Below are 136,201 nucleotides of genomic sequence, written 5' to 3'. Positions count from 1 at the left end.
TTTTTTTTTTTTAATTGCAGAACTTTTTCTGTAATTTTACACACTGGTCTGGCCCTCCTCAGGTCAAAGTGGGCCCTATGTGTTCACTTCTGCATTAAGCCCAGGCTGGCAAAGATCTACCAGCACACATGGGGCATGTAATTTAAGGAACTAGCCAGCAGATGGCAGTCTCTTCATATTGTAGCCATAGACTACAATATGAAGCTGGCTATGCATGTGTCGGTTCAGATGCATGAGATTAGCCCACTTAAATGAGTATCCATCAAACAGGTGGTTGTAATCACATCTGCTGCTTTCAAGTTAACACAGAAAAAAAAATGAAAAGTGGAAAAACTGAAAAATCAAAGCAAACCAGGACTCCAAGTGTCATTTGAGTCTTTGTAAGCACACAGACCCGCTGCAGAGCTGCAAACCACCTGAAACCTAAGCTGGAGCCTTTAAATGAGACTCTCAAGCAGCTTCCTCATGGGACTGCCTGAACAAATAGTCTACTGTAATGCTGACCTTTAAGCACAGGCAAAGAGATAAAGGAACTCCGGGAAAGAAACGTGTTTAGATTTAATGGTGATGAACTCTGCAGGAAAGAAAGCCTAGATATCTGGTGAAAAAGATGGTAGTTTAACTTGTTTAATCCATTTTGCACTAGGCTGGAATTTCCCTTATTTCTGGAGTGCTTCAAGCATGACTTCCCCACAAACACCGGAGTGTTTTGTTATAAAGCTTTAATTTTCCACTCGCAAACCTTGCACTTGGCTAAGAGGTGTACTGAGACAGCGGCTGAGGAAAGCAGAGCCAGTTTGTCAGTACTTTGGTGGCCTTGTCGATAGCGGCCTTGAACAGTCCCACCACTTCATTTCCCAGACAACACAAGTGGACATTCCTACAGCTGATAGTACTGACAAATGAAATTCACAGATGCACATTTTGAAAGATTAAGTGGCGAGATGAGACGCCGAGGTGGGCGATGTCCTCCAGAGGTCTCACGCTGGTGTCCCAGACACGGTGGCGGAGATAATTGGCCTCCCCACCAACACTTTGCTCCTGTGGCCTTGACTGCAGCAGCTGCCGCCCGATGAAGTCACTGCCACGTGGGTGTTGGGTGGGGTCACCGATTCTGAGTGAAAGACGGAGGTTGCGTTGATGAGGAAGTGACAAATGAAGACAAGAGGAGTGAGACAGTAGCGACCCGGTGTTCGAGATAATGAATGAGCCGGATAGAAGGGAGAAGTTCCTCTCAGCGGTATTTGCTGTGTGGGATGGGGCTCAGAGGTGAAGCATTGTTGAAAGCTGGAGACAGGGAAAAGACTCATGCTCATGCTGGGTGAATGTAGGAGGTAGACAGACAAAGAGAGGGAAGAGTGAAAGTTGTGTGACACTGGTGGACAAAGAGCCTTTGGTGTTTGGTTCATTCTGGTGCTTCCCCGCTGCAGCTGGCTGCAGGACAAGTAAAGTAAAAGAGAACAGCAGAGGACGATGGAAACGAGCAAGGGAATCAACCTGGCAGTGTTGCGAGTGCATCCTCTGGAGAGCATGAGCAACAAATGTGGCATTTTGGGTGCTTATAGAAAATGCAACACATTTTATTTGTGCATAAAAGAGGAAGCTTTGTCCTTATACCAGCACAAAAACATCCTCATTTACTGCAGCTGCTTTGTATCTTTTCACCTTGCTAACCATGCTTGCTAGAATTACAATAGTTATAATGGTTCCTAAAGAGATCAAAATGTGGCATAGCTCAGCATGGGGTGCAGTGTGTCCTTAAAATCTGAGGGAGTTGAAGACAAAAGAAAAAGATAGATTCCTAAATCACTATCTATAGCTGATGAACAGTATCTGACAGACATGTCCCTAAGAAATAGAAGAAAATCAAGTAAAGATCCGACACAGGACCTGAGAGATACACGTGGCCTTTCACTTGATCAATTTGAACCCTTATTAGAAATGGCCTCAGTGGAACGTGGCTCCCAGTAAGCCATTCTTAGAAATCAAGAAGCCTGGAGAAATATTCCTGAACAGTAGAAATTACAAGGACGAAATGACAAGAAAGCTCAGCTAAGAGAGTTCAGGCTGTGTGAAGAATTAAGGTGGTCATATCAAGTGCTCATTTTTAAGCTCATTGTTGCAGAATATGCTTTTTATGTATGTTTGAATGTTTCAACAATATTTCTTTTAATTTTCCAAACAAAAAGTAAAGAATTGAGGATGGGATTAATACTTTTGCACAGCACTGTACACATACTTACATACACATGCCAGAGGAAACAGGCCTAAAGAACACTTTCACTGCTGCGGTCTAGAAGCCCCGTATACTTCCAAATCCACATAATAAAACAAAAACTGCAAACTGTGTTAAAGGTGAATGAGATGGCATTTGATGTCGATGGGCTTTGAAGTTTTCTTCTGGCTGCAAAGGTTTGTTCCAACATTCATTTCCTGCTCATCAAATGTAAAACAATGGATTCACAAGGTGAGTAAGTTTAATTCTCAGCCGCAATCTTTCAACATCTGTTGCCCTTCCACTTTAAAGTGGGAATTTCCCATCTCCTCACCCACACCCTTCACCCATGACCTTCACCTGTGGACACTGGTTGTGTGCCAGGGTATTACGTGTGCATTGCTGAAAAGAGCCAGTACAAAAAATGGTTCCTTTTACAGTCTGACTTTAAACGAATTAATAAAATGCATCCCAGCCCTTTTATTCCTTAGCATGCTAATGTTACGTCCCTCAGCATCGTCCTTAGTCCCTGTTATTCCCTTTGTCTTGCTGCTTTTTAGCATGAAAGAGCGATTGTGTGCACACACAGTGTTCATTCAGGAGCCTATTAAAACGGGCCTTAAAGAGGGGAAGCAGCATTTTACCATCTCCCTTTTGATTCACCCTTTGACTGTAAAAGGCTGTTTGAACAGGAAGAGCCCCACACTAAAGGAGAGACCTTCCATTGTGTTAGCGCTACGTGGATTGCAACCTTTCACTTTTATTTTTTTGATGTCATTCCTCTTCTGTCATGTGAGCTTTGTTTAGAGCTAATGAGTCACAACAGAGCGGTTTTGTTTCTGGGATTCATAAAGGGATAGCTTTGGGTTTGTCATCGATACAAAACAAGCTGTGCTATTGTCTGTAGAGTCTGGGAGGTAAGGTGTGTTGGCGGTTATGTGGGCACCGTAAGTGCTTTTGGGGTCTGCTTCTTGTTTGCTTTTGGATCAGTGTGTTTATGCGAGCTGACAAAGTGTTTGTGTTTGTCTAAAAATGGATCTTTTGGATAATTTTTCCATATATGTGCCAGTGCATTAAAGCCCCAAGTGTAATTATACCTGTTTCCAAAGCAAATCAGTTGTTAAGAGTTGTTTTATTCTTGATTCCAGGATGATGAGCTGTCTTGGTCTAAGAAATTTCCCCAAATTGAATTAACAGCAACATGAGGAAATCATTTGGCGTGTTGTAAGAAAATAAGGTTTTTAGAATTTAATGATGGGCAATAAAACCTGAGATAAAGAGCTTCTTAGTGTTGAGCCATTCTGAACAGCTAATACATTTCTCCCCACTCTGAGTGAGCAGTAAACAAAACATGATAATTTTCCATATCTGTGCTACATCTACTGTACCATCAAAGTCTCCAGCAGATCATGGGAATATTCCCCCTTTAGCTGTGGGAGCCGTCTGGACTCCATCATACACAAACCTCTTTTCATCTCTCCTCCTCCAACCATTTGGCTCGGCTCCATCTTTCTTTTGTCACATTTATCTATCTTCTTATTCCCATGCTGCGTCCTAAGCCACTTTTGTACCGGTGCCATGCAGGATAATAGCAAGGGTGGGTAGTGGGGAGGGGGCTCGCTGTTATCCTGAGAACAACTTACACCAAAGGATGACAGGACAGCTGCAAACCCCTCGTGGTGCTGATATGTTGATATCTCGTATTGTTGTTGCTGTTTGTTGTCATAGTTACCGTGAGCATGAACGACCTGTTGGTTAGAGAATCTGCCAGAACTGAAGGTAGGAACATGTTTGTAGATGCAACATTCCTTCACCTGAATTTGATTATACAGGCCGGGGCAGTGCACGATGGTCTTTATCAGGCAAAGAAGAAGGGAAAAACAGTGCAAGTTGATATTTGTGTAATTGAAAAGACATTTTATTGATTTTTCTTTTTCACTTAAGGATGAGTTTACTTGCCCGTTGTTTTGTAGGTCCTCTAGAAATACTTGCCTGTAGCAGTTGGAAATCTGACCACATTCTTAGGGGAAAGGGGTTTGGCAGATGATGTTGTTTACTAGGAAGAGCAGACATTAAGACACTAGTGCATTAATTGTATGTGAAGGATTCATTGTTGTCGGGATGGGGCATCTTGGTCTGGCTGGAATGCCTAAACACTTTGAGTTTTAGCCTCTGAGGAAGGAATACAATGTTTTCAAGGCTCGGTTAGAGTCTTGTTACATAAACACTCACAAATAATTTGCCAAACTATACTACATTGCCAGAAATATTCACACACCCATCCAAATCATTGAATTCAGGTGTTCCAATCTCTTGCATTGTCGCAAGTGTTTAAAATGAAACACCTAGGCATGCGAACTCCCAGAAATATGTGTGAAAGAATCTCTCAGGAGCTCAGCGTGGTACTGTGATAGGATGATACCTTTACAACAAGTGAAAAGGTATCATCAAGTCCAGTTTCGAAATTACCTCGCTACTTAATATTCCTCAGTCAACTTTTAGAGGTATTATAACAAACTGGAGGCAACTGGGAACCACAACAACTGAGCCTTGAAATGGTAGGCCATGTAAATTTACAGAGCAGGGTCAGTGGATGCTGAGGTGCAGAGGTCGCCAACTTTCTGGAGAGTCAAATTGCTACAGACCTCCAACTTTCATGTTGCCTTCAGATTATCTCAAGAAAGAGAGCTTCATGGTTATCCGTGGATGAGCAGCTGCATCCAGGCCTTGCATCACCAAGACGAAGCAAAGTGCTGGATGCAGTGGTGTAAAGAACGCCGCCACTGGACTCTAAAGCAGTGGAGATGTGTTCTTTGGATTGATGAATCACACTTCTCCATCTGGCAGTCTGATAGAGTCTGGGTTTGGCATTTGCCAGGAGAACGGTACTTGTCTGACTGCACTGTGCCAAGTGCAAAGTTTGGGGGATGGGGGGTTGCGGTGTGGGGTTGTTTTTCAGGAGTTGGGCTTGTCTGCTTAGTTCCAGTGAAAGAAACTCTTAATGCTTCAGCACACCAAGATATTTTGGCCAATGTCATGATCCCAACTTTGTGGGAACAGTTTGGGGATGGCCCCTTGCTGTTACAGCATGACTGTGCACCAGTGCACAAAGCAAGGTCAGTAAAGACATGGTGAGCGAGTTTGGTATGGGAGAATTTGACTGGCCTGCACAGAGTCCTGACCTCAACCTGACAGAAAACCTTTGGGATGAATTAGAGCGGAGACTGTAAGCCAGGCCTTCTCATCCAACATCACATGTCTGACCTGGAAGAATGGTCAAAAATTCCCATAAACACTCCTAAACCTTGTGGGAAGCCTTCCCAGAAGAGTTGAAGCTGTTATACCTGCAAAAGGTGAACCAACATTATATTAAATCCAGTAGATTAAGAATGGAATATTAAGTGTGAATGCAGATGAATGGACACTTTTGGTAATATGATTCAATTCATTTCAGTATTATTTACATAGCGCCAAATTACAACAGTTGCCTCGAGGTAAAGACCCTACAGTAATATATTGAAAACCCCAACAGTCAGATGACCCCCTATGACAGGGGTGTCCAACTCCAGGCCTCAAGGGCCGGTGTCCTGCAGGTTTTACAGTAGATGTGTCCTTGATCAACACAGCTGATTTAAATGGCTAAATTACCTCCTCAACATGTCTTAAGTTCTCCAGAGGCCTGGTAATGGACAAATCATTTGTTTTAGGTGTGCTGACCCAGGGTGAGATCTAAAACCTGCAGGACACCGGCCCTCGAGGCCTGGAGTTGGACACCCCTGCCCTATGAGCAAGCACTTTGGTGACAGTGGGAAGGAAAAACTCCCTTTTAACAGGAAGGAACCGCCAGGAGAACCAGGCTCAGGGAAGGATGGCCATCTGCAATAATGGGTTGGGTATGAGGGGAGGAAGACAAGACAATGACACATTATGGAGTTTAGCTGTGATGCAGTGAAGTTATACCAGCTTAATTTTTTTCTCAAACAGTCTGAACCTAAACTTATGCTAGAGTCACACTAGAAAAAAACAGTGGTTAGGGCCCATGGCATGACCAAAATTCTAGCAACCATGTGCAATAAAGTTAATTATAATATATTATTATTATTGTTAACTTTATTTTATACGTTTTTTGTTTAATAGCATCAAAATGGCAGTTATACATAATCTGTTGGGGTTAACACAAAGTTTAACTGTGATAAATAGGTAAAAATTGCAAATCTGTTGCCATCTACATACACAGAAATTCATATTAATTACTTACATCAAGAATCCAGCCTAAATTTGATAACGAATAACAGGATGGATGAATGGACTTTATTTTATTCATTTTTTATGTGCTCCCAATAAATGTTCTGAGAAATGTTTGCATTACACAAGCTCCTCAGTTTACTGTTGCCTAAGAATTAAAAAAAAAAATTGAATTCTGCAATAACTTGTTTGTTTTCTGACAAGTTTTTTTTCTTGTCACTTTTTTTTTTTTTAGCTAATCCTCATTACTCAAGAGTTCATTTACTCTTAAACTCACAGCAGACTCATCTGTGGCGAAGCCAGCATGACCCTGGCAGATTACTATAACCATTTTAACTGCAGAAGAACATGTTTTCACCCTTTAAGCTCCCCTGACGGTCTAACTCTCTGAACTCAGAGCTGATTCGAACCACCTGATTTTGCTGTCAGATGTTGTGCCAGTGCGTAGGAAACTTTCACTTTGTCTAAACACTAAAAACATCTATAAATATTTTGGGTCTGGCCTTCTGGTGTTCATAACATTTCCCGGTGTTAATACCTTTTTTTGAATCTTCACCTATAATAAAAAACATTTACTTTATGTCCATAACTTATATATTTTAATATTTTCTCTGCTAGCTGAACTGCACTTCTCAGTAAAAAAGCACCTTTCCTAAACTCAACTCCCTTTAGGGCAACTGCTAAAGCCACTGAAAACTAATAAACCTTTTTCCAAGCACCACTTAAAATCCATTAATGCACATGTGCAGATGAAGCCACGCACTATCCTAGAGACATATCTGTTTCTCTTTTATGGGTGACAGATTGCAGAATTACCTAAAAACATCACATTTAAATGAAACGGAGTAAAAGCACATAGTAAGGATCACCTCATAAAAAGCTTCTTTTATCAAAGCAGGTTTTAAATGGAGATTTAAATACAGACACACATGCTTCTTCAGCTAACTCCCCAGGCAGGCCTCTTGCCCCATCACAAAGTCTGATAGGTTTTTGATCCCCACCATCAAGTCTGCATTAATTCCTACCAAGGGCACATAAACTAAACATGAATTATTAAAACTTGGGTCCGACAATATTTTGCTTTTCTTCTATGTCAGATCAGAGAGCTGATATTGTACTCTGCATTCAAAGATATGATTCTCCAAGCTAAGAAACACAGGCATTTTATATAAACAGAAACTCAGTTAGGAGAGGAGGCCTCGGCTCTTTGTTTTTTTGAAGAGAGCCATTGATCCAGAATATTGAAACCATATTCTGGATCAATATTTTTTGCTGCTTATTACCTTGTAAGTACCAGGCTAGATTTTGCTCAGTAAACGCTGCTGCCTTTGACTTACGTGACTGACTTGGTTGCATAAACTATTCAGAGCAGGACAAACTGTTCACTGTACAATTTGTGCAGAAGTTTTATTAAAGTCTTAATAGAGTCAATTACACTTTGTTGCTTGTGCATTTTTTCTTCAAAAAACTTTTTTGCTCACGTCAGCATCTTTCATTCTTTCCTGCGTTTGTCTCAGCATGTGTGCGTGTTTGCCTGCATGTATGCACAGTGTGTGTTTGTATTAATGATCTATGCAGTGAAGCGTTTTGTATCGCGTGTTATGCATAATTCATTGACAAGTGATGGGATGTTCTTTCATTAGTCAAATGGGATGCGGCTACCACCTGTCATTACACTGCTCACTGATTCATATTCTGTGTGTTTGTGGGCGTGTGTATGTATATATGTGTGCGCTTGATTTATATAATTTTAGTATTTGCTGTTTAAATTTGTAGTGTAGCTATTTTTATCTACAATTACTGTATAGTGATGCCACTATAGTTTTTTTTATTAGATTTATGTCAGCGACTATTTGTAAACAAAGGAATTTCAAATACAGGCTTATGTTTTCTCTAAAATGATAATGTAAACAACTGCCTCTTGATATAATAAATGTACAATATTTTTAATGAATTTGGAAACATTTTTGTGCATTCTGTTAAATTTTATATGCATTTTTATTTGAAATGTTAAATCTAATCTGTGATTCTAAATGTTATGTCCCATCACTTATGTGTTTTTGAGTATGATAGACCATCAGTGATGGATCAATGGTGATCTCAGAGAAATTTTCATTATATTTCCTAGGCCACATGACCCAAATGACTGAATTGGATAGGTATAAAATAAAAGAATGCATATATTTCCTGGGATGTAGTGATGGTAGTTAGGCAGCTGTCCGATAACTGCAGACAAACCTTTTACTTTTATACTTCCTGAGTCAGGGGTGTTGGTTAGAAGTCTCTGCTCCTTATGAGGTGCAGATGGAGAAGCCGAGAAATGAGGCAAGACTGTTTGGATTTGCGTTTTCTCAGTTGTGTACATTCACATGCACATTAAGTTAGGGTGCGAGTGTGGGGGTGTTTTAATTTTGGCTGGAGCCTTTTGGTTTATCCAGTAGGGATTTCAGACAGCGAGGGTGTGTGTGTGTTTGTGTTTCATAAATGCTGGATTACCTCTCCTCCATCTCCTCCCCACCTTTACACATAAAGAAGCCAAGTCCCACTTTCTGAAACACACAAACAGCCACACACAGATAACCACAGTGGGTAAACTACACACGTTTTTGGCTTTGTTTGACCTTTCATTTATTTATTTTTTAAAGTGCAGTGACTCTGAATGTGGTCTAAATGTCAACCTTGCTCAGTACCCAGTGTATGTGTGTGTCTCATCGTCCCTCTGCATTTATATTAAGATGCAGCAGGCGGCGTGTGTGCAGCAGCAGTGCTTTCTTTTTAAGACTTACTGCTGTACTTGAAGGGATGCGCGCATGTGCATGTTGCATAAATGTCCCACCTCATGTTTATTCATCAGCTCCTCAAACTTCTTTGCAGCGTTCGACAAACTCTGCACACTTTGATCTCCGGATCACTCAGATAGCTGAGTCAGCAGAAAAAAAAAAAAAAAAGCTAAAGAGACACACAAACGTTCTGCTGAACACACCGAACGCGGACACACCAGAACAGCACAAATAAACTCGCTGTAGACACACACACACAACCAACCATATGCATAAATATCGATCTCCAATCAAACATCTTCATGATTCATCTAGAACTGCTGAGTTTCTTTAAAATATGGATAAGTCCAAATTCTATATTTAATCAGAACTGAACTGGACTTAGAAAGTAGAAACAGAGACAACATTTATTCTTTATTTTTGAAAGAACTTGTTTCCAAGCTACTATAGTGTGACTACAAAGTTAATAACTATCTACAGTACATCTTTTGTAACAATTGTTGGATGCTAGCTTTCCCTTAAGGAGCATAATATATTACTGTCATTTGTATTACTGCAGAAAGAGTTGAAAATAAAAATATTAAGAAGTTTATCCAGTTTTGTTCAGTGTGTATTTGGGGGCCGTGCCATACCATCATTTTCCCAGGCATCTAGTTTGTCAGTTAAAAGTTATCTAAATGCATTGCTATATTCTCATTATATATATACTGCTTCTTTGTACACTCACTGGCCACTTTATCAGATACACTTTGTCAGAGGTTGGGCCTTTTGCCTTTAGAGCTGCCTTAATTCTTCATAGCACAGATTCAACAAGATGCTGGAAACATTCCTGAGATTTTGGTCCATATTGAAATGATAGCATCGCACAGCTGCTGCAGATTCATCGGCTGCACATCCATGATGTGTGTTTTCCATTCCACACCATATTAGACGTCTACTGGACTGAGATCTGGAGGAAAACCAGTTTGAGATTATTTAAGCTTTGTGGCATGGTGTGTTATTCTGCTGATAGTACATAAAGATAATACATTTTAAAAGCATTGTACATACCTAAAAGCACTGAGTTGCGGCCTTGGATAGGCTGATTAGATATTTGTGTTAATGAGCAGTTGTAGAGGTGTACCTAACAAAGTGGCCGGTGAGTGTGTAGGTGCTGAGGTTGACTTTTCCTTATTTGGACCTTTCCACTTGTAGGGTGTGTTTCACTGATGGCCTTGTGTCTGCTGAGAGTTTATTTTTATCCTACATGCCTGCTAGTCCTCTGAGTAACCAATGTGGTATTATAACTGATTTCTCCTTGCCAAACACCCGAGGGTGTGTTCGCCACAGCGCACACTAAATATTAATCTTATGTGGTATCTCATGTCTTTACATGCATTTTTATCAGTGTGGGTTTTGGTCTTTCATGTTTGCACAGGATTTTATTTGCATTGGCTAATTGTTTGTGCATGTGTTAGCTGAAGCAGGCAACGGGTTTGTGATAGCTTGTGTTCAGGGTGCGGTGGGCCCCTGCCAGCTGGCATGGGAGACCCTGTGCCATCAGAATATTGGTGTGAGTTTCATCTGTCTGGGGATTCAGTAAAGGTGCCCGTCACGCTTGGCGAACACAACCCTCAGCACCAAAACATTCCCTCTTTCCTTTTCCACAGGCACACACAAACACATGCACACCCGCAGTACTTGATACGTTGCAGTACTTGTACGCTGATACTAATATTTGTGAAGTGCGCTCCAACTTTCCTCACAAAGTAGTCAATCAACCGGGCTAAACACCGACCTGCTCCAGCAGAAAACAGCAGCTGTGGCATGTGAATATGAATTGCCAGTGAACGCGATGCATGGTAAGCGTGCCAAACGGTTAATAAATAATCCTTCCTGAGAACATGTGGTTCGGGTTTGAGCCTCATTTGTGACACAGATGTCTCATTTCTCCAGCAAGATGCTTCCCTGTTTCGCCTGGTCACGCTGCTCACGGTGTCCAGCTGTAATGAGAAATAAATATTGACAGAGGATGGATTAATGCGGTATTGTGTTGTTAGAGAGTATAATGTGGGAATTGCCAATTTGCTCAAGTTTATTGTTCTTTTCGGTGTCCTGTTTGGCCCTTTTAAACTGTTATATCGGCTGGTCTAATAGTTTACACTTGTGATTTCAACAGAGGTATCACACCTGTGCCTTTTGTTTCCTCAAAAGCAAATAGATAAAGCTGATATCATGTAAAAAGATGGAAATGTCAGTGTATTGCAGGGCGAAACTCACATGTGTGGAGTAGACGGATAACAGAAACAAACCCATCAAGGAATATTTTGTCCTAAAACCGTCCTGAGTCATAAAGTTGAACAAACATGTCTTCTGTACTTCAGGGCAGTTAGAGATGATGGTATTGCTGGCACATTCTTCTGGAGCACTGGCCCATGTTTCTCAGCCATCATCAGGCCCAGAGCGAAATCTGTCCCCTGCTGCAGCACAGACTCTGTCCTGTTGATGAATGCGTCCCTCTCTGTGTTTGTGTTTCAAAAAAGAAAAAAGAGAGAACGCGAGATAAACAAGTCCACGTAATAAGAGATAATAGCGCCTGAAGCGTCCTCTTCTGCAGCTTGTTTAAAATAATTCCAGCAGACTGATGCATGTTGCAGAGGAAAAAACAGATGTTGTGTTTCTGTCACATGCTTCGGCCTTACAAATCTTTGTGTCACTTTCATTGTCGTGGTGTGCTTTTCATCTGCTTTGAAAGGTTGAATCTGCACATTGTTACGGATACAATTAAGGTTTGTGAAGCCTTATTTAAGCTTGATTTATAATTCGCCTACACTGAAGGCTCGAGAGCCGGTTATTGCAAACAGGTTTTTTTTTTCACGGAAAACACCACCACAATTGTTCTCAGCAAGTGTCCAAAATCAACTTTACATTCAGTTAACAAAGCCTTCTCTTGGCTGTAGATTGTATTACGAGGGGAGCAGAGGAAGAAGTGAGATGTTGTTATTCGAGCGTGACAAAATTTTTACTGCAGCGTGACCCCGATCATCTGTGAACCTTAAATAAGTAAACCTGAAACATAATCATTGCCCAAACCAAATAAGTTGTTCATGTTCTTAACTCTAATCAAATCATAATGTAGACATATATACTGGCCATTTTATTAGATACACCTTTCCCCTGTTGCCTTCAGAACTGCCTTAATTCTTCGTGGCTCAGATTCAACAACATGCTGGAAACATTCGTCTGGGATGAATGCTTTGCACAACTGTGTTGCAGCAAGTAGTTATTTACTTACTTGGCGATGCAGAAAACAAAGAAAACAAAAATAATGGGCTGCCTCGGCCACGACACTCGTCCTGAAACCAACAACAGTGCCATGCTCGAAACTACAAAATCATCTTTCTTTCACATTCTGGCGCTCATGTTGGAACTTCAACAGGTCATCTGAGTTCCTGCCATGTGATTGGCTGATTAGACATTTGTTTGATTATTATTTGATTATTTAGGTGTTATGTTAGAGGCCACAAGCAAACAATGGATTATAGGGTTTACTTTGAGGGTAAATTAGGAATTTCAATTATCACGTCTACCTTCATATTTTTATTTTTTTGTACAACCCCCCCAAAATTGATATATAAAATAATATGATAATAATACTTTTTTATTTTGAGTGTGGTGTAGTTCTTACATTTGTCCTGCGTGAGTCGGTGAAACGTTCTTTGAAAACAACACTTAAATTTTCCCCAATTCCAGCATAATTTCAGGGAACCTTTTAGGATCTAACCAGTACGTTTTCTGTCTACAGCCAACGTTTTAGTATTTCACAATCAAAAACAGAGGCTGATTGCTGAAATCTGCGATTTTTGTTGTTGCTTTGAGTCCACTGTTCACTGTATGCAGATGTTTTTTATGTAAATATTTTGAATAAGAGTTTTCTCTAAAGTGATTTTGGAGAGCAACAACAGACTCCAAACACGCCAAACCAGTAACTTTTCCAGGCTGCCACGTGTCACTTAATGTGACCTACATTTTTCCACTGCAAATTTTTATTACTTTATTTTTTCTATGAGATCTTTGGATATTTACAAATTGCATATCCAACTTTTACATATTCACCACAAATAAAGTATCCTGCTTCTACTTTTTGCCCCTGGGTCAGCTGTTTCTTTTCAGAGGTGGGGTGACCTCCTCCTCTGCGCTCATATCCTTCCATCTTTTCCTCCATTATTGGCTCCATCCATCATGTCTCCTTCCTCTGTCAGGTTAGCAAGCAGTGAACGGATTTACTACCTACAAGCACAAACAAGGTTCACAGCACATCCATGCCCGTCCACACAACTACCTTTCAGTCGGGACTTTAAGAACAATTAAGAGTTATAAACAGCATTTAAAATGTGATATGATTGAAAGGAAACTTTATGGGGCTGCTAATGTTATCTTTAATGGTGCCTACAACGGGAAACCTCTCACATTTCTAAAAAATAAACTGAAATGTAAGTGGCACAGTTTGGCCACAGAAGAAGTTGTTTATGAGTAGTCATCATGGGTCTTGATAGTGCAGTAAGCAATAAAGAGGACAGTCTCCTGAGCATTCTGTTTGTCATTACAATAGTTCACTTTTTTTTATTGCAGAAAAAGGGTCTGTTACATGTTACTAATGTCAAAGTGTGTCTGGAACAAATGCTGTGCAGATTTTGTCGACAGCATGACTGGACAAAATATTAGAATAAGGAAACAGATGCAGTTTTGCTGTATGGCAGTGCAAACCGTGGCAGAGATGCAACGAGTTTCAATTGTTTCAGCTTCTTATGACTCCACTACTTAAGTATGCTGGGGTACAAGAAAAAGAGAAAACAGAAAGAAACTAAATTCTTAGTGCTTCAGTCGGACACGAAGCGGTCACACAAACACACTTATAGCCGAAATTGTACTGTTTTTTTCTTTTTTGCTACTTTATCTACCACTACTCTGCTCTTTCTCCTGTACAACCAATAGGACCTCACAAAGTCTGCTGACCTCTTTAAACCTGGATGATATGATCCAGGTTTTTATACTGATCATGTTTCAGAAGCTTGTCGGTATGTAGGCTAGTGTTAACTCCTCAGGCGAGTCTTTCACCTGTCAGCTAGAAATGGAAGGGCAGAGTTTTCTTGTTGTAGTTTTTGGCCCAAAGGCTTTGGAACAACCTGCCCCAGCAGATCAGGATTAACAGATTCATCTTTTAAATCTCTTCTAATAAGCAAACGTCTATTGTGGAGCATAATCTAGATTGACATACATTTATTTTATTTCAAATTGTAATGTTTATTTCAGTTTTTCTTCCTCTTTTTTAATGATTTTATAATTTGCTCATTTTCACTTGCAGCCTTTTATGGAAAAACTTGGCAGCTTGAAAAATAAATATGAAAATATTCTTGATTTTATGACCTTATGGGCCCAATTTATTAACATGTACCACCAGCACAAACTGGGTTTTGGTGTAAAAAAAAAAACGTAAAAAACTACTCTTAGTAGTTACAAAGAGAGTGCAGTGACAAAATTGCGATGATTTTTTACCATTTCTACGACTGACCCTGTTATAAATGAATTTCTGGGAATTTCTCTTTCAAGGTGCAACATAAAGAGAGGAGAATATTTTATTAAAGTGCACAAACTGATTTCCTAATGTTTTTGGCATGCAATTTACTGCAAATTGCACAAATATTTAACACAGGAAAACAAAACCATGTTTTATTTGTTGGACATCATATTGAAATGACTGCACCTGTGTTCAGAAAAGAAACACAACTTTTGTAATTCACCTGTAAAACTAAGCACACCTATAATATGAGTAAATCTGGCCCTGTGACTTATGACACCAGGTGTGTGGAAACAGGACTGGTGTGTAACCGCCAAATTCACTGATGAGAGGACAAATTATACTTCAGCTGACAATAAGTAGAATTTATTTCCTCTGCAGTGAAACCGTAAAGGAATGACGTGTACGTGGGTGTTTATCCACTCAGAGCTGCAAGAGAATTGACAAATATTACTCAGAAGTGCTTCACATAGGATAACACAAAACATGTTCTAAATACTTGTTTTTCATGACAGAAGAAGAAGAACAGCTGTGTGAGTGTTTCTATATTTTTTGTTTTTCCTGGTGAGTTACATAATCTACTGCATGTTCCTTCTATGACTGCATGTTTGGATTTTATTTGATAAAGACTATAAACACACATTTCATAATGCTTAGCTAATACTTACCCCAAACAAGGGGCTATTAGATTTATTTTCTTTCCAAAGGGTTTCTTTTGAGAAATTAAGGGATGCCAAGAAACAAGAGGAAGCGAGACAAGACAACAAGCCCCTGGCAAGACTCATGGTTTTTATCATAACCCTTAGATTACAGGGGTACCCTGTTTTGTAGGCTTAGTGCACTGCAAAAATGATGTATTGTGGAAATGATTTAAGAAAGAGAAGCTCTTATGAAGTACTTTTTATACACAATTTATCAAAAACATTATTAATGTATAGCTGTCTTCAAACCAAGTTTTTAAAAACTAAGGGTGTCCTGATGGCAGACACTTTAACATTTAAGTTAAATGATACTATGATTTCTTTGTGGACATTAAGCCTACAGTCTTAACTTTCAGTTAACAGTAAACAGTGCAGATTCATTAATTACTGATCTACTGTTGCTTAGAGCCTATTGTTCTCTTGAATGTTTTATTTATTTATTTTTTGGTGTCTTTTTGTCGCTTTTGTTAATTTTCATTTACCATCATATGGCGGTCAGGGACCCTGTACATCTATGTTTAGCTCACTGGCTGAAACCCAGATGAACACAATGATGAGAGGTGCCCATTGGTCAGATGTTGATATTAAAGTTTTCAGTTCAGCAGTTCAGTTTTATTTTATTCATATAGTGATAAATTACAAGAACAGTCAACCAAAGGCCCTTTGTATTGTAAGATACAACAATTCAGAGAAAACCCCAACAATCAGACATTCTCCTGTGAACGGTGGGAAGGAAAAACTCCTTTTAAAAAGATGAAACAACCAGGCTCAGAGACGGGCAGCGATCTATGAGGACCGGCTGGGGGCGAAAAGAAGGAGAAAGAAATTCTGTTCTGGATTTACCAAGGAGCCAATGAAAACAAGCGGGAGAAAGAGTTATCTCTCTTTCTAGTCCCTGTCAGTACTCTTGCTGCAGCAGTTTTTCAACTGAAGGGTATTCAGGGAGGTTTTAGGGCAGCCTGATAATAATGAATTACAGAAGACCAGCCCAAATATACAGAATGCATAAACAAAGTTATCCAGCTTCACTCTGAGACAGGATTTTTTTTTAAATTTAATTTTAATTTAATTTCGGCGTTACTCGAGGCCGGAGTACTGCCATCCATTTCTGAGGCCGGTTAAACACCATGTTTCTAAGATTTTTAAGGTAAACTGCAGTAACCTCAGTTTTATCTGACTTTAGAAGCAGAAAATTAGAGGTAATTCAGGTCTTTATATCTTAAAGACATTTTTGTAGTTTAACTAATTGTGTGTTGTCTGGCTTCATGGATAGATAAAACTGGGTGTCATCTGCATAGGAATGAAAATGTGTGCTAAGCCTTTTAATGATACTGCCTAAAGCAGGGGTGTCCAACTCCAGGCTTCGAGGGCCGGTGTCCTGCAGGTTTTAGATATCACCCTGAGTCAACACAGCCAAATCAAATGATTAGTTCATTACCAGGCCTCTGGAGAACTTCAAGACATGTCGAGGAGGTAATTTAGCCATTTAAATCAGCTGTGTTGGATCAAGGACACATCTAAAACCTGCAGGACACCGGCCATTGAGGGATGGAGTTGGACACCCCTGTCAAAGGGAAGCATGTATAATGTAAATAATTTGGTCCTAGCATGGAAACCTGTGGAACTCCATAATTAACCTTAGTGTGTGAAAAAGACTACCCATGAACAAGGAGTCTGTTAGATAGATATGAACTTTTACACAACTGTAATGAACTGATGTGATAGCTTGAAATATTGTTTATGGTGATGATCATGATCATGTGGGCAGTGGTCCTGAAGGCATGGTTGGGGCCTAGATGGGAGCCTTGACTTATCAGTGGATTTTTAATTCTCATTAGATGATAAGAAAGCATACCACTTTCTTTCAGTGCTCCACACAATACTATAACTTGTGAACTGTGATTGTGACGTTCTGGTTACTGAGAGCAGTTTAACGCTCATCCTATATGTTAATGAGTTTATGCTGTTAAAAAAAGATGATTGTATGTTAACTAGCCCAGCTTTACTAACTTTCAAGTTGACAGTGATGTTGCATTTTCTGTTTATAGTTGAAGTTACAAAATACTTTAGTTGCTCAAAATTGAACTTGGTAAATTCTATTTTTCATGAATGTTGCATCCATGGATGTTATTATGGATGCACTCGTTTTTAACACCTGAGAGAACAGACATAGAGATCAGTTTATCAGAGTGACAGATGAAGTAATGAATTAAACCACTACCCGGTGGATGGTTGACAGAGGTGGAGGTAAGAAGTTGTCTTAGATGAATGGATATATTAAGAGACAAGTTAAGAGACAAGTCGCACCACCCATGCCTTCTTCAGGTCCTGGGTGTTGGGGCTGTGGCACCTACTATTAGACACTTACATGGTGTCTAATAGTGAACACAAGCGCGCTCACGCACACAGGTGTGCACACAAGTACTCACAGACACACACTATCTGGGGCTGCTACTGCCTCTAAAAAAATCTTGTATTCTTAGTACTGTGTGCTGTTCAGTAACATTGTCATTGTTACATGTTGCATATGTTGGTTGTTGCTGTGGTTTCTCTGCTGTTTTTTTTCTCAACAGGTGTTGAGATGTTCAGATTCTTCTTCCTCTTTTTCTGGTAACTTTCTCCCCAACTTCACTTTCTTTCTGTTTCTTCTATTTCACCCCCCAGTCTTGTCCATTATGGTTATACAAAATAAGAGATGAGACTGAATGATGGAAGGGCAGCCATTCCTGTATGAGGACAGATTAACTGAGAGGTTAAGTGAAAACTCACCACTCTTCTTTTTTTGACTCAGCTTATTATCTAAAAGGCTTTAGATTTATGAGAGAACCCAACCTCCTTGTCGCTTGCTTTCATGATGCCCTTTCTTTCTTAGTTTAATTCAGCTGATGCTACTGCTCCTTTGCACCCTGTCCCTTCAGTGAACTCCTGCTTACTCCCAGTGATCTTTCCCAGAAGATAAGCTTAAGGCTGGGAGTCCAGAAACCTGCCGGGGGCAGTTTAATTGTAAAGTCATCACATCCAGTAAATTAAAGACTTTATAAATTAATTGACTAATTTCCAAATGATGTGATACATTTCTTTTTAGACCTGTCATATTTACGATGCCCATCTTTTAAATTTATGGGCTTCAGACACCCCCCCCCCACACACACACACACAAACAGTGCCTTTAGGTGGCCCTGTGGTATGCAGATAATTTGCTAAAGTGCACCAGATGTAGTATCTTTCATCTTGTCAGTGATACAGATTACGTAGAGTGTCTGAGAATTGATGCAGGTGATAGGAATCAGGTCAGGGCCATACAGGTAATCCTCAGATGCACAGAACACAAAGCTTTACCTTAACTGAAGCTGATTGTCATACACAACAGATCTTCTAAAGACATTGAAATGATGCTTCAGACACTGTTTGCCATAATTCTTGCAGTATTGTATTGTATATGTATTGATGCAAGGATACCAAATATCCATATTTTATTAAATAAATTTAAATATGCTGGGAATACTACGAACAAGAGAGCCCATCTCATGCACCACCATCCAGAGATAATGACTCACACTGGACACAGTTAGCTCGACAAAACTACCTCCTAATTTCTGTCGATGCAGACAGCAACAAACATGATTTTCAACAATTTATCACTGGTAATTGCTATTTTAGCAGAAACATATTGTATGTAACTTTTAGTTTGATCCCACGCTGCAGTTGAATTTTAGGAATTAGGTCCTCTTCATCTTATTGGAAAAAACAGGGCAATAAATTGCAACATATGTTAGTGCAGTACTCAGCGTATCACAAAAAGGGGGTCTGGTGATTCCCGCTTCTAGTTTCTAACCAAGGTGCTTTCTACAAAGCTACTTAAACCTTGTATAAAAGAGCCTGAGTGGACCTTTCCAGCATTTCCATCCTTAGATATATTAACAATGAGATATACTTTTTAGAAGCTGCCAATTAACATTTAAAAAAAAAAGTTCTAATAAGTGTAATATTTATTGAACAGCAAAGTCCTGCTGCTAGCTTTGATGTGGATATTTGGACCCTCAAACAGATATGGATGGGTTTTAGAGACTGCCATTTCCTATCAAGTAGAAATTGTATTTTTAATAGTTTTAAATTACTTCTAGTAGAGTTCTGTTTCCAATTCTGGGAGGTAAATGCCGGAGACCAAGAGCAGCCAAAGGTTTTGTGTATTACATTTCATTTTCATTTCATCTGCAACTTTTGCTTCCAGTACAGTTTAGAGTCATTTATTTTATAGAGTGGATTTTTTTTCTTTCAGATTTAAAATGTCTTCTGTTCATTTTTATTAGTTACAGAAGTTTTTTTTTTTTTCAAATATGGGAATAATAAATAATAATAAACTTTATTTATAAAGCACACTTAAAAACCAAGGGTATGCCAAGGTGCTTAACAAGTAACATAGAGAATAGAAGGAAGATAGAAATAGGACCAAAGCAAGTACTAGGTATGCAAGCAGGTAGCTGTCACTGATACATAGGAAAGCAACAGGTACAGAGCAAACAAGAAATTAAATGAGCATAAAAGTGCATAATATAAAATCATAAAAGAAATACTAACTAGAGGGAAAGGCAAGATTGAATAAGTGGGTTTTTAGTCGTGATTTAAACAGTGCAATGGAATCAGATGCGCGGATGTCGAGAGGAAAGGTATTCCACAGTACCGGGGCAGCCAGAGCAAACGCACGGTCACCCCGGGACTTCAGCCGAGATCTAGGTTGCATCAGAAGTAGTTGAGTGGCAGATCTAAGTGTTCTAGCAGGAGTATGTGGGAAGTATATTGTTAATCGACTTCCAGTCTTGATCATGATTTTGGCTTCCCACAATTAAATGAGCATGACTGAGTGGCATTTAAATTGCGTGTGCCACTACATAAAATGCACAGCAAAAGCAGATCAAGTGCTTCCTGTCCACGTGTCTGTATGTTGCAGTCACAGATGCTCCTTGTACTGCAGAGAAGCTTGAAGTTTCCTGGACTTGTCCCGATGACTAAAACTATGTTAAAAGACAGATGTACAAAAAGATTTAAATATCTGGCACAGCAGGAAGTGAAGAGCATCCATCGAAACCATCGAAACAGATCATCAGCTCTTTTTGGAAATACTTTGATTCATCCATCCTCTTCCACTTCCTTGTCAGGGTCTGGAGCCCATCCCACCTATCACAGGCTGAGAGACGGGGTACACCCTGGACAGGTCGCCAGTCTGTTGCAGGGCTAACACAGAGAGACAGAAAACTATTCACATTTTAGAATGACTAATTAACCTAACCTCACTAACTGCATGTCTTTGAACTGTAGGAGGAAGCTGGAGTACCTCCCACGTAGACACGGGGAGAACATGCAAACTTCACACAGAAAGCCCAAAACTCAGGACCTTCTTGCTGTGAGGCAGCCATGCTAACCACTGCACCATCGTGCCACACACTTTGCCAATGATATTCAGCGTTCACTGAAATCACCAACCAATCGCCAATGTGTTCAATAAAATACGGCGAATGATAAGGGCCTCAGGAAAACGGTCAACATACTTTGTCACTATCATATAGAAATGAAAGGTTAGTATAGTGTATACAGTGAGGCTCAAAGGCAGGTGCATGCATACAAACTCACGCACACAACCACACCCTGCAGGCTCACCCTCATGCTAATCACAGATGCCTCTAGCAGAAGTGGAATGCAGCACTTTGGCTGTAAACAGGATGCTGACCCACATACTGCTGATTACAACACTGCTCGTGCAACCACTGCACAACCTGTCCACTTGTGCACAACTACCTGCTCTTTTTTTCATACACTATTTTGCTTTGCTGGCTCTGTGAGTGAAAATGAATCGACTTTTGAGTATTTGCTTTGATTTGCTGATTTTACTCATTATATTCATTATTTGATGAAATTCCTCAGCAGCCTACTGAAATTCAAAGCATGTCCACTTAACCTTGATCCCCAGGTACACATCTGAGCTTGACTAATGCCTCACCAATTAGCCATTCATTTTTTATTTACACTTATACTTTGATAGATTCAACTTTAAATATACACTACCATGACAGCTTAATGTATTTTCTCTGTTTGTAGCTTCTCACCACTGCTTTCATTTCCACATCAAAGCCTGTCTGCACCATCTCCGCCTGCATCTGACGTCGTGCCAACAGACACATTGTGCTCGTTTTCTGCATTCATCTATGTGCTCATGTGGTTAAGGACCAGCAGTGCCTTCCTGACTGGATCTAAAGTATGTTTTTGGTATTTTTTAGGGGAAATTGGAAATAATTTGCTGGCATCTGTGCACACATGAATCATAATAGACTTCCAAAGTACACATGTTCCCTTTATTTAAAATACAATTCCACTTCTTTTGTGCACTAGACGTGATGGATGAAGGGGTGTGTTTGGTCTTGTCTGCTGACACACACACACATACAGACACACACATAGTGCCCCACTCTTCTGTGCTCACATCATTGTTGACAGACGCACAAGGCTTGATTAAAGATGTGTGCGTTCATTTCTATTTATGACCACGTGAAAGCTGCATCTCCAAATGCGCGTTTCTGTGTAATTTTATGTCTGCCGACTTCGATCTCCGTGTTTTCCAGGTTCTGAAACCACCTGCGTGTGAGCTCTGTAACTTGACTCCATACAGTAATTTTGTATAGAGTTTCCCCAGTTATTTTCTGCGTGACTGACAGATGCTCTTTGTGCTGAGACGGAACACCTGCCAAGTCAGGAAAGGAGCTTTTCTACCGTCACTCAGCTCCACTTTATCTTCTCCATTTGTAGCATATCACACACCTTGTTTGTGTTGCGGCTGACTTCATGTGTGGGCACTTAGACGTACCATGTGTGCATTGGGTGGGTGGGAAGTGTGTAGCAGAATTATGTTATCAGGTTTCATGTGTTTCATTAAACTTTACATGAACCTTACACAAACAACAAAAAAAAGACTAAAGTGATCGTGTTTACAAGAAGCAGTTGTGTCACTGCTCTCGTGAAGGCACTTGGCTGCACTGACTGTGGAAACTCTAAAAGAAGCACATACACATCCACGTTAGCTTCCCTGTGCTTTATATATGAAATTTCCCTGTTAAAATCTTGTTAAAGTTCTTGGTGACTTTAAAAGTGCAAATCAAAGAAAATCTATTGAAGCTTACAGTATATCATCATCATCATCAGTAGTGCAGTCTTATTAGAGACTGTCATGGTGACCTGGGAGATTTGGAAACACTGCTCTCCTGATCCTTGGCTCTTCGTAGCATCTTGCTTAGTTTGATTCCAGTCCACTGAGTGATAATGTCCACCCACCTCTTCTTTTGTCTCCAGATACAGAGCCTAACAAGATAGCCATGGCAAGCTCTAATGGGCAGGTGGCATGGCTTCAGTTCCCATTTTAATGTTTGTCTGATTTTCAGCATTCATGATGTGGTCTCGCTCATAATGCATTTCCTGGATCTGTGGCGAGATTGTCTCTCTTTTGGCTCCCTTTTTTGGTTTCTTCATCAGATGACTAAAATCGGATGAAGAAACTTTTTTTTGAAAGCTTGGATCCTTTATTCCATTTCAGGAGTTAATGCCCACCTTTCCCAGGCATAAAGCAGAGTGGAGATTACGAGTGACAGCATTAGTCTGATCTCGATTTTGAGTGTCATCTTCTTCTCAGTCCGGATGGGTTTCAGTCTGTCCGTAGCTGATGTTGCTTTTGCTATATGTGCCAGAACTTCATGTTTAGAGCCTTTGTCTAACGTTTTTGCTCACATGTACTTAAAACATGTGGCAAATTCTAGTTGTTGGTCATTGATCTTCATGCAGCGCAGTCTAATATCTAAATCATCAGCCAGTCAGCCAATCATCTGTCATTTTTTTCGTCATTAAAAAAAACACTCGAGATCAGAGAGTAGAATTATTTCGCTTCAGGAATACAAGCATGCAAATAATGAACTTTCAGCAGTGAAACCAGATCTACCACAACTGCTCTCTCTGGGAACAGCACTGCTTCAGTAAATTTGGTTTCATTTACTTTGCCTTGGCTACAAAATAATAGGCTGTCTGTGTTGATCTTGCTATGCATCCCACAGTGCTTCACAAAAGGTTATAGCACACAAAGATAATAAGATGTTAACATTTACTGAATATCCTATTATTACATGACAATGGGCATCCTCCAACAATAACAACCTCAAATGTGGGGTGACCGCAGTATTATCGAGGAAAGTTTATTCAACTTTGAAACATGTTACTCTAACCCACCATCACTGGGATCCTTGAAGCACCACAGCGAGTGTGGCAAAGAATTGGATGGGGTTAGCAGTCAGTGAAGGAAATCAGTAGAAGGTCAAACACAAGAAGGATGTAAAAAATGTAGAGATACATCTAAAAGAGGAGTAAAAATGAGAGAGATGTTTAAAAATAATGAATTTTAACCTAAAATTAATTTCATGAACAACATGGATTAACTGACAACACAAAGGTTTAAAATCTTGCAGTGTTACTTTCCAGCTTAAAAGTCTGCTGTGGCAATCAAACTGATGACCTTTCAGTTAAGCAGACGCATTGAGATTGTTGAGAGAGGCAGTGGGATAATGAAAGGAGGAGACACTGGAGGTGAAGAAAAAGTGTTGGAAGAAAGAGGAATGCGACAGAAACAGAAAACAGCTGTTGCTGCATCTTTGTGTCGGGGCTGGTGGAGCACAAGGACAGGTAGACAGAAAAACACCTGGAGACTGATGGTCATATTTAGTCAGGCGAAGGGTGTCATCACGTGTTTGCGTGCACACAAGCATTCATACGCTTGCTGTTACAGACGGGAAGGCAGGGAGGTGTGTTTGTGTGTTCCTGTTGGTGTGTTTAGAGATGGATGTCAAATCTAAAGACATTAGTGGAGGAACGAGGCTTTAGTTAACAGACTGTGACCAGCCCGCCACAGTCTGTCCTTGGGATTCAGAGACAATGAGACAAGAGATGAAACATTTGATGGCTGGTATTATCCCAGGAAAACCAGTTTCTTTCCATTTTTCTCTCTCCCACTTTCTTGCTACATTAATTTTACACTCAGGAAAACATCTTAAAGCCATACTACACTGTTGCACACATTTCAACTCTACATTGACATAAATTTGTACTGTTTATATATAATTAATTAAATAAATTTGTGTTGTGATATGTTGTATTGATAGATAGATATATTATAAAAGCATATTCTTTCAGTTTCATAAATCTTTGAAACCTTTACTGTAATTTCACTTCATTTTCCCAGATCAAGCATCAGTCTTTGCAAGGAAGCTGCATGTAATATGAAACAATACACAAACTCGCACAATTATGGTTGCATAACCGTTGTCTAATTCAATTCGAAAAGTATTGGAATATATCTATTTCCAGTATTCAATAAACTAATTGAGCCTAACTGTTGAACTTCAGTTTGACTGAATAAAATCTACATCTTTTTTTAGGCTCATGCAGATCCTTTGACAGAATTGTCTTTACCAGTGTGCAGCTCAACCTTAACCAGCACTGGCTGCTGGTTGGTCTACCTACCCAGTGCAGAAAATGAGGATTTAGGAACTTGTCTACTCAGACTAACGTAACGCTGTCCTGGTGGAGAGAGAAAGCAACCTTGTTCCTCAACTGTGTCAGAACCATGATGTTAAAGCTGAGGATAAATATGAGAGTAAAGCATGAAAGTTAGACCGTGGGGTCATGCACGTACTATTCAGGAGCCTTAACTAGGCATCAAATTTATAGCAGTTAAATATAAAAATGAATGATGTATGGTGAATTAATGTTTTACTTAAAACTAGTACATGCCAATGCTAAACAATTATTTGTTCTGTTCATGCTGCTGACTGAAATAAAAATGATAGGATACAATCGGCAAACATAGATCATTGTTGCTGATTGCTAGGTGGTTGCTAGGCAATGTGACAACAATTGTGTTTTCAGCTTTTGTTGCTATAAATTTGATTTTATTTCCATGATATTAAAAAGATAGGATGATTACACAACATGTTAAATGTGCATAACACTAAAAAGAGGGAATTTTAACCCATTGATAGGTAGTTGTTGGGCAACCTGATAATATCATTTTATTTTACATAGATAAGAACCTTCAGGGGCCTAAGATATACCGGTGTGCCAGATTTGGCTGCTTAATTCTTGATCATATAGGACGAGTTGGCGGCCAAACAAACAGACAGACAGAGATTTTGTGTATTACATTAAAATAATTATTACAAAGCCAATTATGAAATATTTTGATATTGTCTGTACAATGCAAAAAGAATGTTTTTTTACTGATAAATGAAAACAGCAGTGAAACAGGTGGGATGATAAGTGCACCTGCACTGCATAAAAAACATTAAAAAAAACATAAAAAGGCAAACAGAGCTAGTGTTGGCATCAAATATGAATTACATGAACAAACATGCACTTTGAAGAGATTTAGTACTCGATGCTTGTGTTCAAACTCGTGAATAAATCTGCTGAACTCCACTTATTCCAGCATATAGCCAAAGGCTACATAAGATTTTTTTTTGTGCTTTTGAAGGGATTACAAACTTTAAAAGAAAATTTTTATGCTGATTTTTTTTTCAACTTTTGACTTTATATTTGTGCTTGAAAGTAATTTGTGTGTTTTATGAATGAATGCTGTCTGTTAGGGAAACAGTGAAGAGACTTTTCCCACAGTATAAAAGCTTCCTACTATAAAAAATATCAAAATGTTTGAAATGTTTTCTTCCTTTAGCTCTCAAACTGTGGTAACCCATCGATAGGTACATTACAGTGCTGTGGTGGTAATAGTAATGTGGAAATGCAGCAAACTAATCAAGCGCCCTTAATAACCTAATTACCAGGAAAGTGCTTTCCCAGTATTACTGGATGGAAGCTGGAATAAAGGAATTATCCGTCTAATTCAGCATGGAGATAAGGGCACCCGTTAAACAAAGAAGTCATAATAACATAAAGACAGTTTCTTTGGGCAAATTCTCACTAAGCTTCTCAGAATCCGATTATGCTTCATCGTAAGAGTTTGTGGAGGTTTTCTGGGACCAATTTCACCTCCTCCTCCTCCTCGTTCTCCTCGTGTCCTCTGGTCACCACATAGCTCCCATGCTGTACTTTCCTCTGATTGGATCAGCCCACCCTCTGGCTGGACGGTGACCTTGTGTGCTATTGGTCAGTTTTGGGACGCAAGGTATGAAACCACCAGCTGAGCTTCATTAGGACTCGGATCAAAGTAACAAGTATTTCTCTCTCTCTCTCTCTCACACACACACACACACACACACATACTAACTCACTCTTGTCATTCCTCCGTTTTTCATAGAGCTTAGTAGAATTTAAACACTTGGGATTAGTTGAGACATGAAGGATTTTTAACCAGCCAATAATCCTTTTCTGTGTGGCATGATCCTTTTCCCTTTTGACAGGAAGGAAGGAAAGGAAAAAGAGGCTGGACAGAGAATGAAGGACAGTGGAGGATAGAGAGGGGATAAGAGAGATAAATAAAACAGAGGCATTTAATTTAAAATTTGAACCTTAGAGCACAGTGAAATGTAGGGTACACAGGGTAGATAAAATATGTGTAGTATACTTAAAAAAACCCATATTTCTAAACAAAGCATTGGAAATGCCTCAATTCTTTATGGCATACATTCAACATGGTGCTGGTAGCATCAAACTGCAGATTTGTTGGCTGGACATCCATGATGTGGTTTTTCCCATTGCACCACATTCCAATCTGAGATGATTTTGAGTTTTGTGACATGGTGCTGGAAGCAGCCATCAGAAGATGGATACACTGTGGTCCTAAAGGGAGGGACATGATCAGCTGCAATACTCAGTAAGGCTCTGGTGTTTAAGCAATGCTCAGTAAGGTGCTCAGTAAAGTGCCCAAAGTGTCCCAAGAAAATATTCCCTACAACATTACACCACTACTATCAGCCTGAACCACTGATACAAGACATGATGGGCCCATGCTTCCATGTTTAAATTCTGACCCTCCCATCTCCAGCAGAAATTCAGACTCATCTTCTGTTGTCTGATGTTGGTGATCTCATGTGAAATGTAGCCTCAGTGTGGTCCATCTCTAAACACCGGTGTTGTCTGCTGATGTAGTCCATCTGCTTCAAGGTTCAATCTGCTGCGCATTCAGAGATTCTCTTCATATACGTTGGCTATTTCAGTTACTGTTGCCTTCCAATCAACTTGAAGCAATCTGGTCATTTTTCTCTGACCTCTGGCATCAACAAGGCATTTTTGCCCACTGCCGCTAGCTGGTTATTTTTTCTTTTACAGATCATTGTCTGTAAACCCCAGAGACGGCTGTGTGGGAAAATTCCAGTAGATCCACAGTTTCTCAAGTGCTCAGCTGATCTGGCACCAACAAACCCATGCCACTCGACATCACTGCATTTTGTTAAGTCACTTTTCTTCCCCATTCTCATGCTTGGTTTGAGCTTCAGCAGTGAGCAAACTGTGCTTTAGTGCTTTTATCTGCCTGTTTAGGATTATACTGGTATACAGAGGCCTGTAGAATAATCTTCAAGTGTCTTTCAAGTACATAGTGTGAAGATATGGCACGGATACATGGTCAGGGTAAACCAAGGCTTTGCTGGTTACTGAACACTTTCATATATCACAATCTCCCCATTAAGCTCCACAGGCTCGTGTTTTGTTGATCCTTTATCTCAGACATCACCTTTTCTCTAGTAGTTCAGGTATGCTGCATGAACAACAGGCCCACTAACAAGTGACCAACCCCTATGAACATGAAAACCCCGTGTTAAACCTGACGTTACCTTTGTGACCCCAACTCTCGCTTCAGTCAGCCAACGTGTCTGCAGCGTCTGCGTGTCAGATTTTAGTTTACTTGGCCTGTATCATCACTCTCAGGTGTGTCCGTTCTGCTAGGTTACTTGGCCTTTACGTGTGTTTTTGCGGGTTGACAGCTGTGTTTCCGCGGAAGCACTGGCAGAGATTGCTACATGTGGAGATGAGCCAGCTTGTGGTCTGCGTGCTCTAAGGGCGAAGCGTCATGCAGCTTGCTGCGCCTTATGATAAATACTGCACTCACTCTTCCTCACCAACACACAAACACACACACAGTGACTAATGTTTGTATATTCTAACCGAAACTATAAGTCCTAACCAGTACGTGCCTAAACCCATCACTCGCCTCACACTTAATCTTAATTCTATGTTGGGCGGTTCAAACAGTTTGGCTGCCACCCTGTATCTCTCTAAATTAGCACAGTTAGCACATTTAGGAGCTCCTAAATGATGTGTTATTGTAGCTCTTAGTTCACAACATTACATGCTTTTCTAACAAGTGGTAATTGGGTAGTATTTAGCAAATATCACCATAACAGCCAATAAAATTAAAAGTACAGTGCGTAGGAGGTTATTACATTTTAAAAAGTGGATCTGAGCCAAATGTTGTTCTTAGAGATTTTTTATTCCTGTCATCGTTTAAGTATAGAGAAAAAGGACATGGATGCAGATGCTATAGTTAATAATTGAGCCATTGTTGAGACAAAACAGAGGTGATGGTAAAATGTGATTGGCAGCTTATAAAACTGACTTTTGAAAAGCTTCTTATAATCCCCACCACCTTCCTCTCTTCTTGTCTGAAGCCCCATGAGTCATCAAAACTGAGTGATGTATAAACACACTGAACAACTCAGAATATACACTGGAGTGAAGCACTGCATAATCACACATCAAGCAGGAGGGATATCGTGGATTGATTACTAATCCTAGCCTCATTGTGCGCTTAATCCCTCTCTGGATCTCAGCATGGAGCGGCTCACTCACTCACATTTCCTTATAGCCTGTCTATCACCACGTGGCAGTTGCTGTGGTGATGGTGTCAACGCCTGTCAGTTGACTCAGTTAGGGTGCTGCTGTCCCGTCAGTCACTGCTGCTTTCTCAGTCATGGGGATCAGACTAAGTGTTTACAGCCCTCTCATGGTCTCCTAGAGACGGTGACCTTTGACATTGTGCATCCGAGGTCTTTTAAAGTAAAACAAATAAAGTTTTTATATGTTTCTAGTATCTGTTTGTTGTCTTTTGGGGCAGATTAGTAACTTTTTAATGTTTATGTAGAACTTTATTGATGTAATCATTAAAAAAAAGAAAACTTGTAAAGTCTGCCTCGGTTAACTATAAGAATACTTTTAAACATCTGTGTTTTGAGTGGTGTGTCTTGTACATCTATGTCAAATGAAATGTGTGAGGTTTTTCTTGGCACTCTTGGCTTGTTCTCACATTTGTAGCTACAGGACCTTCTTGCGGTTAATGCTACACGCGTCAACTTGTCAGTTTTATGAGCGAGACTGTTGATACTGTGTGGGTTTTTATAATGTATGGGTGGATGTCTGTGCATATACAGTGTGGGTATGTCTGTTCCATGTATAGAATACTGACAGGCCCCAACAACAACACTCACTCTGCAAGGGCGGAGACACTGTGGAGGTTTCTCTTTGTCTTTATTCATAATTTATATAGATAATTTATATAAATGTATATATTATTATGAAGCTTATGGCTCATTCACACTAGATGCAATTGGGAAAACTGGTTGTCAGATTGCAAGTAGCCGTGTGCAACATCATCAAGCTCTGGGCGGCCACTTTAGATGGCAAGGAGCCTCCTGTCTACACACAGTTGAGATCTGTCTGGAATTGACTAAACTGGGTGCCGACTGGTTGTATCTTGGTTATATTACTATTTAGAAGCAAAGTTGCTCAGCACATATGTCATTCTGCAGTTAAATTGCCACCCTACAGCAATTATGTCACTATTTGTGGATCGATGTCTGAATTTTTAAAGAAGCAAAGATTTCACTGAGACCCAGGCCCAAGTTTACTGCACACAATCGTAATAGCTTTGGTCATGCTGTTGTTTCCAACCACTGTCATCCCTAGTGTGATTATTCCAATAGCAATACACAAAATAAAAGAATAGAAAGACAATATTCAGTAGAATATTCATGAGAATCCTATGCTTCCCATTCACTGAATGCAAGAAAGCTGTTCCATGGAAAAATTATTTGAAAAAGTCTATTTTTGTTTTTGCTATTATGACCTTACCTACTGGAGATCAGAAGCCTTTCTGGTTCAGGAAAAAGAGCTTTACACCGTGTGGGACGTAAAATGAACCAGCAGAGTAATTTAGGTTGTGCGCAAAGCGCCACGTGTAGAGTGAGTAAAGTTGAAATGAGAAGTAGAGACTAAAGAAAACAGAGCCACAGGTGTTTCAGATTCTTAGACAAGGGCTGAATTCCTCCAAGTAACACTATAGCAAGTGTGATGTAGGTCATGGAGTTGTGTTAGAGGTCATGTGGCTGTGTGAATATGAGGCTTATGTGTTTGCACTTTCCCTTTTTTTGTTTATACCCATTTGTATTGTGTGCGTCTGGGCACTGGGTCGTGCAGTGTGTACTCTGTCTGTGCTCCACATGCTGTGTTTTAAGGATAAACATGATATCATGCCCTTGGGGTGTAGCGACAGGCTTGGGCAGATCTCTCTTTACAGCACTGCTCATCCCTCTGGCCCCTGACCTTCAACCTTTGACCTTTTATCCCCTCACAATATATGCGCTGACAGCCACACAGTGGGTTAACCTCAGGGACTGCAGAGTGAACGCCAAGACAGAATATTTTAAGCATCTTGGCAAACATGAGAAAGAAATTTGTTCCCCTTTCGGGACATTCTGTGCTTTAGATGAATTATGATCATACATTCAAACAAAACCACTGATCTCAATTTATTTTTTCACATCACAAAATCTGGATAGCGTTCAGCCCGCATTTGAGCAACATGAGCATCGACTGCGATGTTGACACAACATGGATCAAATGTCGAGTGCGACCTGAAACGTTTTTCTTCCCAGTTCTTCTACACTGTCCCTCATCCCATCATCTTTTCTACACGGCCCCTGGTTCATGTGAAATGAGTTGTGACCACGTTGCCTAAGGCAGGATGAGGTCATGGGTTACCTCAGACCCCTTCCTTTTTTTCTCCTTCTTTCCTTCCTGTTAGAAAAACAGGTATATACCTGTCCAGGTGAGCCAAGAGCCCCATCATTTCTGCACCTACACAATACTTTTAAATCCTCGTGGAGCTTCGTGCACATGGTCTTGGCTTGAAGTATTTTATCTGTATACTTAGTAATGTAATGTTTCACGTGGGTGATCTTTAAGACCATTAATTTCCCTTGCTGGTAATGTCAGAAAATAGAGGCAAGATTTTAAGCATCTTGGCAAACAGATGCTTTTTATAAACCCACAGTGCAACATACTGTAAAAAAGCCAAAACCCCAGCACTTTAAAATAACAATAATACAAATTTACATAATTTACAATATACCAAAACAGTTTTAATCATTAAATGGAATTCTCTGTTTCACTTTACCATTTTCTACTTTTTCATGTGTATGAATCAGTTAAAAAGGACAAAATTAAAATAAAAGTGATGGATTAACCCTTTAAAGCCTGAATCCTGAAATAATCCCCAGAAAATTACATTTGTTTGAAAATGGAGTGCTCGTTGAACCTTCTGATAATAATTAAAAATAAGAATATTCATTTGCACTTGAGTTTTGATTTATTTCATTTTAAAGGTGAGCATTCAGTGTAATTACTGTTTTATCCTCGGTTATGCTGCTTTTAGACTGTAGTCAGCAACTGTTCACATAAAGTTACTGCAATTCAAGAACAGTGGCCAATTTCCTCCGATCTGCTTCTGAAGTCTGAGGAGTATTTGTATAACCTCCCATTAAAGTTTTCCCAGATTCTAACCTCATATTTTCCCTATTTAATTATTTGTTAAAAAAGCCTGGGGTTATGTTTCCAAATCTATTTTCTAGCCGTGCTCACAATCTAGTTTCTCGATCTTTTGCTTCACAATGGCTGTAACGGTGAAATTAGATATACGTTTGCCAACTGATGTGTGACATAAATTATGTGTAAATGTATCCCCACTCTACCTTAATAACCCATGTCTGCAACTAAAAAGTGTTATAAATCTTTTTTGTTTCTTTCACTGGTTCCACTCATGGTTGCTGTTTCACATGAACTCAAACTTCATTCAGAGGAGTATCAGTAACATCTTTGACTGCTTGAGGTAATAAAATAATTTATTTCCTGTGTTACGGTCGTGCGCTTTGTTTTAATGACAGTGTTTGTGAGGGTTCTGTCCATCGTTAAAACCCCCCCAAAACCCCCCCAAAGCCTGGGAGCAAAATCATGCACACGATAGTGCTGTTTATGAAATAAGTATGCTAATATTCTAACAACCATCTTTCTAGATGATTGCACCGGGAGTGAATAGTTCCAGGATTTGTCTCAACAGTTGACCATCTAAAAGTTCCTCTAGATGTTTACTGACTAATTAGTACAGTGAGCTACTATTTATCCAAAGAGGGACAATATTTCAATGCACATGTTTGTCTGCTGACATCTGTTTACCAAAATTCTGCCATTGTGTCAAATATGCTAGTGCTTCCATATTGGACTCAATACGTCCTTTTACCCAAGTCTCTGATGTCCTGGACTTTTGTCCAACTCACACAAGAATAAAAACAGGATGCTATGACAATGACAAACTAGTTTTTGCGCAGTAATGACATTGAAAGTCTTTTCTGTTGGAGACTAATAGCAAATACTTACAGTGACTACACCCGCAACCTCTGGGTGACCACTTTTGATTGCAAGTGGATTGGGCAGGTTGACTTGTGGGAGGCAACCTGTATACAAAAAGTCACTGTCAGACAGATTGGTGATGGTTTGCAAATTATTGCCATCAGTCAGTCTGAGTCACTCTTGCACAATGAACTTTTCGCAATAGGGCATTCGAATGAACTGGTTATATTCCTAAACAATACTGCAAGTGTCTTTGCCATTTTCCAGAAAAGGCCCTGGGTTGCATTCTCAGTTTCTCTTCTAAATCTACGAGGTTCTGTCTGGATTCTCATTGGACTTACTTTACCACTGAGCAAAGCTGAACATTCAGGACACAAAGTTCCCAAACAGGTGAAGAGCTGCACTCTGTTAGGCAACAGATTCTGAAAAAACCCCTGGAGGCTGTTCAGTCAGACTTTGTTGCTTTTTAAAAGAGGACCATCAACCTGCAGTCTACAACATTGTTGTGGCTCGTGATTCAAGACATGGATGCCAAAAGACGCCTTGTACATAACTTGGAAATTATAGCCAGCAGCATCTGAAAACATGATAACAGGAGTCTGACATCACATGTTTACTATTTTAATGTGTTTTGTACCCAGTCAAGCTTTTTTTTAAAGTCCATCATAGCCTGAGAGATTTCTAGAAATAGAAATCAATTATTTAGGCTGTAGATAAATGTGTATCTGTTAGTTTCTTACAGAATTATAGGCAGAAACTTAGTCAAGAAAAAAAAACTAATTAGCTCTAAAATCTTTAGAAACAACCCTAAACTGGTAGCCATATCTGCTTGTGCCATACATGTGCCTTACATAAGCATCAGGATGAACTCTTAACATACTTCCAATTCATCTTTTAAACTAAAAGTAAAACCACAATCTGAAAGCAACAGACGTGATTTACTTCATCTCAAAACGTGATATGCTCCTCTCTGTCTTACTACAGTTTCTGCTACATCTTTTATTTCCAAAACAATCTGCTCATTGGTTTGTTGCCTGACACTTCTTGGCTGTGATTACACATGCAGATTTTAAGTTAATGTACTTGAGTAAGAACTACATGACTGTTATCAATCATTTTCAACCCCCCCACAATACTGCAGTGGGATTTATAGTACTGTCAGTGATGACAGGTTTATGGAGCCTCATGACTCTGCCCGGTTCATTCCACAGCACGAGAAGGTGGATGAGTAAGAGGGTGTATCTGAACAGGGTCATCGAAAAATAGGAGGGGCCCTCTCTTATGCATGTATACACAGGCAAAGATATGCTCATTCTCATAAACACAAAGGTGCCTAAACACATGCTCACATACTGTACAATGCTAAAACGTATAGCCATGGACACACAGACACACACACACACATGTTGCAGCACGTTTGGTTACACATGTAGAAGTCTTTCTGTACAGAACTGGTATGAATGATGTGATAACTGAAATGACATATTGCTTAATTACTTCAAATATTTTACTGAAATATATTTGTATATATTATCTGTCCACCGTGTACCTGCGTCTCACCCTAAGGTAGGGGTGGATAGGGGTTAGGGCTTAACGCCCCCATGATCCTGATAAAAATAAGCAGAAGAGTATGGATGGATGGATGGATATGTATATATTTGCTTTCCTTAGTGTGAGTGTATGTGTCTCCCTATTAATTCTATATTGGTTCTTATTCTTTAATCCAGGCTATACCCCAAAATGCTCCTGTAGTCATCTGACCTTCTGTGCCTCCTTCCTTTTCATTTTTTTCCCTAACTCCCTTTTTTCCGTCTGTCATTTTTGAAAGGCTGGGCCGACTGGCCTTGGGGTTTATAGTAAGGGAAAAGAAAGAAAATAAAGGAAAGTGGTGGAAGGAGAGGGAGAGGAAATGAGAGCAGGAAAAGTAAAACTATACTTTTAGTTTCAAAGTTCAGACAGTGGACTCTTGATGGCTGAGGAAAGTTGAACTTTTAGAATTAAAAATCATTCGTTGCTGCACACAGACAGCTGAAGGTATGTGTAAACATGCTAATATTGTTATAAATATGATAACAAATCATAACATTAAACCGAAATTCAGCCAGAACCAGATTTGAGCAATTGTGAAATTCCTCCACAAAGAGTGATGTTGTTGCTGCAAGAGGGTAATTTAGGCGCTTGGTAACCTTGCTTTTATGGGAGTATAACCTGAATACAACCAGCTGAGTAAAGTCCACTGTTGCAAAGAGACACATCACAGGTGCATCAGTGCAGCCTGGGGCAGTTTAATTGCAACATGGTGGGATGTTACCTGCATTTATAAATTAGACAGCGATTGCTTGCAAATTATTATAATGTATATTATTTGCAGTTATTTGCAAACCTGAGAGTAACTGCTGTCAATATGAGTCAGACTACAACTATTGGAGGCCGTTTCCCAACAGGTGACATGTGCAACCACCCATTTTTCCTAGTTCCTATTTTTACTACAGTGTGACTGAGCCATAATATGTGAGAGAAAAGGATTGGGTTAATTATGAGTTGCGATAAAAAAGTGAAAACAACAACCAGCAACTTCCTGGTCAAAGTAAACAGTTGAGAATAGTCAGTGTTAATCAGAGCCGAGCCTACAGAAGAGTCTGCATTAGAGGTCATAGCCAGCTTGGATGAATGCTCACACAAGAGAAACACACCCATGTTGGAGAAAGTGACATTTTGATTCATAGACTGTTGCCAGAACCATCACACGCGCACCTGGAAAATAACATTTTGGCTGTTTTTGTTTGGCCCAAAAGGTAGTTTCCAATCAGGTAATCACACTACTTTTCTGGAGATCTTATAGAAATAATTAAGCTTGCTCAAATCCCTCGGTGCTTAATCCTGCCAGGCCAGCAAGACTATGTGTACAGTGAGCTGTCGCAGTGGGAGAAAAGTATAGGAGGAAAAATAACCTGACATGAATCTTGATGTAAAGTGCTTCGTGACACATGTTTACACAGGAGGGCCTGTCCACTCCATCGCCATTAAGTCCAGAAATTTGTGTGTGTGTGTGTGTGTGTGTGTGTGTGTGTGGGATAGAGTGAACTCAGTGCTGACTCTGCTTGAAGTGCCTGACCTATATTTAAAGTCATAAGGAGTGATGCCAAACCAAACCAGACTTACCAGTGAGTGTGTGGTTTTTTGCTTAGGAAATCAGGATATCATTTAAACTTATAACATTCAGATTGTCAGATTCTTTCCAACTCTTTGCTCTTACATACTTATTGTAGTTGAAATTTTAGACCACTGCAATGCCAATGCAATGGAGGCTGTATTTTTTTGATGCGGTACTAATGATAGCGTTCAGTTATCTCCTATCCCCATCTTCACAAATATTGACCTTTAATATCAAAGGAGACAGAGTACAACGCTTCACTGGAAACTGGTAGTCATACAGATTTTGTGAGAAGAAAATGCTCTGAGAAAAAGGTTCTGTGACAGAAAGAGTGGGCTTCTGGGCTTTTCTGAGTTTTATAATTTGTGTCCAGTGCGTACCCCTCAGTAATAAGCCTCAGTACCCCATGTTAAAGGATGTATCAGTTCCTAAACATATATCTGGGAGTCAGCAGAGAGAGAAGGCTGACCAGAGGAGCTGCAATTAAAGACACACAGGTGAATCCTTTGTGTGTGTTTTTTCCCTGACAAACAAAAGATGCTTTTCTGTTCTCAACATCCCTACCTCTTTCCCACGCTGTCAGTCTCAATACTATCATCATTACTCTTGTCCAATCAGCTTCCTGCTCGCATTGCTTGGGCCAATCAGCCTCCGCTTTGCATGGTTTAAATCTGCGCTCTCTGTCATTCTCCATTTCAGACTCTTGTTCGTGCAACCCACCTCCAACCCATCTCCACCTCACAGACACCTCAGTCGGAGCGCCATCCAATCCTCAGTCTTCATTTTCACTACCAACAGCGTCTAGATTCCAGGGGATTCTGTCCTAAATCCTATCACTGCTAAGATTCTGTTCTGCCATTATGGGTCATACATGAATTTCTTTATCTCAATAAATCATGTTCAAATTCTTCCAAGTGATCTCTCCTTAGTGAGCTTAGATCAATTTAAAATGATGGTTCAGAACATAATCATCACAAAAAGATAGCCCCCAGAACCTGACGAGGGAGCCTATTTATTTGGTGGCCATTTCTCTGTTATCTTTTCACTGTGGTACAAAACACAAACCTGCCCATGGTGCCTCGTCCTGCCCACCCACCTCTTGAGGATCAGATCTGATCCTAATTAACATTATCAATGAAATTTAAGGAGGCAGAAAGACAAGCACATCAAGTGGTACACCTTTATTCTAATGGCATGTTCATGTTTAAGCTAAAAACCTTCAGGGTGTTTTGTCGTGCAAGCTTTCATCATGAAACAACAGTCCTTTTCCAGTGATGTTCCACCAATTGAAATAGACACTACCTAGGTTTTGGAATTGACCAGAGCCCTCTTTCCATATGGTTTTGAAGATTCTTACTGGGGAGCATCACTGGTGGAATATTCCACTTTAACTCTAGGTGCTATTAGTAGAACGCCACTAGAAGGTTTCCAGTGCTTTAATGAAATCTGTTTAACTCCCTGATGGAAGCTTGTACATCAAAATGTGTTGGACTCCTTCCAGGTTAAAAATGACTGTGCCGTGAGAACAAAGGCATTTTAAATGTTGTTAAAAAAAGAAAAAAGTTCTCTGGAATTTCTTGTGATGTTGTAGCCAGTAGAGCAGGTATTAGGAGGGGGGCAGTCTGCTCTATTTTCTTTTGTTTTTTACCATCTCTTTCTTTTTGATGCTTGATAAGCCTTTGATACTAAAATACACTTGGTTACATTTATTGCAGGTCAAACCTGCAGTGCAATACTTTGCATGTTGAACGAAAAATGATGTTTGAGCAAATGGGAGTGGTTTAGCTCACCAGTGCGTCATGACGGTCCCTTAAAAAGCATCACAGTAACTATATCATGTCGTTTGTGATAATACTGTGGTGGTTCAGTATTTATTTATTTTTTTGGTGCAGTATTGTGATATCATTTTGATGCTACTCATTTTTAAATGAGAATGGGCCTTTTCTTCTCACTGGACCTCAGTGGAGGCTCGGTCAGAACTTAACAAGAGTTTAGCTCAACTTCAGGTTTGAGCTTCTCCATCGTTTACCCAGGAATTCAGTGTGTGGTGTAATGCGATCACCTCCAGTGAATCTGTGTTGAGTTCTGAATCTTCGACTGCTCCTTTAAAGCATCCGTGTTTAAGACTTCAGTCTATAAACAGTAGAGTTTGGCATCCTAAAAGAATCAGAAATGCTGTTTGGCTTCAAAAATAATCACAAAAACAGTAACAATGAAGGCATGAATGCACGCAGGTGTAGCTTTTACTAATTGGACATATTGTGAGCCATTTGCGGTTCACTGCTCTCTTCCTCTCTCAGACATACACACAGCAGGGTGTACACACACCTTGAATAGGTGAAGGTTCTTTGCAGAAATGAACGCTGTTTGTTTGGAAAGGAAACTTAGCCGAGCAGAACTGCAGACTGAATAGCAAAACAGAAAAGAGAGAGTGGAGAGGCGAAAGCGACGACAGGAGAGGAAAACAGCGTGTGATAAAGGAGAATCAGAGATGTGTGTTTAAAGGGTGAGAGCAGGAGCTCAGGGTCAGACCTCCCCCGAATGCTACACAACAGGAGCACAAGGCAAGCAGATGGTTATCGACCACACGTAGATCCTGACAAATCGCATCCTTGAAATTGCTTCCAGTTTCAAAAATGGATGAGCTGGTTGGCTATTTGGCGCTCCTGGTATGCGGTATTTTTACTTCTGAGGCTGCCTGAGTAGGAGTACAATTCAAAGACTCCTCCAGTAACATTTAGCCTACAGTGGAGGCCACATTAGGTCAGAAGTGCCTGCTTGGCTTCACTCTAAATAAGAACCTTCATTGACTTCTTGCTTTCTTCTCTAACAAAGAAACTGAAACAAATACAGTGCAGCTTGTCTGGATGAATGAGATTTAACAATAGAGGCTTGAATAGAAAATTACTTAGAGTATTTCCTCTTTTGTCTGATTTCCCTACAGCAGTTAATATTCACCGTTTTTAACGGGGCAATCTCAACCGGAGCGTCACAATGAATACAAGGGAAAATTTAAAAACAAATACATAAATTAAAATAAAACAAACACTGCATTTTTTTAATATTTTGAGACACAATGGCTAATTGTATTGACACCAGTTACTAAAACATTGTTTTAACGAGTTGTTAAAACATTACACATTAATGTAATTGATTAATCTGTATTACTATAGATATGATTATGCTGGCATTGGTGCTTGAGCTTGTACTGCACAGGTTCAGGGAGATTTTGGTGGACCTCCTCCACCTGTATGAGCATTATGCACATGTGATGGGATTGGTCATATTTTTACATTTTTCCTTTAAATTTTTTTCTTTATTTAATTATGATTCCTGCCTCCCACGTATTTCTCGGTATCATGTTTTACTGTGAGTTCCTTGTCTCTGTGTTTACAGGTTATCTTCTGGGTTATTTAAGGTTTTACTTTGATAGTTCGCTGTCTCTTGTGTCTTGTTCTGAGTTGTACTTCCTCCCCTGTGATTGTCTTGATTCAGTTTAGCTGTCTCATTTCCCTCCTGTTCCAAATTCCCGATTACATGTGTGTATAGGTGGTGCTGTCCTTCCCCTTAGTCTGGTTCTTGGTATCTATGTATTTAGCTCTGTGCCTGCAACATTTTTGCCTGTTGCCTGTAAGAATTCGGATTTCTGATTAATCACATTTAATCCTTTGTTATAAACTTGACTTTTAGACTTCACATTTGGATCTAAATGTAAAGTTTTCTTTGTGTTGTTCAGCCTACCTTAAGTGTTTCCTTCTCTCTGTAAAGTGTAACTTGTCTTTTTCCCTCTAAAGGTTTAAAATATCTCTTTCTAGCAGGTCACTGCGAACTGTTTTGTGTGCTAATGGTTAAAAAAATAATTAAATCTGAAAACTACACATTGAGTCCTTTGATCATTGACATTAATGTTGCAGTAAATCCTCTTCTAGTCTTCTATTTTAAGAAAACACACAATTTAGTGCTTCATCTTCCCAAATACAACATCGTGTGTGGTCTGAACATCTACACCTGCACAGGTCATTTCATTCTCTTTGCGATGGGCAGTTAACACTGAATGAACATTACTGAGCACGCATGCATTGTGGACACCTGTTTGTACATATGTCTCTGTTAGCGCTCTCACTGCATCAGTGTCTCTATTCAAGGTCAATTATGTGAAACGTTTCGTAGCAACAGGCAGACGGAGGTTGTCGTCACTACACCGTTACAAAAAACTTAAAGCAAACCAGCGCCTTCTTTTTGTTTCTGATTTCCAGTCAGAGTTTACTCGAGGCTTCCTCTTCTGCTAGTCATTGCTAATCATGTAGTTGCAAAGTGAGCGCCAGTCCAACTTTAAAGCCTCACGGAAAAGAGAGCCTTAAAAAAGATGAATTTATCAAATGAGACGTGGGCAGTCAAACATGTATCCACCATTCCCGTGTATTAATGTGATTTAATCATTAATTTATGTCTGCTCTACATGCAGCACAAATATAGCCTTGGCCTTGAATGTGGAAGTGGTAGAGATACAGGAGTATACATCATTGAAAGGGTAGCAGGTTACAGGCTGAATGATTGAATGGAAAGTAGAAGTAAAAAGAAGTTTTCAAACCTGTACAGCTGAAAGAGTCAAATGGGGCTTGAGGAAGTAAGAGTGGGCTTAGAGGTGCAATGAACAAGTGATTTTAGAGCTGAAAACGGGGAAAATGTGAAACTTTGCTGAGGGCAATACAGCAAGGAAGTCACCCTTATCGAAGGGAAAGAAAACAGGATTAAAATTGCTACAGAGCCAACACACACACACACACACACACACACACACACACACACACACACACACACACACACACACACTCTCTCTCTCTCTGAAGTCGAGATGGAATTATTTATTTGTAAGATTGTTTGTTGAATGTCAGGGGTCGTTGTTCAGTTGTAAATGCACACGTGGATTTTTGCAGGAAAGAATTCCTTCGGCATAAAATATTCAGTTATCACATACATGAGTGTGTCTGCATGTGTGTGCGCACTCAGGTCCGTGTGCAAGCTTTCAAATCAGGCAGCAGGCATGTGTTTTTTAAAGCCTCATGCTTGTTATTACATCCACACTGTAGCACGCTTTTTAACAAGAGGTGTGGCGTTCAGTCAAACCTCTAAGTTTGTTAACCCCGAGATGAGAAAAACTCTATTAGAGAGTTTACTCAAACCCTCCCTGCTGAGCCTGAAGCAGGTGTTGGACATTGGCCGTTGCTGTCTTCCTCATTATCTGTTCATTGTTGAAACTGAACACAAATTCATTCAATTCAACCTCTTAAGCCCCAACGCCCACAGATACGGGGGCAAAAGGCAGGAAATCGGTTAGGAATTGGGGCTTAAGAGGTTAACTCGAAGGCATAAAAGTTAACAGGACTTACTGCCCCACCACGCCTCCAAATGCAGACTTTTTCATGCCGTTTGATAAGAACATGTAGGAGCGGCCTGCTGAAAAATTGCATTTGGGAAATTTGAAGAACACAAAAAAACCCAGAGAAAATGTTGTCTAGTAATGCAAATCAACAGGTCACAACTGCATCACAAACTGCTGTGATTTAGTCAAAACCAACCGCGTCACAAGTGAATAGCATCTAATATTGGGGGTTTTCACGAGTCTTGGCTATCTGTTTGTTTTTCCTTTTTAAATCTCATAGTTTCAGTTACATTTTATGTCTCTTAGTCCATCCATCCTTCCATCCATCCAAGGGCCTGATTTCAGCACTGAATTTTTCATACTCAAGAGAGCCCCAAAGTTTAAACTGACTTTATCCCTGTAACTTTAGGACTCATAATTCACCCATTTAAAAACTAGTTTTTTACTATGGAACCAAATGGACATGACTCACTCCTGTAATAGTCAACACATGGTCACTGGTCAAACTCAAATAGATGTATCTGGGGTGAACAAAGGAAAATGTGACAGAAATGGAAGAAAAATAATTTGGGGAAATTCACAGAAAGGGGAAATATTACCATTGTTGTTAATGGATGGAACAGGCACGCTTTAGTCATGGGGGGTGGTGGATGTGCTATGTCAGTAAATGAAGGTTTAACAGAGACGTATTTGAGAATTATAAGAATTTGGAAACAATGTTTATAAGGTGAGAGCAAATTTTAAAAGCACCATCAAACAACTGGCAATACTGAAACCGACAACCTATAAGAACCAAAGATGCCATATGTGTTAATTTTAGGTGATAAGGTGGAAAAAAAGTGTTATCATAAAGGTAAGTCAGATTAATGGGAACCAGGATGTAGGAAAAAGGAACAAACAGAGAAGAGAGAAGAGAAAGAAGACTGAGGTCATGTCTGTATTTGTCTATCGCTGTTTTAACAGGTTAAGAATGATAACAGTGATGCATCGAGTTAAAGTGAGAAAAATAAACAGAAAAACATGAACTCTGGAAGGTTGACCAAAGAAGAAGGAGAGAGCAAAGGAAACCAGGCAGATGAAAAAAATAAAGGACAGGAAAGGCTGATTCATACTTCGGGAGAAATTGTGAACCTTTCATGGTATTCACTGGAAACTGTCATTACAGATTCTTCACCACAGTACTTTGTTCGTGTTATGCTGTGCTACAAAAGAAAAATCAGGATTTGATGCCAGAATCACAGGCGGTCAGACACAAGCAAAAGCATGCGGGTATTATAAATCACTCATGATCTGTCATGTTTAAAACAACATGAGGACGTAACTTTTAAACCAATCACTTTGATTTGTGAGCCTAAACAGCAGTAACCATGAAAGCCAGCAGTAAATAGTATCTGTATCCCCACATTTGAGGCCAAGTGTGGCAAGTGGCACCCGAAGGTCTCACTATGTTCAGTGTAGCTTTAGCCTGATGGAAGAAAAGAGGAAAAAGAAATGGAAAAAATGACAGAAGAAAAAAAAAACAAGGAATGAGCTTAACAGGTTGAAAATAAAGACCCAAGAAAAGCATAATGATGGAATACCTGGCTTCAGCCAAAACATCTGCAAAGTTAAATATGCAGAACAGAGAAACACTTTGCACAGGAAAGAGTGAGGGGTGGGGGGTGGAGTCCCTGGTAGGGCTGGGCTGGGGTGGGCTCAGCTCACTGGAGAAGAGAAATCTGTAAGTGATGGAGGAGACACAGGACAGACTTCGAATGTACGTATGATTACACACACTTTCAGGCGGAAGTAGAGAAACATTCCTATATTTTTAAAAAAAAAAGGTTTTGTTGAAGCTGCTGACTGGACAAGTTCTGGATCTCCAGTTACTGGAGTGTGAAATACCACTGTACTACAACAGATTAGGGTGAGGGTTAAGGTCATCTTACAATGTCATGTACATTTACTGCGCATTTGTCAGTAGGAGACAGGTAGTTACAGTTGGATGATTTCCTTATAAGTGGAGATTTATAGGATGCTACACCCAGAAATCCATGAATGACTCATCTAAAGTTCCACAAGAGAACTACTTCGTTATAGGTTTTCACACATTAAACTGTCTCTTGTATTCCTCATTAGCTCTGAGCTGTAACATCTGCAAGTTTGTAGTTTACAGTAATTTACACTGCTGTCACGCTACATTTGAGATATTCCACACGCAGTTAAAATTGACCAAAAAGTCCAAAATGCCAAAAATATCCCCGACTACAGTTGCTTTAATTATTTCGTTTCCACCGCTCGGTGAGACGGGGTGAAAGAAGGGTGAGGCAGAGGATGCTGAGTGAGTAGTTTCCAGAGGAGAGCAGCACTGCTCACATCACGGAAAATACTGGCAAAGACAAAGTGGCTTCCCTGATGGGAAGATACCAGGAAAAGAGCCGGTCGGATGAAACAGGGAGGAGAAAGGTTAGTGAAAGGTTGCTGACTGTGAAATTTCTCCAGAACAGGATCAGCTAAACATAGCAGCTAACAGTATGGAACAAGCTGGCAAAGCACGCATAGATGAGGACCTTCAAACTTAAATTGATATTTATTTTGGTTTGCATTGTAGCACTTTTTAATGTTGGGTTTTTCAGGTAACACAGTGCAGGTGGCCATAAGTGCTTGAGGGCTCAGTAAGAGTAGAAAGGTGCTCTATAAGAACCAGTCCATTTACCATTTACCGAAAAAGAAGATCCAAATGATTTGTCCTTGGCAAGGAGCTGTAAGCATTTGGTAATTTATAAGATAAGATAAGATAAGATGACCGAAATTTGTTTTGTTACAGCAAAGTGCAAAGTTATGTAGCAGAAATTAGAAAACACTGGAAAGCAATAAAATACAATAAAATAAAATAAAATACCATATACAACAGAATAAAATAGAATAGAATAATATATACAATAGAATAAAATGGAAATACAAATACTATATACAACTGAGTAGGAAAATACAAAAATACAACTTCGTCAGAAGAAGAATTGCACATATAGCAGTCTTATTGCACATGTGTGGGTTTGTGTGTTTGATTATAGGCTGTCTATACTGAGGAAACAATCAAAGATCATAAAGAGCTACCTTTGTTTTACCACAGAATATTTTCAGTTAATAGCGCTAACAAAACTGAAGAGAACTAAAGCAAACACAAGCACCCAAAGAACAGCCGTACTGGGAGAAACCAGACTGTAAAAGAACAGCCAAGTTTTGAAGTTAACAGCTGAGATCAAGAAGAAAAGCTGGAGCAAAGCAGCAGATCAGATATCGAACCTAAAACACTGGAGGCACAAGCATGCTGCACCGAATCAGTAAAATGCTCAGATGGAGATTTGGCTTAAAACAGATCATTTGACCTCTGACCTTTGACATTTATATGTTTGAGTTATATAAATTAGGAAAATCATCACTTGTATAGCTTTGATGCTGTAATTATTTGCTCTTATGTGTTAACGTGAAGTACAAAATAGTAAATCACTTAGCAAGTTATTGTGTCTTTCTCTAAGAACTTCACATTACAGCGTGATTTCTCCAGCTGGACTTTAAACCACCATAGGCAATAATTACTCAGACATAACCAATTCCATCTGCTTTTATTACAGCTTTTGGACGAATGCTCAGCCCGTGTTTCAAATTTCAGCCACACGGCATGAAGAGCAGGCGCTGGCCAATGTTGATGCTCTCTCTACCTGCTGAATCACACTAGGCTAGGAGAATTTAATCCAAAATCCAGATCTCAAACTGTGAAAAAACAGCCAGCATATCTCCTCTGGAAGAGATTAGTAGGTAAAGATCAAAGAAAATAAAGGAAGGAAAAAAAAACTTGCCATGCAGGGTAATCAAAGAAAGAATGAAACCAGCAGGGAAGGAAAGGCACTCTTGCACGTTTAAAAAAAAGGTGCAAGCGAGAAAGAAAGGCGAGAAGTTAAAGAGAACAAAAGAAAGTTGCAACAATTTGAAATGACAGGGGGAGATGAGGACAGAGAGGCTATTGTTAGGACACATGGTGGGAGAATAAGAGAAAATGGGGATTTAAAAAAAATCTCAGCTTAATTGTAACTCTAGCTAAAATGTTTGATGTGAGAAAACTAACGTGCACGTAAGACACATAACTTGTTATCTCTCATTCATTCCTTAAACCTACTTAAATGTTACATTTTGATCATCAAGTCTCAAGAAGTGCGATTCAAAAGTTTCACCAATTAAAAAGAAAAACGATCTTTCTGCACCTTTTGACCACTTCCAGGACTGTGGTGCTGTGTTCAGATTGCTCTGTGGAAATCCCATTATGACCACGCACCGTTGGTATACTCTCGATATTATATCACAATATTTTAAGACATTTTGCTGTAATGACAATAACTGCATTTATGAGGGTAAATAAATGAGGGTTTTTTTTTCATCCTTCTTTACAAAGTGTGAATCTACGGAAACAAGGTGCCAGCAATAGCATTAGAGTGCTGTAATTTCCATCCACTGATTGCTCTTTCTGTCTTACGACACATATTGGCAGCTGCTAGCAACTAGTTCTTCGTAGCTTGATTGCACTCATCTGTTTTTTGGGTTTTTTTTTTACCCTAAGTGGTGAAATATGCTCTTTTCTATTTTTAGTGATAACACCTTTCTTCAGATTTATTTTAGATTTTGTAAAGTACGGTGCTTTATTGCAGGTTGTTTAACTAGCTTACTTTTCACTATAGATGCTAAATCCTCATCGGTGGCTGAACGTTGCTCCTGCTCTCGCATGTGTCTGGGCTAATCTGGTTGTTCAGTGAACTAGGGAATGTAAATGCATGGTGTTTCTATCTGCTTCTTAATTTTGACATCATTAGCCGTTTCCGGGTCCAAACTCTCCTTCACGTTCCAAAATAAACAAACACTGTGGCATCACTGAGAGTCAAAAACGGTCTTTTTAGTCTCCAATTACAGGATCAGTGTGGCTGTGCTCACAGGTGTTTCAATAAAGTTTAACATCCAAGAATCTTTGAAAAAGAGGATTTACGAGGTTTAACGGACTTAGAGGTTAGCTCGCTAGTTTCCATCTAAAGATGATGTGCCGGATTCTGACTAAAGTATTTCTAAAAAGCTAAATGGTGTAAAACAAACAGCAACAGTATCTGTAGAATTACTGAAGTTGGGCCGGCTGACATATCAAAATATATGTTTAATGGTGCGTTACCTGGTGGCTACCTACTGAGCTATAGCTGTGGTAATATACAGTAAAGCATTAGCACAGTGAAGATGGAGGATGAGGGTTATTTTTTCCCCTCAATAAAAGTTAATTTAAAGGTTCCCCAATCGGCAGAGAAAATTCAATCATATGGCAGGAAGAGGACGGTGAAAACAGATCAAACTATTCATCCACAACATGAGGTTAGTTGTTAATATGCTGCTGCGTATGAAAAATCTGTAATCCTGAGCTTCATCTCTCAGTTGAAATCCTAATGAGCCTCAGAGTGATTCTTTTCTGCAGTGTTCAGATATTTGATGTTTGGCAAACTGTGAACTGATGTGCTGTAGTTACACCTTGAGGTTTTGAAAAATGGGGTTTGAAGTAGTGTTGCATGGGAATAGTGCTAGTAAAAAGCCAGAGAGCCAATAAAACACAATACAAAGAATTACAATGCATTAAAAAGACAACTGCCTCAATGAACCCAGTAGTACCTTGGACCCAGAAGCAGGGTTGGGATATCATCACTTAACAATCAAAGCAATGAAACTGCGATATGCTTTTTTTATATCACATGAAAATTTATACTGGTATGATAGCAGACAATATAACACGGAGACACAGGGATACACAAGCTGGCCTTGAGATAATTTCTCCAGCCTGTCCTCAGTCTGCCCTGGGGCCTCCTACTGGAAGGACATCGTCAAAACACCTCATTTAGGAGGCACACAGGAACTATCCCGGTCAGATGCCTGAACTGGCTGTTGAACTACGTCAGTAGCCAGTTGAGGTGGTTCAGGCATCTGACCAGGATGCCTCCTGGCTCCTTTTCATGTGGAGGAGTAGGAGCTCCAGTATCAGCCCCTCCCAAGTGACTGAGCTCTCCACTCTGTCTCTAAGGGAGAATATAAACAGCCTTTGGAGGAAGCTCATTTCCACAGCTTTACAACCTCTCAGAGCTTGTGACCATATGAGGGTTGGAGCATAGATCAGCTGGTAAATCAACAGCTTTGCATCTTTCTCGTATGCCATAACAGATCACTACAGCTTTTGCATAGCAGCTAGCAGTGCATCAATCCCTCTGTCAGTCTCCTGCTCCACTCTCTCTTCACTTGTGAACAAGACTCTGACATATTTAAATGTCTCCACTTGGAAGACCAACTCATCATATATCCAGAATGGGACCTCCACCCTTTTCCAGCTGAGAACCGGAATCAGAACTGGAGGTGCTAACTCTCCTTCCTGCCACTTTACATTCAGTTGCAACCTACCTCAGTGCAAGCTGGAGGTCACCACCAGATGAAGCCAACAGAAGCATATCATCTACTAAAGTAGAGACGAGAAGCCACCACAGCAGAAACTCTCTGCTGCTCGACTACAACAACCAAAAGTGTCCCAGACGTGCTCTAGAAGACAGGATTGAAGGGGAAATTGTCTAAACTTAAATAAGCTGTAGTATTTTTATGACTAGAGTCACATAAGTTTTAGATCACGCCTTATACAGTTGAGTCCTCACACAATTTTTCGCGAGAGAATAGTTATAACGGCATTTGTGGTTTATTCATACTTTTCTCTGCTAATTAAGCAGTTTCGATGACATAATTGTGGAAGTTAAGCTTTAAAGGAACTCTCACTTTTTAGATACCTCCCACTGTTTGTTATCTCTGAGACTTTGTGTCAGAGTTTAATATCATGCAGTGCCAATTAGTGACAACCCAATTCTTTGTTGCACTTTATTCTCCTTATTTCTTACTTTCTTTCTTTCTGCCATTGCTGCTAAAAGACACCGCAGTCGGGCTATCGAGCTAACGTGATGATCTTGCCATGCTGAGGTAATAAAAAAGTATTATTATGACACTAATTGGAAATTATTCCTTTGGTTAGGGCTCATTAAAAGTGGTAGGCTGCCACACAGGTTCATACAGGAGGTGTTGGTGTTTGGTTGGGTCTGGATCAAATTTTCTGGGCCGTCAAACTCCAAAAGGAAATGGCTGTTATGGGGTCTTGTTAAGCTGTTACAAATCTCTCATCTGGAATTTAATTTTCGAATTGAAAGCTGCTTTCACCTTTATGTGGTGAGCGTAATATGACACATATGCGCAAGGACACACACACTTCTCTCTCCGTGACAGGATGCAACCAGCAAAAGGGCGACTTTAAGAGAATTATAGAAGAAGACAGAAAGACCCTTTGGATGTCTTGAAATGAATCATTCTTTTCTCCATTTGCTGAGGTCACATGGCAGAAATGATGGTCTCATGGGTCACAAATGAAGTGGGTGGCTCTGATTAATAAGCGGCCCAGATCGCTCTGAAATGCGGGATAATGTGGGAGATGGGAATTTATATGAGAAATTTGTAGGACCCTTATCTCCGGCTTCCCTCGTAATCAAACTGAAATTGTTTGGTAGCTTTAGTAAGTCATCATGTTTACAAGAGCAAGAGACTGTATTGTCCAAAATGACCAGTTCAGAATAATTACTTCCTTCCTCAGAGGCTGACACGTTTAATTCATCTTGGGTGTTACTTTGTCATTCGCGGTGAGACGTGGTTATTTTGTCATCAGCTGACAGTTGTGTTTCACTGGTGACTTCACTGTTGACAAAAGTAAATGGGTGAGCTCACTGCTATTCGTCACAACAACCTCTTTCTGTTATAATTTCATGCATTTGCTCTTTGCTATCTTTCCATCTACCGGCCTTTGGATAAGATAAATATAGTCTGTGAGTGCGTGACAGAGAAAAAGAATATATATATATGAAGAAAGTGAGTGAATGGGTGTGATGGCCATTTCTGATAATCATCATCTAGCTTCTCTTTCATGTTATTCACAATGCTCCACATGGGCTCAGTAACTAATGAATAGCGTTCCCTGATATACGAGAAGTGACATCATTCACTCCTGTTGTGGCTAATTTTAGACTGTGTGAGGGTCTGCTGTTCAGATGGCAGCGTGTTTGTGTTTGAAATTTGATGTTTAAAAGATGTCGGTGTTTGTTTGTCTCCGATGGAAATGTTCTGTTGGAACGTCGCAGTCCTCGCTGGTTTGTATATTTTGTTGTATAGCTGCCTTTTAACTAAATAAACAGTTTCAGTCAAATTCAGTTAAATCAAATATCTGTTCCTTAAAAACTGTCAAACTAAATTTGTGCTTTTGAACCGTCGCCGAAACTTTATGCATGCAGTTAAACTGCAGGCATGACTAAATCTATGGCGCAGGTGAGGACTGTGCTAGAGGTTTAGTTGCTGCAATCTGGTGAATTTTTGTGGGATTTTGCAGGATTCAAAGCCCATCATTAAGACCTGGTCTTAACAGCTACACCTGCATTTTTTTCTCTTTTTCCCTTTCTCTGGCTCTTTTCTTTCTCACTAAGGCTTCTGCAGGTGTGCCAGTTTACGACGGGATTAACGATTTAACAACAGCTCTGTTTTACCCGTCAAATCCTCTGTGCCTGTGAGGAAATCAGGTAGGACCATTAGTATGAATTTAAACAAGGAAGCCATTTTTTTAAACTTCAAATCCTAGTCAAAAATAAATAACTAGTATATAACTAATACGCAGGGCATATAATACCAATATGCTCTGGCTTTTGGCTGATCCCTTTGTGGAGTGATATCAGTGGTGTTGCAGAAATTCTTTAAAAAGACTTTATGTTCCCTCCTAACAACAGTGGTACTCCTTCTTCTTCTACACGCATGAGCTGTTAACCTTCACATGTGTTATTCAACATTTTCTGGCCTTTGAATATCTTCATCTTCAGCCAGTTATCTGACAGAGCACCAAATTCCTGACCAAAGGCTGCATTTTAATGTTAATCTCTATGGACTTCTTGTTCCCTTGTTATTATCGCATTATCCCTCTTATTATCTTGCTGTGGATTTATATTCTAGTTCTTGTCTGTCTCTCTGTATCAGCATTTCTGTTCACAAAGACTGTGTTCCTCAGACCCTGGCCTTTGTCTGAGTGTGTCATTGTGTTCCTATACTTAGGAGAAATGTCTGGGACCTTGGCCGACGTGTCAGTGGGCCTGCATGTGTGTATGTGTGTGCATTTAAACAGAAGTAAATAGTGATGACTCTCGTATGTCTCTGCAGCGGCCTTACATAAGCCTATTTTGCCCCCCGAGAGGATCCTCACCTTCCTCCTCGTCTTCCACACCCGTCTCTTCTCTCTTTTTACTCTTTATCCTACTAACCCACCCACTCATCCCTTTAGCGCACAGACTTCAGCAAAGAGTTTTACCCATGCTTAAGGGTTTTTGGCCGAGACTTTAATCATGTCTGGCACAAGTTCACAGTCTTCACCAGTGGCGATACCCGTCCCCGGTACCTTTGCATCTATTTGTCTCTCCTCTATCGTCTCCCTATTCTCTATCGCTTTCTGTCCCAATCGCTCAGCTGATCCATCTGGCATCCATTCTTCCCCTTTGGGTCACTTTCTTATCCCCTTTGCACACATTCATATTCTCCCATCCTCCCTAAAACCCCATTCAGCCTACCCTTGCCTCTATCTCCTTACACTCCCACCCAGCATTTACTGTACCTTCTTCCTTTCCCTCCAGCGCTCCCATTCAATCCCTTCATCCAGCTGCCTTTCTGTTGTTGTTTTTAGTTCATTTGTTTTAAGGATTGTGTGAATCCGAACTCGTGTCTATTTGTTATTTATTCATAGCCTGGCATGTATGTAGCCTTTGTATGTATCCTATTAAAGGATATTCCCTTGATTTTCCATATTTTGTTTCCCCGTCTTTCACTGTCTTCCATGTCTCTTTTGTCTAAATTGTCCAACAAATCACTTTAACTTGTCTGTCCCTAAATATCAATATCTCTAACAGATATGCAGAACAATTTAACAAGTCAAACTTACAGTGAGCAATCTTGTAAATTTAGTTAAGTTTAGTTAAGCTCGTGTCACTAACTCGTCAGGTTGGGCGTGGCAGTTAGAGAAAATGAAGAGAAAAAATTATACATCCAGTTGTGAATATTAATACACTGAACATAAAATACAAAAACATTTTAGATGTTTTGGGTGTGTACTCTATTTATTTATTTTATTAAATGAATGAAACCCAAAGATTTTTCCACAGACACACATACATCTACACAAACCTTTGTTCCTGTAATAAATCAGCACACAGTGCGGTGAAGCCTCTTAGAGGATGGCAGTTGTATCTGGAGATAAAGCAGGAAAGGCACACAGATACAAAAAAAGAAAAAAAAGCTATGGATGATAATAGGAGCAGACAGAACAGGGATCAAGGGATGAGAGCCAAGGACAGGAGAGTGAGAGAGAAAGTGAAGGAGAAAGTGGTATGAGAGATGACAGAACAGAGGGAAACATGAAAGACAAGGACAGGACAGAGACAGAGAGGAGACTGAATTAAAAGAGAGGGAAGGGAAAAGGAGAATGTCGCCTAATGTGTGTGTTTGTGGTGTGTATTTAGACAGTAACCACTTTCTTCTGTTTATTGCTGTTGCACCTCACCTTCCACATCGTGTTCATTTGTCTTCAGGTTCCAGTAGCGGCCTATTTTATAACAATAATAGGAGTCAGTTTCTGTGTGTGTGTGTGTGTGTGTGTGTGTGTGTGTGTGTGTGTGAGTGCAAGTGTATGTGTATATATAGGTATGTTTATCTGTTAGCGTGTGAGACATCTCGGCTGACTGCTCCCAAGGTTTCTACATGTGCGTCTGTTGTGCCATGCAACTTATCAGCATTTAAGCGTCCTTGAGTTAAACGAAAGAACACACACATATGAACACACATTCAGACAATCGCTCACATTTTTCACTCTTAAAGAACGTGACACACAAAAAATAGAGACGACAAGTATGTGTGTGAGGACATTCAGTGACCAAACCCATAAAAATACTGTTTTCCAGTGGGGAAAAAAACAAAACAAACAGTGGCATAAAATTGCGCACACACACACACACACACACACACACACACACACACACACACACTTGTTTCCCATGGAGTGGACGAGTGTATTTAGTCTGTGAGCGCCAGACTTATCTCTTTGTCCTGTCCTAACAGAGGTATGCTGTGACACTGTGGGCATGGCACACACACACACACACACACACACACACACACACACACACACACACACATACATTAACATACAGAAAAACCTGGGCACTTGGCCCCTGAAAAGGTCAAAGAGGCCTCACACAGGAAGCAGTGATACTGAAGCTAAGAGCAGCACTCCTCAACAATATCTGGAAACATACACACACATACAGTTTTACCGTATGTGCGTTTCAGAGATCAAGAAAATTTTGTGTCAGAAGCGATGAAGAATTATATGCCTTATAGGTCTTGCACATGTGCTGATTTACCAGTACTGGCTACAACTGTATGATTTCCAAACTTCAAACTTTCACCCTCAGTTTTATTGAAATCTGTTGCTGTATAAAAACTGTCTTTTAGCATAAAACAGGGAGGTGTTATAACTTAAATGCATAGAGTCCAATGTGCTTTTGATTTCTCATGCATCTGCACATTCACCTCATATGATGGGGTTCACATGGTATATAGCAACATCACATACTGACCATTTAACATATTGTAGATGCAAGTAGTGGTATGTAACTCATTAGTCCACCTTCCCATAAGAGTTCAGGTCTTATAATTGCTGCTCCACAGAAGTGTGGTGTGCAGTGGCGTGCTCCACCTTACAAAGACCCATTCATCGCCGCTTGCAGCTTTAATGGTGATTGTGACCAATTTTCACAGAAATTTATGTGCAGGGATTTCATGAATGAGTTTTTTTTTGGCACCATTAACCCTCTACACATTTGGAAATTGGTTCCACGTGGTATAAATTTTCATTGAAAGAAGTGCTGAAACATTTTTATAGATGCAGATGTGTCTTTGCTTAAATTTGCAACCAATCCGGGAAGCCAAGCGGTACGCAACCTTGGGTTCAGTTTATAGAAAAGGTGCGACTGTTGCATACAAAACAGACTTTTCACACCCAAATAGCTAAATTGTCTTGTTTTATCTTGTTTTTTTTTATACATGTAGGTGTAGAAATGTTGTACATGGCTGTGGGCCTCACCTTGATTTGTCATTACAATGGAAGAAGAAGGTTACTTACAGTTTGAATACTGGTAACTGTGTTACTGAAACGGTCACTCTGGTGAACTAGAGCTGCAGATTAATGTTATACAACTTGCTACAGGTGCCTATATGCCTATACCATTTTAATAGCTGCATACAGAGCTGTAAACCCAGAGCATCAAAAGAAAGTTTGGATGATATGCTCATATGCTCTTCCTCCCTCTGACTCTCACTTAATATTGAGTTTTGTTGATTTCTATCTCACTCACGATGTCTGAGCAAATCAAGGAGATCAGGAGAGGAAAGCACCTCAAGGATATACGAGGAGAGGGAAGATGTAGCAGGTGAAAAAAGGCCTTAGGAAAGACTGCCTTAAGATCATGTTGCACTGCCAGTCAGGTCAGTGTCCTACTTGGAGGTAGAAGAAAAGAAGGAAGTTAAATTTCAAATAATCACAAATACTGCACAAAATTAAGGTTTGCAAAAGAGGTCTGCAAATACTGCCCTGTAGTATTTGTCTCTACAAGACAAATACAGTTGTCCATGTGCAAAGAAGTGACAAAATGAAGAATTTTACTCACAGATGTCTCCCTTGATTAAAAAAAAGGGTCAGAATAGCATGAACCATGTAAATTTAAAAAAAAAAAAGAAGCTCCTTGCCGAGTATGGACATCATGTGTCTGTAAAACACATTCTGCATCTTTTACTTATTTATCGTTAAAAATAAAAACAGCGTTCAAATGAAAAGAACTTTGGGGCCTGTAAAATACATGTATAATTAATGAAAGACTTAAGACAATGGGTCTGGGAAAACAAAAGTTCAAAGAAGCAACTTTTCTTCTGAAATTATTAGAACATTATTCGATTTGAAGTCAAAATGCACTAATAAGGACATTGGAAAACAGATGGTCTAAGGAAGGCAAGTAGTCAGTAGTGGAAGGAAAAAGATGGCGCCAGTGATGGATGGATAGTGAAGGAGTGGTGGAGATAAAGAGGTGTACCGTGATGGAAAGAGCCAACCAGTTTAACAGAGCTGGAAACGCCAGATAACCAAAGCAGAACTCGCTAAGAGAGGAGTGATTATATATGTGGGTCAGTTATAGTTGGTACATTTAAAAAAAACAACAACAGGTAAAGCTGTTGACTTTACTTGTTGTGGATGTAATTGTAACATAGTGTTACAATTGGACAACAATTGTGGAGTAAAGTATGTCAAATGAACAGTGATGTCCTGTGTTGGTGTTTATTCTTATGTTCAACCATCCATCAACCCCGACCTCCTCCCTATGTAGGGCTACGTATAATACCATTACCTGTCTTTTTTCCTTTGCCACTGTAATAATTGCATGAATTTAGCTAAACTTAAACTCTGTTGATCCCTGAGAGATTTTCCTGAAGAGGGTAACATGTAAGAAATGAGGTGTTAGACTACACACTGCAGAGAAAACTTGACAGAGTACCAATAAAGAAAAATGAGAAAGCAAGAGGAGAGGAGCTAGTGACTGGGGGGGGAGGGGTGACGTTTAGATACAGTAGCTACCAATTTCACTGCTTGGACAGGCAGTTTATCTAATTAAAGGGGCCCTGTGCAGTGAACTATGGCGGGAGTGAAGGATGATCAGTCAAGTGTGTTTGGACAAAGACACTTTGGACAATTCTGAATTCCTGTCATTACTTAAATGTCTGGACAAAGGCACAATGAGAGGGTTAGAAATAAAACGAGGCTGGCACATTTGATGTGAATTTTTTTTTCTCTTTTTGTGCAGCAGTAATGCATTTTTCTGAAATTGATGAATCTCTCAAGCATTTGTTTTGTTTCCCTTCTCCTTTTTTCCATATATCTTTCACCTGTCTGCTCCTCCTGTTTATGGGAGCGCCTCCGTTCATGGGACTGTGCCACCGCATTCCAAAGCCATTCACCTCTAAATATTGTCTCAGCTCTGGCGCTTTGGACCTAATGTGCTCTGGCAGTGTGTATTTTCCCCTAAGCTTCATTGTCATTCAGTCCTGTCCTGGCTCTCGGTTCTGGTACTTGGTTGACCCCCAATCCTGGGAGAATCGCCCAGAACTCTGGAATTCATAAGGGAGCACAGGGAACACTTTGTCCTCTCTTTCAATTCTTATCATCCTTCCATTTTAATTTTTCCCAGCTTCTTCTTCTCTCTCTCTGTTCTGTACACTTCTTTTTCATGGCTCACTCTTTCAGAGCTCAGAGAGAGAGAGAGAGAAATCTGTGGGCTCAAATGTCAAGAAGTCAAGGGTTTCCCAGCCAAGCAATTACACAGACTGCAGGACAACAGTACCACACACAGCAACACACACACATACACATACACGAAGGTTTACATCAACATCAAACAAGCATGCAGTCTAACCCAAAAAAAAATACAATTTCCATATGTCTAACCATGCGCATACTTTCCTGTTGGCCACCTGTCACTCATACGGAGGCCTGCAATACTCACACACACACATACAGTGCAGCGGTCAGGTGGTTTTCCCATCAAAGCAGCTGTGTGCTCTCCAGAGCAGTAAAATGATTTTTAGGTCCACTGTTAGCAGGCTTTGATGGGTCTAACACACCAGTGAGTTCTGGTTCATTCTATCTGCCTACAAAGGCTCTGACAGACGGCTGGTCGACTGTTGTTAAGCACTGCAGATGCACCTGCTCGATATGTGTGAGAACACACACACAGACACACACACTCGTCAAGAGCTATTTTATAATGTACATTTACAGATTACAGGAGAATACTTCAGTGTTCTCAGTGTTTTTTCCTTGCGTTCTTTAAAAATACCCCGGCCTCTTCAGAGAAGACATAAAAAAGGCCATAAAGACTCTGAAAATAAACGGATAGATAGGTTTAAAAGCCACCATATGAAAACAATTGCAGCTGTTGCTGAAATGACTGATTGTTCAAGTCTTCAATGGCAAGAAGACAACTCTTCCGTAAGAATCTGAAGGCCAGTTTACTGTCAGATAAAATTAACATGACACTACGTCTGAATATTTTCCTTTTACTCTGCTGATATGATCGATCCATACTTCTATTTTCATCATCTAGATACATTACTAACTCTTTAATTGACTGTAACTCATGAACCTGGTGATACTATAGTTGCTCATGTAGATCCTCATCAAGTTATTAATTTATTTATTTCAGTTTGTTCAGTGCTTTGCTTCAACTTTCTGCTGAAAGCTGAAATACTAAGATCAGATGGGGAACAGCAGTAACGTTACAGTATTGATGTTTGCATTTTAAGCATGTTAGCATGCTAATATTAGCATTTAGCTGTTGTTTGGCTCACATCAATAGCTAAGTGTGTGTATACATATATATATATATATATATATATATAAAATTTTTAAAGTATTATAAAGTTTTACATGTGGACAATGAGAAATTACCTTTTTTATGATCAAACGTTGGGGCTTATTCACATGGTGAATGTACCATGGTGATTTATCTAAGTAAAAAAAGAGCTCTAGAAAATTTTTTAAGTGTGATACAGCCCGCTGACCCATTAATCTAACTTGGTAGTACACCCCTGAGGCACCGGATGCCCATTTTATGATTCACAGTGGAGCACTCTGTATTATCTTTAGCATTTAGCTTATAGCATGATTGAAACTAACTACAGCTTGACAGAGCTGCTAGCATGGCTGTGGTCTCCAATGGCTTTTTAAAACACATTGGTTTTCATAAAGGGACTGCCTAAACTGTCTTTAAGTGTCAATATCAAGTGTCACTATTTTACTAACCTTGTATAGCAAAAACAAAGGTCTGAGGAAACTCCCTCCGCACCCCCACTACCGCACAACACCTCAGATATACATAAATATATATATGAGACCCTCTGATATATCTTTTGGCAAAGTATGGAGCTACAGGAGTGTTTTGGAGAGCAGAATCTATCAGCTCTTCTCATCCTCATGACATGAATCATTAATAGGGTGTGTGTATCTGCCTTCACCTCTGCCTGGTCAGTATTTAGTGTATGTGTGTGTGTGTGTAGGAGGGATACATACATTGGGGTCTTTGAAGTGTAAAGTAACAAGCCTTTTTAACTTTTGGATGTGAAATATTTATTTGGGCAAGAGTGCTGCTTTGGGAGAACAGGGCAGAAAAAGAAGAGAAAAGAGAGACAAACTTAAACAAATAAGCAAAGATCCATTAATGAATTGCATTAAAATAGTTTGTTTATGTCATGTTACGTATGTGCTATATTCTTTCTCATTGCCAGAATTATTTTAAACATTGTGACGGGTTTTAAGAATTTAGACATAAGTCTGTAATTTGTAATTTAGTTTGATCTCCATTCAGATCTACACTGGAATTCACTCATTTGTTAGACCAGCTTTCTGTATTTCCCTAAAAATGAATTCTAATTATTCACATTGGGAGATTTTTTTCACTCTTCAGTAGTCTCAGCCTTAAACCTTCAACTTAAATTGAAGGTTTTAGGACTATTTAAAAAAAAAATCTTTTTCCTTTCTTCAGTTGTTCTCATGTTCTCAAGTCACTGAATTTGTGTCCTTCATTTAACTTTAATTTGAAGAATTAAAAAGCACTTTTTGTGCTTTTGTCAATTTTTATTTTTTATTTGTTTGAATAAATTGTCACAAGGTGACAGATTCACAATATCATCCATCCAAAGATACACACCTACGTTGTCTTAACTGCTTCTACAATTCAGGGTCACGGGAGCCTGTAGTCTATCTGATCTGTGATTGGGCTACAGACACGTTACAGCCTGCACAGGCTGACAGTGCATCACACAGCTAATATCAGTACCTTTCAATAAAATCGATTATAAACTTCAGATTCAAGACATGGTTATACAGGCTGGATTAAATAAAAATGAAGAGTATGTATTTATATTGAATTGCAGTTAATCTTGAGATGCTTCTCTAAATGTACATTTCTTTGGGGAATTTCCATTGTCAATGCTGCTCCCCCCCCCCCCCCCCCAATTGAAAGAGAGTATTAAAAACTAAACCCAGTGATTAGAGGACATGACAAAAGACAGGAGGCTGAGACCTTTATAGAGAGCCATGTGTACTTTCCGGCGCATGTTTATAAATGCATGCGTCTGTGTGTTTGAGCTCACATGAGTCTCAGTGTGCATGTTTGTCTCTGTTCTGCAGGCCAGACGTCAGTATTGACAAAGGGCTGACCTGGGAGGAGACTGACTTCGTTAAAACAGGCCTTGAACAGACAGAGAATAGAGACTGAGGGATAGAGGAAGGGAGGGAGGGAATGGTGCAAGGGCAACCTTTGGTGGGGGGTAAGAGAAAGGGAGGGTAGAAAAGGGAGGGAACGGTGCAAATGAGGGAAACGTGGATTTTCAGCATTTTGGAAAATTCTGTAAAGAGTAAATATTGGCTTGGAGGTGTGTAGCAGTGAAAAATAGGACTGAGGATAGACTGATAGAGGAGTAAATGAAACAAACAAGTGGAGGCAGAGGGGGGGATTAGGGAGGTAGTGGGAAGAAGTGGGAGAAGGGGAGCTAGAGAGGGGGCAGGTGAAGTCAGTATATGAATGTAAATGGTTAAATAAGGAGGAAGAAGGAGGGCAAAAACAGGGTGGGGTGAATGAGAGCCAAAGGTGAGAAGATTGGGATGGAGAAAGCAATTTTAGATAAAGGCGGGAGAAACCTAAAGAAAACCACAATCTTCTCTGAGTAAAGGTTAGCGGTGACCGAGGAAAGGGTCAAACACGAGTCTGTGAGTGAGTCTGAGAAGGAGAGAATGAAAGAGTAAGAGACAGAAACACGAAGACACAGGAGAATCTGCTTTACTTTGCACATCTGTTTCTGTATGAAAGAAAAGGCTTGGCGGGGGAGAGAGGGGCTGAAGCTGATATGTGCGCGAGAGTGGGCTGCTGTAGAAGGAATCAATAACTGATAAATAAATTATAAGCCACAAATTTCAAAAGGCACCGGCAAAAACAAATGATCCAAGCAAACAAATGATTTGAGCTAGAAGAGGGAAAAGATGAACGGGAGGGCAGATCTTCAGTGTGTGTGTGTCTGTTTGTGTGTCTTTTGTTCCAGCGGAAAAAAAATATGGGGGGCTCTGTTGTGGCGGTATTGATGATGTCTGACATCCTATATCAATTAATGTGGAACTCAAAAACATGCAGCTGTTGGTATGATCAAAAGAATGGAAAGGAAGCAGGGAATTAAACAAGTCCAAAAAGAGGTTAAAAATGCCAGTGAAGGAGAATTTTAGCAGAGAAACCAGACAGCAAGAAAATGCTGCTAATTAATTGTTATTGAGAACAGTAAGTTGCTGTAAAAGCTGATGTCTTTGGTGGAATACTGTATCTTCTCTCTGGCAAATGTACATTTTATGGGTATGTAAATGTTAAACTGTTTGATGTGCTTAAACCTTGGTTGTTCTGTCAGTGTGATGTGATTTCCAGTCAGCCCCAAACAGTGCTAGGCTTTAGCTAGGAACAGTCCAACACGACTGAGACTCCTGTAGTGATTAGTTACGTCTGGCCAGTGTTCATCTTCAGGGTCAGACACTGAATTCATGCTCCATAGGTGAGGACATGCAGATTATTGTAGTAACAATCAAATAACAGCATGACTATTATCCCACTAAACAGCTGACAGTATTATTATGCACAGCTTTTATTCATAAACAGCACAATGTATAGTACTGTGGTGTTTACATGTGAAGATAATGCTACTGTAGTTTACAGTAGGCACACTGTAAAATCACAGTTAAACGCTGAGAAGTGCAGCTACCAGAGCTTTACTGTAACTTAGCAGGGAGAATTGTTACTGTATATTTGCACTATATTTTCAGTCATCTATCTTATGGGTACATTTATTTGTTAAAAATCATTAATTGTGAACAATTACCAGGGCAGTTTTCATCCTTTGTTGACAGTACAGGCCATTTATTGTCTTACTGAACGACACAAACAAGATTTTTTTATTGCAGAACCAAGTGGACTTAAACCTCTGGTGCATGAGGAGAAACACTTACAGTTAGTTAAATCGCACAGTCACACAGTTCCTTAAATCAAAATTTCACTTGACTTTTCTATGATCCGTTTTCAAGGGAAACTGCAAACTAACAAAGATGAAAAGACAACAACAAACAAACAAACAAAAACTTGAAATGAAACATGATTAACAAAAATTCCTGCCCAAATGTTTACATCCATATCTTTCTGGCCTCATAAAGCATATGTTGTAAAGATTTTAAAGGAGTGTAATAAGGTGTACTTCCAAAGAAATGAGGTCAGCATCTGCCCCACAGTGACACCGACCTTCAACCCTCATCATGCAAAATATCTTCGCTTATCTAAATTTTCTTCATTTGATCTAATTTAATATTTTTGAAATGTTGTAATTAGAATATGACTGATTGAATTATGAGGTAAAAGTCATCTGTGACTAGCAGGTTTTAACCCTATTATGCCAAATGTATCATATTTGATACAGGAGTTTGAGTTTTTGAGACTTCTGCATCATCACTGTGACTTGCTTTTCTCTGAAAACCCCAAATAAATTGTACAATCCATTTCTAAGCAATAAACTGAAAAAAAAAAAAAAAATGCAGGATGTAGCAACGACAAAATTATTATAAACAAAAAAGAAATTCGATCAATTATTTCATGGGTCAGTCTTTACAAGGTTAATTAGTTCGCCCTTCAGTCCAAGTAAATGTTTTTATTAAATGTGACGAACTGAATGTGTTAATGGTGTTCGAGCGATGTGCTTGCCTGAAAACAAACAAGTCTTTGCTGCCAATTAATCTTATAAAGGTAATGATGAAATGCTGTCTTTGGTGGTGGCTGGTGTTTAAGATTTAATGTATAAAATGAACTGTTGTCCAGGCTGCTGCTGTTACACAAACTGGTTTCTGTCTAAGAAGTAGAAACACTTAGTTATACTCAGCGCAGCTGCATTAAAACTGATTACAGTAGAAAGACAAAATCAGCATTAGCTAAACAGGGGCACATCTGTTGATACCACATCATTATAATCTTTAGCATTTGTCAGTTTTCTGTGATTGCATTGCCTCATTATCACATCACACTCTGTTGTGTTTTGTTGTCTAATTTGTTTCATTTTATTCGACAAACCGATTTGCAGATTTGCATTTGAGTACCCACAAAAACACGTGTATACACACTTGTTCCCCCAGTGTGGACTCTCTAAGGACCTGCCATGTGTGTATTACATGTGTGTGATAATGAAAGCTGCTGACTGGCAGTTGTGATTGGCTATGTAAGCAGCCTCTAGAGATGGCTGTCCGAATGGTGCCAGCTAGACGCCAGACAGACTGCACAGCGTGCTCGTGTGTGTGTGTTGTGTGAGGGTGTTTGCATGCAGTTGTGCATAGATGAATGTACTATCAGCAGGTGTTTATGTGTCTGTGTTAATGAGAGTGTGTATTTGTGTGCATACTTTATGTGTGGGCTTGTGTCTCCAGGTGTAAGTGCGAATGCCCATATTGCCGGTGTCTACATAACTAATACACACGCAGACACACACACACACACACACACTGATACCATGCTGCATCCAACTGTCTGGGGCCTGATTATAAATACAGTGAATTAGTCCATGTTTTTTTGTTAGTGTGTCCCATGAGATGTAGGTTTCCACCCAGGATGTTCTCCCTGTCTTTCTCTTTCCTCTCTGGTTTTTACCTTGATATAAATATTAATATTTAGTCAGGAGTGTGGTTGTTGTATAAGTAAATCATTAACTTTAAGTGAAGACTCAATGGTTAACAAAAAAGAGTATTATTTAGTTTCTCTTCCTCTTCTATATTTATCATTGCGCCCCTGAGATTCTTTCCACTAACAATTTAGCGATTAGACAACACTGACGTGTGCATCTTCCATAAGTGTTAGACAGCGAGGACAGGAGATAACGACAAATTCCCAAGGGTTTAAGTGATGGCGGTGGCTGATTTGCACAATCGTGTTGAGATTTAAAATGAGCCTGGGCTCGTTATTAGAATTTCACCAAATATTTTTAAAAGCCTTCTCAGAGAGCGTATTTGGGCTTATTTTAACTTCATCTCATCATCTGAAATCATGACATGAGCCACAACATAACAAGGATCCAAGATTTGATTATTAAGGTGTCACTGTTGAATTGAAAAGCTTTGACCAGTTCTTAATTTTCCGGCCACAAAAGAGCAACAAATTCACAAAAGAGCAGTGCGCTCATGGGTGAGATGTTTAAGATTGTGTGACCCCCGCGAGGGAACTTCAAACTGAAATGAAATCCAAGTTTTAAGTGCACCCGTATCTCCTCTCGCCCTCATCCTTATCACTACTACATCAGGTAAAAACTTTGCAGGATCACTTAGACACACAAACACAAAGATCCGGCTCAACCTTTGAGGATAAGGTGTGCAGAATAACGATGGTGAGAAAAAGACACTGTGGCTCGTTGACAGAGCAAGGGCGACTTTACCTCTGGACTATGGCAGAGGGAGTGGCATTAAAAGAAAGAGGAGGGTGTGAGTGTGACAGGGAGAGCTTTGCTTTCACGCCTTGCTGAGCAATGAAAGAGTATCTGTCACAGAGAACAAGCCAAAAGACAGAGTGCAAAAGTTAGGCAAAATAAAAGAGACACACAACAGAGGAAGGGAAAGCAGGGGATAGGGGAACAGACAGAGAAAGAGTTGGCTGAAAGCAGCTTCTGTCTTCTGTCCCACCCCCTGACTGTCTTCCCCTCCTCTCTGCCCGGACGGGGAAAAGGAAAAAAGAAAAAGAGTGCAGGGAGAGAAAGACGGAGAGGGAGCTCAGCCACGCTCGCTCTATAGCGCAGGACTCAGGAATTCCAGGACCTTTGGAGTTGTGAGCTCACACACACACACACACACACTATCACACACACGTGCTGCTTTTCTCGTGGTGATACAAATCGAAACAAGACTGAGAAAGGGAGAAAGACAGGAAAGGCTGACAGCAACAAAAATTAAAAATTAGCTATTTCCTGTGGACTATCTGACCATGATGGCACCTGCCAAGAGGAACGTGGCTCGGAGGGACTGAGGACTGAAACGGGACACAGCCAGAGGAAGCTGCTGATGAAGGTGAGGTTTTCATTAAATGGCACAATCCCTGAAACTGAAGCATCTCCCTTTGTCCTTTAGACAGAGTCACTGTTTATATGACTACAAGTAAAGCTATTTACTCTAGAGACTCTGATTTAATGATAATCTGATATAGGTGGGATTGTTGTTTTTATTGTACTGCTATTTTTTATTCATTTTTAAAAATTAATTAATAAGTAATAGTTAAAAGATACTTTAAACTACTGTTAAGTCCTGAAGCTGGGGAATGCCCTGTGTAGGTGTTTGTACTGGAACAGATCTGAATGCGTGTCCACTCTGCTGTATTTGTGATTTCATATCTGTGTTAATCATTAGGGTGAGTTCCATGAGTAACACAATAATGCTGCTTGATGGTGCGTGTGTGTGTGTGTGTGTGTGTGTGTGTGTGTGTGTGTTTGGACATATTGTTTTCAGAGGAAGTGAGAAGGGTTTTTTTGGGCATGTCTTTAATTGGATTTGATCAGTGGGCGATTCATCTGAGCATGAATCAGGAGAGGAAAAGAGTTTTCCCGCATGTGGGAGTGTGTGTGTTTTGGATGTTTTATTTCCTGACGGTCCATCAGTGGAAGTGGAGGATTTCGGCTGAATTATTATTGCTTTTGCAGGAAATCTGTCAGCACTGATCAGTAACATTGAAGTTTCTGTTTCAAATTGAGAACATGATAAGGTCTGATAAGGCCTTTGTGCAAAGTTTAAAGCTTTGCAGTGGAATAATAGTGACTGGAAATCACTGCTGCCGTTGGTGCTTTTACACCTGCTGTCCCCTCTGACCTTCATCACACCATACTCTTCTACTTTTGTCATCTAATCTCATTGACTTCTACCTTTTTTTTTTTTTTGCAGTTTTCTACTCAAATCCCACAAATGACAGGCCAATTCCCTGCCACTCTAACTCTCATCCTTTCTTCCACCTCTCTCTTCTTTCTTTATCTTTGTCTTTTTAACTATTCATCTGCCTTCATAACACTTGTTTTATGTAACTGCAGAGGCCTAATTTTTAGTATTCTATACCAGTATCCTTGGTATTTTGCGTGTGAGCGGGTGTATGCGTGTTTTCAAGCTCACAGGTGTGGATTTTGTCTGTCATTTTACCTATTCAGTCCTATAATCCGTGGTGTCACGGGTCTTTATAAGCCCTCCACCCCTCATCTTTTACCTGCATGCTAACCCTTCCATTACCATACCATTAAGTCTACACATTACACCTTAATTTACTTTTTCAGTCTTTGTCCAACTAAGAGCTAAGTGATCATTTTTGAACTTGTACACACACTGTTCTTGTGTTTTTGTGATGTCTAAGTCGATAAGCAGTAGTTTAGTTATAGCTTAGCCAACAACATCTTGTTTAAACAGAGGCCTCGAGTTGACGCAGGTTGAGTTAAAAAGATGTTTTATGACAGAGAACCTGTTCAGCCGTCTTTGCTTCCGTGAAGGAAAAGAGTTGTATAAAGCCCCCTTCTCTCTCTTATGGGAAGTGGACATTGACCTCAAAGATAGCACCCACTCGCTTACGTAAAAGCGCTTGCCTAATGCGTGAGCCAAAAAAAAGTTTTTATCACTTCCATGTTTGCTTGTGCATTATGCAGTTTGGTGCGCGGTAATGTTGGTGTGCTGAGCCGCCAGTGTTGTTCACATGATCGACTCTGGGAAGGTGTGAAAATATGAAACCTCTATGGAGTTAAATAAGTGATGTTGTTTGCAGCTGAGGTAAAGTTTTGCAGATGTCTTCTGCATACTGGTAGTCTAAAGGAAAAATGCTTTACAGAAACTTTGTGTTGCAATACCACAAATGCCCACTGGGGACTGCAAATCGAGGTCACAACTAAGTGTTCATTGTGGTTGAGGATGATAGTGAATTGTTTCGGGATGTGTTGTGTGGGGGAAGCGAGGGTGTCAGACATTTCAAGCCTCCTTCTCGTCTCTGCCTGAGGTTAGCTATCCCTTTCTTAATATACTAGACTCTGTAAATAAACTGATCAGGTTGCATTGTTGGTAATTCAGGCATGGGAGAAGAATTTGCCGAAGTACTGAAATATTTATGTTTATGATGGACAAAAACTGTTCATTTGGGCAGTAGTTGAAAAGCAGTGACTCAATGCATTAGTCAGAAATCTCTGATTTGCACTCAGTTATTTGTTTATCAGTGTGATAACATATACTATGGTGAAAGCAGATATGGAGTGATACTTTTGTGACTAAGGTCTTTCACTTTAAGGAACATACAGCAGTCTAGTGTTTGTGGTTTACCAGTGTGTAATATAGGTCCAGTGTTGTGGTGAATTAAGTGTTTGAGAAGTACACTGTGCATGCCTACAGGGGTGTTTAAGTGATCATCCAGTGTCAGATATGCTTAAATATTGTGTGTTCTCCTCTTAGAAAAGAAATGTTTTAAACAGTAAAGATCCAACCAGACTGAATAAAAAAGCTAAATGCTATTTGAAACTAAGTACATGCATGCTGCCTGTCTTCTTATTCAAACATCAAGTCAACCAAAAGAAAAAAAGAAGAAAAGGAGTGTTTGAGTCATCACAATGAACGGCCAAGTCCAATTCAGCTTAGAAAATTATGGATGCGAGGGCTTCCATAGTATCCATTGTGTGTTCAAAGACATTATTGGAGTGCAAAAATAGCTTGTTGAAGTCCAAAGGCAGTTACGCTTTGCTTTGGTGGCTTGTCTTGATATTGAGCAGAAACATTTCCATAGTTGACAAAATCTTAATAAAGTGTTGGACAAAAGAGCTTTCCATTCAAAACAAGGCAAACTGGTTCTGTATTGAATTAGCTAAAGACTGTGATTGGTTATTAAGTTGTTAGCTGAATCTGATGAAACGTTTGTCTGACCAAGACTCAGTGAAGAACCTCTGAAACGCCGTCTCTGCTCACAAACTAAATGTCCTGCTGGAAAATGTAGTTCTCAAACGTCCTCTCTGTCTGCACAGAAAACTGTATATAGAAAACTTACAGACTAAAAACAGATATACTAATAGAGATAAAAGCTTGTAAAATCTTATGGAAAAAAACTTAATAATAATAATCATAATAATAAACTAATAATCATTTAACATCAGAGTGCACAAAATGTATTTAACCTAGAGTTCAAGGTGGGTTTGCTGATTGTCTGCTGATGAATCGACCACCAAGGTAACTGATGGTTAAGGTGGTTATACACTGATCAATTGCCACACCTTAAAACCCATTAACCCCTATCTCAACCCTTGCTGAACAGAAAAACACATTAACCTTGCTCTTAACCTTGTGCTAAGCTGGAAATATCTACCAGGTCAGCGGAAAGTAGGTAATAAATGTATAAAGCAAAAATATAAGGATTAAGATAAGTTACAATACCTATAGGATATGTCTGTGTAGGCCATTGCTTTCATAGATCCACGGACAGTCAGTGCAGGCCTGTTATTCTATCATGTGTTCTCTTAATGTGTGTGAAGTAAGAAGAAAACTGGACAGAACTGATGAGTCTAGGTGTGTGTGAGAAAGACAGAGAGGCCAGGCAGCAATGTCAGTTCTCCTTTGTTTGAAATATTCAATGAGTGCCTCTGCTCTCTTGAAATATTGACTTTTTTCCCATATAGCCAGAGGGGACAGGCAGGAGAAGAGGTTGTTGTCCCATTCAAATAAAAAGCAAAAGGCTGTTAGCATCAAACTTTTATCAGCTTTTCCTTTTATTATTTATTTTATGTTTTCTTTTTCAAACCTTCTAATTAAACATGTTACCAGCCCTTAATCTGAATGCAGCAGCTAATGAAGGGTGTAATCTGTGCATGTGTGTGAGAAAGTGAGAAAGAGAAAGTCTGTGTTTAGCTCTTAATTCAATTTGCTGTTAGCAAATATGGACATGTATAACATGTGGAACTTTGTGCGTCCTTTTTTGTGTGCATATCAATGTGTGCGGTGTTTCTGTGATGCATTTGTGAAAATTAGCATATTAAAAAATAGATTCTAAGTGTTTCCTCATCTTCTCACGTCTGAAAACGGCTCTTTTCTTCTACATCAGCAAACATTTTGTCTGCGACTTACAACACTGCTGAGGAAAGAGCTCAGAATCTCCTTTAACAGAAACAGCCATTGTAGTATGCTGCAAGTTAGAGTCCTTCAAGTATTTGGTAAACCATATAATATTACATAGTGTGCTTTAGAAATGGATTAGTGTTACAATTATGAGAGTATGAATGCCTATGTACGCGACTTATTGTCGGCTGCAAATGTCGTTAAAGTTTAATATCACAGTTTACCCAGTCATATGTGCGTCAAATGAAATATGTGCATTATAACACATAGACAAGAGATTTGCAAAAAAATATGGAAATTGTGGAAAATGATCAAACTCGTGTTTTAAGGGTGTCATTTGATATGTGTGGATAGCCTAGACCTTAACGGATGGCTGGGTAACAAATGGGTTGAGCTTGAGGTCAGCGAGGATAGTTTCCCTAATTCATCACTTTGTTAAAAAGGTAGATAAAGGATGTAGGTACCTGATGTTCCTGAATGAAGCTCAGCCTTTCAAGGTGGAGTGATCCTAAAAGATAAGACATTGTGCACAAACACTCAACACACAGCATTTGTTTAACAACTATAAGCTAAAGGAAAAACAGTAGCGCCAATATGAAAGGATCAACTTAGAAAAGTAAAGTAAGTCTAAATAAGGTTAATTAAGATCAGAGTGGAGTTAATTAGGTTTGCCTGCATGCACAGATGTTGCAGATACAGGGTGGTTAATGGGGCCGTGGCTCTATGTCATCAGATAAAAGGAGCTCACTTATACACCCCGATGGCCTAAAGTAAAGGTTAGACTGGGGACAGTACGGTCAACTCACAATCAGTAGACCGCTCAAGACAAAATGATGTATGATCCAGCCATATGTTTTTCTATTGACAGTTGTAAGGACTAAGAAGTTAAAAATCAAAGAATTAAAGCTCTTTGGTGCAATAGATTTGTTAAAAATGTGTCTGTAGGTTGATTGAGTCACATATTTTTCACTTAGATTCCACTGGGCTAATGCTTTGATATGCTGTACTGCTTTCCTCTGTAGGATTGTTATACGTAGTTCTGCAGAGTAATGGACTCTACAGAATTACATTTATACTAGCCAAATAGTTGAGCATCAGTCATTGCACCATTTTCTCAATGAGCGCTGGAGAAAACCTGCATTAGTCGAACACCATCTGATCCAGTCTGCCTCAAACATTGAATATACAACATTTTAACTGGACAATATAAGCTCGTAATTTATTCTAAACCCCAACATCATTCCCTCTAAACCTTCTTCCAGAGTTACCTTTCCTTCTTACATGGCCTTATTCTCTGATTCCCCTTCTTGTACACAAAAATACAAACACACGCACACAAACACACACACACTCACACGCTTGCTGTCCCTCCTAATTTCTTCTTTTTCACCACATGCTCCAGCCCATCTATCGGTGTTGCAGAAGAGCCTCTTGTTTGCCAGACTAACCTGTAATTGCTCTCTTGATTTGTGTAGCTGTGTGTACGCATGCATGTGAGAGAGCGTGTGGGTCTGGACTCCAGTCCTGTCCTGTCCTGTCACCTTGAGCAGTCATGCAATTTGGAAGGTGAGGTGGAATTAGTCAGCTTTACACAGGAAGACAGGAAAATAACGAGTTTCTCACCGTCCCTGTCACACATGCATTATCTCTCTCACACACACACACACACACACACACACACACACACACACACACATACACAAGCACCCTTACAGTTTCAGGAACTCTTTCTCTCTCCATACATATATATACACACACACACACACACACACACACACACACGTTGGAGTGTCCCAGCGGAGTGCTCGAGGGGCTTATGCAGAGGATTTTGCTGTTCTGCAGTGTGCCTGTCAGATAAGGAAAGGAGATGCAGGCGTGCCTTGTGACACAAGACTGAGCGTGAGCAGTACAGCCTCTTCTCTCCTTCCCCTTTCCTCTTTAACCTGTCACTCAACTACCTGCCACACTCTGCTGCCACTCGTGATGATACCACACGCAGGAACTGTCTGGCATCTCATTTAGTAAACTCATGAAAAACACACATGCACACACACACACACAGACACACACACACATGCAGGAAGGGATTCTCCTGAGTCCCCTATTTTATCTGTGTCTGATTGGCTGATTTGGTTGTGGGGAACGACTGCACAGCAATCACTAGACTTCCATATAACCACACCTACATTTTAACATTGTAAACAATCCTAATGACCATATTTGATGGTAAAAGAGAGACATTTAATTTTCAAATGACTATTTTTGGCTTTTTTTAATCTTTGTCGTTCCAATGATTATTTCATCATCAGCCTCTTGCTCCTTTGTACTTGCTCTTCTCTTCCATGCATTCTCTCATACACCCATACTGTTTCAGGCTTCTTGTACCCTCTCTCCTATATCTACCCTTCCTTCTTTACCCCTTCTCTCAGTCCCCCTTCTTCTCACCACCTGTAATCCTGCTTAACGCTGTTCTGCAGCTGCTTGGGATTGCAAATACAGTGTCATAAAGACATACCAAGTTTGCATATCTGTTGCAAGGATCTGTTTATGGCAGTGTTTTGGGAGAGGCTAGTTGCCAGTGGTGATGTTGGTACATTAATCCAGTCCATGGATGGCAAGAAATTTTTATTGCAGTGGAACATCTATCACTCATAAACCCTGTAGTGCATGCACTGTCACTATTACATCCCTATATTTCTTTTTATTCTTCATCACTCCTTTCTTGGATTTCCCCCAAATCCTCAGTTCTCGTTCTCCGGCCCAACAATGAGAGGAAGGTTGTTATGCTTTATGAGGATTATAACTGCAGGATTAATCAAGAAATAGTTATTTTTGTTACAACTTGAAAAGATTAAGGATATTGGTTTTACTACAGATCAGTCTGTCTTGGATCAGTCTATTCTTGGCTTGTTGTTTTTGCATTTTTTAACCAAAAACTATGAAGATATGAAACAGCTGGGAGGCTTGCAGTGAAGGGTAGATGGAGTGCATCTATTCTGTTACTCAGCTCATTCATCTACTTACACACTGGGGACAGTGAGTGACTATGAAAGATACTGGGCTGACCATTGGGAGCAATTTAGGATTCAGTATGTTCCCCATGGACACTTAGACATGTATACAGCAGGGACTCTAATTGAACTGCTGGTACTGAGATTAGTGGACAATCTGCTCTACCTGAACTAGAGACGGAATATATTTGCTCTGTAATTAACATTTTTTTTGGATAATATTAAAAAGCAGGATATATTTCTGTGTTTGGTAGACCTGTGCACCCCCCCACTCCCACCCCACCCTTGTCTCTGTTGGGATTTAGTGCCCAGTCTTTCATTGAACAACTGCAATTACATATACTGTAGGCTCGGTGGGAAGGTCTTGCACGTCTTCTACAGATATCAAAATATATCACAGTTCACCTTTCATAGTCTCAGCTTTCTCAGGTTCTCACAGTTTTCTCCGTGCACAGCAAGACGCACGCTGATCTATTCTGTTTATTCTAGCTTCGTATCTTCTTCATATTCCATGGAAACCCTCCTTTCTACCGATGCCTTGTCCTGTCTCAACTCGTCAACCCACCAACGCCCCCATGTCTACCATCACCACCCTCTTTACCAGCACCATCCCCCCAGCCCAAGCCTCTTGGCAGCTCCTCCAGGCAGGCTAATTGACTCACTCCCAGGAGGGGGGGGGGATCATGCCACATTTCTAATTTGGCTTCCCCTCCTCCAGATAAAAGCTGCATACATCCATTCTTCTAAACCCCCCTCGCTTAAAGCCCTCAGTCTCTATCAATGTACCTTATCTCTTCTCTTCAGTTCCCTTTATCTCTAAATTTTTGTATGTATTTATCCATTTTACAGTTATGATAGTTTAACTGAAAGACAAAAAATTAAACAAAATAAAAATATATATACTATATATTCTTTTTTTGTTTCATTCTTTTTTCTTTTAGTTAGCTGTCTGATCACTGGCAGCCTAAAATACAGACATTATAGACAACTGAATACATAAAAGGGCAGATCGAGACACACACACACACACACACACACACACACACACACACACTCATAGAACACAGCACCCCGCCTTTGCTCACCATGGGGTTCACCTTCAGAGAGCCTCCATCTTCACAAACCGCACCTGGGGACTTTGATGGGCGTGTTTCAGTGTGTGAGTGTGTGCATGCACATGTGTGCCTACAAACCAAGCTTTACCCGACTAACAAGCAGACTGATGGAAAACAAAGATGCTTTCTGATTTCCAAAATCTGTAGAAATAATAAAAAAATCTTCAATTTCAACATCAGAGAACATAGCAACATATTAAATGTAGTGCTGTTTATCATACAGTGCATTGGCTGTGCATCCAAAGCTCGTGCTTTCGTTGTGTGTGCATACTCATTGCACATAGGAGAAGTGCTATGTGACCTGTTTGGTTTAGAGTAAGAGCTGTAGCCGTCAGTGAAATGGTGTTTTCAGATGTACATAAATTTTCTTTCAGGTATTTTAGCTGGATGGTTGGAGTCAGCTTGTGCTGTGGAAAAGACATTTGACAAGAAGAGAATTGTTACCTACAGTGCAATATGTGGAAAGAGTTTATGCCTGCTCTACATATTTTCAGAAGAGTGGAAAATGCATTCCTGGTCCCAAATAACAAGGGAGATTTGGAATGGACTAATACTTTTGTACTTTTTCTCCTGCCATGCTTTTTTCTCTACACCTAAAGTTGCATGAGAGGCATATTTGTCATTTTTTCTCCACATATTTACTATAACATACAAATAATGGACACCAGACAAACATAGTGCACATTCAAGAGTTGTAATGGGCTGAAGCAGAACGTTGTTCTGCCATTCTCCTTCAGCCCAAAAGCAGAATGGGCCGAAACATTTGTTATGAAGTAGTTATTATGTCATAACAAGTATTTTATTATCTTTATGACTTAACAACTATAGTAAAAAAAGAGAGTTTGAACCATTTAACAGTTGGTTTTTTAGTCATTTTGCCCTGTTTCATGTAAGTTGTGAACTTATAGTGGGAAGTGGTAGTTTGTGTCACTAATGACCAAACAAAGAGTTCATTAGAATTTTTAAAGGTCATCTGGTGGTGACAACTGGTACATAGACCCATAAAACCTAATGGTGCACACATACATAGTAGAATCTTTGTCACTACTATGTTGCTGTCTAAGGAGCTTGGAAAGAAAAGCGTCTGGACTTCTTTAAGTTGCTTGAAAAACCAAATGTGAACCCGAGCAGTGCAAAGCAATAAGAGGTAGCCAGCCAAAATTTTATTGTATTCTTTGCTTTGACGTTACTACCATAAATGCAACTGTATGAGTTGATTGCTGTTCTTTTTATTATTGTGCCCAGTTGCAAAATAGCCTTTCCTCCAGGTTAACAATAGGGGTGTCACCAGAACCAATGCTTACACTACCCTTTCAATGCCCAAATTTTGTTAACGTGACAGTACTTATTTTACTTTGGTGTTGTAGGGAGCGTATGCACAAAGACGGCAATTCTTCCAGAACTGAAGGGGGCAGCATACAGCTACAAGTGTTCTAGTCAATCCTTATATGGAAAAGAAGAAGAATAAAGGCCACAAACATAGGAAAACCCTACAAAGGGAATAGAAAAAACACACATGAAAGATGGCAGCTAGTGCAAGTGTTGTAATAGCAAACAACTATCGTGTTTTTCAGACCAAAGGTAGAAATACTTCAATTTAGCGAAGCACATGTAAGTCTGACATCCAAGTCTGTTCAAATAATTCAAGCTGAATAAGTTTTAGTTCACAGTAACATCATCCAAAGTATTATCATTCTTATTTTATCCTGAAATGCATGCAGAATAATGATGGTATGATAATTTTGTTTTGGTATCAAATTGGGTTTTGAGAATCGTGCAGTTCTTCTGGTACTGATACCGAGAACTACATTTCTGGTATTTTGACAGCCCTAATTCAGAATGGACTTGTGGACTGCAAGGGTACAGTGTGCTAGTGTTCCTCAGAAACCTCAAATTCAGCCAGTCAGTATTCACAGTAACAAAACAACAATTCGAATGTGCTCGTGCAAAACCCTGTAATAAAGATATAAAATACCACAAAATAAGGAAGCAATTTCTCTTTTACTGCAAGAAACAGAACCTGAGATATTTCCAGAAGAAATGTTTGTAACAAAAACTATTATTATTTTACTTCCTGGTTGGTTTATTTACTCTGTTTTCTCCTGTGTAATGATCTCACATCATTACTAGGCAGATGTTGATTGGTTTGGTTATGTAAGAATAATGCAAGCATGCTGATGGTATCAGGGTTTATGACATCCCTTGACATGTGGGTATGCTTTAAAGAACTAGTAAAGCATTATCACCTGCTCATGCTAGAAGGAAAAAATGTTTACGGCTGCTTTGAAGAATTACTTGACCCCTAGACACCTGGCAAATCATCGTGTGAAACGGGTGTGAACATCTCCGGAAAGTTTCAGGAAACTGTCAGAATTAGCCCCAAGTTAGAATATAGGAAAGGTGTGGGGGAGTAGCTTTCTCATCCCATTGGACAATCCAATATCCTTTCTGTAGGAAAATACCATTGCCTTCAGGGACACTGATAAGAAGGTTGGACATCTGGTGGAGCTTGCAGGAGGACAGCTCTTTTTTCTCACTTAGAAAGGACAATTAAGGTACGTTAGCAAGGACTTGTAAAGGGATTCTTGGTAAGTCCAGCTTGAGGGAGAGCCCCAGGCAGCCCTGTAACACAATATTTTATATCCCAATAGGACTTGCATAACCCCTTTACTGGCTTAACTTAATTTACAGCTAATATGGTTTAAAATAACTTTGCACCAACAAAATGACACAACCTATAACAGCTGGGTCGTTTGCCAGAAAAAAGCATATACAGATATGCTGAGATGGGCGCTCGTTGTGTGTCTCAATAAAGCTTTTGTCCTTTTCTATACTCACATAACTTCTGTTGCTGCGATGGCTAAATGTCATTAAACATCCCACATGAATAATGAATAAATGTACATTTAAATGAGATAGAAATTCACAGTCTGGACAGTCATTAATGTGACCACTAACTATAAAATGGAAGAGAGTTGGCCGGTGCTTTATGTGTGGGCGAGGCAGCTTCAAACAGGAAAGCCTTTCATGCTTCAAATCCCATATGTTTATATACTGCTCACTGCATCCCTCATTAGCCATGATTTAGTGTGTGTGTGTGTATATGTCTGTATGTGTGTGTCTGTGTGTGTCTCTGTGTGTGTGTGCGCATCTTTAATGAGCATCTATATGAATTTTCATGTTGATAAAAGAGGAAGATTCTCTTATTGCATATATGCAATTGCCCAAATAAACTTACCCAAATGCATCTTCAATGCATGTCTTTGTGATATAGCACAGTGTTTTTACTGATTACTGGAACTTACAGGAAAAAGTTTCCCTAGCCTACATGATCATGTTTTTTTTAATTAAATAATTATTTATTTTTTTAAAATAGATGTTTGGTTTAATCTTTCTTTGAATCACAAATATAGACAAACAGAGTCTGGCTAAACTAGTATTACATAAACAGTATATTTAATATCTGTGGTCTATGGATTACAGGCCTTTATGAGCAAGCACTTGGTGACAGTGAGAAGGAAAAACTCCCTTTTAACAGGAAGAAACCTCAATCAGAGCCAGGCTCAGTCATCCGCCATGACTGGTTGGGGGTGAGAGGAAAAAGACAAGACAAAAGACAAACTGTGGAAGAGAGCCAGAGATGAATAATAACTAATGATTAAATGCAGAGAGGTCTATAAACACATAATGAGTAAAATAAAGTGAGTGAAGAAGAAACACTCGGCGCATCATAGGAAGCCTCCAGCAGCCTAGACCGATTGCAGCTTTACTAAGGGAGGGTTCAGGATCACCTGATCCAGCCCTGGCTTTATCAGAAAGGAACGTTTTAAGCCTAATCTTAAGAGTGAAGATTGTGTAGGACTATGACCTAACTGTTGGAAAAAAATCTACATGTCTTCTGTTTCACAATTTCTGTTATTCATTTGATTTTTGCACTTTGGGTAATTGTCTTATATTAGCAGTCTCTCGAGGTGGAAGATGAGAGTATGAGCGAGGATAGAACAGTGACAGATTAGTGTGAAACTTGCTGCAGCAGGTTGTCTGCTGCTTGACGTGAAGATGATAAACCACAGTGTAAATGTGATATTCTCAAAGAAAATTCCTTGTTTAGGACAGAACCTTATAGGTGCTTCTTCTCCATGAAAGCCTGGAAAGGTTTTCTTCTCTTCTTTACTGAAAAGACCTTTTGCTAACTTTGTATTTTCTTTATTTCTTGTCTTTTCTCTTCTACTCTCTCATCATTTTTTCTCATCATCTCTTCTCTTACTGTTTCAGTTTCAGCCTTTGTATCCCAAAAAGAAATGGAATGGGAAAGAAGGGAAAGACCGATGAATGATGTAAGGAGGGTAATGAGGCGGGTAAAAACTGGGGCAAATGTTTGCTGATAGGGTCAGAGTAAGAGGTCATAAAAGTGATACCTGCCTGAGGGCAACATAAACACACCAACGTCCATCCTCTTTAACTCTCTTTTTACCTTTTTTTCTCATTTTTATCACTTATTTGCCTTTCAGTGAATGCAAAAGTATAGTTCATGTGGTAAACTTAGTTTCATTTTTACTCCAGTTAAAAAACTCTGATTGTGTGTTCTTGTAAATTCCTTTGCGTGTGGTTTTGACAAAAAGCCAGGGACTTATGTAGTGACTGTCGTCCTATGGGGGGTTTAGTCTGTGTGCAGAAAATATAATTGGAAGGGGTTTGTGGGGGAGAGCAAGCAGTGACATGTTGGTTTCACCTACATACCTGGACACACATTCATGCTACAGACAAGTACTTTCAATGGACTCTTATGAATCTATGTGTGTTTAAAGTAGAAAAAAATCTCAGAGTGTGAGAACCCCGTGCTTAACATGTACAGTCAACATGTGTGTGCTTTTTATTAAGAAGTTCAAAGTCTCTGTTTAACTCGCATGTAAAGATAATATAACTAAGATAACCAGCATTGCTTTTGAGTAGAACGATTTTGTATTTTTCGTCATGATTGTAATATAATAGTAATAAAATAGTAATAAAATAGTGGTTGTACACATGCGCACTCACTCGCTCACAGACATAGTACCTGTTATTGACATGTGTAATATATGCATAATGTAATATATGCAGTGTGGTTACTTTACAGACAGTGCTAAAACATTGTTCCCTTGTTAAAAGTTTAAATTACTGCTAGCAAACTCCTGAAAAACACTGACCACTTAGCTACCACGATATTAGCAAAAGATTTGGTTGCAAAGTTTTCTCCAATGCACTTGAAATATGATTTTAACCAATTTTAACCACCTCTCATTTTATTGCAAAGGGATGTTGGTACACAGGAGTTTTTCACTTGTACTGTGGATGGAGGTTTGGACTTTGGCTGGGTCATTGCAACACCTCGATCTTTTTTTTCAGCCTTTCTGCTGTGGATTTGCTGCTGTGCTTGGGATCATTGTTCTCTTGAATGACCCAATTTTTGCCAAGCTTTAGCTGTCAGACAGGCGACCTCTTTGACTCTATAATACTTTACTTATACAGAGGAGCTCATGGTTGACTCAATGACTTCAAGGTGCCCAGGTACTGCGGCTACAATACAGCTTCTAATCATCACCTCTCAACTTTTTGCTTGACAGTCAGTGTGAGGTTTTGCTCATTTGTCCAAAGGACATTGTTCCAGAGGTCCTCTGGTTTGTTTGGATGTGACTTTGCAAATATAAGAGGTGCTGCCATATTCTTTTTAGAGACGTGACCCTTTTTCCTGCCAACCCTTTAAAACAACTCATACCTGTTTAGTCTTTTTCTAATTGTGCTGTCCTGAACTTCAATGTGCTGCATGAATTTTAGCTGCTAATTACTCTTTTAATTCCTGTGGAAGCAGCAAAGGTTTACCTAGTTTTTCACACAACTCTATGGAGTCCTGTGAAAACCTTTTTCACATGACTGTACATTCATGTGAAATCATAGCACCCAGTATTGGATGGACATGGTTTTCCTTTTACAACCCATGGTCTATTGGTTTTCCAAGAGCATATACTCAAACTCTGCCACTAAACATTCACTTCCACACAGCAGTCCCACAAGATTGATAACATAGTTTGAGAACAGCATATGCATGCATGTGTGTGTGTGTGTCAGTGTGTGTGTGTGTGTGTGTGTGTGTGCACGTCTGGGCATGTGGGTGTGCACAAGTCCAAGCTATTTGTGTTTTGATAGGGGTGTTTTTTCGACAACCATTCAGCCGATCAACTTCAAGTGAAATGATAGGAAGCCAAGTATGTGGAGTATCTCGTTTGCACTAATTTGAATGAGGGATGATCCCATTAATGGGGTTTTCCCTTAATCTTTGACATCTGTGATGTCACAGGGGTGTGATATCATCTGAAGACTGATGAACTAACAACTCGAATCTTGTTAGTTTGGATCTTATGGCAAAATCAATGAGCAGCAGTAATCAAGCCTGCTATCTGATGTTCTAGTGAAGAAAACACAACCAGGGCCAACGAGATAAGTTTTTTATGATAACAGACAAAAATAAATGGATCAGAAAAAAGAAAAAAGTACAGATCTGCTGAATCCAAGCCCGTATTTAGTTTCTGGCCTTTTGTCCTCCTCTCTGCTCTCCTTTCCATCCTGACATGAAATAGTCATTAGATGTAGTGGTAATTCAGCCCAGCCGTCTTTCCACATTAGCTAATGTGCATCAGATAAGTCAGAAGGGTGTAGGTGTGTGTGTGTAGTGTGTGTTCGTGTATACAGTATTTGGAACCCTGTATATGCAGGTCTGTGTGCGTCAGCATTCAAAGCGTGGTTCTGTCAAGACTACAGCTTTAGCACTTGTGTGTTTCTGCGTCAGACAGTTTGCATGACATGGTTTTCTGTTCTGTGGTTGACAGGTGCTAAATAATAAAAGCACCAAGAACAAGTACGAATAACGGAAAAGGCAAAGAAATACACGAAGAAGAGACAGGGAGAGGCAAGAATAGAAAATAGGGATGAGAAGAAAAAAGTGGGAGAAGGCTGGAGATGTTGCTTTTAAATGCAGTTGCATAATCATCATGGCTGCCTTTCATATCCTGCATCCTTTTAAAGCATTTGTCGTTAGAAATAAGTTTTCAAAATACGTAAGATGCAGCTCTTTAAAATGAACAGTAAAGGTAGTATGGACATATGTCACGATCAGCAGCACAGGTCACGAACATCAGAATTACCTGGAAAAACTGCAAAAAGAAATGTTGACAAATGGTGGTGAAGAAGAGTGAGGATCACAGGGATAGTATGCTTCTTGATCAGTTAACCCTTCAACACTGACACCAGTTTTCCAAAGAAATATATGGAAATTAAGCTAATGGAGACAAATGCAGTTCCTCTACTGGCCACTGGGGGCCAACAGAACAAGAACTCGTAGACCTTACCTATTCTACTTTGTCTCTTTGAAGTAGACCTTTAATCCATGTTTGTACCTTTGGTGGCTTTTGAATTTGGTTTTCTTTTTTTAATTGCAGTTACCTAACGTATATTATGACTTGGTGGATTGCACCCATACTGTTAATACTAATGGAGCTTGCATCGGCTGACAATTTGGCAGACCCCTCTCTGTTCTGCATGTGGTCACTTCTGGCTGCACAAAAACCCAGAGAGGCTAAAACTAATAAGTGACAATATTGTGGCTACGTCCATCTTTTAAGTACAGCATATGTTGATTTTAATGTTTAATGCTTGCATATTTGAAAGTCCCTTGATGCTCCCTCCAGTAAGATGCATTGTAAAGTTGCACAAAGACATTTAAAGCCTGTTGTATATACTGTAGGTGGTTAAAAAGCAAATCTCTGGCCTGAAAGTCCAAACCTCCCATTCACATTATAATATTCTACTTCTCTGATATTTTCCCTCCCTCCTTATCTCTCCCTACCTAATGAAAGCATTTTTCTTCATTCCTTCTCAGCTGCTGCTGATGAGAGGTGCCAAGCAGCAGCAGCAGCAGCAGCAGCAGCAGCAGCAGAGTTCTTGTAATTATGGATAAGAGAGGAGTTTGTGAGAAGTGGAGGGAAGCCAGCACTGAAGGGCATAACTGATGGTTTGTTGGTATTGTGTGACTTGTGTGTGAAAAAGGTAATTTCCCTCTTTGAAACATGAACTCCTGCCATAGAGACAGGGACAGAGAGTAGTGGGTGCAGCTTAAACTGGAAGAGAGACACAAAAGAGAGAGAGGGGGACATCACAAGGTGACATCACCTGTCAGGTTTCTGAGTGTCGCCTCTGTGTCTGTGTCCTTAATTGTGTGTGTACAGTACATTTGAGGGTGTATTTGTATAATAGTCCAGCATGCTGTTGAGTTGAGTATGATTTCAGATAATTGTGATTTCATATTAGTATTTTCGGTGTATATCTAACTCAACCAAAGATACATCTGTATCTGATGAAATGCAACTGCTCTGCTCAGCATTACGCAGAGGGCACAATGACAGTGTGTCAACAGAAAGTGTCGGTTATCTGCCAGTGTTGCATTTCATGGATTTAAGCAGATCTAAGACAGCTGTACTCTGGGGCCCCTTGGTAACTCTATACGCAACACACACATGATCTCAGAGGCACACACCTGGGCACGGTGAATCCTATCCCAGGGGCAGCTTTGAGTGGGAGAAGGAGGCCAAGATGAAGTACCGGAAGAGTTAAGTGTTACTGAGAAACTTAGAAGCTACCACACTGAAAGGCTACTGTTTATAGTCTCAAGATTGTTGATTACAGATGAATAACGGTGCCAAAGGCGGACACTTTTTCCAGCTTCTTATTAGATTTCACATCAGTAATTTACCCTCTACAGTTAGATAAATAATTTTACAATTTTTTATGATTTTAAGTCAGTTCGCCGATTCACATTTGGCTGATGATGTCAAAACAACTCCTAAATGAATAAAAAACAGCAGCAAGCACGAAACCAAAAAATAAAGCCACATATCGGCCTTCTTCATGAATGATAGGAGGGTTAGATAAATCAATACATCCTACCCTTTCCAAGGCCATGTAAAAGGAGTTTCTGAAATCATTTTGATTTCTCACAGTTGGCCAGGAAAAACTCTGAGATATGGGATTTACTGGAGGTTGGCAGTGAAGCATTGTGTAGACAGAATGATTGCTATGTATGCATCTGCAATGTGTGTGTGTGTCAGGATGGGTGAGTAGGCTTTGGCCTGAGGCGCAGTTTGGACAATTAAAAGAATTCCTGACTGCATTCTTTCTCCCATGAAAAACTCCCATACGCACCACTACGCAGTATCTCTGTCTCCTCCTCCCTTACACTGTCGCTCATTATGTTCACCTTGCTCTCTTATTCACATAGTTACTCTCTGTCAGTGTTTTCATGCTCTTGTTTCATACTCTTTAATTATATTATTTTACTGTACATTATTATACATTATATACATTTACAAAATAGTTTAAAAAAATGAAAAATGTGAATAAAACCAACATGCATTACTGTGCAACACTTTAAATCTTATATTTCAATGAAAATAGTAAAATGGCACCATATCACATTGAAGTCAGAAATATATGCTGAATTTGACTTTATTAAGAACATTTTAAAAAGTTTGACCAAGGGCACATTTGTCACTGTGTAGTATCATTTCTTCTTTTAACAAACCTCTGTAAGTGTTTGGGAACTCAAGAGGCAAGAGGGGCGTACCACGAAGTGAGAATAATGAATTAGTGACACATGTTGCAGTTACAGTCAAAGTTGTCTCTAAACATTGTTAAATCACCATGGTAACTTATGCTGAACACATTACCTGGTTAGGCCCAGGTTATATAGTTTATTGCTATTGTAGGTTACAGAAGCACATACTGCCCGTTGTATCATCACTTTCTATCTAACATGTGTGGTGAACACCTCAGGAGTGACTCGGGATTTGGGATTCTTGCCCAAGAATACTTTAGCATGCAGACTGGAGCAGGGATTGAACCACCGTTCTTCTGATTAACAGATGACCTGCTGTACCTCCTGAGCCACAGCAGCTCCAAAATACATGGATATCTTTTCATATTTGGTCCTGATCCGCTGCCAAGTCCAATGACAAATGACACTGCTGGGATTGCAGCAAATAGAACACAGATTGCAAAAATAAATAAATAATTCAAATTGCTCAGTTTCACCACAACATTTTCCCTGGTAGTACTTTGTGTTTCATTTAATTTGGGCTTGGAATGAGTTGCAAATTTTTGCATTTTGTATTTACATTTTTGTAACGGAGCTTTAGAATCACTACTTGCTTTACCTTTCTTCCTCTCGTTCTGTCTGACAAAAGGATGGAGGGACAGAAAGAGCAAGAGAGAGTGGTGACAGTACTGTGTAATTCCTTCCACTGTATGCGTGTGTCACTTCATTATGACACCACCACACACAGTGAAACTTATTACCTCCCTGCTGCTTTCCTCCCCCAGCGTGTTTCTTGCATTCCTCAGCGACTATAGATATTAGCTCGTGTTTACAGCGTGTATGCATGAATTTAACATGTGATTTCAGATTATTTCTCAATGAAAGCCCAAGGTGACTTTATCTTTACACAGCATATTCCCAAACTGCTGACGGCAGATACCCCGTGTTGTTGCTGGAATCCATTAATGCTCCACTGCCGTGTGAATATCCCAGCATGCAACACTGGCTGACTTAATGTACCAAACACATGCATCAAATCTGCTTTTGCTGTAACTTCTTCTTTTTCTGCAAGATTTCAGACATGTTGACACTTATGGAAATGAAGTGAGCTGAAGATAAGGGGATTTCTTACCAATCCCATCTGTCATCTTTCTAAGTGGTCTTGAATCCCAGCTTGCAGTGACGGATTATATACTAGTACCTCTGAGAGGATAATGAGCAGGAATGTGACAGAGGCCGTTCACAGGTTTCACTTTTTACTGCTTATATTGAGAAAACTATCATTGGAATTGCTATATTCCCAAGAGTGCCGTGAAAAGATATGTGAACAGCTGTTGGGGTGAATTGTTGAAATGAGTTGCTGTTGACTGGTTTTACAATCACAATTCTAAAATTTCCCCAGCATTCCTGGTTCTTTGGAAACTAATCTGTAAATCACAAGAGTTCTTCAATTAATTTATTCATTAGCTTTATTTTCTGATATTTATTTACTCTTGTAAAGACATTTAAACCTTACACACTGTACCTTTAATTCATCACCCTCCTGAGTCAGGTCTGACATATTGGAGCTTCTTTGCAGATGACTATACTTCACATGTTGTCACTATAGGAAATTAAATGAACCAGAGCTGCTTTGGATTTGTTACAAATCCCATCTGCCATCCCTTTTAAGCATTTTCAAATCCAAGGCTGTTCATCCTTACTAAAGCAATTACATTTTTAGGATTTTATTGGTGGTATTTTGACAGTAGTGGATGTACAACATCTTAAAAGTAGCCACCACATTTCAGTGCTGGCTTCTTAACAAGTGCTGCACCTGTTTGGTTTCACTGCCAGAGGAGATTTTGTGGTTTATTAACCAATTAAATGTCATAAAACTTCTTGAAAAGTGTGCATATACTGACATACCGGTAAGGATGCAACACGTGAATGTGATCGTTACATAAGGAGTTCAAAAGGCTGAAGTTATGTTCTTTTATTTATTCATTGGTTCATTTATTTATTACAAAGGAACATTTTGAAGATTTTATAATTCATACTCTCCATTTTCTCTGTTGTCACTGTCTGTGGACACTGCAGTAATGAATACACCACAAATACCGCCCAGTATGCAGTATTTATTTCACTCTCACTTCTTGGTCAAATATAAAACAGGATATTTTTATTCAGTGTGAATCAGTTGCATTTGCAGTTGATGAGATACAATCGGTGGATGTGTTCAATGTGTTTCAGACTCATTTCTCCAAAACAGCCACAAGTACGGTGGACCTTCAGTTAGCCTACCTCACTGTGATATTCTTCCAAAGGAATATTAAAAGTGAGGGCAGCAAAGGAAAAGCCTCCATCCACCCCTTCATGTTTCAATTAGCCTTCTTGATCATGTTTACAGAAAATGTGAAATCAAAGGGAAACATTTTCATGTTCCTCTGACAGAGGTTTCCTGCTAGTCTCAGGATTTAAACTGCTTACTCAGAAATTGAAACTGCACCGCTAACCTTTTGACCCATTCCTTTCCTTTACTCTCCATCTCCTTCCCATATATTATTAAGCTCACATGATGCTTTTCAGAAAATGAGTCAAACCTGTGATACTGCTGTTTCACGTTTTGCTCCAGAGTCAAAGTGAATTATTTTGGAGTTTCTCCTCACCGTTGTCTGATCCACCCAAAATCAGGAGCATAAGCCACAGCGAGGCTTAGCTGGCAGACCGAGATGGTTAATTGGCTAATTAACTCCATGAAGCCCCAATCAAAGAGCCAATTAACATGGGACACATGCAGTTTGGCATGGCCAATTAGTGCCAGTGTTCGTAATGAACTCGTTAAGTATGAAACCATTAAGTGTGTTAATTAATTAGGCAGGGTGAATGAGGGGAGCAGTGAGGACCGAGTACTCACACATTTGATTTCTTAAGTATCTCCCTGTGAAGCAGATACTGCTGAAGCTTCTGTGTATGCATGTGCAGCTTTTAGGTTTGTGTGTACACAGTACAATGTGCAGATTATATTACAAAATATATGCTTTGCTGCTCAGATGTGAGTCTTAAGAGCCGCATTCACTGAGGGAAATTAGGACTACTCTTATCTTAGTGTTTTCATCTGCACTGTAATTATATGACAGTTGAATTCTTAGTCAGCATTGAGAATGATCTAAATATATTTTCATAACACTTTTAGTGTCCTCATTTGAAAAGTTAAATTATGTTTTTGTATGGCTCACTGAATGATACGCAGTGAGGTGTGGCTCCCTTCAAGCTAGAGCAAGAGCTGCACCAATTTTTCAGTAGGTGCTTATTTGAAGAAGATTCGCCAAATGGGGGTATTGCTATGTTTGCAACAGGGAAGTGAACTGAAGTTTGTAAGTATGAAGCCTTTAAGTGTCACTGTGCATGCATGATTGCAGTAATCAGGGATGACTCATCCGCACTGGAGTAAAAACAAGACAGCAACTTTCTGACGACTAGGAAAAATTGGTCATTGCCTGGTGGATGCATTTAATTTTTTGCTGTTGGAGACCAGTTACCACTAGAAAGTATAGTTGCAGCGACAAACTGCTCGGTCAGATGAACTGAACTGTAATGGTCAATGAACAGAGTGACAAAAATTTCACTCTTTCGACAAATAAACCCACAATATCAAATTATAAAACTGAAATTAAATTAAATTAAGAGACACAAAGTTTTGTAAGTGTGCAGTAAAAACTATTTAATGGTCCAGTAAAGGGGATCAGATGGAGGTTACTGCTCTGTGAATCTCTTTGTGAACTACTTATGTTAAAACCTGAGAGAAAAATGTGTAATTCTGCTCTCCTCTGACCTCTTTGTGTGTTTCTTAGCTCATTAGTTTAAAGATGACGTGGCTGACATAATTATTCAGCCATACCAGGTTATGCAGGGGTTTCTTATTTCAGTGCTTGGCACTCAGTGTTTGGAATAAACACTGCACTGGCATTACTGTCATTGGGGCACACACACACACAAAAAAGGGTTTGCAAAGTACAGCGGTATTTTTAACACAAAGAATAAAATGAGTTCACGCTGTGGAGTTTCAGTCGCAGGTGTCATCTGTCAGCCAATCCCGGCCAATCGTTTCATTCAAAAGAAAGCAAAAGTGCTTTTTTAACTTAACCGTATAAAACCAGCAGCACACTTTCAGACCACTGCAGTAGTTGTTTATCAATGTATCACAAGTGCACTGCAAGTGTTTTTGATACTGTGAGATTTTCACTTGCCAACAACAAAGGCAATAAACTCTCAAACACAGCAGTAAAGCATGAACTGGGAATAGATTATATTACCTTATATAGCAGCTGGTGAAATAAAGTAGGAATCCAGACATTCACAATATACAGTAAAATGTCACAGACTGTTACCTTAACTGATGTAGTTATGTGGTGCTCCAAGTGGGACTCTGATATTTGGCAGCCTGAGAGCGCCACAATTGAAGAGGAGTGAGATGTGTAGTCAGGAGGGCAGAAAGTGGAGAAATAAAATGATTTATGAGCCGGCACTATTATTCTTTCCCTGGTTACTCCTCGGAGTCTCCCGTCTTTCCTTTTGCCAGCTGTTTTCTCTTTCTCAAAGTTTTTCTACTGTTTTTGTCATCCAGTCCTCTCCTCTCATTCCTTCATGCTGTCGTCAGAGCCCACCTCTGTTTATAGAGCGTGTGTTGTTTGGCTAACCTAATTAACTACGTGTGGCCTTTAGCCACACATACTCTCTGGTGAGCATAGATAGTAGTTCCATTATATCACCCGTCAGCCACTGTAAAACGGGCATGGGAAATTAAATTACAGATAAGAGGAAAAATCTGTTTTTATGACAAGTTTCCATGCAGAGGAAATAATCATTCATAATAAGGATTGTCTTTATGTAATGCTATCTGGCCTTCATTTCGAGGAATTGATTATTTGCACCAGTTTGCCGTAAGTTTGGGGACTAACAGGTTGTTTCAGATTTAAAGATTTTTTAAACTTTTGCCTCTGTAGTCTTTTCAAAGATAACAACAGACTGACATAAAGTAAGACTTCAGATTAACTTTTAAAGTGATATTTATATCCATTCAGATCAGAAAATAACAGAGTTAACTGGAAGATCTTGCGTCCATATGGATTCAGTTCAGTCTCTTATGAAGTAAAAGGGGCATAAAAGCAGTGCAGCCTGTGTTTCACGTCTACAGTCTTTTGTTATTCAAGATGGATATTTTAACTAAATGACTTCTAAGCTCTGAAAACCTTCTATCTTTAACAAATCTTTGTTGCAGGTGTGGTGTGTTTATCTGGCTTTGGACAGAGCGCAGATCCAAGTGGTTGTCAGTTTCCGCAGATCTTATGGCGTCTGATGCATTCTCCATCTGAGGGAGTGAGCGGATCCGCTGGCCAGAAGCTGCACGCAGGGAAATCCGTGGCAATATGAAAGGCAGAAATAATTAACCACAGTGGATACGGGCTGCATTTGCAGTTAGTTTAATTTATACTTATTTCATTTCGTTTTATTGTATGAACTCTTTTAGTGGAAAAGACAGGAAAGGGAGAAGATAAAAAAAGTCACCGACGATGGAAAGTTGATCTTTCGGGGCGGAGGAGAAGCAGGCAGAGGAAGATTAAGAGGGAGTGCAAGAAGAAGGAAAAAATGAGAATGACAAGGAGGGAAAAAAATGAAATGATTTGTGAAGAAGAGGAAGACGCAGAGATTCAGGACATTTTAGAGGACACGTAAGAGATTCAAGAAAAAGGAAAAGGGGAGTCAAACCTACTCTGATCTTCTCTAGATGGCATCATGCTCTTGTGGTAGTGGACCGCTGCCACACTCTGCATGTGTCTGTGTGTGGCTTTCCTACCCACTGTACAACTTATTCACAACTTTGCTCCTTCATTTTTTCCTCTAACCATTATTGGACAAGTCCTGACCACATATTTACAGTTTTGAAAGGTACCACCTATTTTACAATCTTTCCTTAAACACAATGGTGGAGAAGCAATTTGCTGCTGAATGGCTGTGCTGACCAACGTGCTCGCTATAAGCTCGCTGCGGTGGCCTTGACACGTGGGACATCACTCATGGGGCATCTCTTTTTATGAATTAGTCTTAGATTTAGAATAAGCCCACCATGTGATGGTTTTGCTAAAGTTACACTCGTGAGATGGGGTGGGGAAAACATGAACATGATAGCGTGCTTGAAAACTTTCTGGTTTATTGGATACTCAATGAGCCAAACCGCTTATATTGGCTAACAGACCAAATTTAAACTGTTTTACATCTTTAAAAGTGGAAATAAAGACTAAAGCCACTAAAAAACATTTACAAATGAGACAGACCCTAGCAAGCAAGCTAATCACACAATCGCACAGCGCCGCATTACATGAAAAAGTTTGCGGTAAAAGAAAGAATGTATATGTTGGCTCATTATTTCTATCTTGAATATTCACAATTTTTCTTTCAAGGGTTTTGGCCAAGCCTTGGTAAACCACAGGCAATGTTCTTTCAATATCCTAAAACACTCAGCATACGCTAGGGTTATGTGAGGTTGCATGCAACACACACACACACGCAGAGTGAACACACACTGTCATAACATCGTCTAAAAGCCTGAGTGGAAAATTGAAATTTACCACTTCTGGGCTCGTGCCAGTTATCTATCATGTGGAAAAATCTGAAAAGGGAAATTAATGTAACATATTGTGCATCGCATTTCATCCTCTGTAAGCTTACCTACGTCAAGCGGCTTTGAGATCGTAACCCCCTAGTTACTGGTTGTCAGCACAGAGTCTTTTAGGAACCTGTGTTGAATATTATATGTTACATTAAATATTTGCTTTGGGGAAGTTTATCCTAATCACTTTAATTTAAATCACTCCTAAAATTCATCACATCAGATTGTGGTTTTGGAGAGAACAGAAGCTCGGAATATGATAAATGGTCAAAGCACAGATGCCAAAGGGGAAAGTGAGTGTAGTGTAGAAAATAGTGAAGCAAACAGAGGAGCGTGCTGCAAGAAAGAAAGCAGGACAGAGAAAATATCAGAGGGAGAATCCCACTAATGATGAACAGATGTTTGAGATGACACACACACACACACAGCTCACTCCTGCTGCAATCACACTAGAGAAACCATTTGGTGGAGAACATGGCACAGCGAAAATTATTGCATTGAACTTGAGATCTTGTTGCATTTGAAGACAAGGAAGAGGTCTGCAACCGCCTGCAGTCAGTTGCCAATTTTTGTGCATCAACACAGCATTAAAGCAGCAATAAAACTGAGTCAGTCTGCTGTCAGTCTGATGCCAGTGTGCAACTGAATGGGGTCTATTAACATGGCAATTACATGCAATCTGTAATATATAAATGATAATTACACATCTGTAAGTATCAAAATTAACTATGTACAGCCAGAGCCCAACTGGAGACTCGTAGCTTTGAAAGAGAAATTCATAAGTATCTCCACAAAAGTGACAAAGTTGCTGCAGGATGGCAATTAAACTGCAAAAATGACAACTGCTCGTCAACCATCCTCTTATAAAGCAAAATAACCTGAATACAGTATAGTTGGCAATCAGCTGAGTTGAGTCCCCCTTTTGCAAAAAGAAACATATCAGATGAGTTGCAGACTTATTTTGATTGCAATGTTTTGGTAACCTGTGTTCAGAAATTAGACAGCAATATTTGCAAACCGTTTGAGTCAGACTGTGATTATTTGTACTCCTACCAGATGACCTGTGCATCTGGGAATGCAAGGCGCGCTTCACGCTCAACCTCTGGCAACCAACTTGCCAAAGGGTCCACACTATCAAGCCAAAAGTGTGTCAAATGAGGCCTCAGACTAGGAGCATCCTCACTGGATTTCCAATATCGAGACCGTCATCACGGTGCTCTGCTGAGGTGTTTGACGAAGAACATCAAGAGGATAGGATCTGAACTGTGGTGCTGCCAGTGTATCATTTTGAGCTGGCTTAGTTTATTTTTATTTAATGCAATTTTTGCTCACCTCCTGGACCACTCATCAGATTTGTCTCTCTGCAACTTCATCCATGCTGTAAAAGTAAAAATGGATTTCAGGCATCACAGTTATGACACAGCTGGAGTGCAAGGGACTTCCACTGAGAGATCCAGAAATAGTAGCAACACTGAAAATGGTCCAGAGGTGGATAAAAGTCTATCCCCATAATGTAAATAATGAACAATCTGTAACCTTAAGACCTGTCCACATGTCCATCAGAATTTTTAAAAAACATAACTTTGTCTATTTTTAAAGGTAGACACTTTTAAGGAAACTGAAAACTGAGCTTGCAGAAAAACAGCTTGAAGCATGAAGCTATTCGGAAACTGTGTTGACTTTGTTCATGTGTAGACACGAAGAAACTGAAGCTTTTGAACTCAGTGAAGTGACCACCAAACCTTCGCTTCCTGATTGGGTCTTAGGTCACACCACTCTGTAGCAAAGTAAACAGCCTTCTGCTTCTTGTTTGCACTGGCTCGGTGTCAGCCAGTCTTACATGATTAATGATTTGAAATTGATTTTTGATCTTGTTTGTAAGTTTGAAAATTATTTCTGAAACTGCGCTGCATGATAGAGATCATTTTTCTTCAAACATGTGGTTTTAAAAAGTGTGCCAGTGTGGATGTAGCCGCTATCTTTACTAGAACCTACAAGCAAAGCTCAAGTTTCAAAATGATCTTGACACTAAAAACAACCCATCTCCCGTACACGCAGACACACATTCCTCTTTATCCACGTCATCTCCTCTATCTCTTATGTGTTTAATTCAGATTGTGTGCATCGTATTGGAAGAGAGACATAGCCAACAAATTGTAGCCAACATGGCAACTCATATTTAAGCAAAAGCACATGAGGCGAAGATGTACTGTTATGTTTTTTATGGGAGCGGGTGTGCTGCGGTCGCAGGAGGGAGGCTGCAGGCTGTGTATTTAATGTGCTCGGGAGTAGTCGCTTCAGCCAAGTTGGCTGCAGCGTGTTGGTGAAAATGGCTTTGTGGTTTCATTTATACAGAAAAGGGGATAACGTACCATGTGAGGCACTGCTGGAAGGTCTCGTGTCGTGTCCAGGTGTCCTTACTTGTGTTTCCTCCCAAATAAAACATTTTTTTTTTTTTTTTGTAAAGTGATTTCACTGAAATCTTTAAAAACTGCTAACATCTGGGTGTTCCATAAATGATCCACTCAACAAAATTCAGCGAGAGCTGCACACAAAACTCAACTTTGATAGAATACTGACACTATGAAAGGATGGCACTAAATCAGAGACAGATGGCCTCCAGAGACCCTGCAGCTGCTGGATGAAGCAAAGTCTCTGTATAGGTTCTGAGGGAGTGTCTTCCAAGTTTTATGTTTACTTCCAACCTGACCGAACTGATTATTTCAAAAGAAATGTGAAATTCGTCTGTTTAAAAGCTAAAATAAAGGACTGTGTGTGTTTGTCTGATGTTTATTACGTGTGACCCATCCTGACAGTGACAGTAAAGCTGTTTGCTGACTTGAAGAGTCAGTGTGTCCTGTCCCAGTGTGGTCGTAACACCACATTGAGACCAGACCTGGATTTTGATTGGTTTCTGCCATTTTTTTCCCCTCTGGTCTGCAGATTTTTGCATTTCCATTTCATTTATATTTGCCATACAGATTCACGTTTAAATCCAAGATTTTGACTGACTTAAAAAAAACCCCCACTCACGTTCAATGCACGTGTTTATATTGACTTCACTCACTTGGTGAGAAACGCGAGAGGGAGATAGAAATAGTCAAAACAAGATCGTGCAGCAGATTAGGCAGGGTTTAATGTTGCCGTCCTGGCATGTTTGTGGAAAATTATGAAGTAATACAGCTCTTAAATCTTATGATTGACTGCTGCGTTCTGTGCGATAATTGAGATGGTTTATGCTGTTCTTGCCACTAACACTTATATTCAGGATGCCAACTCTAAATCATGCCACATCCACTTTATTTCTAGCATTGATTCTTAAAGGTCATCTGGTGTCATTACTTTACTATTAAGATGTGTTTCTTGTGTTGAAAAGATGTCAGGGAAAGTGAATTAAACAGTGAGGATTAGTCTGTAGTCTGAACCAGTGGACTTCTAGTTATGAAAACTTATGCATTTTAATGACATGTGTAAAGGTAGGACCTTAGAAATCAAACACATCATTGGCGAAACTTTATGCTTACCTATTTCTGCAGCAAGATGACTCTACAGAGGATTAACCATTTTGCTGGAAGAAATATTAATTTTATGGGATTTAAGCATTGCCTCCCTCTGTACCTTTCCCCTCTCCTCCTTCCCTGCTCCAAGTTTAAACAGCTTTGTTTTTTTTTTTCTCCTTGACACGTTGGCTCTGAAAAGAGGGGAGGAGTAGCAGGAGGGACAAAAAGAAGGGGAGGAAAGAGAAGATTTTAAGCCAAAACAGAGAGAAATGACAGTTTGTTTGGTCAGGACAGCCTATTACTTAGAACACACTAATCTTCCTCCACTTGGCTGGCTACCTGGAACCTCAAACAGGAGGCATGGAGGGAGCCTGGAGACAGATGCTGTGGTGTAGAAATAATTTCATTATATACTTGTATATTTAACCCACTTTAGCACCATAAATAGAATAAACTAGCAGCTTCTGCTTGAAATAGAAAGAGCAAGGGTATTTCCATAAATGTTATTCTTAAAATAGCTGAGACACATGAATGAGGCAGGAAATATTTGACTTATTTTATAATCAAAGGAACACAAAGATGACAAGATAACAGACACGAGCAGAAGCACCATGTTTGTAACTTTTCTAAACTCAGAGTAGCTATGTGATGCTTCAGTAAAGCCTCCTGTTAGCCAGCTGTGACCGGACAGCTTGAAGTGATATGCTTGTCCAAAGCAGAACACGTTTTTCTATCTTTATCTAAGTTTGGCATAAGATGAAAATGAAAGTTGGTGAAGACTTTTTTCCCAGAGTATATGGATTCCAGATTTTATTCTTGGTGCATTTAGACGTTTCTCAGTGGGTGAGCATGTGGTTCTTTTTTGGGGGGGGCGCGGGTATGTTAATGACAGCTGTTACCCCTGCAATAATGACGTGATTTCCTGTCCCCCCCGGTAACCCAAAATCACACCTCATGTCCTCTACTGCTGTACAGTGTGTCTGTGTGTTTGTCAAACTGGTTGACAGACTTCTATTTGCCCTGCTTCGTGTCTGGAATAAATATGGACTCAATAGTTCCTTTAACAGCCTTGCCACTCAGCTGCACGATGATAAAAATCTTTTGTTCTCTGTTCAGGATCTGTAGAAGGTCTTAAAATTTGAGGGGCATTCAAATCCTAAACATGTGGAAAATTTTCTGCAAATTCTCATTATGACTTTGTTAAATTCTTGGTTGTGTGAGAAGTTGTCATTGCCAGTCAACAGAATAAAAAGATGGTGTGCTGAACATAATAAAGAAGAAAAGGTTACTTACTTTGTTTACTTTATTTCTCCACAATCAGACATCAAGTGTGTCCACCCCGTTCTATTCCTAGCATGCCAAATGCTAGCGGCACACAAAGTGTCCTTTGGTGTTTAAGCAGCTGCAGTGAGTGGGATTCAAAAACCAAAAGCTTCTGCTATAAAAGAGCAAGTGTCTGCTTAAGGGAGCAGAGGGATAACAATTTGTGAATGAAAGTCATGCATGAGACTGCAGTTTGCATATATAACCTTTATTTTTGGTCACTCTTTGTATTGGTTTATGATTGGGTTTCGGCAAAGACATCATGCTGCACTCTAAAGGAACATCAATACCAAGTGGCACAAGTGAGGTTGAGACATGGATTTAAAAATCACTGCAAATACTTTAATTCTGCTGCTGCCAGATGTTATTAGTACCAATTATTTCCTGAAGATCTCTTATGAAATAGCACAAAGAGCATGAGGGGAGTTTTTGAAGGTTTAGGGATGAATTAAAGCATGATCCTGTTGGCTTACTGTAGACTTGCTGATGGAGTTTCTGTAGAGTAGAAAAGAACTGTATCATCTGCATACATTAAAGAGCAGCTAAAAAATAATGTGAGGCAGAGTGTTGTGTTCACTGTTGCAAAAGAACGTTTCTTGGGACGGTAACAGTGTTTTCACATTTTGATTTTTAAAACTTCTGCTCGGTGTTATGCAAGTTTGATTGAAAATGATTCTTGCCATTTCTTTTTGTAAATTTTGCTTCTCTTTCAATAAATATGTATACAGCTGTGGATGTCAGTTATGGCCGTGCATTTTGTAATTAGTATTTTCATGCTGACGATATGTAGTAGTCCAGGCTACTGATAAGGCTTTTTGATAAGCCTTAATGTATTTTTCCCACTATAATTGCCTCGTGTGGAGTCATATTGACCATCACAAATAGTATGTATCAGCTCTTTAGGGTCTCAAACTGACATTCCTAAGCAAAGCATTTAGTGTGACCGTGACTGCTATATATATTTCTTTCAGGTGTCTCTCACGAGTGTGATGGGAAGAAAGGGCCTTCGTTGGTGCCCATATTTAATGCACTACTAGATACTTTGTGTGTCAGATTGTAGCCCCTAACATGTATGTATGAGGTTAGCAATATAACTGCCTCTATGCAGCTTCTCTTGTGCTGCCAGGGAAGCTTTCTGGCAGTGCAATGTTTGCTAAGTACATTTTTGGATTTGAAGTTATTTATTTTAATAGATGCATGTTTTCCTTTGCAGACGTTAACTGCTGTCTTCCTGAATTAGAACTCGGCCATCAGAGAAACCCAGTATTACTGCTGCGTGTTTTTCTGTAACCATTCTGACCTGCAGTAAGATGGTAATTAACTGCCTTGAAATGTTCACATGATATTACTTACAGTACCCTGAAATAAAATAGTCTGAAACTGAAATGTTTTAGGTTTTCAAGAGTAAGAGCTCTGCTGTATAAGTAAAGTTTGCATCCAACATCACAGAAAAATATTCTTCGATTGCCTGCAGCATAAACTGCGCCTTGGCTGTGCATTTGAACAGACAGTTGCCTGTGTTAATGGGTGACAGTCTGGTGCAAGATCATGCCCTTGTCAGTGCATTAGTGGTCGACCTACAGAGTTGTGTTCGCTCTAGGATGGATATCACCAAGGAAACTCGTGTGTCATGGTGCCAGGACATGTTTCCGCCTTCAGCAGTGAAAAGCACTGCAGTGCAGGAGAGGTGGACATTTTAAAATGTAACACAACAGGTGCACAAGTCTGCAGCAAGTCTCTCCTTTTTTAATTTATTTACATACTTTCTTAATTTTTGCATCACCGTGCATTTGTCTTTATATTTCCAGATACGTTATGGGTGGTCTTAATAATAATTGTATAACTATTACATTTCATTTACCCTTCCACTCATCCATTCCTGCATGTCCTACCCACTCCTTTATTCATTCAACACACTTTTTTTCTCCCCCTCTAACTATCCTCAATTACTGGTTGATGGTGGGGATTTCTCTTCCCTGCCAGACACAGACAGCTGTCAGTGCACCTGAGAAATAAGCGTATATGCGTGTTTTTGTCTGTTTCTTTTGTGAGCAGCTGTTTTGACTGCCTAATTTACAGAAAAGTGAAATTTTAATTATGAAAAGCTGAAGCCCTACGATGTCACCCCACGATGTCAAGTTTTGTGAAAGTTTGTTCACAGTGTATCGTGTGTAAGGTATTGAAAACGGGTTGTAATGCATTTGTATATTGTTTTTTGGGGGGGAAACATTCGTAAAAATATTTTTGTGAAAGTGTATTGAGTATAACAGCATGTAGCATGCATAATCTTGAAATTGGGAAATTGAATTATGAATAAAAAACTCACTTAGCTACTCAGAATGTGGTTAATTATAATACTTACTACTATAATACTGCTCTCAGTTTATGATTGAATAGGGTCAATTACATGCATCCTGTTTCTAATAATGTGGCAAATAACTGTGATAAATCAGGAAAAAATCGCAAATCTGTTGCAGTCCACAAGAAAGAGAAATCTGCATAGACTACTTTTATTCAGAATTCAGCCAAAACCTCATAGATTTAAAACAAAAATCCAGAAATTTCCCCACCAATGGAAACAGACTTAACATAAAAATGATGCAGGTGCTCAGCAACCTTTCTTTTACGCAGAAATAATCAGAATAAACCAGTTTCAGTGCAGAGTAACTTTGACAGTTTGTCTGTGACCGATTGCATTTAGTCTGAATCACACTGTAATATTTTGGAAACAAGTTGCCAAGTGACCTGTGCATTCATGATTAAACACCAAGACGGTGTTGGAACCAGCTGGTTGCCCGTCTACTCGAATCAATTTGCAGAATGCAGATAAATATGATTCAATCACTGGATGAGTACTGTCTGTCCAGTTATTGAGGTTTTTGTCCTATTTTTACTGTAGTGTGACTGAATAAATACTTTTTATTACAAGTTATATTCACCCATTGACAAAGGCATTCATACAGTACTTTGTTCCACATATACATATTAAATTGAGCACCTTTGTCAGCTGGTGCCATTAAATCTGTTCATTGCTAAGCTTGTTAGTTTTTCCCTGGGGCGGGGCAAATGTGCACACTGTCACACTAATAACTGCACATTCTAGTGTTTCCACATCCCCTCAAGAACGTGTGTCTTTTCATGCGGCTGTGTTTATGTGAGTGTGTGATAAATCCTTGAAGATGCTGAGAGTGGCCTGTCTGAGTGGATCAGTGCCCATCAGGATCAGGAATCATTTCACTGGATCTGCTCACTGCTATCACGGCTCAGGTCCTAACGAGGCAGCACAGCAGTACTGCAGTAGTATCTGCGTGCCACATTTCTTTCAGCCTGTATGTCAGCAAAACTGTCTCTGCAATCCAAGTCCCTCTAAGTCTCAATGTTTCAACGACAGCTTGTCAATTGGAAAACTTTTGTAATAAAAAGACATGTCTGTGGGACGATATTACAGATTCCAGATTTGCTGCAACCACTGGTGCATTTAATGCATCACTACAGTTAACTGAGAAAATATTCTTCATTTTAATGAGAAACTGCTGGCCTACTTGCTTTTAATCATAATATATACATGTAACATCCACTAACATATTTGGCACTATGTGAAATGTGCGCTAAAAGCAGAATTTGCCGATCTTATCTGCCGCACTGACTCATCAGAAGCAACACTTGCTGTACTAGAAAAAGTCTGCATCTCCATTTTTATCACAGAGATTCACATCAGACTCAAGGAACAGGTTGAGTTCAATCATACATGTGTATGAGATGTATATGAATGGACCATGCGACAGAAACAAGATATGAGAAACATGTTTAAAATATTAAAGACAGAATTTCAAAGCTTCTGTGTAAATAAAAATAACTTGTGTCATCATTTTATGGCATGCAGACACTGATACATGTGCGGGCTTCTAAAAAATGCGCGTTTGACTGTCTGCGTGCGGGCTTAAGTTTAAAGGCTGTTTTTAAGTAGGTGATTTCCCTGTTTTTTGTCTTTTATCCAATCTACACTGTGATCTGTAGAATTTTCCTCTGAAATAGCAACAGTGCACCAACAGCACCGCTTTGATTAAAGTGGAGCTCAGAATTACAGGGCCCTTTGTGGAACATCTGGCTCAGAAGCACCCTGTGCCTGTAAATATGACACTGTTCTGTAACATTCGTCTGTATTTAATAAAAAAACTACTACCTTTAGTCCGATTTTGTGCACCGATGTCTTAGTGAGTATGCTGATTCATCGTAATACAGTATTTTAACTGTTAGAGTGACAATCCAATAACAGAGCGCACAACCCAAAACTTATAATTACATTAAAAAAACAATACATCAACTAAGACATGTCCCCTCAGTGCAGAATAGCAACTGTCACAATCAAAGTTGAGTGAAAATGATTTTAATATATTTCTTTATCTTTTTGTCCAAAGCTAGCTGAACTAGACCTTCATTATCTCCCGATTAGTCATTGAGATTTAATAGTTGTGGGAACTAGTGCAGAAATGTGCATTCCACTGAGAAGTAGTTGAGGTGCTGTCAAGCTGTGTATGTGTGTGTAAATGTATATTTGTGTGAAAAAGACAAAGCCTTGGTCATGCAAGGTGCTGTAATCCACTCGGTGACCTCCAGAGCCTGCTCGCTATGTGAATGTGTGTGTGTGAAAATGTGTCACCAGAGCCCTGCTTATGTTTGATGGTGGTCTTATCCACCCGATGACCCTCTGAACCAGATGGTGTGTGACTGCATGCCTGTGAGAGTGTGTGTGTGTGTCTCCCACCTCTGAGCCTTCTGGCATTCCAGTCAGTCCCCACACCCACCAATCCTCCAACGCCACACACCCCAGTCCACTTCCCGCCCTCCTTCATCCTTTCAGTTGGGTGTGATCACATCAAAGCAAAAAAAGGGAGGATTACAGGTTTGTGCCCCAAAGGAAGCTAGCATCTCTCTAACTGTAACGCTCTCTCTCTCGTTCTCGCTCTCTTTCTCTCTCTTTCATTCCTGCCACTTTCCCAGTGGGGCCCCTGTAATCCCTACGGTGTCAGAAGGTCAGGGGACCGTGTCATGGATAACCCACTGGGTCACATATAATACAGCTAATGCTATATAGATAGTTAGCTAACATGAACATAAAGACAGGTCCAAATGACTACATTTTTTTATTATCCCTTTTCCCCCTAGACTCTATTGTTCATTTTTTTTCTTTATCATCTTTGTTTTATTTCAACTCGCAGCAAAAACCATAATTCCCGGCAAGAATGGGAGTTTTCTGCTGTTCAGTGTTTCTGAACAGAAGACAAATGGTTCAACTCCTGCTTTTAAACATAAATTCACACATACGCAAACACACACATGCACATAGATAAGATTGGTATGGCGATACAACTGGCAGAATGGACTCGACAGTTGTAATGACGCTAATAGTGCACTTAGTCCTGGCATTTGTTTTATGTTGGGTCAGTGTGCGACACGCACAAAGCCTTCAAAACACAAAGAGAAAAAGCAAAGCTCTTGGTTGGGATCAGTGCTATTTTATGCTCTACTTTTGCAGCCGTGGCATCTCGGCCCTCATATTTATGCATCTGTTGAGCAAATGTTTATGATGCGACGCCGCTAGCAGGTGTCACTCTAGTGTCAGATCAGTTTTCAGGGTACGGTTGGTCCACTGTGGATGTAGGCCAATTGAAACTATTGTTTCCTGTTGCTCTTGAAGAGTCTATTGGACCGTGCATCTGCCCTCGAGGATTTTCAAAACATTCCACATCAGGGTGCAGCAGCAGTGTAATGCACTTGTGCATATTCATCTCAGTTTCCAGATAAATTGAAAGAGTTGTTTAGGAGAATGGATGTATGGTCACTGGACGCAGTGAATGCCAAAAAGTGCGGGGTGTTTTATCCTGGGTTCCTCACCCATCTTCATCTATAAGTAGGAAAGGCGCCTCTGCTGAAACAATTCTCCAGTCTCGATTTCAGATAAACACTCGACCATCTGTTAACCGGTCATGTAGCCTTATTTCAACTCTGTGTGACAATTTAGTGACAATTCACCAGATGCATTAAGATTTTTCAAAAGACATGTCCAGATGACGGAACTAAAATGAGTTACTTGCCAGTGCTTGCCTTCTCTTTTGAGAAACAGGAAGCTGCTCAAACTGGACACAGCTATAAGATGCCCTGTAAAGCCCAGGGCCAGTGAAGTTTACTCCTGCATTAAAACATGTATGAATTTTATTGTTAAGATTGTTGAAATTACCACAAAGATTCAATATTTGGCCAATATTTTCCTTCCAACAGCAACCCACTGCTTCCCTCAGCACTCATGCTAATGGGCGCACCTTTTAAAGTCAGTATAGCATCATGAACTTCAATGAAGTGTAGAAGCACTGGCAGATTTTCTTTGTTTCTGGCTGGTTTCTTTACAGTTTCCTTCAGAAATACTTCCTCAGAAATGTTTCATCGCTACATTTATATAAGTAGTGTGGATGCCTGATGCCATTAAATAATCTGGCTACCGTGGAGAATTATTCTGGGGTTTGGCCTTAAGGACAAGAAGCCAAACTCTAGCCTGACTGTGCTTTTTTTCAAGCACCAGAAGTTGTAGGTAGCAGAGCTTTAGGCAGCTTCTGTTGTTCCACATCAGTGTTAATGCTGTTCTCACAGCTGAGTAACGTGTTTCCATTAAGAAACTACATCTACAAACTACAATCTTCTACAATATAAAGGTGATATACATGCAGACTTAAGCAATTTCTTCTTCTTTTTTCAGGACTGATGTAATTCAAAGTGTTAGCTTTTGGTGGTCACAGTTTATCATGCCGTCCATCATAAATACGGTGCTTTATATAACACAGAGACATGGTAAAGTTAATTAATCGTCCTAAGAAACCAGGATTCTGTGGATCCATTTTTGTAATCTTAGAAAAAGATAAATATTTTTGTGTCATAAAATATGCACTGAGCATATTTCAAAAACACTGTAAATGCTTCTGATTCATCAAATTAACAAATCTTTCATGAGGGCGAGGATTAGAAATAATGTGTCATCAGGACTTTTTCTGCAACTGTATCTCTATGAATAACTATGTATGAAAGGAACATCTGTCAAAGTATAATTAATTATTTCATTATAGTCAAATTAGAAATCTTGCCCACATAACGTGCACTGCTTAAATGGTCTTAAATACGTACAATAGCCTAATTAAGTCTTAGGCTCTCCAGTCTGATTACACAACATGAAACTAACACAACCAACTCAATCCAGTTAACATACTTTAGCTCAGCAAACCCTTTTTTTCTAACAAACTATTGAATCCAAATTACTGCCTGTATCTATATTTCACTGCGAGTAATAAGCATAGTGTCATGAAGAAGCATTTTTTAATTATTTATGATTTCATAGTTTGTCACACTTGTTTCAGATCATCAAACAAAATTTACTATTAGACAATGATAACCTGAGTAAATACGAAACACTTTTTAGATGATTATGTTTATTAAGTGTAAAACCTGCACAGCCAGAACTGCAGTCGAGCATTTGAGGTAACTGGTAAGGAGTTCATGTTTGGATCTATTATTGCGAGTTATAGAAGGTCCTGAAGAAGCAAAGCAGCCCAGACCATCACACTAACACCACCCTGCTATGATGTTCCATATATGAAATGCTGTGTTTTACACCAGATGTAACTGGACTCAAACCTTCTAAAAAGTTCAACTTTTGCCTTGTCAGCCCACAGAATATTTTCCTAAAAGTCTTGGGGATTATCAAATGCGACATGAGCCTTTGTGTTGTTTTTGGTCAGCAGTGTTTTTTCTCCTTTGAGCCGTCTCTTTCTTATCACTGAATCATGTAGACTACACTAACTGAGGCAAGTGAGGCCTGCAGTTCTTTAGATGTTGCTCTTGGTGCCACTGTTCACAATTTAAAAGCTGCATTTAATCTGGTTATCTTTGCCTAATAGTAAAGCTTCTTTGATCTGGAACGTTTAAGTGTGACAAATATGCAAAAAAACGTAGATCTCCGAATGGGGCAAATACTTGTTCACAGCACTGCAGAGCACAATGAAGACCCCTGCGTGGGAGACACTTGTATGGTGGTGATCCCGGGCAATCTAAAAATCATTTCAGTTCAGTGACTTGTAATAAAACAAAGATTCACTAAGACGCTATTAGGAAACTGAGCCCTCATCTTCAATAGCTCACAAGCTTCAGCTGGGACAAAAGCCTTTGTTGGGACACAGAGCTCACTGCACAGCCTGTAGAGACATCAGACTAGTTTATGACAGACGGGTCAGCAGGGGGCGGGCAGTGGGCTGAAAACATACATATAGCTTTAATTGTACTCATGGCAGTGTGCATGAAAGTGTGTAAAGCGCTGAAGATAAGTGTGTATTGTTTGTAAAACTGCAAGCAATCAGGGAGACAAGACACACACACATACTTCAGTGAACCCCTAATGTGAGACCCATGACCTGGTGAAAGGTGTGTGAGAGAGTGTATGAGTGTGTGTGGGTCAGGGTTGCCAGGCACAGTATGCCACCTGCGACTGGAATGAAGACTAAAGGAGTGGGACAACAGAGAAGAAGATGCACAACACAATGTGACTGTGAGTGCTACACTTTCAGTAGACAGGCCCTACAGAGTGCTTCACATTTTATGAGTGAAATATCTTACTGCTGGGCCAAAAAAACACCTCCTACATAAGAAGTTTAAAAATAAATAAATAAATAAATGGCACCCTCTGCGACTGTCCTGCCCACCTAGTTAGCAAATCATCAGTTTGGACTGTCTTGGTAAAAACTTCTCTAGTTAAAACTTTTTATGTATTTATCTATTTATCTATTTATTTCCATTAGCTCAGCTCTAAAGTGTAGCTACTCTTACTGAGATCAACTTTAACAGGAGTCAATTAAATTACAATTGAATTCCAAACTTGAAGTTCTAGTGACTTCTTGAAGGAAACGTTTGATGCAGATAGAAGTCATTTACTGTAATCAGTCAGTGTGCACTGTATTTCCAGCTAGCCAGTAGTAACGTGAAGTCTTGTATGAGGCTGTGAAAGCGCTGTCATTTGCTTAATATAGTAAAAAGCCTTTGGAAATGCCCAAACTCCAACAAAGCTCTGGTCCTGCCTCGGAGTATTTGGGATGCACTGACCATTCTGTTTGAATGGACGGAAGAAAACATCGTCCTGGAGGAGTTGTTGCAGTTGAATGGATGCTTTTGTACTTTTTTTCCCTGTGAAAATGTATCAAAGGAATACATTGTAGCTTACCATATAGAGACTGACCCCAGAGAGAGAGAGAGAGAAGACAAGGCTTCTGAGCCCACCATCACATCAAAGACTGTCACTAAAGATTTTATGCAAAATGTACATGTTTGGTCCATCTGTAAGCCTAAAACACGAGTAAGCTGTTTGAAAAAAAGCAGCATATTTATGAATTTGTGAGTTCAAAAGCGCGGGCATCATGAATGGTTGACCAAAGCTTCAACTCCGATATGTGTCTGAATGATGTAAACCCTCATGTGCTATAAATGTGTGCCAATTACCCTCTTACCAGCTTCAGCGTACGTGTTCTCCGCATCAGCCTGAGTCATTCTCACATATCTGGAAATCTCTGTTTCTCTGTGTGTTTATAGTGACTTTAACTGATCTCTTATCTAAATGCATCAGTAAACCAAGCCATGAGTCATTCACAGTAAGTGTCAAGTCACGTCTCACAGCACATATAACCCTGTTTCAAGGCTCACCTGAGCTGTCACATAATCTCCATGTTTATGTGCATGTAACAACACCAGGAACGCACCAAACCAAACAGTTTTTGACAGAATGTCAGAAAATGCAATGTAACGCAAAAGGAATGTGAAAAGAAAAAAATCTGACTGGTTTATTGGGATAACAGCTGGTAGCACGAATTCTTCAGGCTCATACCATTAGACCAGCGGCTCTGAAACTGTGGGCTGGGCCACACTGGTGTTGCAGAGAGCCATTCAGGTTGGGTGTTGATGACTAGCCAAAAAAAATGGTAAAATTCAGTTGAATAAGCATGTACTTTTGTATGAAAACTGGTTTAGCCAACTGTATTTAAGCAAAATTTAACATCAGTTCAATTTCTTTATTTGGTGCTTTGGTAAATTCTCAGGTTGGTGGCGAGGCTTTTGGCTTCTGAAGCGTTGCGTGTCAGAAAAACTCTGAGAACAGCTGCATTAGAACAGCTGTAGAATAAGTGGAAGCAGTTTAACCTGAAACAGTGGAAAAAATGTTGAATGTGGTAATGATGGACTCTGAAAAAGAAAAAGTTTCAGCCAGATCCCATCACAGATATACAGTAGCATATCCACTCACACTACAGACAGCTCAGTGTGTCTCTGCCCCCTTTGACGCCCCTCCTTTAACCTCCCACCTTTTCTTCAACCCCTCCCTCTCTCTCTCTCTCTCGCTTTCTCTCTATCTCTCTCTCCCTCTCTTGAATTAAGTCCATTATTCCAGCCCGCTCTGCCTCTGAGCAAGTCTACTCTGCTCAGCTGCTGCGAAAACTCTGTGTATGTGTGAACTCCTTGCATGCATGTGTTAAGAAGAGTTTTATGTGTGTGCACAGGCTTGTGTGTTTTTGTAAGTAGAGCTGAAGTGCAGCCGTTCATCAGTGGAGCTGACTGCAGACAGGGGGAATACTCAGATCTCGCTTTGCTGCTTTTTAACTTCACTTACTTACTTTTTGGACTTTTTGAAGACTCACTGGACATATTTTGCACCAAAGTGGAACTCTGCTGTTATTCTCTTTCTGTTTATGCACCATTCCCATAACTGGAAATAAATGATTTTTTTCAATTTTTTAATCAGATTCCTTAAAAGAATTTTTCAGGTATTTCCACCTGCTTAGCTAATCTCAGCTCTCACTTTCTGGACTGGTCAGTAACTGTTTTTTCATTATTCCATAACTTGTCTTATCTTTCTTGCTTAAATCAGATATGAAAAATCCTGGGAATGGGTGTTTTGGAAGCATGCGACAAAAACTGAAAAGGTTTGTGTTCAGTGCTTTCTGCATATAAGTAGAGGAAAGACTATGAGAAGGTAAAATGAAACAGAACAGTGTGGTAACAATGGATACTGTCTGCGCTGCCAGAGGCATGTTGGGCTCAGGTGGATGCTGATCCCGACCTGGAATGTTCTGAACTCTTGTGGAATTTGGTTCCCCTGGAAACGGATAGGCAGGTAAGTTAATTTGGACTCTGTTCCTGTAAGATCACCATTTAAGTCTGTAAAGTCAATAAAATGTTTAGTTCAGTTTAGTGGAAGACACTTCCAACCACAAACTGACTTAACTTGGAGATGAAGTAATAATGAAATCATGACTCCTGCTGTGCCGTTAAGTTCCCGGTTCCCTGAGCCTGCTGTGCCTGTGACATGACCACGTGCAGCACTGCTAATCCCGCACCACTTCAAACTAAAATATCTCTCTAAAAGTCATGCTGATGCCATGTGGGATTTCTCTCAGAGTGTTTACTTGAAATCTGCTCTGTTGTTTCATTTGAGAGAGTCAACTGAGTTGTCTTTCCCCTGGGAACAGTTTGGAGCAGATCCAGTCAGGAGACCAGAGGCTGCTCTGTAAGGTCTCGCCTTACTGCTGCTTCAGGGCTTAACACAGCCAAATGGATAGCTACCAGGGACTAGCAGGCTGCCCTCGCCTTAGTGACTCCTTCATTATCTCTTATTTCAGAGTTTCTTCCATGAGATGAGAGATTTAAGCTGCATGACCACAAGGCAATTTTCCCACAGTAATTAAGCAGATTTCTTTCTTCAGTAGTATCACTCCAATCACCTCTTCCCATCCCGGCGATACAGGCAGAGCTGGTGAAAGACTGAAAAGCTATCCATCCTCACGAACGAGACCGAGTATGAGCATGAGCATAATTAGTGTGGACAGCAAACACCCAATTAGCAAGTTTTAGTGACTCCAGTTTCAATATTTATTTTTCCCTTCACACTCTGAATAATAAGAATAGTCAAACTGAATAAATGCTAACCATGGGGTTTGTAGACTGGGAAGTTTTCCATTTATGTTGCTGGGCCAGATGGCTCAGGACCAGCAACCAGCGGACTGCTACAGCGTCTCCAGCTCCTTCATTCACTTACACTCTTTCAAAGGGACCAGAGGACTCTGCTTCAGACTGTTTCGCTTTTCTTTCTCAATATGTTTCAGCTTAAATCCCATAAAGACCGGTGCTCACTTTTGGCTTAAAGCTAGGGCTTACTTTGTTTCTGTTGAGTGTGTGTGTGTGTGTGTGTGTGTGTGTGTGTGTGTGTGTGTGTGTGTGTGTGTGTGTGTGAAGCTTCACTTTGCTTCTATAACTAGCATTGCCCAAAGACTTAAAACACTTCAAATAAGAGTGAACTTCCGAGATGCTTATTAAATTCTTTTGTAGCCTTCATATGACTCAGGCTTGCTCCCTTTTTTTTCCTATGTACTTTAAACGTTTTTCAAATCAACTTTTAGTTTTAATTTTTTTTACATTTATTGGCCATTTATATCATAATTATAGCAGAAAACCATCATTTCAACTTACTGCTTTCTCACTATAGGTGGTCTGTCTTTATGAATGTTTATTTTTATAGTTATCAAGGGAAATGAAGCGCTGCGCACCTCGTTGTCCTTCCCAAACGCTGTCATGCTTCAAACCAAAACGCTGTCACAGCTGTATTCATGGTTAAAGTCGCAGTTTTGCATGACTCTTGTAGAATTTGTTTGTTAAAGTTTGCAGCATTTACATTAGGCAATGCCTCCCTGCATCACCTACCCCGTTCACATATCTAAGACTTTCTGCTTCGTTGCTTCTTTTCATTCTTGGAAATGGGGCAAAAACTAGCGAGCCAAAGTTTTTCAGTCAGAACTGAATCAAAACACAACTGTTCTTTAAAAAGTATTCTTTACATGCTCACTATACTATGCTACTATATATCATAGAGATGCATTCGGTCCCTGGATGGGTTCACTCTAACCATCACAGTTACACCCTGTCACCATTTCCTTACTAGTGACTTAGCTGTCACTAGTTAATATTTATCCTTTAAATCCGAAAAAAATAACGTGACACAGACTATTAGTGCTTTGCGTTCTGACACGTATTATGATCACTTCATCAATACATGAGTCAAATTTATTGCAAAACAATTTCTGAATTTGATTAAAACAGCAGTAAATAACCAGAAGGAAAACAGCTGGTGGCATAACATTTGTGCTTCCAGCTTCAATTCTTTTCAGATGTGTTTTATTACGGTCAAAATGACATGTTTTAATGAGAATGCAGTTAACTCTTTTATGTGGTCATATGATTTCAAAACTATAGACTTTATAGTATTTCTGGAAAAACATCTTGGTTTCTGTGAAACAGACTTATCTGTTCACCTTACCAGCCCTCTTTTTAACCTTCTTCTTGCTCTTTGCGTCCATCCTCACTCTTCTCTGCTTCTGCTTCTTCACTCTTCTCTCTTGCTTTCCTTCTCTTCCTCTGATTTATTTCCACTATTTCACAATTCAGCAATACACACAATTATAAATAGCCATAGATTAAAGGAGCTGCATTCTCAGTGATAATGGGAGAGAAGCAGATCTTTCTCTGGACTGACTTTTAATAAATGCTTTTGTATGCCAACATATATTTTCCATATATGTTTTAGCTTTCCTGCAGTCAGTGTTCCACAGAAAACCAATCAAATTAGATAGTATAGATGGGAGGGGACTCATCACCCTGCTACCCTAGACTGATGATAAGAAAGTATCTGTTTTACACTGAGCCAAGTTTTTTCTTAAACCTGACCGAGTTGGGGAGCTAAACCTCAAAAAACAAAGTTAGAAATCATAAAATAAGATGGAACTATGAAAAAATACGTGGAACTCCAACGCTGTTCTCCTGGCTTATTCCTCATTCATATGTAAGACACATTTTGTAAGAGACAGAGAATTCAAGTGAGAGCTTTGAATTACATACGTTTAAAAAAAAAATCTTACTGTATTCTCTTTCACCCCGTCGCTCGTCCCATCTGTCTCCCCCTTAGCAAATTAACTGGTGCAAAAGCCACCAGTTACCTGCTGTTACAGCTATTTTGCTCTGTAAAGCTCAGAGTCCTACCTCCCCTCCTCACCCTTTCCACTTATTCTTCCTCATCATCCATCCATCCCTCCCGCTTTTCATTTCTCAGTTGCAGGGAGGCTTAGACTTATTGCTCACAGGCCAGGGAAACTTTTTTCCCCTCGGGGAGAAACAATTGGCTCCTTTCTCTCCATCACCTCCTGCCTCACTTGTTTTCTTCTCCATTCCTCCCTCCCTACCTCTGCTGCATTCTCCTTTTTTGTAAGACTGCATGCATGCAGGCTGGCTGCAGGGTTGAAGTGCAGAAATGTCTATATCCTGTTGTTTTGTTCACTCCTTTCCACGTTCTCTCTTTTGTTGTCTTTCCCTGCCTTTTCAATTCTCCCCTCCCCTTTCTCCCTCCTTTTAGACTTCTAATTCTCCTTTCTTCTCCCTTTCATTCACATTGCCTTACTGCTTCATCCACAATTCATCTTTCAACTCTTTTCACACATCTTCCTTTCTCTGCTTTCCTTTTAACCTCATTTATTCTTTTGCTGTACCTTCTGCTCCTGTTGTGATTCCCCTCTCTTAACCGGCCTCTCAACAACTTCTTGTCTTCTGTCTCTACATAACTTTGTCATCTCTTCATTCTTCCCTCTGTAATGTTTTTATTTGTCTTTGCTTCCTTTTCACCTACCTGTCTCTTCATCTATCTGACCCTCATTGTTTTTCCCTCTGGCTCGGCTTCGCTCTTGATCTCCACCGTGACCTGTGGCAGTGGTGGTCTACAGGTTAAACTGCAGATATCCATTTATTCATTACTGCATACAATACAGTAAAGTTGCACTCTAACCTCGCTCTGAAAAAGCTGTTTCACCCTGGAGGCGGGCCTCTTTGTCTGCCCATCTCAATTTAGTCTGGTTTTGACAGGACAGCCTGCTTCCCACCTCCCCCCCACCCAGAATCTCTCTCTCTCTCTGTCTTTCTCTTTACTTTTAATCCATTCCCTCTTGGCATGCTGCTGCTCCATGTCTATTGAAGCTGAACTGAATGCAAGTGTCAGCGGCCCCAATGGCTTTTTTTTTTTATTAAGATCCATTATGGAACATGCAAGGACTTTGTGTTTGCCTCTGCATGTGCATGTGTGTGTGTGTGTGTGTGTGTGTGTGTGCTGAGAAGGGCTAGTTTTTTAGATGGGGATATATTCTCCTACATCCTTGTGCATGACTACATACAAACATGTGTGTGTGTGTGTGTGTGTGTTTGCCTGCTCACAGGGCTGTGATGTGATCTGATGAAGATGTGCGAGGAACAATAATAGACTCTTCAACTCATGAAGCCAGAGTTACAGGATGCACACAAACACTGCAACACACAGCTCGGGGTGTCTCGGAGGAACAATGGGACCAGTCGTTCCTTTTATAGCAGCCAACAGGAGTGTGAGGGTTTCGCTGCTCCTCTTGTCGCTTCCAGGGAGTGTGACGTGAATTGCGCGCGTGTGCATGCTCGCCTCTGTTCTTGTGTCACGTAGCTGCAGCTGATGAGAGTGCTGACGTCCTTCCCCTTGAAATACTGCAGCATCTTTGCAGTTCAGTGCAGAAACTTGAGCGTGCATAAACATGCAGCCTTGTGCTTCGGCCTTTCTGTTTCACAGACATCAGCACAGTTTAGTGCTCTTGTGATCACTTCTTTAATGCTAGCTGGGAAACTTTGCACTCAGCGAACATCTGTGAAATCACCCAAGACCTCTTCAATTCGAAAACAGCGAGTTAAGGTAGCGGATAGCAAGCTGTGTTGGGATCTAGCCTTGCATGTGTGCTTTTGTCCATTCACAAATGTGCGTGTGTTTAGATGCTGGAGGGTATGTGAGAGTTTATGTTCCTGTTAAGCTCTGTCTTGTTGTGTTGTGGCCTGGGAGCCATGAGCTTATGAGAGCTCTCCTGTCTCTATGCTTCAATAGCTCCATTATTCATAAAACTCTGTGCCAACAGCGCAGACGGGTCTGTGTGTGTATAGTGTATGTGTGTTTTCTCATCTCATGTATATTGTGCTTTAAAGTGATTCTTTAGCTTTCGGTGATAACCAGTAATTTGAAATTAATAAGAAAGCTGTTCCAGCTTAGAGCAAAGTGAGTATTTGAAAGCTTGGCATGCTTTAAATATGGCTGAGATGATGTTGGTGATGACAGGCCTCACTCTGTTCACACAGTCATCCTCACGGAACCTAGACACAAGTCAGCCATCTGAGTTACTCCATTTCTCATCGCTTTAACACCAAAACATTAATTATAAACAAAGCAAATATAGAGGACAGTGTTCAGTCATGGCAGATCATCTGAGGTCAGTGGCATCCTGCTACAACTAATCGCTGACAAATCTCAGACAGATTCTGATATTAAACTTCCGCCTGCATCTGCAAGCCACTTTACAACCCCAAATCAGCCCATATGTGTCTGACAATCAGTAACATGTCTGTTGTTGCCGATGCCTCGTCTGTTCTTCCTGCCTTATTGTTTCTGTAGAAAGGTGAGGAGGGCTGTGTACAGAGCCATGCTGCCAAATCTAAATTACTCCAGGGAGAAATACTTCTGCTTCTTCTTCTTTTTCTTAGTTGCTCTGACTTATATCTTTTTCTCTCTTGGATCATCTTTTGTAGTTATTAGTGGAAAACAAATGTTGTATTCATTTATAGTGCATTACAAAGTCAGCTGATTTGGCTCTAGTTGAAAACATATGGCTAGCAATAGACTGCAGTTTAAATATATCCACAAATCTTTTTTGGCCTTACCCCCCATTTAAAGTATCCCAAGCAGAGAAAGACACTGTTATTTTACGTCTAATATTGCCCCAGTCAAGACAGGAAGATCTAGTCTGCAGTAAAGAGCAGATTATTATTGAACAGCTGATTTTATTGCCAAGACACAAGAGGGGTTTTTATAGAGGGTGACAGATGAAGGGAAGTGATAGAGGTAATTGTTAGAAGGAGGAAAATAAGTAAAGATTGAAAATGAAAAGAGGGGAAAAGCCAACTGTCTGCCTGTTACTGAGTGCCAACTGTGAGGTGCAATATAATAAAGGAGACTGTTTCTACTGAAAGACTTTATTGTTCCTGCTGCCTACAGAGTCCAAAGTACTGAAAGAGAGGTGTGTGTTCACTGCGCACTTTTTTTTCCTTTTCTTTTGCAGCACAACATTCATATAGATGTAGGATTACAAGCCACTGACCTCCCTCATGCTTTGGCATTGACAGTGCCGTGAGATGTTATTGGGGAATTTTCTGAAACAATAGCAAGTCTGTCAGATTAATTTCCGCAAATCCAACACATCAGGAGACCGAGAAAAAAAAAAACATTATAGAAGCCATGTGTAAACTAGATTGGGGAAAAAGGAACACCGTAAATCGCTGAATAAATTGTAATTTCATTTATCTATTACTGTGTAAGTCAATATTGATACCAGAAGCCAACAGTCGCTCACTTTGTGAGGCTGGATTCGCTCACAAGTGACACTGTTTTAAGAACTGATGTGCCCATCCATTCATCCATCTTCATCACTGTCGGCTCATTAGTCCCTCACAATGAAGAGATCTCATTCAGTGACACTGTCTGCCAGTGTGGAGGGAGTGAGGAAGAGTGTGAGCAAGCAAGCGAGTGTGTGAGTGCTGGGTGCGTATATGTGTGTGTGAGCTGGCAGTGCCACAGACATGGAGAGTTTGTGCTTGGCTTGGCAGTGTGCAAAGCATATCTCTATCTCACACACACAGTCTTCATCACACAAGGTCAGAAATTGTGTGTGTGTGTGTGTGTGTGTGTGTGCTTTGGATACTGTCCCTGAGTCTTGCTGTAATGTGAAGAGATTATAGTGTTGCCATAATGGAGGCTGGCATTAACATAGCCTGGCAGGAGCATCAATCTGAGTCTGACTAAAAATACCTCAGACAGCAGTGTGTGTGTGTGTGTGTGTTTGTGCATGGGGGCATCCCTGGCATAAGCACACGTGTGCTAGCAGTGCACATTTCTAAATGTGTTATTTCTCTGTCTTTATTTTCAGGTCTATGTGTCCATGCTTAATGTTTATGGCCCATCTTTGATGTGAGAGGTCAGCTTGATCATCCTTCAGAGGCCCAAAGAAAAAGGACGTTACGCTGATTATTGAGACTTAAAAAGAAGACTGGAAGAAAAAAAATAGAAGCCAACGCTTTTTTAAGGATCCTTCCAATAAATCCTTAAAAGGCCGGTTCCTGCTTCTGTCACACAGATTCTGAAGACTGAATCAGAACCAGGACACAACTATAGCTTCTATTAATAAATTAAAACTTAAATAAATAATTTCACAGACTCTGCTTTTGAAAGAAAGGAGTTTGCTTTACGTTTGCCAAGATGATGACTATGATGATGATGGTGGTGGCCACGATGGTCACCTGCAGCTCTCTGTTCCTGCTGGGGCTGGCCGCTGCCCATGCATCCTCCAGCACTGTGACCCGCACCTCCTCTTCACCTTCTTCTTCTTCTTCTTCTTCTTCCTCCTCCTCTTCATCATCCACCTCACCGCGCATGAAGTTATCATATAAAGGTAAGAACAAAAGCTTTGAGGATAAAAGTTCTGGTTCTTTCTAAAAAAAAAGGCAGTTTCTCTCTTCCACTGCCCGTAATAGTTAGAAAAGTATCTACACAAACCACACGCACACACACACACACACACACACCACTTTCTCTGTTTCATGTAATATTCAGCTTTATCCTTTTGAAAGTATATGCAGCTGAACAGTAGCCAACTGTAATTTGTGGTTGCTGTGATTCACAGCCATAGACGCACACACACACACACACAACTTAAACACGCAGTAGCACGGTTTTGTGTTTCATCTTGGGTATTGTATGTTAGAAGAAGGCAGCTCAATGCCCAACACAGCCACATAAACCAAGCTGGTAATTACAGCCTGAATGAACTGGCCAAGGCCATGAAGCTGACTGCAGGCCGTTTGCACAGCTGAGACATGTACCCGCCTGAATTTTGACTGAAGGTAACTTGAAGCATTTATTATGAGGAGACTTAAGACTATTCTAGTTTTATTTGAAACACAAATGACAAATGAGTGTGAACAGTGAGAGTTTCTTGGTTCCTAATTAGGCTGTAGGCGGTTATTAAAATACTACTTTGACATAAAAGTAGAGTCCTATAAACAATTTTTAGCCACTTTAGCAATGAAGCTAAACTGCTGATGCCTTTCTGTGTATTTGCTAATGTTGCTGCTGTTAGGCTAACATAAACATAATACCTTAAACATTACAAACAAGAGTGCTCTTTCTGTACAGCTGATCCATCCAAGAGTATATCAACGTATTACATTTGATGTTGTTAGTTAGCCATGTAGCATTAAATGGCATTTTTGACAGCTGCTTTTTATTGAGCATTATTACTTGTTTAAAGGATGAAGTAACCATTACTTAACTCAACTACTTAAAGTAGATTTGGGCTGTCAAATAATATTTTCTTGACAGATATTCTGTACCAGCACTGAAGAAAGGGGCAGTAAAAGATTAAACACTAATATAGTTGGATCTTAAAGTAAAAGTAACTACATTTAGCAGAAGGCAGGTATCATACGCATGTTTTTAACACACTATGTCCTCAAGCCCAGGGTTATTGCCACCACAGTATGGTGGGACTGAATAAAAGTCCCTGATGTCATGCTGGCGGCTATTGGGTGGCGTCAAAGACTTAATTAAAGTTATAAATTCACATTAGAACAATGGCAGACTAATAAAAGACATTTTAATGTCGAAGTGAAGAGGGCTTTGGTCTTGTTTTCTTAAGCTCCCAGTTTGAGCTGGGCACGTAGGGGAGGATGTAGTCCCTTTATTTCTTAGTTTCCTCAAGCCAAGAACACAGTTTTTTAATTCTTTTTTTTCCATCAGGCTTGGGGTGACTATTATAGTTTAAATGTACAAATACAAGCTAAATTTTCCTGGGCACTGTTCCTCTAGAACTTTTTCTTGCCAGTTTGGAAATGGCAAAGACATTCAGTTTTTCCACTGAAACTAATATAGTGTCATTACTGTCAGAAGATTTCATCCTGCTTGTTTCACAAGTCACTGGCCTTAGGACACAGCTCAGAAATATACTGAAATACACAAGATGTTGAGGGGTTTTTTTTAGCAGCGTGACTTGTGGAAGTCCTGTAGCCAACTAAGTGATGTGGATCTGAAGATGCTGAGCTTTGAGCGCAAAGATTTTATGATTCTTTACTTACTTGCACACTAACACAAATGCATAGGCGTGTTCTCCCATACTTAATATCTTTATCTTTAAGTTATGTGGAAATGATCGACTCATATCAGTGTTTGACTGAGGTCCACCCTGTAAATCTACATTTTCAGAGTTGCAGCAGTTCCACGGAGTGCGACGGTTTGAGCTGGAGCGTTCCTGCTGCTTTAGCGCCCTGCTGTTGGATGAAGAGAGGGGTCGACTGTTTGTGGGAGCCAAGAACTTCCTGCTGTCTCTGTCGTTGGACAACATCGCCAAACAAGAACACAAGGTTGGCCAGAAACAACCCCCAAAACCAAACTTGTATAGCTGTAAAATATGTGGGAGTGTGAGCGGTCTGTAGATCAATACTAAGTTACTGCTGTTGAGATTTCAACATTTTCCACTCTGTGTTTTAACAGTTATGAGTAGATTTAATTTTAGATTCTCATGTGCACAAGGCTTTTTAAAAAAGTTATCCATAAAATAAGGAACTGTTTTATAAACACAGCATTTTCCCTGGTAATACACAAACCATTACCAGAAGAGATAAATCTGAACAACTCCAAATACATTTGTCATGAAAATATTTTGTGACTTTTTGTTAACTATCTTAGGTGATTATATTGGCAGCAGATGAAAGTGAGTCATTCTTACAACCACTGCAAACTTGTTTACTTTCTAAGAATCATTTATTATTTTGACTCACAAAGTTAGTCACCTGTGGTTTGTATTCTCGCATTCCTGAAGGAAATATTCAGAAGTGTGGAAACATTTTTACAAACACACCCTTTAGAAAATAACATCCTTGCACATATGAGTCTACTCAAGTGTCTGACCTGAGGGGAAAAAAGAAGTTTTGTAGCCATAGAGGAAGGTAGAAAATCAAAGAGCTGGACGGAGATAAGAAAAAAACATTTATGCAAAGTTATGATTCATATCAAAAAGACACGCTTTTTGAAGCCTTTGCCTTTGGAGTATAATCTTGAGTATACATGTTAGAGTGCAGAATACAGTACACACACTGGCAAAAGAACTGAAATGTATAGACAATATAGTTACACAAAAAATAGCCCTAAAGAAACATCTGTCCACAGCTGCTTGGAGTAAATTGCAAGTTTCCATCTGTCAGATATGAAACCTCTGTTGGTTTTAGGTACATGAGGGAGTTTGATTTATGAGCTGGGTGTGCAGATTCGCTGTAGCTCTCCCTGCTTTGTTCTTTTTCAATGTTGCTGAGTGGCTGCTGGATAAAAAAGGTTAGAAAGAAGGGGATGGATCAGAGGGGAAGTAGAAGGAAGAGAGAGAGGAAGTATGAGGTGAACAAAAGTATGGAGAGACTGGCATGAAGGGCAGTAAAAACTGCTGTCTGATATGAAGCACAGAGCTTAGTTTACTGGCACTGTTCATACACTTGATGGTTTAAGTCCTGATATTATGAGGAAATGCATCTCTGCTACACTTTAAATAATCTAATTTAGCCAAATTAAACATCCAGAATAAATTTACAAGATGAACTGATCTTTGTCTGCCTGTTTCAGATCTATTGGCCTGCCCCTGTTGACTGGAGGGAGGAATGTAACTGGGCTGGCAAGGACATCACTGTAAGTGATCACACCACACGTCACCTCAGCCATGTGATTTCATGTTTTCATTTTTACCAGAGAAATAAAAATGTAGGTACTGTGATATCACCCAGTTATTTCTAAAGTCCTGTTTTCAAGCCTTCCAATTAATGTTTTTGCTGTCACCAGATTGGTTGAAAAAAGGAAGGGCGGGTCTGACTGTGAAACCACACACTCATTCGCTAATGATTTGCGATTGACAGGTAGTTAGCCAATAAGCTTGTAGTTTCATTCTACAGATAATCCATAATTCTGAAGCACAGTATGACACAAAACAAGTGACTGGGAACATAAACAAGGCAGGAAAATGTTTACAGAGGTAAAGACAGAGAGCTGTTTTCAGATAGGCTTCAATGGGACTGGAAGCCCTTTTGCAACCACAGCTATCAGCATCCAGAGGCCTTTAGATAGAACGATAGAAAGTTTTTAAGAACACCACGTATTGGCTTTATTTGCCCGACCCCACAGCTACGCCTGTGTTTTATCTTGTCTGTGATCTCTACTTTGATTTATAAGTTTACAGCTGATACAGTTCAGATATGGCACCTGAAAGTTTTTAGAAGTGTGTTGTCATCATCCTGTTCAATAATACACACTGACTAACACACTTATTATTACTCAAGGAATATTTAACTACAACCTGTTAGCTAAATTGAGTTTTTATGAGACATAATGCATCAACATCCACTTTAACCATGTCCCATTTCACATACAGTTCAATAAGCATTGCTACTGAGCTCCAAGTGCAGAATGTAAGCGTCCACTCCTACCCAGCCTAACACAATGCTACCTTTTAATCCACTCGAGTCATGGGAGTCATCACAAGACAGAAACACCACATTTAAACAGATAACATGTAATAATAGGTGCAGCACTCCTACTTTTGGACCTGCCATGTGGTGAGATTACTTCCTCCAAATTTGTTTCTTTGAGCCCTATTTGAATGATATCCACACAGTCTGATGTAGAGCTTACACTCAGTGTTTACACACACTGTCTAACCAGACAGCTTTGGGCTCAATGCAAACATTTCATTTTTTAAATGTCACTTAAATATTAAACTTGGCATTGCACTGGGTTAGGGGATCAGAGAAACTCAGTTGGAAACACAGTTCCTGCTGAAGATCTTTGATATATTCACCATGAGAGCAACTCCCTGGGTTCTTCCTCACTGGAAGAATATGTGCAGCAGAAAATGACAGTTTCATACCTTTCCTGTAACGATATGATGCAATGCAGTGAGGTCACAGAAATCTAAATATTGACCTGTTGCATGTAAAAATGTGGCAGGTTACATTAGGTTGAACTGGATGTTTATTATCTATATGAGGATGGACGGACTGAGTGAGGTTAATAAAGAGCATCTTGACATGACATGCAGCAGGAACAATAAGATGCAGATTAACAGGAAATGAAACAAAACTCTGATTGTTAAAGTGTTTCTATTTGGATGATTTTATCTGATTCTGATTCAGTTCTGAGATGACTGCATGCACAAAGTCTCCATGACTGAACTCATGACCTGCTGCAGTGCTCACAGCAGAGTTTTACGCCACCCTCTTAGTTCCCTTGACTTATTATTTAAGTGCCAAAAAAAGATTTTCTATGTAATGTTCTGCATGTGGATGTAGTGTGGGCAGGGGAGGCTTGACTTCACTGACCAACATGTAGAGGCCACCAAGAACCTATAGACCACCCAAGATCGCATTGCATACAATTAGATAGCTGTACAGGTCGGTGTGCGTGTCGGTACTTCATGGCTTTAACCGTTTAAAACAGTAACGTCACATCTCTTTATGCAAATATACCATAAATGTGTCTATTTATACTGTATATATACTCATATGTTTGACAGTGTCTATGTGTACATTTATCCCTGTATGTGTAAGTTTCCAGTGTGTATGTGTGTGTGTGTGTGTGTCTAATGTCTGTGAATGTGTCTTTATGTGTGTGTAAAACAAACCCGTCATCAGTGTGATTATACAGCTGTAGCAGACAGACAACGGGCTCCATTCATACAAAAATCCAGGCTCTAATTTCACCTGACCAGGAGTCTGTGTGTGTGTGTGTGTGTGTGTGTTTGTCTGTCTGTCTGTGCATGAGTGTGTTCAGTTATATGTCCTGTTTGAAAGTACGAGTAACTGTGGAGACTGTGAGTGATGAAGAGAATTAATGTAATGGTTCTAGATGAAGACGATAATGAGATATTGTGGGAGAAAGAAAGTGATAAGAAAAACGTTCAAAGACAATGACAAATTTTGCATTAAAGTAGTTTTTAATCACATTTCCATCCTTTGAAATGTTATTTTTATCCTTTGTTAAACGCTACCTTTAGTCTTATTTCACTTGACTTTACTTTTCTGCGTGAAAACTCACCCAAACCTCCACCACACACTATTGACCCTAATTACAGAGAAATGTGTTTTCTATAGGAAGAGGTCAAAAGCTTTCCCTGCCACTTGATCTCTTCCCTCCACTCATCTTCCATGTTTGGTCCTTTCTTCATATTCCCTGTCCTCATCTAATATTGTTATTTACAACCCTCCAGTCCTTCAAACAGTAAAACCACCTTGCATGTGCCAGCACACTAAGACAAACACAGACACATGCAGATAAACAGAATTAGAGCGGGGCAGTAAACAGTTGACAGTTTACCCAGACACTTGGTCTGACTCAGCACTCTGAGGCGTCACTGCAAGACCGGAGTCATATTCAGAACCGCAGAAGTGATAGATTGTGTGTTTATGCTGTCATTTCAGTACCCACTTGGTAACTTTCAGTGCCTTCCAAGACCCATTAATAAATCACTGGATAGGAATTAATAATAAAAATCCCTTTCTTTATTTCATAAGTATATCATTCAAAAGAATTTCTTATGTAAAACACTCTGCGGAAGATGCATTAATCACAATTGTAAATCAAAATTGATTTTTTTAAAGGTATCCGAGAAGCTGAATGTTACACAATGAGTTCTGGGATATTATGAATTAGATTATGAATGAAGTCCAATAGCTCAATGGGAAGAATTAATTTAAAAAGGAGAATTCTTCCAAATACTCATGTTAGTCTTTCTGGAAGACACAAACTGAATTGCACTACTGAGAGAAGAAGCTCAGTGACCACCAAATATGTCTGAAACCACCAAAGAACATTTTCTTTTCCAGCATTGTGCAGACGATCAGTGTGCAGGAATTCACACACAAACAATGGTGAAAAGAATTGGAAACAAATGGAAAGAAGGCTCCCTCTTATGTATATCACTTAGAGAGTAAGATTCCAGAAATCAGTCAATTTTTAGGAGAAATGTGGCACGCCAGTATCCCCCGCTACTGCACTGTCCCGTTTAACAGAGATGATCAAAGGCATTCCTATGTTATTACACTGTAATATGTTGTGTATCTAATGAACATCAACATTCCGGTCAAGTCAAACCCTCTCTGCCATTAACTTTATTAAAGCTTCCTGCATCTCTTGGACTCTTTGCTTTTACACACATTCAAACAGTTTGTTCTGGTTCTAACCAAACTGAAAATACAAGCTTCCAGCAGCTTTTACAACAGCCTAGTTGTTTTTTTAAAGTTAAGTGACCTCCAGAAACCATGTCATGTCTTAGATGGAGTGCATCTAGGCACCCTGGTAACTTAGCAAGTGGAACGAGGTAGCCAAATAGCTTTGGTGCCTCAGCCTAACCAAACAACAAGTGAAAGCAAAACATAAAAATGGTCTCACAGTCAACACTCTAGTCTCAGTGGAAAGTCAGTGATGTTTCTACTTCCACACTCTTCCTGATCTCTCTGATCTTATTATGGACTTTCTTTGTATTTCAAAGAAACTATCCTGTATATATTTAAGCAATCCTTACATGAAGTGTTTCAGATGTCGAGGACAAATGACAAAATTTGATTTAGTTCAAGGACATGCTGGTAGATTTGATAATATGCACCTGACAAACACAAAAATATCCACTGAACCAGAACACGTTACACTTCACATAGAATGCTCAAAGAAGCATAGTTTATATGATAACAACCGATATGGAGCCAAAAACCACAAACAGAGCATAGATAGTGGATAAAATACAACATTAATGCTGTAGATCAAGTTAATCATCTACAGAAGGAACAAAGAGGAAAAAGAGAAAAAGACATTTACAGCAGAACAATGCAGCATTGTAAAACGTGAAGGCAAGACTCAGAGCTCAAGCTGCTGTGAGGTCACAGCCCTCATTTTGCTCACTGTTTCAACTAATGAGTCAGTGGCATGTCAAAGGTTGTCCAGTGAACCCTTTAACCCCCTCCCTCTCACACACACACACACCCAAACCCTTCTGTCACACACGTATGCACACAAACACACACACCGATCAGACAATGAGAAAAAGTGATTGCTGTCATCGTTTCACCTCAGTCTTTTTGTATCTTTTCAGGGTCGCTCATGCATCTTTTCCCTACCCTCCTGATCTCTCTCCTTTGTCACATCAAAGACTTTTCTCTGTCAGCCTCCTGCTCTGCCGAGTGCCTCACCTTTCTCTGCCCCCTGAGACACACACACATATATATAACCTTCAGTGGTTTAGAACAAAGGCTTGCCATTCAGCCTTTAAAACCTACCAGGGGATTAGAGATGGAGTTGTTGTGTGAATACACAAGTTTACTTGTTGTAGCGTATACACGCACACATAAAGGTGTTTAACCAATCGATTGGCTGACTAAACTGTTGCCGTGCACAGGAGACCTGGAAAAAAGCAGGCCAAACAATTCACTTTCTATGAACGCTTACACAGAAACTGAATATTCTGCATATTTACTCCAAAAATTATTAATTTGTCTTTTAATTGTCCAAATGCTCCAGGCTCCGAGCTGTTTGCATTATGACTGTCTGCTGTTGACAGTGGGATTCATGTCTTTCCAAACCTTTAGATCCACCAATACTCACAACAATCGACAGACAGATGTTACAGTGACCTTTCTGCACTGTAAAATCTAATTAGTTCCCAGAACTCAAAAAAATTATGGAAACTCGTTGCCTCAAAAAAATTGAGTAAAGCTTAGCTAAAAATGACTAAGTTAGGACAACTTATTTACTTTGAGTACTCTGTACAAGCTCATTTGTTCCCAGAACTCAAAAAAATTGGATCAAGTTTACGTAAGATGACCAAGTTAGGGCAACTTACTCATTTTGAGTACACTGTACAGCCTTGTTAGTTCCCAGAACTCAAAAAAATTATGGAAACTCGTTGCCTCAAAAAAACTAAGTAAAGCTTACTTAAGATGACTGTTAGGACAACTTATACATTGCAAGTCTGCAGTATTAAGAATAACTTGATATTTCTGACTGTACAATACTAATTGTTTACCTACTGACAAACATGTTAAGTTCAACTAAATGAAAAAACAATTTGTGGTACCATGAATATGATTAAAAATAATTAACAACAATTTTTGTAATGATGTTAAAATGAGCCCAACTTTTATTTTCAAACACAACAAAGTATAACAGCCAACATACTGGACACTGTTCTGCTGAACAACAAACAATTATATTGCCATCACTGTTATAATTTTACAATGAAACAAAGTCTCAGATGTAATTATTCTGAAAATAAGTTTAGGTCTACCACAAGTTTGTTTTGTACTTACATTACTTATATAATCAAAATAAAATATTTATTGTTCTGTCACAAGTGCAGTCTCTAATTTAAACAACACATTTGTTTTTCATTCCAACACAGGAGCTGGAATGTTGTATTATTTTAAGGATGCTTGTTTCCAGTCCAGGCATTACTGCCTGAATGACTATCATGGATCGAGGTGATCCAAATGTAGGTGCAGAAGAAAGTCTTTAACTTCCCTTAAGTACAGTGGCAGTGGATGTGGGTTGGAGATGCAATGAGCTTGAACCTGCAGGCGACCATCTTCACTGACCACACCATCTGTGACGGAGGACTCATCTCTCCTGTTGTCCTGCAAGCAAACAATCATATTTTTTGGAACATGAACTTAATTGCTTTCTTAAAACATTTTTTTCTGCATTTGGTATAGAACAGACTCCAATTTAGACAATTTCAGGCTCCCTCCCCACCGGAGAGGTGACATTCAATGTCCCAAATTGTCAGTCTGCATAGCCCTGACCACCACCCAACACACAATAATGTCATGAAAGCATCATTTTAAAAAAGGGCTATGCAAACATGGCCAATAACTTTCATTCTAATGATGTGCAAAATGATTTTGGGCACAAAACAGATTTTGCTGTTAGAAAACTTGCAGACTTCACTATATACAGTGTAGACCCTCTAAACTAAGTTTGGGGGATGTGATCTTTCAAGAAATGCAGACCAAACTGTTGTTGTTGTTTGTTTACTTACACAGCATGTCTTGTAGAATTAACTGGAGTCACCAGCAACAGCATAGTGCAGTCATATCTCAAGTCTAATAACAGAAGACAGGAAAAGATCAGTAAAGAAACAACTTCCCCAAACCAAAGCACAAACAAAACAATAAGTAAAACAGGCTGATCTAAAGTATGATTAAAGTTCAGCCTGATTAATATAAATGTCACTGACAGTTGCTAATATATTGGAAAACCAAAATACTTACCACTGAGTTGATGTCTTCTGTCCAACAACAGGAGTGCTGGTCCCGATCGGCCTCAAAGACAGTAAGAAGCAAGCAGAGGGAGAAAAAACAGAACATTTTTCAGAAACTGATTTGATCCTTAATGGCTGTGCAATCATTGTAACATAGAGTTTGCTTATGTTGTTAAATAAAGGCTAGATTTGACATTAATAGATGCCACAGATGTTCTAAAGCTGCCACAAAGCATGAAAAAAAAATAGACGTCTCCGAAAACGTCGGAGCATTTTTGCAAATATGTGATGTCTTGATAAATCGAGCAGATATTTGAAATTTACACAGCTACATTCTCGCCTGAAAATATCTTAAAAGTTTATTTTGTGACCCAGAAAAAGTAATAAGTTTTTCAGCGGCGCTCCTCCGCCACTGCCGCGCTTACAAGTACGCACAGGCTCCGACAACCGTGGCCGACAAATGCGATCCTCCTTTTCCCCAGACTACCCTTTCTGGGTCACAAAATAACCTTTTAAGATATTTTCAGGCGACAATGTAGCTATGTAATGCTCAAATATCTACTTAATTTATCAAAATATCACATATTTGCAAAAGTGCTTCCACGTTTTCGGAGAGCTCTGTTATCCACCCCCCACATCCCACACCTACCCCACCCCTAACGGCTGCACCTCCCGAAGAATTTTGTCTGGGCTCTTATCTCACTTATTTATTTCAAACAATCAACAGAAAATTTCACCACATAGTTTTATGTAAGGTTTTTAAGGCTGTGGTGTTAATTTTTAAGTAAGACGAGCCCAGCGGCAGCAGCAACGCTAGGCTAACACTAACTAGCTAGCAAGATTTTAAACCTGGTGCTAAACTAAGAGAAGCCACAAAATCAGTTTGAATAAGAGTAAACATTTACTCACCAAGTCAGTGTATCAGGTAAAGATCCACAGCAATGACAACAATAATATCTTGAGCTGACGCTTCTCCAGGTTTGCTCAACATATTCCATAAAAAATGCACCGTGAACATGCGGACTGATCCGAGAGGGAGGAGGACGGTAGTCACGTGGCATTTTCAAACCACATCTTTCATCCTTCCGCACTGAGAAGCAAAACTTCCAGCTTACTTAGTTTTTCTAAGTTAAGACAACTCAAATAAATGTAGTTTATCAGCATTTTTGCATAAAAAGTACTGGTAACTTATTTAAATTGAGTTCTAATAACAAATTGATAAAAATTGAGTTCAGCCTATTTAATATTTTTAATTAAACACAATATTACATTTTACAGTGTGGGGAGAAGTAGACAAGCGCAAAATGGAAAGATAAAAGCTTAGATGTGTGCTACAGTGTGTGAATATATAAGAAATAAACATTATACTGATGACATGTTGTTTTGAACACACTATAAATCTGTGGGTGAGATACTCATGATAATGGCAATAATTATAGTATCCACAGCAGCCCACATTTAGTATCATCACTTTATGGGCTAGTCTCCTCAAAGCGTGGTGTTTGAAGACAGGAAGAAAAATGTACCATCCATTATCTTAGTATACAGTAAATCTTTTTTTTCCAGCACTCTCTCGAGATCCATCTCAGTGTAACCTGATTCTGAGATGAACAGATGTGTCTATGAATCAATAACATGCTCGCTTGACAAGGCAAGGAGGTCAAGGAAAGAAGCCAGGATAATGGAAATAAGAAGACAGAGAACAAAGATTAAAATGGTTTGAAAAGATACATGTCTGGCAAAAATAAAATGGACAATGAAACATAAGTTTATCTTATTTCTTTATGTAACTATTCTGCATTCTTCTCTATAAATGTATAAATATAAGTCAAAGAAACATGACAGAAAGGTTATTATAGAGATAGGTGATATTTTAGCAGTTTAGGAAACATGGTTAACGTATGTGTGGATATTCATTTGACCATTTGATTGTTAGTCAGTCGTATTAACCAGGACACACATGATGTCAAACCTGTGAGTAGGAGGTGGATCTGGGGACATCATAGACTAAATGGCAGACAGGTATTTACTGTATTTAAAGGTAAACACTACCACTGTGTCAGGCTTGGAAAAAAGGGGCAGTGTATTTCATGCAAGAATTGTGTTTCAGTAGTGTTCCTAGCACTCTGACTCAGAATTTGTAGAGTGCCAATCACCAAACATGTTCCTTCCTAAAGCTTCCTAAAGATCATCCTTTAAGTTAATAATATATGTGTGTGTGTCTTTCAGTCTGACTGTGTGAACTACGTGAAGATTGTACACCACTATAACCGCACCCACTTATACGCCTGTGGAACGGGTGCTTTCCACCCCACCTGTGCCTTTGTCGAGGTGGGACACAGGATGGAGGTGAGGAATGTACAAAACACAACCTACACGACACACACTATGCAACAGTGTAACAAGAAAGTCTAAAAATATTATACAATGTCTTTATTTGTTCTCATCTGCTGAAAATAAGATGTTTCAAACACAGAGACTCCAGTCCTCTGCCAACCAATTTAGTCTCTATTCAGTGTACCTGTTGACAGACCCTTAAAATATGGTCTTAAGTGTATAAAGAAATTGGCATTTACATCTAGTTTACAACAAATCTCAAAAATAAAATTAAACTGCCAATTTACTGAAGGACTATGCAAATGTAATCACACTGTAAAATCCCTTCCCTCCTGTGTCCATCAGGACCACGTGTTCAGGATTGACCCCTCTAAAGTGGAGGACGGGAAAGGAAAGAGTCCGTATGATCCTCGACATAACGCTGCGTCTGTGCTCGTCGGTAACTGAACCCATGCAAACTAATATGAGATGACTGAATAAGAATGTTCATTGACTGTGTCTTGAAATTGTGCTGATTTGACATACTACAAATATATTATCCAAACAGTCATTGACTAATTCTGTCTCCTAGGTGATGAGCTGTATGCAGGCGTGGCCACAGATTTAATGGGAAGGGACTTCACCATCTTCAGAAGCCTGGGGAAACGCCCCTCTGTCCGCACTGAACAGCATGATTCAAGATGGCTTAATGGTGCATTTTTGTCTTTATTTATCAGATTATGTGTTGAGACAACTTACATGAAGAATGACACTGTGTTGATAGGACAGGCCATTTTTGCCTGATTTTTTCTTTGATTTTCTCTACCAGAACCAAAGTTTGTTGGGTCCTTCTGGGTCCCTGAAAGTGAGAACCCAGATGACGATAAGGTCTTCTTCTTCTTCCGGGAGACAGCAGTTGAGGCTCAAGGGTTGGGAAAATCCACCTACTCCAGAATCGGACAGCTGTGCAGGGTAAAGTCCAGCAGCAAGTCCAGCTGGATTGTTGACAAATATAAATAAAATATCCTGTTAAATTTATCTTGGCTATTTTTTCTCCAATCAGAATGATATGGGCGGTCAGCGAAGCCTGGTGAACAAGTGGACAACATTTCTGAAGACCCGTCTGATCTGCTCGGTACCAGGAGCTGATGGCAGCGACACGTACTTCGATGAGCTGCGTAAGTACAGCTGGGCAAACTGTCAGTAGTACAAGTACTGTACTGTGTGAACTATTTTAAGATGAAAATTGTGCTGAGTAAAAGTATGATGTAACATAAATGAAGTAAACAAAGCCTTCACTCAACATCCTCCTCCTGTTAGATTGTTTGCCACTTTCACCAAAAGAATTTGGTCAACGTTTTGTTTTTCCTGTCACCACTTCTAAGATATTTTGCATTATAATCTGGTAGTCTCACTTTTCAGTAGACAGAGAACAGAAAAGCAAAAAAAAAAAAAGTGCTGATTTTCCATTTTGGATTTTTATCCAGAAGGACATTCTGTGGGCAAATGGAGGAAAGGTCCTGGAAAGCATAATAAAAAATAAAAAAAAAGATTTCTGACCTCAATTGTAGATTACCATTCAGTCTAACATTCCTGCAGACTTGGAGCAAGCATGAGTGACAGATTAATTGGTAATAGATTCTGGCCTGATCAGAAGCCAGTGTTTTTGCTGTGGGTTTAGAGAAAGTTAGAGGCTCGTCTCTGGTAACTCTTCATATGACAAAAACCTATAATGTGTTTTCAGGAGATAAAATCCAGAAGTGAGACTAAATTTATAAAGCATATCAAATGACAAAGAAGCCACAATTTTCCTGTAAACCTATATGGATTCTTCAACTAACATCTGGAGCCATTTCCACTGAGAAGTTATACTTTTCATTATATATATGAATGTATGTGTATATTTTTTTAAAGCCTTTTCTAAAGACTGTCCTGTACACTTTGCACACCAAACACACACTCCCAGTTTTGTGGTCTGTTTAAGCTCCAGAACTTTCCATATCTTCCTCTGACATGACAGTGCCACTGTTGCCCTGCATTGCTGCCTGGTCTTTCAACCCCTATCCTTTGGCTCCAGGATGATATTTATGAGTTTGGAGCATAGATGCCAATTTCTAACCACATTTTGCCGTTGTAATAAAATAAATGTCTGGTGAAATATAGTGTGACTCTATGAGGGATCCTTGGACTTAGAGGACAAGTGTAAATCATGTTTGTTCCTCTGGACAAAATGACCCTTTTTTGAACCCATCCTCAGAGCAGTGTCCAGTATTGACCCATACCCATAAGAAGTTATAAAATGCAAGTCAAGCTGATGAGTATCTCAAGAGCAATGTTATGCACATGTTTTGCCTTTTAAAGAAACACTAAGAAGCTATCTGTGAATACAAAATGGACATAGCTGTGATATGTGGTAGTTTGGCACTCCTCATCTTGTTTTGACATAGTATAAGGCCTGTTCATAATAAATTTAGTATTTACCCGCAGTGCAGAAACTAGTTGTGGATTTTATTCCATCAGAGAATAGACTAACACTGAGTCTGTTGTGAAGATCAGGAAAGCTCAGTTTTGATCAGAGACCTGACATTCAAACATGATTTACAGTCGACATTCAGAACTTTTCTGTTGTAATTTTTAAATTCAGCAATAGTGCCTTAAAATATAATCAATAAAGCAATTAAGACCCTTTTTATGGGGTTTTCACTTTTAAAATGAGTCAGCTAGGTTTAATAAAAAGACACGCAGAGACTGGATTTTCAACGTGTTTATGAGGTTAATGTCAGGCCAGTTATTTAGCTAACTATACCTGAGATGACCAGAGATTTCTTTCAAATAAAAAACAAGTTGCTTTTGGTTTGTTTAACTATATCTGGAATTAAGGATTTACTATTACCAAAATGATAAATTACTTATAGGTATTAATAAAATTATTACTGAAATATATATTTAAAAGAATGAGCTATTTGTTGTTATGCAACGTCTCCCCAAACCTGCAGTCATGTGGTTTGCTGAGCAGCTGCACGAGTTTCGGCTCTCAAGATGTTTCTTATAGAGCTTTCTAGTCCGTATCTGTGGGCTATAATATGATCTGTCTTTGTGCTTATCTCATGACATAGTGAAAGGAAAAGTAAGTGGTTTAGGCTAAAGTCTAAATTACCTTTTGGCCACATCTGTCCATCAAATTTAGTCATGAACTCTTGTCTTGACCTTGATTTTTTCCAAATATATCCATGTAAAAAATAAATAACTGTTCATCTGAAGTTTTTGTTCTATTAAAATATGTGCACCATGTTATGTCTTCAGAAGTTAAATGAAGCAGGAATTTCATTGAAGTACATTTTGTGGATCAAGACTTAGAAATATGCTCTTGTTTATTATGGAGATCTCAAGCTTGAGAAGTGAAACAAAAACTTAATGAAACTCAGTTTGTTTAAAAGATTTTTATAAGCTGCACGAACCTGCGGTGGATTTTGTTCCGTGTCATGACCCTCAGTTATCAGTAACATGTCTCGTTAAAGTACTTAGACATGGCCAAAGGGTTTTGTTTATCTTTCACTCAACCTTTGACCGCTAGTCTACTGCCACCTGACCAGTGTGTGCGTGTGCATGTCCGTCCACCCTTAGGCGATGTTTTCCTGCTGCAGACGAGGGACAGAAAGAACCCTCTGGTTTACACCGTCTTCTCTACTTCCAGGTCAGAATCTGTTTATATTACGTGTGTGTGTTTGTGCATGTCTGTGTGTGAGGAGAAACGTTTGTGTGTTTTTGTTGCATCTAACCCAACTCCCTCTGTCCACCAGCAGCAGTGTATTTAAAGGCTCAGCTGTGTGTCTCTACACCATGAATGATATCCGGAGAGCCTTCCTGGGGCCATTTGCTCACAAAGAGGGGCCCAACTACCAGTGGGTCCCCTTCCAGGGAAAAGTGCCCTATCCCCGCCCCGGAATGGTATGTCAGTAATCATAAAAGCACATCAGCGTCATAGCATCTAGAGTTTCCAGCAGTGCAATGTTGGCTGATCAAGTAAATGTGCACATATCTGCATAATTGTGGGAAACTTTTACTTGCTACTTTTCAGATGGAAGTGTACATTTTTGATTACGTTAATGTTTACTTATTACTTTGCACTTAAAATCTGATTTTAAGTACAAAACATATATGCATCCTATAATATTTAACACATTGCCATAGATATAATGACCCAATAAATTAATAATGTTAGACCATCACATACAGCGGAATATTCTTTAGTATGTCTTCAGTGTCAAATTTGTTGCCTCAAACTAAAAATCAAAACAAAACAAAAAAGTTGTAAAAAATGGCCTCATAGTCACATTGAGGCAATATTCACTATTAAATATTGTTTTCTTCCAACCCCCCCTTTCCTTTCAATCAATATGTGCTCATTATGGGCCTTTACATTCAGCTAAGCACACAAGTGTAGCATCAGCAGGATTTGTTATGCAGAGCTTCAGCTGTTACTGCTGCTGGAGAACAATCCCTATTGTATGAATGCAGAATACTAATTGTATTTGGCCTACAGAAAACCCTCCCTCACGCCATCATTACCTCGCTGGATTGTAAAATTAGCAGAACAAATCAGATTTTAAGAACGCGATCATGCTTACAAGTACATTTATGCAAAAAGTGCACATACTGCAGATTCTGATTTAAAATGCATAACCCACCAAAAAAAACCCCAGTGTGACTCAATATAGTGCAAATTAGTATAAAGAAAAACATTAAATTGTTTGAGAATAGACGCTGCATGATGCTAAATTGAGTTTTCAGCATTTAGAAAATCCAGGACTGGAATTTTAATTAAAGAGAGTGGCTGGACTCTGACCTGGTGTAAATCTCTTTTAAGTCCTTGAGACCCATCACACCATAATCACCTCTCTGCGGCCTGCTGAACTGTGCTTTGTGTACTTCAGGTCAGCTAAAGTGCTGAGAAGTTCGGCATTTAATTTCAGTTTACATCCAGAAAGACAAAACAAGTTTACTCATCAAATATCAGTCATTGTGCAATGGCCGAGTCCAAACATAGTAAATAGGAGAGCACTGACTCAGAGTCAGCTGTTTTTTGCTTTACAGCAGCCGCATGCATGCACGTTCACGCATTCAGGTCCTGAGAGAAAATGTGTACTCACAGTAGTTTCACAGTAGTAGTAGTTTTTTAAAATCCTCTTTTTATTTGTATCCCCACTGATGTTCAGAAAAGTGCACTGACCTCAATGTAAACTTTTTTAGTTCCCAAAATACTAATTTGATTTTTCCTGCCCTTCTTTAGTGCCCCAGCAAGACATTCGGCAGCTTTGAGTCAACAAAGGGTTTCCCAGATGATGTGATTCAGTTCGCGCGTCACCACCCTCTAATGTACAACCCGGTCTACCCTATGAACCGAAGGCCCATCTTCATCAGGACCAATGTGGACTACAGCTTTACACAGATCGCTGTGGACAGAGTCAATGCTGCTGACGGACAGTACGACGTCATGTTTATTGGCACAGGTGAATGAGCAGTGTTCATTTCTAACTCTAGGGTTAAACAGGAAAATGATGAAATTAGTTATTAAGCGGTTATGTGTGTGTAATTTCAGATAAAGGGACAGTACTAAAGGTGATCAGTGTCCCCAAGGAGAGCTGGAACAACATGGAGGAACTTTTACTGGAGGAGTTGGAGGTTTTCAAAGTAAGAATACTGTGCTAACAACAATACATGAAAGTACATTTATTTAGTACCTTTAGTCATTATGGCATGTTGTATTCTTACAACCATTAAATCTCAATGAAGTGTTGAAATTAATGGATCATTCAAACTTGCATTCCTTTTATTTACTGTACTGTACTCCCTGGACATGACCTAAAGAGGAAAACAAAGGATAGTTTGAAAGAACATTATATACATATGCATGTGTACATCCATTGTATATTGTATTATTGCAGTATATTTACCTTACGATATAAAGCACCTTGAAGTTTTGATTTGGTGCTATATAAATAAAATCTAGCTACATACCAATAATTTTGGTCAAAACTACAAAGTATGTTATTTAGTTTGGTACATCTCTTCTCCTTCTCAGGACGCCTCGTCTATCATCAACATGCAGATCTCCTCAAAACGGGTATGTTTGTTTAATTCTTTAAAGCCCTGAAATTATGTTTTTAAGAGTATATCAAACAGTGAAGCACTGTATTATCTTTAGTCTATTAATTCCTCTTCACAGTGGAAATGGTTGACGTATCTAGACTTAGAAATTAATCGACCTGTTTATCTGCACAGCAATATATTTATATGCCCCAAAAGAGCAATATAGTATGTGAGGCTGTACTAAATCAGAATGGTGATGATGGATAATGTACAATATAACCAAAGAGAGCCAACATAAATTGCCATAATGGACACATGGATGGTATTTCTGGCACATAAGCTTTTGAGCTGTTTCAGAATAAAGCATGTTTTAAATGCTTCTCTTTACTTGCTTTGTTTTCGCAGCAACAGCTGTATGTCGGCTCTGACACAGGCCTTGCCCAGATTCCACTTCACCGCTGCAGTGTATACGGGAAGGCCTGCGCTGAGTGTTGCCTGGCCAGAGACCCGTACTGTGCCTGGGATGGAACTTCCTGTACTCGCTACCTGCCAAACACAAAGAGGTCTTTGACATTAACATGGCCTATAACAGATTATCTTTACTTAAAAGAAAAAAGTGAATTTGCAAATACTGTCGTGCAATAAAACATTTCTTTTCTTAAACTTAAATGTCAAACTTGTTACAGACGTTTTCGCCGCCAGGATGTAAGAAATGGAGACCCGAACACTCTTTGCTCAGGAGGTACAATTATTTCACCATTTCCATATCTACAACAATGGTTTTTGTGCCTTATAGGCATGTTAGGAAAACTGGTGTTAATCCTATTTGTTGAGACTTAACTATGCAAGCTGTAGTAGCTGCATTCGGCTTCATAGACACATTTATATTGAAGTATTAAAAACAGAGCCTTGGTCTGATCCTTCTTGGACTCATTGAGAAGCTTGCCATCTGACATTTTACAGTCCTTATGCCAAATAATGTAAAATATCCCCCGCTTTCACCCCTGGTGACCTCTGTCCGCTCAGACCACAATACCAGCATTTTGTTGCTATCTGTCTTGCTGCCACAAAACTGAATCAGGCTAATCGCTCAAACTGAAGGAGCTCCTGAGTAATGCGATTACATCATGTGGCATGCAAGCTGTGTTGTGTAAAACTAATGAAGGTCAGAGTAATTGTCTGTGATGAGATCGGCACTACCCCAAAGTACCATAAAATGCTGATCAGGAGTCTGTTTGGCAGTTTGTAGACCATTGTTTCACCAGTAATCTGTGTAATCCTCTCCCCACCTCTGGCCTTGATGTAGGCTGACTTTTAAGTCCTTGAGTACTTTTGTGCAATTTTATGGCTGTGGTTAAGATTCAGGTCATATCACTAATTTTAGAAAACGATATGTCTGCCTGTCTGTTCCTCCACCCCTTTAAGTACATGCAGGTATTCATATAGGATGTTGTGACTATGAAGGTGTTTTGTTTATATCCCTATATTTCATGTTGACCCTCTTGTGATTCATAATTTTCTTGCAATTTGAATGCATCAATGCATTCGCTCAGAAGACTGAATAACATCAGCTTTTTTAATTTAGAGATCAGGGAAGATGCCTCAGACAGTCTCATTCTCCCAGGTTTCTTTTCTTCCCTGTTTTGTATCATATAACTCTTTATACTCTTTTTTTCTAGTAACATTTTTGGATTTACCATCCTATCCTTCCAGTTTCCTCGGTCTTGTTCTAACCTGGACCTGTTTTGTTATTAGCGAGCACATGTGCTGCTCTACATTGACTCATTTTGTGTTTGTCTCTGCTGCCCCCTGCAGATCATCATAAGCATCGTATTGCAGAGAAGAAGCTGTATGCTGTAGAGGGAAGTAGCACTTTCTTAGAGTGCGTCCCCAAATCCCTTCAGGCCAGAGTCACCTGGACCTTCCAGAAACATCCACAGAATCGACGGGAAGAGGTGAGAGGAATGGTTGACACTGGCCAGAGATGATGACCGAGAACTCATTAAAGTATACTGTGGCATTTATAGGTCATGAAAATGTTTTGTGTGTTTGCATCATCAGATCAGATCAGAAATCAAATTCTTTCATTTATAATTACTTTAGCAAACAGCAGCTTTGCAGCTGTAGAGCTATAGAGCTTGGACTTGGCAAAATAGTGCTGAAAAGTCTTGTTTCTCTCCATGATTTAAGTCACATTTTTCTTGCTTCCAGGTACGTCTTGATGATCGCATACTCCAGACAGACAGAGGTCTTCTGATTCGCCGTGTCCTGAAAAGAGATATTGGCATCTACCAGTGCCATGCAATGGAGCATGGCTTCACCCAAACTTTACTAGGCATCACCTTAGAACTTGTACCTTCCCCACCTTCATTTGTCTCCAATCTACCCTCCGATGCCCCTGTTCGATTAGATCCCCGCAGCGGAGGCGGACCCCCAATGACCAATCAAAAGCTTTGGTACCGGGACTTCATGCAGCTGGTGGACCATCCGAACCTAAACACGGTTGACCAGATTTGCGAGCAGGTTTGGGCACGCAGGAACACCGGTGATGACCAGGTGGGTAAGGACATCACACCTCTGCGTCCTGCTGTCCGCCCACCTAATAAGAAATGGAAGCATCTTCAGGAGATAAGGAAGGGGAGAAACCGTCGGACCCACGATGGGAAACCAAACCCGCGTGCGCCACGCAGTGCAGGGGAGTAACGATGTGGAGAAAGAAACGGAGGGAGAAAAGAATGACTGAAACAAGAAGAAAGCAGGAGAACGACAGAGACTGAGAAACCAAGAACTCCTGGAGGTGTTCACGCATACAGATACACCCACAAACGCACACACTTACACACACGGACACACACAGCACCTCCTCTATTGTGTATATTTATCTATGGATGCCCCCACTATATGGTAGTCCAATCCCTGAGTCCTCATCCCACTGGCCAGTCCCTGCATGTGCCACCTTACTGCTCTAACTGATTCTGCACGATCCCTTTATAGTTCCACTAGATTAGTGAGTTTACTAGCAGATACATTGGAGTAAACACACCTTTATGTGTGAGCAATAAACTCACTTACCTGTCATGGGTTCATAGCAAAGGATTTCCACATCTCAAAAAATCCAATTACACAATGTGTGTAGCTAGTGCGTTACAGTGTGCACACTGTTTTAAAGGACTGAACCACAGAAACAAATGTAAGCCCAAAAGTTTTGGATTAACTCCTAACGGCTTTTCTGCCCTGAAGATTTCATGCCAGCGTAGCAAAAGTGTGGGCTCTTGTTTTATGCACAATGGGACGCGAACGGAACTGGAACATACAAAAAAGTAACTGGAAACACATTACTATTTAAGTTCATTTGCACAGGCGAATAAAAAAAAATTAACATTTGAAACTTGTTCATAGAAATGAACAACTTCCTGTGGTGTACACAGAAAGTGCACTCATATTAATGTCACTTTTCCATGTTTTGTGCATATTACATAAAGCAGTCACAAAAGAAAGCGCTGGCATCCTGTGGATTCATCACAGCGAAAAACTGGTTATGTTATATTTTGCTGTTTTTAAAAAAATCTTTTGCAGTTTCCTCGGGCAATTTGAGGCATGTCACAGCAAACTAAATGAAACAATGCAAAGCAGATGGTCATAGTTAGAGAGCAGGCATATTTGGCCTGATGTGATTACATATATTGTTTTACATACTGGCTTGAACCACTGTAGAAAGAGTAGAGGAAAATCTACTTGAATTCCATGAAATGACAAAAAGATGTTTACATTACAAAGACACAGGTGGAGTACAAAGAAATCAGTTTGAAAGCAAATAATGACCTAAATAAGTATGTCTAAAACTAACCTGGTATCTGTTATGTGTAAAAATACTAGAAAGACAGTAGGAAGAGCTCTGACATAATCCCAAACCTCACTCCGAAGATTAAAAATTTGCTGATTTCAACGTTTTGTGCATAAACATTGAGATGAAATGATGGTGGTTTGGTTTGGGCGAGGAGCATTAATATGGCAAGCAGGACGAAGAGGAAGAGGAAAGATGTTAGTGGACTCCAAGTATGACAACCTGTGTTTCTGGGCTACGTTGCGGTATATATATTAGCATGATATTTATGAGTGAGTCTATGATTTTTTTTTTTTTGGTATTCGAAGCGGTACTTCTTTTGTTTTACACTGTTCTTGCATATATTGTTTGTTTTTAAATAGTTATGCAAAGATTTAAATTAAGCGAGTCACAGATTTTTCATCCAGCACGGTAATAAAAACCACAAAGCATTTTCACTGCAACAGAAAAGAAAAACAACTCTGACTTCATACACTGTTCTAATCACTTCTCGGTTTGGTGTTACGGTCATTAGTATCACTGATTTCTGCTGCTTAATGATGTCATCCCTACATAATGGACAATTAGTACTATAAGGTCTTCCTTCTCATGTCTTAGTCTAATCTCTCGCTGTATACTGTCTGTATAGAAGTCTTTGTTTGTTGGTTGTCTGTGCTAACATTGTGTGTGTAGCCCTGCCCCTAGTGTCCATTGTGTGTACAGGCTTAGGTGAAGCCTACCTGTGGTACCATACTTTAATATATCATAGTCTATCCACATGAAAGAAAGTGAAACTGGCTGGCCTTGTAAAATAAAACATGCTTTTTATTTGCGTTCAGTCTGTTTTTCATGATGAATATGTGGTCTGTTTATGTTTCATGGCATAAACTAGACCTGTGAGTGGACTTTTGATGTTTGGATTCATTGTTGCTGTTATTTATATACCTTCTTTATAGAGATGTAATTAACTCGTTAAACTGAACTGAACCGACTGACGCCTGTAAAAGGGACACTCTGCATTTTGACACCACGTCCAGGTAGAGAGGGGTTACTGCATTAAAATAAGTAAACTGATTTTCATTGCAGGAGCATGCTGTTAGTCGCTGCATGTGCCAACGCCTGCTTTTTAATCACAGAACTACTTAAGTTGTGCTAATATTACCTCTATAGGGGTTTTCCTTCTTACAAAACTGCATTTTTTTTTAACACTAGTAGTGATGTCAAACTGCCTGAGTATTCCTTTTAACCCAGCTGTTGTTTTGTGCTTGAAATTGCATGACCAATGTTAGTGGCTAATGCATTTGACAATGGTGTGGTGGCAAGAAAGAGACGGAGAGAAAGAAAGCACAATGTTGAATATTATTATTATTATTCGTATGTATTTATGTGCAAAGATAAGCTGATATGTTGTGGTGGATTTTTATTTTTCCTATACATGTAGATTTACATCTGTGTTGTTCGTGTTTTGCTTAAAATTACTCATCCCCAAGAATTTTGTACATTACAGCCAATGGAGAAGCTCTTCCTGAAAGACAGTGTCCACTTAGAGTCTTTGATGTTCACACAGTCCTCCAATCAAATAGTCCTGTTGGATTCCATGTCATGTGACGCACCCCTGTTCAACAGCTCACAAGGAGAAGCTTGTATGTGTGTGTTTCTGTGTGTATGTGTGTGTGTTTGTGTGTGTGTGTGTGAGGGTGGGTGAATTGTGTGCTTCTGTTTTATGCTTGTGTGTGTCCATGTGTGAGTCTCGGGGGGGAAAGCAAAGCTCTGTATATAATGGCAAAAGAACAGCTGTGTGTAGAGTGGTCTGTAGATGAAAGTTCAGAGGTCGAAGGCCAAAGTTAATGTGGTGCACTGTAATACTCCCAGGTCTTTGTGAAATGTCTTGTCAAGTTTTTTTTCATTAACACAATAAAAATATGCAGTTACTTCCAGATTTGCTTGTAATCACTCCTGTTCAACTATCAGAATAAACTGATTTCATCAGGTTACATAAATATGAAAAAACAGGAAGTTAGCTGCACATAAAATAGTAGCTAAATGCACTTCGAATTACAAAAACATTAAATTACAGGTTCTCAGTACCTCAGAATGATGGTCCAATAAAAATGATGACAATTTTAAAGAACAGAAAAAAGGAAACAACTAAATTTCAAACACTGATTTTTAGT

General features: G+C 39.7%; 1 protein-coding gene across 3 annotated transcripts; it reads left to right on the top strand.

The window, feature by feature from the left end:
- The first annotated feature begins 63,496 nt into the window (after positions 1-63,496).
- sema3b (sema domain, immunoglobulin domain (Ig), short basic domain, secreted, (semaphorin) 3B) lies at positions 63,497-135,958 on the top strand. 3 transcript variants are annotated; one of them, XM_005478345.4, is made up of 20 exons: positions 103,764-104,131; positions 104,236-104,290; positions 104,393-104,481; positions 111,389-111,910; positions 113,719-113,876; positions 115,126-115,188; positions 124,028-124,147; positions 124,481-124,574; positions 124,707-124,826; positions 124,944-125,086; positions 125,178-125,292; positions 127,739-127,808; positions 127,918-128,062; positions 129,405-129,624; positions 129,714-129,805; positions 130,197-130,238; positions 130,610-130,767; positions 130,891-130,946; positions 132,020-132,159; positions 132,416-135,958. In XM_005478345.4, exons 4-20 carry the CDS (start codon positions 111,718-111,720, stop codon positions 132,905-132,907), a joined length of 2,421 nt encoding a protein of 806 aa, XP_005478402.1. In that variant the 5' UTR covers positions 103,764-104,131; positions 104,236-104,290; positions 104,393-104,481; positions 111,389-111,717; the 3' UTR covers positions 132,908-135,958. The 3 variants fall into 3 exon arrangements, with proteins under 3 accessions (XP_003444890.1, XP_005478402.1, XP_005478400.1); XM_005478343.4 differs by having other exon boundaries at positions 104,236-104,481; XM_003444842.5 differs by lacking the exons at positions 103,764-104,131; positions 104,236-104,290; positions 104,393-104,481 and adding an exon at positions 63,497-64,023.
- Positions 135,959-136,201: the final 243 nt, after the last annotated feature.

The sequence above is a fragment of the Oreochromis niloticus genome, linkage group LG20 (genome assembly GCF_001858045.2).
Source record: "Oreochromis niloticus isolate F11D_XX linkage group LG20, O_niloticus_UMD_NMBU, whole genome shotgun sequence".
NCBI classification, from domain to species: domain Eukaryota; kingdom Metazoa; phylum Chordata; class Actinopteri; order Cichliformes; family Cichlidae; genus Oreochromis; species Oreochromis niloticus.
This window is presented reverse-complemented; position numbering and strand designations above follow the sequence as displayed.

What these genes read in the sequence shown, in the direction of transcription:
- sema3b (XM_003444842.5), top strand. Translation starts at nt 111,718, where the DNA reads ATGATGACTATGATGATGATGGTGGTGGCCACGATGGTCACCTGCAGC. An exon ending in CGTCATGTTTATTGGCACAG is followed by an intron (nt 129,625 to 129,713) that starts GTGAATGAGCAG and finishes GTGTAATTTCAG; the next exon opens with ATAAAGGGACAGTACTAAAG. An exon ending in AGGAGTTGGAGGTTTTCAAA is followed by an intron (nt 129,806 to 130,196) that starts GTAAGAATACTG and finishes TCTCCTTCTCAG; the next exon opens with GACGCCTCGTCTATCATCAA.